We start from the raw sequence: 144,179 nt of genomic DNA on the forward strand, positions 1-144,179 counted from the left end.
AATTGGGAATTGATCAAGACCCAGCTATACCACTCTTGAGGATCTACCCAAAAGATATTGCATCCTACCACATGAGCACTTGCTCAACTACATTCGTTGTGGCTTTATTCATAATAGAACAAAACTGGAAACAACCAAGTTTTCCCTCAAACTAAGAAAGAATAAAGAAAATGTCCATTTACACAACTGAATATTACTCAGTTGTTAAATATAAAACTGACATAATGAAGTTTGTGGACAAATGAATACAGCTTGGAAAAATAATCAGGCTGAGTGATGTAACCCAGAGCCAGAAAGACAAATACAGTAGGCATTCACTTATAAGTGGATATTAGTTATAAAGTAAATGATAATCAAGCTACAATCCACAGACCCAGAGGGCTCTAGTGGGGATGCATGAATCTCCCTGAGATGAGGGAATAGAATAGATTTTTGTAGTGAACTGGGGACAGATAGGGACCAGAGAAGCAGTATCAGGTTGGTATGTGGAGGTAAGGTGGAGGATGGGGGGCTTGGAGGAAGAGTGAAGAGAGAGTCTGCTGGGATTAGAGGGCATTTGAGGGTGGTGTAGCAATTTCCTGGAATCTATCTGGATGATCCTAGTGAGGACTCCTAGTAAGGGAGGATATGGAGTCTCAAATGACCATCTCTTGTAGCCAGGCAAAGCTTCCAATGGCAGTACTGGGTTGCATTCATTTTAGTTGTTAGCTGAGGAGGTCCCATGGAGATCCCCAAACAACCCAGGTTGATGCTAGGACAGAGTGTTGCCCCTTTGCTGAGGACATCATCCACACAGCTCTTTGAATGTAGAGAGGTTGAGATGGTGACTACATGGGGGTCTTCACCACTATGTTTTAGTCTCTTTGATATGGGAATGTACTCTGCAGGCTACCAAAAGAGAAACCTGGACACCAACCCAGCCATAAAACCTTTGACCTAAGATCTGTCCTGCCTAAAAGAAGTGCTTGGGGCAATGGTGGCACAGAACTTGGGAGACTGGCCAACTGATGTCTGATTTAACTTGAAGCCAACTCCTTGAGAGGGGGCCCATGTCTGACCCAGCCTGGGTGGCCAGGAACCAAAGTCAGGAAAGCCTTGAGACCCAGAGACCTAGGGTAGAACCAAAAATAACTGCCCCCCCAAAGATATTCTGCTATACTCATAGATTGGTACCTTGTCCAGTCATCATCAGAGAAGCTTCCTCTTGCAGCAGATGGGAGCAGATGCAGAGACCCACAGCAGACATTATGCAGAGAGTCTAAACTGGGTGTCTCCACAGTGTTCTTCACCTTATAGCTCAGGGAAAACCCCTGGAAAGATAGGGAGGAAAAATTATAGGAGCCAGAAGGGATGAAGGACACCAGGAGAACACAGCCCACTGAATCAACTAAGCAGGGCTCACATGGTCTCATAGAGACTGATGTGACAAGCACTGAATCTGCAGGGGTCTGCATAAGGTTCTCTGTGTATATGTTGAGGCTGTTAGCTTGGTGTTTTTGTGGGACCTGTAACAATTGAAGCAGGTGTGTCTCCAACTTTTTGCCTGCTCCCGAGACTCTTTTCCTCCTGTTTGGTGCCCTTGTCCAGCTTTGATGTGAGGGCCGTTTCCTTGTTTCATTGTGTTTTGTTTTACCTTGCTTGGTTCTTTTGAAGGTTTGCTATTTTCTGAAGGGAGACAGATGTGGAGTGGATTGGGGGAGAGGAGGGAATGGGAGAATGGGGAAAGCTGGGGGAGTGGAGGGAGGGGAAAATGTGGTCGGAATGTATTATATGATAGAAGAATATGTTTTCAAAACAAAAAAAAAAGACAGAAAAAAAACAAAGACATCTGTTGAACAAAAATATAAAAAAAATGACAGAGGAAAATAGAAAATGTTCAATGGTTCTTTTCCCATTTATTTCTTTCTTATACTTACCATTCTCTTAATCCTGATTTTCCTTCTCATCAACTACTAGACAAAGCCTAAGATATATAGAAGCCCAAGGCCCTTCCATTTAAATCAAGACTGTATTCTTACTCTAAAATTACAGAGATGCAAGCCAGGAGCTGGAGTTACTGGAACTGTTTTCCTAATAACTGTCCTTTCTGCTTCATTAGGTGTCACATTCTTAACATTATCATTTGACACAATTCTGCTTTCTCATTTGCTCATTAGCTCCATGAAGTGAAATATTTATTATAAGATATTTTCAGATATATCAACTTTATTTCTTTCAAAAGCTTCAACATTCTATTAAAAAACATAGTAACATTCAGATTTTTTTTAGATAGAACTGAAAATATAAATTCAATTAATAAAAAATACTCATTTGAAATACCGGTTAAACCCTTTCAGCCTCATTGAGCAGCTGTTCATGTCAAAATATCTTATTAGTAAGGAATCGGAGATGTCACAGCAATGTGCCTGGGTTAGCAACTTCGCTAGAGCCAAAGTCTGTGGCGGCAAGGGGCGACATGTCCCTTTTTTCTTGGCTGTCTTCTTGGTTCTTCCTCAGCTTACATTTTGTACTCTTCTTATATCCTATTCCATAGACAGGCATTACTAAACTTGCCTTTCCCCCATGTCTTTACTTCTGTGCATCTGTATTTGATCATTAAAAGGAAAATTGTGGTGTCCAGAGAGAAATGGGAGTGAGCAAGCTTGTGTCGGACGTTTTGGAGGGGAGAGCTTCAAGAATCCAATTGTGAGCACTACGGAGTAAGAGACTGAAAGGGAGCCAAATCTCACATGAGAGAGATGTTGGACTATATTCCAGCATCAGCCCAGCTGATTTATATGAAGGAAGCAGAACTTTTTTCGCCCAAAAGTAAAGAAAAAGTAACTTTAACATTGAATGTGTTGTCCCAACAGCTTCAACAATAAAATAGTGAAAGCAACAATATTAACATTGGGCCTACATTTTCAGGGTGTTACTCATATATAAAACATAAACTTTCTATAAGTATATTTGTCACCAGTTTGAGTTTTCATTGGATTTTTACAAACAAAAACCAAAGGGCAAAACCCAGTAGTTAGAAATCTGCAAATTCCTTAGCTTTGAAACCAAGAAAACACAAATGATCATCTACTTTAGACAATTGTTTTGATTGCTGAGATAACGTTTATAAAACTTCTTTGGATTCAATAAGGGTTTGCACAGCTGTTAAATATTACTATCTGACAATATCCCATTAATAATGTCCTTAATCTTGATCTATGAATTTTGTCACTTGAATTCACATCTTCAAAGGTATGTACATGTTTTATGGAGACAGATTTTTACAGGGAAATCATTTCTTTACCCATTGCTTTCATCAAGGCTTATTAATTTCACATGCCCTCTGGATTTCCTAAACTCAAATAGTCATCTTGGTTGAATCCTGGTTCTACTGAGTCCTAGTTGTATTGTATTTAGTATCCACCCCTTCCTCTCTGAGAACCCCAACCTTAAAAAAAATAAAAATTATATTATTTCAAACATATTTGTTGTTGTTCATGGGTAAGCTGATGTACAAAGACTATAAAGAGTTAGTGTATAAGCCCCAAACTACATTCAGACCACTTCTCATTAATCTCTCCAAGAACACTAAGTGTTAGTGTCTTCCTTGGAGGTTGAAACTATTATCATCTTTAGCATCTTTGCCTCATTTTCCTTTCACACCCCTTCTAGAAAAATCACACCCCATAATAAATAGTATTGCTTAGCATCTTTCTCCTCACCCAAGTACAGTCAGATAAATACTAGTGAAGTTACATAATTCCCCAGACTGGCCTTATAAAATTTATGACCTCAACTTGAGTGGAGTTCAGTGTCTAGGACTTGCTCATCAACTTCCTCTCCTGCCATGCTCCAGCAACTGCAAATGTTTTTAGTTTTCAACACTTCTACTGCTTCACACTAGCTCTCACACCTAGTGTCTGTAAGAAAGAAGCTTTCTGATAAAAACAAACAAACAAACACACAACTTCCCTGTTCTTTCCATTCATACTGGCCTGGTAAACACACTCTACAGCATTTTTGTTTTCTTCTTGGTGTAGAGAGAATCCTTTCCTCTCTAAGCTTTACCTTTGCTTGATGACTTAGGATCCAATCTGTCCTGAATAACTGAAGTGAGATATAAGCATTTTATTTTACTTTCAACTGACATATATGCGCATACATTTAGGAGCTACCATCTGTCTTTTACAGATGCACATTATGCATGAACAGTTCAGGCAAAATTAGCGTGTCTATTACTGGACTTACTGTTTCTTTGTGATTAGGACATTATAAATCACCCTTCCAGGACTTTGAAATACACAATACCTTATTATTAAATAAATGCTAGATTTATCCTTCTTGTCTAAGTTTCTTGGTTTTGTTTGTTTGCTTTTTTTACCTTGGACCAACTCTCCCTTTCCCCTGCCCACACCTTGTAGTGATATGTTATGTACCCTAATAAACTTGCCTGGGGATCAGAAGACTTAGCCAGCCACTAGATTAGAGATAGAGGCCAGACAGTACTGGCACACACCTTTAAGCCTATCACTCAGGAAGCAGAGATCCATCTGGATCTCTGTGGGTTCAAGGCCACACTGGAAACAGAGCCAGATAGTGGTGGCACACACCTTTAATCCCAGGAAGTGATGTCTGGGCAGAAAAAGGTATATAAGGCTTCAGAAAACAGGGACTCATTCTCTTGAGGCTTTGGATTTTGTAGAGGTAAGAACGTGGTTGGCTTGTTCTGTTTCTCTGATCTTTCAGCTTTCACCCCAATATCTGGTTCCGTTTTTTTTTTAATTTAATTTAATTTTATTTTACAATACCATTCAGTTCTACATAACAGCCACAGATTCCCTTGTTCTCCCCCTTCCTGCCCCCCTCCCCTTCCCCCCAACCCACCCCCCATTCCCACCTCCTCCAGGGCAAAGCCTCCCTTGAGGACTGAGATCAACCTGGTAGACTCAGTCCAGGCAGGTCCAGTCCCCACCTCCCAGACTCAGCCAAGCGTCCAACCTTGGTTTCAACAATTCTCGCTCATATAAACCCTCCTCTTTCCCGCTCCACTCGGGGCCTAGCCATGGATGTCTGCATCCAGATTCCTCAGTCCTTGGATGGAGTTTCTGGCACAACTATTAGGGTGTTTGGCCATCCCATCACCAGAGTAGGTCAGTTCCAGCTGCCCCTGACCATTGCCAGCAGTCTATTGTGGGGGTATCTTTGTGGATTTCTGTGGGCCTCTTTAGTACTTTGTTTCTTCCTTTTCTCATGTGGTCTTCATTTACCATGGTATCCTATTCCTTGTTCTCCCTCTCTTTTCTTGATCCAGCTAGGATCTCCTGCTCTCTTTCCCTCGACCCTCTCCCTTCATTGCTCCCACTCATGTCCAGGCTGTTCATGTAGATCTCATCCATTTCTCCGTGTCTTTCTTGTGGTCCCGCTTTCCAGGTAGCCTCACTGGTGATGTGAGTAGCAGTCCAGTCATCCTTGTTCCACATCTAGCATCTTCCTATGAGTGAGTACATACCATATTTGTCTTTCTGAGTCTGGGTTACCTCACTCAGGATGATTTTTTTCTAGATGCATCCATTTGCCTGCAAACCTCATGATGTCATGGTTTTTCTCTGCTGAGTAGTATTCCATTGTGTATATGTGCCATAATTTATTTATCCATTCTTCAGTTGAAGGGCATCTAGGTTTTTTCCAGGTTTTGGCTATTACAAACAATGCTGATATGAACATAGCTGAGAAAGTGCTCTTGTGGTATGATTGAGCATTTCTTGGGTATATGCCCAAGAGTGGTATAGCTGGATCTTGGGGGAGATTGATTCCCAATTTTCTAAGAAAGCGCCATATTGATTTCCAAAGTGGTTGTACAAGCTTGCATTCCCACCAGCAGTGGAGGAGAGTTCCCCTAGTTCCACATCCTCTCCAGCATAAAGTGTCTTCAGTGTTTTTGATCTTAGCCATTCTGACAGGCGTAAGGTGGTATCTCAGATTTGTTTTGATTTGCATTTCCCTGATGATTAGGGATGTTGAGCAATTCCTTAAATGTCTTTCAGCCATTTGAGTTTCCTCTGTTGAGAATTCTCTGTTTAGTTCTCTAGCCCATTTCTTAATTGGACCATTGGCGAGTTTTTTATTAATAAGAACACTTAGCAATTCATGTTACAATACCTAGCTTTTGTGAAAGCAAAATTCTTCACTGTAGCACAAATCTTAAAAGGTCTTATTAATTAAATCAAACCTAGAGCCAGGTATTGGGGTGAACGCTGAAAGATCAGAGAAGCAGAACAAGCCACAACCACCTCACCTTGCCAATTCCTCAGCTGATCCTGTTTCCTAAGGCTGAAAGCCTCTGAGTCCTCATCTGGAATGAATCTCAGCTGAACTGCTGCTAAAATGCCTAAAAGCTTAACCAGATCTATTTCCTGGTTTTCACACCTTATATACCTTTCTGCTTTCTGCCATCACTTCCTGGGATTAAAGGCGTGTGTCACCATGCCTGGTTGTTTCCAGTGTGGCTTTAAACTCAGAGATCCAGATGGATCTCTGACTCCCAAGTAATAGGATTAAAGGTATGAGTGCCACCATTTTCTGGCCTCTATGTCTGTCTAATGGCTGTTCTGTCCTCTGAGCCTAGATAAGTTTATTAGTGTTCACAATATATTGGGGAACACAATATCACCACACTGAACTCTATTCCAATTAGTTTGACTATTTTGGATACCACATGTAAGTGAGATCATGAGCTAGTTGTCTTTCTGTGTCTACCTTATTTCATTTAGCATAACATACACTAAACTCATCCATATAAATGGCAACATTTTATGGATATTTTAAAACTGAATAGTATTATGTATTTATACATATTATATTTGTTTATACCATTAATCTATTCATGGTTATTTAATTTGCTTAAACATCCTGGTTGTCACACATAATCCTATAATGAAAATGGGAATGTTACCATTTCTTCAGCATTTTGACTTTGAATCCTTTTAAGATATTTTCAAAAGTTCATACCTGGGTCCTTTCTCCTTTCTCTCCAGGAGAGACCATTTTATTTATTCCAGATATGGGGAGCAAAGATGAACCAAAACCAGGATTCTGTCATACTCCAGCTTGATGTCATAATGCTTTTATTGGGATGACTTATAGGGACAAGAGAGATAGAATAGCATTGGTAAGGGATTACAAGGCTGTCTTCCAGCCTCCACACACACATACATACATACATGTGCACACAGATATATGGAGGCACATTTACAAACATAGATGTGCTCATATATATAGACAAACATATTCACACATGCACATACACATATATACATACAAACACAAAAGTGATTTTAAAACATAAAAAGTGGCAATAACAGAGAGCAAGTCTGTAATGCATTAGTTACCAAGCCCAAATGGCATTGACTGTTTAACATTGCTACCATGTATGCTAATAATAATAACAAAATAAAAATAAGAATTGGTTGTTATATTAGTAAGTTTTTTAAAATAACAAAGTAGACTGCTTCCTTTCCAAGTCTAGGACTTCTCAAACTCTATTTTTGCTGCATGTTTTGCAGAAAACTGCTTACAATTATATGCTTTTCATTATGTAAATATTTTAAATCATGAGCTTAGACAGAAAAGGTGAGAATTGGAAAGCACTGAGCTGTTATAATGACTGCATACATCACAGTTAATCTCATATAAAGTCCTAGATGTGTGTGGCATAGTGTTTTATGAATGCTTGGCAAAGAATTCCCATTTACTATACCAGTGGGAAGGGTAAAAACAAAGCAATTTTGCACTGTGTGGTTTCCTAGGAATAAAGTACCACATTCTTATTGTTCAGAATAAGCCAGAGACTGCTGTGGAGAGGGTAGCTAACAGAGATCTTCTCCATTGAAGGTTCTGGCCTCTGTGTTACAGAAAACTGGCTGGCTGGCTGGCTTGATGATGAATTCATCAGAGCAAATTAAACATTTATAAATATCCAGCAAAGGTCTGTGTTAATGGTTTAAGAACATTCCCATTAAGCATTGGGAACATAGTTCTTCTGTGTAGTATTTTCTAATTATATTGTCAAAACATGAGTTTTACTGGCCTCTAACTTCACAAAAGCTTTTATACCTTTTAATGTGTTTATCTCCACAGCAACCTAAGGAGCTGGGCTAGAAAGATGCTGATATATGAAATGGGATAATGTATGGGAGAATGATTTGTTAACTATAAAACCACATAAATGATACTATTAGAATTCTTATTTGATGGATAAGAAATGAGGCCAGAGATGGCATATAATCTACCTCAGGTCACAAAACACTGAGATAAGGCGAGCACAGGTCCACTGACTTTGCTCAGAATCATTCATCAGTTTTTTATTTGTTTGTTTATTTTGGACACACCACTCACTAGTTAACTAGGCATCAGCTTTATAGATGACAATGACCAAGCTACATAGTCTGAGTTTTACCCATAGTCACTAAGTAAATAACATACTTGATTTACAAAAATGAATTTTGGACTGGTCTACCTAAATAATCATTGAGTGCAAAGTGCCTCTGGCACTGTGGTTAAAATTATTCTGATGTAAATGATCAGATCAAAAAAATATGTAAATATTATGAAGTAATCCAGAGAAGATATTTCTCATTTCATTAGTAAATTCTGGCTAACCTTCCATTCATTAATCTTGTTTCAAGTAACTTTTGCATTTAAGTCCATTAATCATTTGCTCTTCCTCAGTTGTAATAGATGACTTGAATATACAGAACTAATTGGAGTGTGATTCTGTACCCCACTTTTTAAGCTCTAAGCCACCTTCTATTCCTGTGTGTTTTCTTCCCTTGACAAGCAGTTCTAATGAGAATTATGAAGAAAAGAAAGAACTATTGTTTCTAGTCTTGGATTTTTAATGTTGCTTACTTAACTTTTATTTGCCCTTCTCCCTGCTTGACATCAGCTCAGAACGCAAGATTAGGAGGGTACACCAGAGGAACATAATAAGAATGGGTGGTAATTACAAAATAGTAGCCCTGCTGTACTTAGTGTTTACCGAACACTTATTTTTCCTCACTTCACAGGCCTGGTTGAGAGCTTTATGTGCACAGCCTCACGGTGAGATGTTAAATAACTAGACCCAAGTTAGTAATGTGCTCCCTAAAGCTGGTGCCAGAACTTGAGTTCACATTTGTCAGAGCAACACTGTTAACTATTATGTTCTTTCCTCATCTGGCTGCTCTGAAAGTCAAGATGGTCAGGATGAACATGTGGATAATGTGGGATCCAGTGAGCAGTTGAGTCCAGAAAATTCTGATTTCAATAGCCAAGATTTATTTAGAAAACAAGCAAACAAACCAAAGGAGTGGTTCTTTCTACAGTGTACAAGGGAACAAGGAAAAGATGAAGGCAGACATTTTCTTACTGATGATGTTACCGTAGAGTTCTGCTGTGGTCACTGAGAGAAGTTTCAGAGGAGTCAGAAATATCACCATGTACTGATTTATTATTGGATATTTTGTTATGACACATATGTATGATTTCTGACCTTCATTTTTGTTTTGTTCTATTTTGTTTTTTTAAGGTATAAGATGGTTTTAATAACCTCACTATCATATATTTTTTTATTATAATTAAACACACATTGTTAGTCTTGTGTATCCCCCAAACTTATTGTTAATCTCTAGGTGTCAACTTCTTGTTTCTTTTTCTTGTTTCTTAATAAACCAGTAATCTGCTCTTCCAAAAGAGGCAGGAAGTATGGGAGATGAGAACAACCCTGAAAACAAGACTCAGGGAAACCCTTGACAGAGGAAGAGTTGACATTCTGATTGCAAATTGTATGTGTCAATCCAGTCTTGATTTGGAGTACATTGAGTTACCTCATTTAAGTTATCAAACCAATAGAATTAAACTTCTTCATCTACAAAGTAATCATGAAATCAGAATTTATCAATTAAGGTGGTAATGTTTTCAGGCAGCATCTAGAGTTTAAAACCCTACAAACTGACATGCCAAGGTGAGGAACGTAGGCAATCTTAGATTGTAGATTTGTAGTACCAGCTACAAGGGGATTTGAATGCCAAGGTGAAATTGCTTAGTGTCTTGAAACTTTGCATACTCATTTTGTCCAGGGGCTAGTCAGTCCTAGAGTGTATTATTGTGGAAAATTATAAAGGCCACTCCACGTAGTTAAAAGGAAGATTTATTTAGTGGATGACTTACAAATGAAGGAATAGATAGGTTGCGGGGGGTCTGGGGAAGGTGTATCGCAATCCAGCGGTGTTCTCTGGAGCTCTGCACAGTCAATCTCCACCGTCCAGGGTCCAGGCACAGAGAGCGCGCACAGAGAGAGCGCTGGCCCATCCAGCTCTCAGGTTTCCAGCGCCTCCCCTCGCCCCTCCTCGTAGGCGTGACAGTTGCCAGAGTCTCAATGGGGGTTGGAACTTCCAGATCCAAGCTGGAATGGCTACCCACTACATCTCCCCCTTTTTGTCTAAATAAGAAGGTTCTAAACTAATACAAGGCTATATACAAAGGAATGGTTATCAAATATTGTCCAGAAATAATGAGGGATAATGACCTAGATAAGATGTAACTACAACCAATGCAAACAATATCAAGCAAGAAACACATTCTAAAATCCAGAGAAGTATAGAGCATAGGTAAACGGCATGTTATAAAGATCATTCAAAGGTGTCCTATCCTAAAGAACCTGAATCTAATACTTAATATGTTCTATCTAAGATATTATATATACTAAGTTGTAACTATAACTGCTAGTCTTCAATCCCATCAAAGACCTGAGAAGGAACATAATGGTACCTGAGAAATGGAGACGGATGCAAGCAACTTTTGGGAATCTTGCAAGAGTAGACCAAGACAGCTGGCAGCCTGGACAGTCACCTAATGTTTCTCAGCATTGTTGGTGCATTCAAATTGGCTACAGGCCTAGAGTATCTGACAGACCATTTTCAGAAGCAGGATTTCTGAAAGACCATCTTACCCTGTCTTGGCAGAGTACAGTGGTCGCTTTCCTTGTGTCCCGCTTGTCCAGAAAGGACAGCATTGCATTTGTACTGTCAGCCATCAAGGCAAGGGCAGTTCTTTGCCCAGTAGGCCATTTTGTGCCAAAAAGACAAACTTCCAAATGGAAATGTCTTAGAAGCCCAACATTCTCTCGGGATCAATTGGTGCAGCCAGGAGCAATTGTGTCTCATGTCAACAGAATTCTAAGTTATTTAAATGCCATATTTTCTAGGTCTATGAAGTGTTTGAAGATTACCTGCCCATCTGACCTATGTATCTGTAAATCTGGATAACCTAACTAATGTAACTATAGAGATGACAGGCATAGGCGACTATAAATCTATAAATCTTATCTACCGAAATAACCTAAGGACTAAGGCTTCACGTAAATAAGGTAAACAGTCTATAAGCAAATGTATGGTGAAGAACGATGACTTCAAAATTGTGACAATACACAAGATATTTATAACAGAGGTAGGAATATATAGTGCGATATGCAATATGACAATAATCTTAAATATATATCAATATACCGAATATCCTAACAGAAGTAGAACATACATAAAGTATGACAGATATAAATTTACATTTGTATCAATATAGAAATGTTTCAAATAAGAGTAGAAATATATGTACATTATAACAAATATAGTTCTGTATTTGTATCAGTATACAAATTATCTTAAACAGGAGTATAAAAATAGTTTACATTTGTATCAACATATAAGAATCTATAACAGTACAAATTACAGTGCAAATTGTCTAAGGTTGCTATTTTACTAAGTTTGTTTACTAGTATATACAATGATTTACCATCATATCTTATACTTATACCTATCCGTTCCATTTCTTCTCCCCCCCCTTTTTTTTTTACAATACTGAGTTAATATTTTTTTCCACCCCAACCCTATAACCATCATCCATAACCCTGGGAATTATGAAACCTAAGGGAGAAGGGGTGTCGTTTTCTTAGAATTGCTTCCTGCCGTTTAGGGAGTGATGTTATTTCTGTTGGGTACTGTGAGAAAGCTCAGATAGTTAAAATCTCAGTTAGACTAACTGTAGGTTCTGCAGCAAGTTTTAGAGTAATGGGTAAGATTGTCTGAAATTCTGGCAAGAAGTGTAGTATGATGATGATTACCATGGCATCATTCTGGATTGGGTAGAGTTGTTGTTGTTGGGGCCCCATCTTCCTTCTGGAGACTTCTGAGATTGCTATTGGAAAAATTTATTTGTTATCAAAAATGGGAGGTTTGGATTTAAAGAGGACATAGCATGTAAGAAAGGATTCTGAGAAATCAAGAGTAAGCATGGAGAGAATTAGAATTTAGAAGACAATGGTCCCTTTTTATTGGTTTCCTTCTGTCTCACATCAGAGGGCTCTTCTGATACGGGACTGAAGAATCTCTCAAACTTTTATTTTAGCAATATGCTTGGGTTTAGAGAAGGAGTGAGCCAATGCCATCTCCAAAGCCAGCTTGGCTATAATTGAATTGGAACCACAACTTTTCTAGATTGATAGAGAGAAAGATGTTAGACAGTGAAATTTTACCATGTGTAGATTGGTACCAATAGATTCTTCCTTTCTGCTGTAAATATCTGGATATCCAAGGCCTTATGAGTTTTGGAAGATGGGTATTTCCATTATCCTGGAAAGACAAAAACAGAACCCAACCCCACCCTTTGATTGTTAAATTTTTCTTACAACTTGTAGAGATGTCACATTGGTGAATGATCTTTTACTTCTCTTCATCAAGGGGTTTTTCCTGTTCAAATTGAATTTTTATTAATTTTGTTGGTATCCATAGCTTTTCTTCTCCTGCAGAAACAAAGGCAAACCCCCTTCCCCAACGTAGAACATATCCAGGTTTCCATTCTGAGGTCAGCATATCCTTGAAATAAACTGGTTGGTTTAGCTCAGGAGTTTTGTCTGTTGTCCAGTGTCTCTCCACAGCTGTTGTTCCTTTCTCATCAGCATTGAGAAAATTCAAGGTTAATAAAGCACTATGCAGTCTATTTCTAGGAGTCATTGTTACCTGTTGCTGTTTATTTAGCATATCCTTTAAAGTTCGATTGGATCTCTCTATGACTGTTTGGCCTGTGGGATTATGTGGTATACCTGTAACATGCTTTATATTGTAATAAGCAAAGAACGGCTGACACTTACTTGTATTATGTCATTATGGTAATGCTTTTATTTAGTCACATACCTTGCATTTTTGATTCTCCTCCCTCTAGCTCCCATCCTCCATTCCCTCTTCCTGCTCACCACACTTGTTGTCCCCATCCTCACCTTAGTAGTCCCCACCGTGTGTGTGTGTGTGTGTGTGTGTGTGTGTGTGTGTGTGTGTGTGTGTGTGTTCGTGCATGCCCCAGAATTCAACACTGGATTACTTCCTCAGTCCCTCACCACTTTACATTTTGAAATAAGATCTCTCACTGAACCCAGAGCTCACTGGTTGGCTAGGCTGGGGAACTGTGTTCCAGAAATATACCTGCCAATCCCCCTAGGTTCTGGGTTACCAACATGAACCACAGCACCTAGCTTCTTCCTTTAAGTTGGGAAGTGCTGGAGCTCTGATCTTAGAGCTTTATGTTTGCACTGTACTGACAGTCATCTCCCCTGAGCTCCTTTCCCCCTTCATGTCACATATATCTATTATCCTATCCCCCTACATTAATACTCTTTTGTCACTCCTCATGGGAGAGCTTGTGACCTATATCCATACTACCTATATATCTGAAAATTAATATGTAACATTTGTACACAAGAGAAAATATGCAATATTTTTCTTCTCAGTTCAACCATTTTTTAGGCATCTGTGTTTATTGCTTTACTATTCACAAGAGTGAGGAAACGAAACCAACCTAGGTAGCTATTAACAGATCTATAGATGAAGAAAATTTGTGGTATATGCACACAGTGAACTTTTATCTGACCATTAAAGCAAGAGTGAAATCAAGACATATGCAGAAGCGAGTAGAGAGTGTCTTAAATTTTATAAACTTCATGGTTCCACACTTTGATTTTCATGTCCCAAGGAATTAGTGAATATTAAAAAATTAGTGACCAACTACTTATCTATACTACTTTATCTATAATAAAAATATGTTTAGCCTGCCAAGCTTTTAAGCATTCCTCTGTGAATGCTAAGTAAATTTCACTGTTTAATAAAAATCTCTGTAACCTGAAGTATTATTAGGGTACAGGAAGACACCATTGAAATTGAAACTTAACTTCAATAAATTCTGTACCACAAGAACACAAAATCCTCTTGATTCAAACTTGAAACCTAGAAAGAGGCAACACATGACTTAAACAATCTCTTGACAGTCACCTGTTTAAAATTCCATTTCGGTATCCATAAATGGAACAAAAGCTTCTCTAGCCCACCTAAATATTTGTTCATAAAAGGATTGAATGGAAGAAAGAATCCAAATTAATTAACATAAGAAGGTTCACAAAAATTATACATGTAAACAATGTGATATGACTGACATGTTGAATGAGATGAAGACTAACAATAGAAAAGCTGAATAAACAAAATAATTAAGCTTACTTTTAGAATACAAAAACTTATTATTTCTGAGGTTAAGGTTCAGATTTTAATTATTTATCATGTTTCTCTTTAGATGTTTAAAATTAGACTCTCTTGAAATTGCCTTTAGGCAAAAGTCCCTGAACTGAAAACAATTACGAAAATATATAAAACTTGAATCAGAAAGGTTTTTTCTGTGCTAAGAATATACAACCACTGAATGAGCAAGCTGAAGTTCCTCAAACCAATCAATCAGAAAATCATGATGTGGTAAATTATGTACTGGCTACTGTTCAGAGAACATTAGCAATCCAGTATTTAAGAGAGAAAGAAAATGTGAATCCCAGTAGACAACAGTAGAAGGCCAAGGCAGTGTCCATGACAGCCAACCTTCTATTCCAATGAGATTCTCTCAAAAGTGTGCCTGAGGACTGGAGTCGTTGGACTTGAAGACAAGCTTATAGAGATGATTATTAAGAAACAGCTTTTAAAAGATATGCTGTCTTTTCTTGCCAGGTGTGGTGGTACACATCTTTAATTACAACATTGGGAAGGCAGATGCAGACGTGTATCTCTGTGAGTCCAAGGTCAGCATGGTTTACCCAGCAGGCAGGTTCTAGGCTAGCCAGAAAGGACATAGTGTTTCTTCCAAGGAACATATGTTATTTAAGAAACAGAAAGACTGTGAACTTCTTACATTTTAATAATTTTGAACCATTGTCAGGCTAAGCAATCAAAAATAAGAAAACATCTTGAAACACCTGAGTGAGGAAGAATACCCATTCTTACATCTCAGCCTGATTCTTACATCTCAGTCCTCTCTTGGCCACCCAGAAGCCCATTTACTTTTCATGCAGTTCATTCTCCTCTTTAGCCAAAATGTTGGGGGCTTGGGTAAAAGTGGCTTCCAATGATCTTTGATCTCAAGTAGAATTTTTAGTAGAAGCTGAATACATAAAACATATATTTTAAATATTTTTTTGGAAACAAGGTGTGTGTGTGTGTGTGTGTGTGTGTGTGTGTGTGTGTGTCTGCACGCGCGCGTGTGTGCGTGCATTATCTGCAGTCCTTTCTTTCTCCACAAAGTTGCTTCTTCAGCATCATTCTATTCTTCTAGCACTTGAGGTTTCCTAGTAGAAAGCATAGAAAGGTTTCAACAGAGCTTATTAGAGGTATTTGTAATTAAAACGAGTGAAAATGACCTAAGTTATACAGTCATTTTAGAATTAAATTTAAGAATTTATTTAAACCCATATTTGGAAAGTAATATTTTGAAATTAGAAGCTTGACGAAATTCATATAAGGAGTGTAAAGTTATCTGGTTCCTTTTGGACGTTATTAGGAGAAAGAAATAAAAGTGAGAAGGTAATTTAGGGTGTCATCTGATCTATGGGTGGTCTTTAAAACCATCAGCATATCTAAAGGCTTTTGTCTCAGCAGCTAGAATACCAAGGATAAAGCATAGGACCCACTTCATTAGACAGAATAACGCAGAGAGTGTTCTAGCCTACTACCAGCAAAACTTAGGATCCTGAAACACCTGACTTAAAATACTTAAAATTCTCTCTCTCTCTCTCTCTCTCTCTCTCTCTCTCTCTCTCTCTCTCTCTCTCTCTCTCTCTCTCTCTCTTTGGTTTTTTGAAACAGGGTTTCTCTGTGTAGCTTTGTGCCTTTCCTGGAACTCACTTGGTAGCCCAGGCTGGCCTCAAACTCACAGAGATCCTCCTGCCACTGCCTCCCGTGTGCTGGGATTAAAAGTGTGCGCCACCATTGCCTGGCTAAATTTTGGATTTCTGTGAGTTCAGGGCCTGTAGAAGCAGCCTATAGTTGCTTTTGAAGCCTGGGAGTTCTATCTTCTGTTTGGATAGTGTAGAGATCTCTCTCATAAAATCCACGATTAGGAAACACTGGAAATGCCTCACTGGCATGAGAAAAGTAGACAGTCAGCTTACAGCATTGTTCTACTTGTGACTGTGTAGAAGAGCTAGAGGAGTGTAGAGAATTTGAAGAGCAGATTTGGAGGACACTAAACATCTGGGGTTGGTGGAGCATGACATTGGTTTAAAAAAAAACCCATCACTATGTGTCTAGTTTGCTTCTTGTTGGTGTAAAAAAATACCAAAGCTACTTGGGGAGGAATGCATTTATTTGCCTAAATTGTCTTAGTCATAATCATCATTGAGAGAAATCAGGGCTAGAACTCAGGCAGGAACCTGATGGCAGGAACTGAAGCAGGGACCATGCAGGAGGGTTGCTTATTGACTGGCTTCCAGACTCATGTTCAGCTGTCTTCTTTAAACACTTCAGGACTACCTGCATGGCAGTGGCAACACCCACAGTGAGCTGGACCCTTTCCCATCAGTTAGTAATCAAGAAAATGCCCCCATAGGCATGCCTACAGGCCCATCTGATGGAGTCAGTCTGTCCATTGAGCTTCTCTCTTCCTAGGTGTCTCTAGTTTGTCTTAAATTATGAACACTAACAAGCACAGTATGCAAGCACTAACTCATGATGTGCTTGTTGAACACCACCTTAGGAAATAGGAAAACCATGCCACCATTCTTACAATCTTTAAAATGTAGTGGACCCTGGTATGGTCATATTTTGTTGTACTCTAATAAAGCTTGCCTGAAGATCAGAGGACAGAGCCAGCCACAGAGTTAAACATAGAGGTCAGGCAGTGGTGGTACACACCTTTAATTCTAGCACTCTGGAGGCAGAGATCCATCTGGATCTCTGTGAGTTCAAGGCCACAATGGGCTACATGAGATTGATCTAGTCCAGGAGAGAAACAGAGCCAGGTAGTGGTGGCACACACCTTTAACCTCAGTATTTGGGAAGCACACACGCCATTAATACCAGCACTAGGAAGGTTCAGATAGGAAGTGAAATGGCTGGGTAGAGAAAGGAATATAAGGCAGGAGGAGACAGGAACTAGAGCCCTTTAGGTTGAGGACTCAGAGGCATTCAGTATGAGGATTCCTGGAGACAGGATATTCTCTTTTTGGCTAAGGAGTTGGTGAAGTAGGAAGTGACTATGGCTTATTTCTTCTGATCTTTCAGCATTTACCCCAATATCTGGCTCCAGGTTTTTATTAAAAGATCATTTAGGATTCCTGCAACACCTTGGGGCTGGAGAGATGGGTTAGAGTTGAAGAGTACTAGCTGATCTTGAAAAGTACCTGTGTTCAATTCCCAGTGCCCACACAATAGCTCACAACTACCTATAACTCCTGTTCTAGTGGATCTGATGCTCTCTTCTGACCAGGGACCAGGTACATATGTGGCAAACAGACATACATGCAGCCAAAACATCCATATAATAAAAGTAAATTAAGATATATTTTTTTTAGAAAGTAGTGTGTCCTAAAAAAGAGTCAAAGATGCTAAAACTACTGTGGCAGGCATGAGGTTAGTAGAAGTTCATCATTTGAGGCTAGACTCCAGATTGCTGTGAGGGAACCTGCAAGAAACTCCCCCTATGAAACTGGTAAGAAATGCTCTATGGCAGGCAAGAGTATTTCTGATTATGCCAATAATAGACACCCCCATACAAGTCAGCAGTGGAAGTAGGCACTTTCCAGAAGGAGATTTTCTTGCAAGAATGAGGATAAAATATTCCAGTATATAAGATGTCAGATAAAATAAGAAGTGATATAGGGATAGGGATCAAAATTAGCAGGCAGTTTTTAGGAGCAGCCTGAAAGATGCAGCCTACAGAGAACTATGAGATTTCAGAGAATGTGATATTCCTGGGAATAAAATGAATGGACAGCCACCAAGAGTATCTATCACTCAGCTTATAAGTATATAAAACAAAGGAAGGAAGATTTACTGGAAAGTCACTTCAATAAAAAAGTTAGGATGCCTCTCTTCTCCATGCACGTGTCTCTCCCACAGGCCTGCACTCTCTGTCCCTTTATTTTCTTATAAACCCTTATAAGCGGATTCTGTCATGTTTCGTGACGTTTCCTTGCAGGGTAAGAACACAACCCAGCCAGAAAACTAACATTTTGGTGCCGTGCCCGAGCGGGCGCTCCCGGGCACTTTCCGCCACCGGCAGCCCGCGAACCAGGAAATCTGCTCCGTACGCGACAGACCGCTCTCCATTCGCCTGAATCGCATCCACATTGCATCCAACACTGATCGGATTGGTGAGTTCCCCCATTTTTCGGCCAGCGTAAACGGTTTCCTGAACCTGTGGGAACGACCGTTGATTGTCCGGTGCCTCACACGTGTTCTTGAGACTGGGGGAACCCCCGACCACGGTCTTCATTGCCTACGGTCGGCCCCTATTGCTGGCTAACTGGCCGAACTTCTCCAGCTGTCTCCCACGCCTGCAGCCTGAGATATTTTTCTCACTGGGGGTCACCGTCGGGGTGTGCCCCTGTGAGCCATGTGGGGTCGACGACACGTCCATTCTTCCGACGGGAAGACAAACGCTGTCCGGATTCTCGGAGATTCCACTCCCCACCGTGGAGGGGGCCCCTGCTTCTTTGGCTGACGAGCCTAGGAGCAGCCTGTGCCTGAAATCTGCCCTTGATCCTGGGGACGCCTGAGGTCTTGGCTCCGGATTACGTTCCTTTTTATTTTTTTTTTATTTTTTATTATTTTTCTGCCTCTGCTGCAGACATGGGAAATGAGGCTTCCAACCCTGTTAGTCCTTCCTCTCCGTTGGGCTGTCTTGTTGAAGCTTTAAAACCTCTCAGTTTAATGCCTTATGTGAAGTTTTCTAAGCTAACTCGTTTATGTTAAAAAAAAAAGTGGCCAAAGTATGCTTTAAAAAAAAAAATAACAAAGGGCCGCCAAGCGGCTCCTTGGATCCCAATATTTCACGGGAGCTATCCAATCACTGTCGGCGTTCAGGCAAATGGAAAGAGTTGCTTTCTTCTCTCTCAACGCTAAACTGTCTCTTCTCGTTTCCTTCTCTCCTGCTCATATGCTCCTAGCTATACGTAAACCAGAGGATTCTCTGACTCCGGAATTTCTGACTCTAGATCTTGCTAAGGAACCAATAATTAAAATTCATAAAGCTGGGTTCTTATACGTCTAATTCTGCTCCTTTATTAAACAGTTTCAATATATAACTCAATCTTATAGTCTCACCTTTCATGACTTTCTGAGGAGCTCAGGTGGGTATGGGAGCAGGCTAAGATTCACGCAGACAAAATTCATCAAACTAACCTTTCACACCCCCCACACCCCCCAGGAGCCGAGGCAGTTCCTGACCGGGAGCCACACTGGGACTACAACACCCAGAGTGGCTGTCTAGCCAGAGATAGGTTTATTACCTGTCTCCTGACAGGCCTCCGTAAGGCTGCCCTAAAACCAGTAAATAATTCAGGATAAGGACAAATCCGTCTCTTGTTCCCCAGACCTTCCCGACTAAAACTTAAGTATCTGGAGAGCAAGGCTCCTGACCCCACAGGCAAAAGAGTCATCTGTGGCATTTAAGGTGTGCCAGGGAAAAGATAAAAGCCCGAAAACAAAATTGCCAAGTGCTGGCACTCGCTGACTTCCAAAAGCTGTTGGGTCCCTGTTTTAAGTGAGGAAAAGGCCACGGGCTACCAAATGCCCTGCCAGGCCATCAACTGTAGATGTAACCAATCGTATTATTAAAATAAGAAACACAGAGCCAAGGTAAAAGAGAAAAGCCGAGAGGTCAGAGCTCAGAGATAAAATCTTACCTCCTGCAGTGCTCCTAGCTTCCCCGAGAGAGGGAGGTACTTCCTGTGTCCCTGTTTAAATAATCTTTCTGTTCTGCCTTCTCATTGGTTGTAAACCCAACCACATGACTGCCTCATCACTGCCTGTAAGTACCGCCCTCCAGGTCTTAAAGGCATATGTCTCCAATACTGGCTGTATCCCTGAACACACAGAAATCTACCTAGCTCTTCTAACCACCACGCTCTTACTATGGCTCTAATAGCTCTGACCCCAGGGCAACTTTATTTATTAACATAAAATTAAAATAACATTTCAGTACAAATAAAATATCACCACAATCAACAGCCTTGTTAAAAGTGCCGCCTAGAAAGACAGAGTCAGCTGACTGCCCCCAGGCACCAAGATGCATGGGTACATCAAGCTAAGACCTCCAACAGACCTAGGCTTGGCTACAGACATGGCAGGGAACCCAGAACGCAGCAGGGAAGCGATCTGTTTCTTTCCTTCTGGACACCAGAGCCATTGACTCAGTCCTGGGAGTTTTGGGATGCCACCTCCTTTATTGTCGGGGTTGGGGGACAGCCTTATCTACCTCAGCAGACACCACCATTTAATTGTATTTTCAGAGGCATCCCTCTCACACATACATTCTTAGTGGTGCTAAGTTGCCCTGTACCTTTAATGGGGAGGGATCTCCTAGCTAAGGTAGGAGCGTCCATTTCTTTTCACTCCACACATTTGCCTCCTCCCAGACACGCCAGCAGCTCTCTTACTTCTTCTCCTAGCCACTAACTCTACAGACTCCAAATATGCTTTTCATATCCTCCTGTCCCACGCTGCTATTTGGAGGGAGCGTGGACTTCTCACAGCAAAAGGAGGATCCGTGTCTCAGGCCATATAATGGCCATGCAGCAGGAAAAGTTAAATATCTCCTCAGACCAGTTCTAACACCAGGTCTTTTTCCAAGCCTCCAGCTGTTCCAGATAGCCTGTTAACTCCCATTTTATGTTACCTAAGGTCTATTCTATGGAGCTAACAGACTGTTCACTAACCCAGCCGTGTGACAATCCTTGCCCATCTCCAATACACACTGGAGATCAGGTTCTTCTCTCTCCTCCAGGTCTTTCCCCTAAGTGGCAGGGACCCTTCAAAGTAATTCTTGTAACCCCTACAGCTGCTCGAGGGCTTTCCTCACTGGGTCCACCTGTCTCACCTAAAACCTTTTATCTCACCTCCATCGCAGAAAAATTTCTCTTCATATACAGTGAAACAAACAGGGCCTCTCACTCTCAAGCTCCAGAGGACATCAGGATCCCCTGCTTTGCCGCCAATTCCAGAGGAATAAGGTACCACCCCTTCCTTTTCCAACCAGGGCCACACAGAGCCGGAGGCAAAAGGACCATCAAAAATATCCAGGCGTATCTTGTTAAATGGGAGGTCCCCAGCCACAGCACAGGAGGTCCCCAGCACCAGCACGGATGGACAGCCGCAGAACCAGGAGAAGGCAGAACGTCACTCCAGGACCTCCACCATCATTCCCGGACTTCACAAGATACCCCTCACTCCCCCCAAGAGCCAACCGACGCCCACTATTCAGCTGGAAGCAGTCTTTGAGAGAAACGTCGCCCCCATACCCAGTCAACCACAATTTTTCTTTTTTTTTTTTAAAGTAAAAGAGTTGGGAATGAAGGGTTTACAACACGGTCACATTTACCAGGCGGACACTTCCGCCTAGCCATTTCCGGATCAAAAGCGTCTCTCATAGCTAGGATACCCGGTGGGCCCGGATATCTCCGCCTAGCAAGTTCCGGGCCAAGGGGTCTTGCGTGATCAGGGTCCGTGACATTGCATGGTCATGTAAGCGCGCAATGTGACCGTGTGATCTATGCACACACGTAGAGTAGTGACGTGACCTGGCCACGCCCCCAGCCGGTTTTAAAAGTCAAGCGCCATTTTCCCCACTCCTCTCTTCTCCATGCATGTGTCTCTCCCACAGGCCTGCACTCTCTGTCCCTTTATTTTCTAATAAACTCTTATAAGCGGGGAAAAAAAAGTTAGGATGCTTTAACAACTTTCAGGGTTTATTTTCAGATTCTAAGCCACTTCCTTGAAAAAGGATGGGCAATTTATGAGGAAACACTTTATAATACCATGGCAGATATCTGTAATGTTCTCCCTAAGTCAATCTATACTTTTCTATAAGTGAGGAGACTTATGTCACATGAGGACTGTTGGATGTGGAGTTAGATGGAGAATTTGATACCTTGGGATATAAGATACCCCAGACATTTTGGGAGGAGGAACACGTATGTAGATTAGACTAAAACCAAATCAGCTCTTCAAATATTAGCAAGTGGTTCTCAACCTTCCTAATGCTGCAACTCTTTAATTCAGTTCCTCATGTTGTAGTGACCCCTCAACCATAGAATGATTTTCATTGCTACTTCATAACTATAATTTTGCTGCTATTATGAAATGTAATGTAAATATCTTATATGCAGTATATCTGATATGAGAACCCAGTGGAAGAGTTGTCTTAATTCATAAAGGGATCAACCTTTCATCTAAGTCAATATCTGGTCATTATGTTACTTTTGTTAGTTCACTATACTATCATTGTAGTTTGGCCCTGGTGTTGAAGGCGTGGTCCCCAGCCCATGACACTGAGATGAGGTAATAGAAACATTAAAAGGTAGATTCTATTGCTGTGGATGATTGATTGATAAATAAAGTGCTGATTGACCAGTAGCCAGGAAGGAAGTATAGGTGAGAGGAGAGAGGAGAATTCTGGAAAGTGGAAGGCTGAGGCAGGGGGAGACACTGCTAGTCACCGCCATGAGAAACATGATGTAAGATACTGGTAAGCTATGAGCCACATGGCAAGGTATAGATTTATAAAAATGAGTTAAGATATAAGAACTAGATAACAAGAACCCTGTCATGACCAAACAGTTTATAAGTAATATAAAGTCTCTGTGTGTTTGATTGGCTGCAGGACTGGCAGATGAGAGATATTTGTCCTGACTGTGGACCAGGCAGGACCAGGAAACCTTCAGCTACACTCCATACAGGAATCTTTAAAGTTTATAAGGGCACGATTCTTTTTAGACCTTACCTTTGAGATGTAACTTTAAAGTAATCATTATTACTATCTGGACTTTGAATGAACGCAGTAGATGGAGAACTTACCTATTGCAAAGCTTCCATTTCGCTTTCCTTACTATGGTGACCATCAACTCTCAGGGTAAAGTATCAATCTATTTTCCATTACTGTAGCAAACACCTGAGATAATACACTTTTGAAGGGAGAGCTTATTTTGGCAGGGGCATCTCAATTTAAATTATTTGGCTGCGGTCCTTTCTTCCTTTTGGAATTTTTTGAGCCAGAGGTTGAATGGCATTTCTCTTCTACATGCCACATTGTGATACACTGTCTCAACATAGACCTAACAGCACTGGGGCTGACCAATCATGGGCTGGTTCTTAAAAAAACAGTAAGCCCAAATATGCCCTTTCTCTTCAAAATTGTATAATCTCAGATGTTTGATACAGTAATGGAAAATAGACTAATACTTTACCCTGAGAGCTGATGATGGTCACCATAGTAAGGAAAGAGAAATGGAAGCTTTGCAATGAGTAAGTTCTCCATCTACTGTGTTCATTCAAAGCCTGGATAGTAATAATGACTATTCTAGTCACATTTCAAAAGTAAGGTCTGAGACTAGTACCCTTAAAAACTTTGAAGATTCTAGTAGATTGATCCTTCTGCATCTTTATTTGATATACCAGCCTATTCTATGCTAAGCAGATGTAACGAACACAGGTGTAGGTGACAAATTTGGGCATGTCCAACTGCTGTGTTAGGTGTGGTATTTCTCTCTAAGCAGGTCAACGCTGCTTTAGGTACAATGGTCTGTCTGATTAGGTACGATGGTCTGATGAGATGGAGAGAGAGAAAAGGGAACCACTTGAATTCATGAGGGACAGCCATGAGTTTATTCTTTCATACTTGCTGAAGGGCTATGATAATTCTAGAGACTTTCAGGGAACAATCTGAAAGGACTCGAATCACCTACATATTTCAAACAGGTTCCATTCTATTGATCAAAATCAGTGTAGTCAGATGAGCAAGCAAGGGGAAAGGAGCTGGCTAGAGACTGGTTTTGTTGTTGTTGCTGTTTTTTTTTTTTGAGACAGGGTTTCTCTGTGTAGCTTTGGTGCCTGTCCAGGATCTCGCTCTGTAGACCAGGCTGGCTTCAAACTCACAGAGATCCACCTGGCGAGTGCTGGGATTAAAGGTATACACTGCCACCACCCAGCTAGAGACTTTTGATAGATCAAAAGTAGATGATAAACTGAGAATTTTGGTCTCCTCTTTTGTCCTGAATTCACCATCTGTTTTCTGGGATAGGTGGCATATAATAAAAACATACACTTATTCACTGGCTTTGGTGAACAGCTTGGCTATTTTGGTTATGAAAAAATAACCGTTGGAAAATAAGGGACCAGGTAGCACAGGGAAGAAATACATGCTGGTAGACTAGTCATATCTGATTTGTATTTTAAATTTTTACACACAGAGGGCTTGCTGACCTAAAAGGAACATTCTCTGTAAAAATAAGAGATAACATCTAAGAGATGGTAAAGAACTTACGTGTAAAGCAGTCGTATATAAGGTTACCGACCTAGAGTTCATGCCGGAACTACAGCTTTTATGAAGCTCTTACATTCTTCTTTCATTTGGGAGGAGTAATTCATTTTTTTCACCAACCTAGAGTGAAGAATTGGCAGTTAGTTTATACCAGGCAACTAGGAATAACCCCAGTATGAGAAAAAGCAGCAGCACCCTTCTCCAAAGCTATGTTGACCCTGCTAATCTTGGCCCACCTACCTTGTGACATGGAAATCACATTCAAAGCTTGTGCCATAGTTTCCTCCTCTCTTCCTTTCTCCTGACTGACCTCAGCACTTCCTTGTGTGGGCCTCTCTGGCATCTTACAACTCCTTCTTTTGGAAATTGAATAGAATATCTTTTCAACGGCAAATGTTTGTCCATCTCGTGGTCTCCCCATACATAAACAATAATATCTATATTTGTAATTGTGTCATAAAATTGGTGTTTCTAACACCTCACATTCATGTATTGAAATCCTGACCCTCAGTGTGACACTACTATAAAGAGAGGCCTCTGAAACTTGAGTAGGTCATAGAGGGAGAATCACCATAAATGGGATTGGCAACCTTACAAAAGAGACCCTGAAGATATAGCTCATCTCTTGCACTATGAGGTGACACATTAAGAAGATGGTGATCTGTGAATCTGGTACATGTCTTTACCAGATACCAAATCTGCTGGCGCTTGGATCTCTGGCTTTTCAGTATTCAGAGCAAAAATTAAATTTCTGTTGTTTATAAGCCATCTTGTTAAGGCATTTTGCTCTACCAGCCTGAATTTACTAAAGCAAAAGAGACTTACCAACAGGAATTTGCATAAAATAAGATTATTGTGTTACACAGGCACACGGAAATATCCACCTAAAAACAGGCACAGACAAGCAGTGACCAAGGAGACAGGATGATTCAGCTCTCAGATGATGCTCAGACAACATCATCTTTGGTAAATTTAGTCCTAGCTCAATAAGCTCATATGCACATTAATCATAATGGAGAATGGGAAACTGTACATGTGCCCAACACACCCCGCTCACCTAAAGACTGAGCTAGGTACCATACTTGGGGACATCCAGCCTTCCAGAAACAGGCCAAATGCTCAGCCCCTAGTATGAAAGTATCCTGGAGAGAAGAAATTCCATATTCTATCAGCACATATTACAGGCTTAAGCCTCATTTTCCTATCTGTGAGGACTAAGTTATGGTTATTATACAAAGAATTTTACACCATTTGAATAAAAATGTGTTCTGTAATACTACTTCAGACCAAAAATACATATCTTATTTGTATTTGAAATTTTTGCACATCATAATATCTGACCAAAAAAAGGGAAAGAGATGTGACAGTAAGTACATAGCATAAGGCTTTCCTGATTTATCTCATAAACATTTTCTAGAATCTGTCGATAATTTAGGTAGATAGATCAGCTTTTTGAAGGTACAGCTAAAGTGGGTGATTGAGGATAATACTTTGGATAGACAAGATACCATTTTCCAGGAAGCAATATACAACATGAATCAGGGCCATTATATGATGTGTGATAAAACATATGGTCCAAAAGCCAACAAGCAAGCACACTTACTTCCTTTCCAGTGATCCCATTGGAAGTTCCTCACACCTAGGAGTCCAGATGTCTTAGTTGCCATTGAGAATGCTTGCACCAAATGACAAAAGAGGAGTCAATTTAAATTTTAAAACACAGTTGCTGTCTCAGTACACCCAGATGCAGTAAGTAAGCATTTAAGAAGACAGGTCATCATTTTATCAGAAGGAGTTGTCCCTGGACATCCATAGTAGGCCTAGCACACAGATGATTCACTATTGAATTTTTTTCCCACCCCAGTGTTTTTCTGATAAATGGACAGATAAGAAGAGTAAATGAGCAGGGACCTAGATGCACTGGCAATGAGGATTTAGGTGATACCACTGATAAATCCTCCTATACTCACACGTAAGCATGGAAGAGAGGAACCCGGAATGATTAGGAAAGGAAGAAGAGGAGGCACAGCTAGCTGCACTTGAGTCCTGTTTCAGTGTTGGAGTTCTATAGCTCATTCCTGAACCTCTTCTAAATCTCTTCAGGAAAGTAAACAAGCCAGAAGTTAGGCAGTGCTATGCTAGATGAGGGGTTTGAAAATCAGGATGTGCAAGATGCATGCACATGCCAGTTAAGCACCACTGACACCATTCATGAAGCTGTGGGGAGTGGTTGCTGCTGTGCTTCTAGATGAATCTATCTGGGGGAATCTTTTTAGACCAAAGTTGCTGCCCATCACAAGGTTACACCCTCTTTCTGGCAGTGGCCCACATTTAATGATTGGTCAGAGTAAGGCACAAAGACTTTTCCATGGATCTTACCAAATTCTCAATGTAAGCAATTTTACTCACTTTTCTTTGCCTTATAGTGCTAGTAAGCTTATCTACCAATTGACTTTGGCTACTTGCCCCCTAGTCCACTCAGGCTTGTCACAGGCTTAAGAATCATCACCAACATGAGCATACACGCTCTCTGAGCACACTGCCTGATGCTGTACCCCTCTAGATTCTGAACTCATTCCTCTATACCTTGTCTTTAATTTCATTCACTTTGTTCAATTTTTTCATTCATTGAAATACCTTGTTTCCCTTAATGTTTCTCCTGATAGCATACAGATAGTATGATTGATCCTCCCTCAAATACACCTTCACCATGAAAGAACCCCAGTCCATTATTCAAATTCTTTTCAACTCATCCTGTAGCACGAATCTTAAAAGGTCTTATTAATAAAAACAAACCCAAGGCCGGTTATTGGGGTGAATGATGGAAGATCAGAAAGACAGAACAGGACACAGCTACCTCGCCTCGTCAATTCCTCAGCTGATCCTGATTCCTCAAATTAGAAGCCTCTGAGTCCTCATCCAGAATGAATCTCAGCTGAACTGTTGCTCAAAAGCCTAAAAGCTTCACCACTCTAGTTCCTGGTCCTCATGCCTTATATACCTTTCTGCCCTCCCTTCCTGGAATTAAAGGTATGAGTCACCATGCCTGGCTGTTTCCAGTGTGGCTTTGAACTCACAGAAATCCAGATGGATCTCTACCTCTGGAATGCTGGATTTAAAGGCATGTGTGCCACCATTTTCTGGCCTCTATATCTATCTAGTGGCTTTTCTGTCCTCTGACCCCAGATAAGTTCATTAGGATGCACCATATATTGGGGGACACAATATATCACCACATCATCCCATTTTTTCATAACAGTGACATTATAATTCATGATAACTTGTATCCTCAAAACTCACTTTTTATTTCTTTCATTTTTGATTTATGTGTTAGAATATTGCCACTGTAACAACCAAAGGGGGAGATATTTATTTAAATTTGTAGTTTCAGTCCATGGTCGGCTGGCTCCTTTACTTTTGACCCTATGGTGAAGCAGAACATTATGGCCAGGAGCCTTTTGTGAACACAGCAGCTCACCTTTTGGCAGCCAGGAGTCCAAGAGAGTGAGACAGTGTGTCTTGTGGGTAGGCTTCTTCCTTCCGCCTTTGTATGATCCAGGCACTCACACTACGAATCTGTGCTGTCAAATTAAGGCACCTCTTTCCTGACCAATTGCTATCCTAGGTGCTGCTTGTCTCTGGAACGGCCCTCCCAGACACACCCAGCTCTGTTTTACAAACCTCCTACATGCATCTCAACAGAACAAGTCAGTGATCAAGACTATCACACTTGACATCAACACCTCCTTCTCTACTTCACCAACTCTCCCAAGACATCATAGTTCCTAACCTTTGCTTTTGGTGCCCTGTGGGTTGTCACTGTGAGAGCACCTGGCCTCGATTTCTACAGACTTACTCTTCCATGTCCTCCTTTTACCAGCTTGTTCAAGAGTGGGGATCCTCCTTTCCTCCTCAGGAACTATGATCAACTTCTTTGTACTTGTATTCAGCATAGGGGTGTAGTAATGATTCTTATCCCCCCCCTTTTTTTTTTAATTTTACAACACCATTCAGTACCACATAATAGCCACAGATTCCCCTGCTCTCCCCCTCCCGCCCCCCTCCCCCCAGCCCACCCCCCATTCCCACCTCCTCGAGATCAAGGTCTCCCCCGAGGACCGGGATCGACCTGATAGACTCAGTCCAGGCAGGTCCAGTCCCCCCCTCCCAGACCGAGCCAAGCGTCCCTGCATAAGTCCCAGGATTCAAACAGCCAACTCATGCAACGAGCCCAGGACCCGGCACCAACGCACAGCTGCCTCCCAAACAGATCAAGCCAAATGACTGTCTCACCCATTCAGAGGGCCTGCTCCAGTTGGGGGCCCCTCAGCCTTTGGTTCATAGTTCATGTGTTTCCATTCGTTTGGCTATTTGTCCCTGTGCTTTATTCAACCTTGGTTTCAACAATTCTCGCTCATATAAACCCTCCTCTTTCTCACTAATTAGACTCCCAGTGCTCCACCAGGGGCCCAGCCGTGGATGTCTGCATCCAGATTCCTCAGTCCTTGGATGGGGTTTATGGCACAATTATCAGGGTGTTTGGCCATCCCATCCCTATTTTTTTATTTAAAAGTTTTCTTTCATTTTACATACCAACCACAGGTCCCACTCTCTCCCCTCTTTTGTCTCCCCCTTCACCTCACCCCACCCCACTCACCATCCACTCCTCAGAGAGGGCAAGGCCTCCCATGGGGAGTCAGCAAAGTCTGGGCCAAATCCACTCCACTGCATTGAGCTTGAGCAAGGCATCCCTCCATAGGGAATGGGCTCTAAAAAGCCAGTTCCTTCACTGGGGATAAATCCCGGTCCCACTGCCAGGGGCCCCACAAACACATTCAGGGGGCCTAGTTCAGTCTTATGGTTTCGACAATTCTTGCTCATATAAACCCTCCTTTCTCACTAATTAGACTCCTGGAGTTCCACCTGGGGCCTAGCCATGGATCTCTGCATCCAGATTCCTCAGTCCTTGGATGGGGTGTCTGGCATGACTATTAGGGTATTTGGCCATCCCATCACCAGAGTAGGTCAGTTCCGGCTGTCTCTCGACCATTGCCAGCAGTCTATTGTGGGGGTATCTTTGTGGATTTCTGTGGGCCTCTCTAGCACTTGTTTCTTCCTTTTCTCATGTGGTCTTCATTTACCATGGTCTCTTATTCCTTGTTCTCCCTCTCTGTTCTTGATCCAACTGGCTTTTCTCTGCTGAGTAGTATTCCATTGTGTATATGTGCCATAATTTATTTATCCATTCTTCAGTTGAAGGGCATCTAGGTTGTTTCCAGGTTTTGGCTCTTACAAACAATGCTGATATGAACATAGCTGAGAAAGTGCTCTTGTGGTATGATTGAGCATTTCTTGGGTATATGCCCAAGAGTGGTATAGCTGGATCTTGGGGGAGATTGATTCCCAATTTTCTAAGAAAGCGCCATATTGATTTCCAAAGTGGTTGTACAAGCTTGCATTCCCACCAGCAGTGGAGGAGAGTTTCCCTAGTTCCACATCCTCTCCAGCATAAGCTGTCTTCAGTATTTTTGATCTTAGCCATTCTGACAGGCGTAAGGTGGTATCTCAGATTTGTTTTGATTTGCATTTCCCTGATGATTAGGGATGTTGAGCAATTCCTTAAATGTTTTTCAGCCATTTGAGTTTCCTCTGTTGAGAATTCTCTGTTTAGTTCCCTAGCTCATTTCTTAATTGGACTGTTGGTCGTTTTGATGTCTAATTTCTTGAGTTCCTTATATATTCTGGATATCAGTCCTCTGTCAGATGTGGGGTTGGTGAAGACCTTTTCCCATTCTGTAGGCTGTCACTTTGCCTTGTTGACCGTATCCTTTGCTCTACAAAAGCTTCTCAGTTTCAAGAGGTCCCATTGATTGATTGTTTCTCTCAGTGCCTGTGCTACTGGTGTTATATTTAGGAAGTGATCTCCTATGCCAATGTATTCAAGACTATTTCCTACTTTCTCTTCTAGCAGGTTCAGAGTAGCTGGATTTATGTTGAGGTCCTTGATCCACTTGGACTTAAGTTTTGTGCACGGTGACAGATCTATTTGCAGCCTTCTACACATTGATATCCAGTTATGCCAGCACCATTTGTTGAAGATGCTTTCTTTTTTCCATTGTACACTTTTGGCTTCTTTGTCAAAAATTATATGTCCATAGGTGTGCGGGTTAATGTCAGGGTCTTCAATTCGATTCCATTGGTACACATGCCGGTTTTTATGCCAATACCAAGCTGTCTTTATTACTGTAGCTCTATAGTAGAGCTTGAAGTCAGGGATTGTGATGCCTCCAGAGGTTGTTTTCTTGTACAGGAATCTTTTGGCTATCCTGGGTTTTTTGTTTTTCCATATGAAGTTGAGTATTATTCTTTCCATGTCTGTGAAGAATTGTGTTGGTATTTTGATGGGGATTGCATTGAATCTGTAGATTGCTTTTGGTAAAATTGCCATTTTTACTATGTTGGTCCTGCCTATCCATAAGCATGGGAGATCTTTCCATTTTCTGACATCTTCTTCAATTTCTTTTTTCAGGGACTTAAAGTTCTTGTCATATAGGTCCTTCACTTGCTTGGTTAGTGTTACCCCAAGGTATTTTATGTCATTTGTGGCTATTGTAAAGGGTGATGTATCTCTGATTTCCTTCTCAATCCTATATACTTGTGAGTTTTATATGTAGGAATTATACTACGTGTGTTCTCAAGTTTGATCAACATTATGACATGCTATTAAATGTATATACCACCAATTATTTTATATTATTTCAATATATGACCTATAGATTCTAAATATTCTGTTGTTAATGATAATTAGTACTTTTATTTGGGTACTTTTGTCTGCCATCCTCTTACAAAAGTCACTGTATAAACATTCCCACAGGGACATGAGATGGAAGGAGGCGAATGGCTTGACTATATGGCATCATATAACTTAAAGTCTTCTTAGGCATTCCTGTTCCCCAATAATAGACTTCTGAAATATTAGAAAAAAATGCAAAGCTGAAAACAGCTTTAGGACTAAACATGTAACTGTTAGCCAAATTATTTAATAAAATACCTAAAGCCAATGGATTAAAAATGATTGAAGATCCAACTTTGGGTTCTCAGCATATAGAAAACAAGCTGAGGGACTGTGGGTGTAGGTATGCTGTTAGAATCCTTGCCTGGAGTGAATGAGGCTCTAGGTACAATCCCTAGAATCACATAAACTGGGTGGGGTGCTGCCTGCCTTCTGTATCTGCATTAGGGGAGGCAGAGACAAGGGATCAAAGTCATCATTGAATACATAGTGAATTTGGGATCAAAGATAGAGTCTAGAGACTACAAATAAATACCTAAACAAAATGACCATGCAGACTGTTATTTTCATAATCTTATTTTCCTTTTGTTTCAACCTTAAAAGTAAATCTCACTGATTAAGGTGACTTTTGCATTTAATCCAAGTTTTTTAACTAAATGGAAAAGTAATTTACAGGAACCTTTAAAAGAAATGTCATTCTGATAATTACGTTTTCTAAGCCCATTTTTTTATTTGATCTTTTAAATGCTGACATGGGCTGATTTTCATCAAGATTGCTTGATTATCTATTTTCCCCTCAAGTCTTTAATTAAAATCTTAGACACTGAAGTTTACATTTCTTGGTTTGATTTTCACACTTAACTTGTGATCTAATACTACCTGGTTTTCATCTCTCTTATTCTGAAGCCAAGCATATTTTCCAAATGTTTTGCTGCATTTTTGGGGGGATATATTTAGTATATGATTTCCAGAAATAGCAAAACAACAACAAAAAAGAAAAGACAAAAGGACAAGATTGGAACAAAAGTACCCAGTTAAATGTGAATACCAGATAACAAAGAATAGTTTAAAGTGTAAGCATGTCCCAATTTATTCTCTTTTTGAAATTCAAATATAGCAGAAAGCCCTTGATTTTATCTGGGAAGCTCATTTGCTGAAATATGAAGTAGACTTGAGACATTAAGTTGCAGTTTTGTGAAAGGGCAACTATACACACAAAAGAAATTGCTTTGGGGCATAAAGTTGAAGAGTCTGGGGTTACTGAGTTACATCTGACAAGGCGGAATGTGTCAAATCTGTGATGGCAATGAAATGCTCATGTTAACAACTGATCATTGTTTTTGTCTTGTTGAAATTGAAACAATGTGCATTGCAAATAGCATGAACCCAGTCTCTCTAGGTCCTATTGTAGATACTTTCTTCTTAGCCAGAAGCTACGTCTGGAAAATTTATATAATTGTAGAGGGTGGGCAAAATGAATAAAACATCCCAGGACACAAATTAGTGAAAATAAGATTGATACTCATTATGCTTGAATTCTCGGGCTTGTGGGTGTTTCTACTTCCTTGTAATCATGTTATTTTCCTTATATTTACCTTTCTTCTATTTGGCCCGTAGTTAATGCCTGAATTTCTATTACTTTGTCTTGCTTTGTTGCTCACTTTTAAGATGTCAGTTCCCCAAAGTACTTTATTTTTTTTTCAAAGACTGAGTAAACTAAGATGCTATGTTAATCCTGGGAACTCAACTTTTCCTACACATTAGAATTCCCTGGAGAGTTTTTAAAAGTATCTACTTCTAGGCTCTGTCTCTGGAGACTGAATCGGGTTTACAAAGTAGGGTCTAGTATCAGGCATTTAAAAGCATCATCAAGTGACTTTTGTGAGTGGTGACAATGGTCCATTAGTTTACTACATCAGTGGATGGAGTGTTTGTGGGCAGTAGGGTAAAAAGAAATTGTTTGGTGGTGTCAAAAGTCTGAGAAAGACCAAGTTGAGGTATACTTCAGGCAAGGACATTAACTTCTTACTTGTCTCACAGTGAGACTCCTAGAATTTTTTAAAATCTTTTTTGTAACTTGTAGCATGAATCTTAAAAGGTCTTATTAATAAGAACAAACCTGGAGCCAGGTATTGGGGTGTACACTGAAAGATCAGAGAATCAGAATCAGCCACAGCTAACCTTACCTTGTCAATTCCTCAGCTGATCTCGTTTCCTCAAACTGGAAGCCTCTGAGTCTTCATCCGGAATGAATCTCAGCTGAACTGCTAAAAGCATAAAAGTTTAACCAGGCTCTAGTTCCTGGTTTTCATGCCTTATATACCTTTCTGCTTTCTGCCATCACTTTCTGGGATTAAAGGCATGAGTCACCATGCCTGGCTGTTTCCAGTGTGGCTTTGAACTCATAGAGCTCCAGAGGGATCTCTGCCTCCCAAGTGATAGGATTAAATATGTGTGTGCCACCATTTTCTGGCCTCTATGGCTATCTAGTGGCTGTTCTGTCCTCTGACCCCAGATAAGTTTATTAGGATGCATAATGTATTGGGGGAACACAATATATCACCACAGTAATGATTATTAAAATATGTTCTTTTACTTCATGCATGAATATAATACATTCTGACCATTCATATCCCCACCCCTTCTTACCTTCTTACCCCTGTCAATGCCCACTTCATTCCTACCAGCCTCTTTCCTTTCTTTTTTTTCTTGTGTTCTGACCCACTGATTTTGACTATGGCTCTCTGAGAGACCCTGGGTTTGAAACTATCCATTGGAATTTTATGAAATTACCAATGGCATACTAGGAAAGATAATTACTGTCCTTCCCCCAGAAAACTTCCAGAGCCAATAGTTCACCAAGGAGAGGTAGGACTCTGTAAGTCTATCTGTGATCTCAGATTGACAGCTGAGAAGCTCAATCTTGTGCAGATCTAGTACATGTTGTGTGGCTCCTGTGAGATAATGATGGCTATATCTGTGTCATGCATGGAAGAGCATTTTTCAGCCTTTCTCCTACTCTTTTGGCTCTTATATTCATTCTATCTCACCTTCCCCAGTGTTTCCTGAGCTTTAGAGGAATTCTTTCTTCTTTAAAAATGTATGGTCATACCCAGTAGCCCATCACTGAGAGAGGAGCATTTATGGCCCTCTAAATGTGCTCTGAAAAACACTTTTTCTAATGAAAGAAATTAGAGCTTGCTAAGTTCTCACCAATTCACAGGGTATTTTTAAAAATAATATTCTTATTAATTCTCTGATAGGTTTGTACAATGTATTTTGTCCATATTCAGCTCCCTTCTCCAGTCTCTTCCCAGATCCACTCCCACCTCCTTGCCAGCCTACTTTGTGTTCACTATCACATTTTTTTAAACCATCAAGTCTAATTTTGTTGCCTAAATACTCTTGGGTATGAAGTTTAGTCTGGAGAGAGGTCAACTTACTGGGTGACACATCCTTAAAGAAACCTGAGTGTCCTCCTCCAAGAAGCTATCAATTGCCAGTAGCTCATCATCTAGCAGTGAGACCTCATGCCTACCTACAGTCCATCTAGGATGTTGCTGGTTTGTGCTTCTACCAATCTTATGTGTGCCCTATAACTACTGAGTTTATATATGGAACTGCCGTGTTGTGTCTGGAAGACATTACAGGCTATTGCCACTCCTCTTAGTTCGCTTCCGGAACTCGGTAAGACCCCATTTATGAAGATACCATATAATAGAGTCACAGAACATGGAGACATCAAACTTGTGCTGCTCTAGAAGCCTCATTCTTTTTTTCTTTGAAGTTGATTTCATTCATGTGTAGTTGCTATTGTTGCATTTGGAATAAATTTATTGTACAAATCTAAAACATGTAAAGGTTAACACTATATTTTCAAAAGATTAACATTGTATTTCAAAAGGTTAACACTTTAAGTTTCACATTTCTACCATTCCTTTTTTAAATAAAGGTTTTGTATGTGTATGTGATATATATGCATGTCCATATGTATGTGAGCATGTGAACATGTGTGTGTGTATGTGTATGTGTGTGTGTGTGTGCATGGGCATATACAAGTCATCTTGACATCCTAGAGTGTTTTCCTTAGTTGCACTCTAATTACTGAGGCAGGGTCTCATGATTGACTAGTTTTCCTAGGCATCTTACCCTAGTGTTCTTTTCTCTCTCTCCTTCTGAAGCACTGTGATTACAGGTGGACCATCGTGCCTGTCTGGTCTTTTGTGGGTACTGAGACACCAAACTCCAGTCCTCACATTTGGGGGGGGGGCAAGCATTTTATCCTCTGAGTCAAATATCAAGCCTCGGATTTGTTATCTTAATGTGATCCATTTTTTAAAAGTTTTTTTTAAATTCATTTTTCATACCAACCACAGACCCCCCTTTCATCCCTCCTACCACTCCCCCCATCCCTACCTTCCCTCCAACCCATCTCCCATGCCCTCCTCTAACAGGGTCAGTTTTACCACGGTGGGGCAGCTAAACCTGGTACATTCAGTTGAGGCAGGACCAAGCCCCTCCCCACTGCATCAACGGTGAGCAAGGTGTCTGACCATAGGTAATGGGATGCAGAAAGCCAGCTCATACACCAGGGATAGATCCTGATCACACTGCCAGGGGCCCCTCAAACAGACCCAGCTACACAACTGTCTCCTGTATGCAGAGGGTCTAGTTCGGTTCCATGAAGGTTCCACTGCTTCCAGTCTAAAGTTCATGAGTTCCTTTGAGCTTGGTTCAGTTGTTTCTGTACATTTCTCCATCATGATCTTGAGCTCCCTTGCTCATATAACCCCTCTTCCCTCTTTTCAACTGGACTCCTGGAGCTCAGCCTGGTGCTTGGCTGTGGATCTCTGCATCTGCTTCCATCAGTTACTGGATGAAGGCTCTATGATGACAGTTATGGTATTCATTGTACTCACTCATAAATGAATACTAGATGTAAAGCAAAAGATAATCAGACTACAACCTGTAGCTCCAGAGAAGCTAGGAAACAAGGAGGACCGAAAGAGGGATATATGGAAGGGGAAACAGAGGAGATCCCCATGAGTAAACTTGGGATGAGGGGGGCAATAGAGGAGAAGGGATGGGAATGAGAACATGAGGGAATGGGATGGTCAAGGTGGGAGAGGGACCGAGTGGAAGAGCAATAAAAGAGATATCTTGATAGAGGGACACCTTATGGGGTAAGGAAGAAACCTGGTGCTAGGGGCATTCCCAGGAATGACCCCAGATTAGACTACTAGCAATAGTGGTGAGGGTACCTGAACTGGCCTACTCTGGTATTCAGATAAGAAGCCTCATTCTTACCACCTAGTTTTCACACTGCTAGAAGTACTATGTATAGTACTGGAGGAGAAAAGTAATCACCAATATTATCAAGCTATAAACTCTACAGACTATCATAACAATTAGTCTGGCAAGAGATGGCCTTTGTCCAGTAGTGGCACAAATATTATGGAAGTAACCAAATACATTATAATTGGATTTTAGGCCTATTCTACTAGATGGAATTCGTACTTAACACAGTTATTGGAGCAAAGAACCTGTGGTTATATTGTAGTAGGAAAGAACTTACTACTTCTATTCTACTAAACGGATAAAGTACTAAACCGACTCCTAATGACTCATCACTATCTCCATAGAGTACTGCGTTTCTCAGCCTTCCCGTGTTTGTTGCAGTAAATAGCAATTAACACAGAGATCCACAATTGCTCACAAAATAAGAGAGCACTGAGTGTTCTGCCCTAAGTGGGACATGTATATTATACCTTATCTCCATGGCTCAGGGGTCAATATGGAAACGGAGAAGGAAAGATGGTAAGAGCCAGAGGTGATCAGTGACTATAAGGAAGCAGTGTTTGACAAATGATTGCTTCTTGGGTCTCTCTCCAGGGAGACTGAAGAGGAGTGTCAATGGTTTGCTTCTGTAATGATCTCCCAACAGTGTGTGTTCTAGCTCACTGAACGACTCCTTAGTGGAGAGGACAAGGATTTTGAGGAGAGACACTGACAATAATGAGTGCAAAGGTGGATTAGAACCTGTTAAAATTTTATAAATAATTTGTTATGGTGTGGGGGAATTTATATTATTAGGGTTTTTTAAATCATAAATCACACAATTTAATGATGTATTTAAAAATAGTTAATTAACTTGTTACATATCATGATGTATGAATGTATAAATTCATAATAAATATGAATAAACTAATAATAAACAAATAATTCATAACACACACATATATATATCCCACACATTAATACATTTTACTTGTAGTTTTACATATCCATTTATATTCAATAAGGATAACTGAATGATTTCTCGGGGCAAGACTGTGGTTCTTGGTGAATTTATTAGTGGTTTGGTTATCAATATTAATTACTTTCAGAAGTTGAAACATACAATTTCCCTTTGGGTATTTCAAAGAGATAAACCATTCTATCATATATATATATATATATATATATATATATATATATATATATATATATATATGAGAGAGAGAGAATTAATGTGAAACAATTTACATGAATATTCCTTATTAAAAATTTCAGAAAGGAATATATAATGTAATATGTACTACTTTACTTAATGGATTTTTCCCAGATTATAAAAGCAAAGGATGTTAATGATATAAAATGTAGAATATAATATATTATAAAGAAAACAAATTTAAAATAAAATATTTAACATCATAGTGGTAAACATACTAGATCAACTTTTCCAATCTAATCCAAACTATTTCAGTGTTATTGGGATATTACTATATAGTTTTCGATATATTATAAAACTATAATGTTATAATTTATCATTTATTGGTACTTTTTGATTTTCCATGTAGTTAAAAACTCCTTAAAACACATTGTGAAGTTAACTATTATACCCTCTAATTTTTCATTATTATAAGTAACAAGATGCTGATCACCTCTGTAGTAGTATCATCTGTTAAATAGCTTTTGAAATAAACTTAGTCATGTTTTCATCATGGAACCAGATTTGTTGTAAAAGCTAGCTTATGAAAGAGTGGTCTATAGAATAAAACATCATTGCTCCTAAACTGACTCAAATTTGAGAACCTCAGGTTCTCAACAGAACCACTACATTTTGGTAGAATGACCATATTAATACTGTGCAGAGTCAGGTTGGAAGAGTATTGTCTTAGTATGTTTCAAGGTCATTGAGATGATGCTCAGAGTATCCTGACTAGTTATTGAGAAGCCAGTCTCAAAAAGACTTCAATACCCCATTCTCACTCCCAGTGAAGTAGTACTTCCCAATTCTGTTTGGACATTAGCACTACTTGTACAGTTCCTGAGAAAAATGGATATCAAATCATACCTCAGAACTTTTAAATCAGAGCCATTAGGGGTAGTGTTATTAATGAGCTTGTCCAGTGATTCTAATGAACAGTCAAGGTTCACAAACTCAGATCAATCAAGTGAAGAGATGAAAATAGTTTAAAAATGATTGAATATGAGTTTTCTCAGCCACCTGTGCAAAGCTGAACTGTTGAGTGTCATTGGCTCCAAATTGTAGTGTTGTAGAGTAAGAGAAAGAGAAGGAATAAGGGTTCTCACACCAGTGTTTGGAGCTTGAAAGAATGATTTTAATGGCATTTACAACAGAGGGATTATACTCTGCAGGACTCAGGGATGAATGTGAAACCCAGTCACATGGCAGTGTGTGCACTTGCTTTTGAGAGACAGGCATGTAGTTTGAAGGGACTGAAACTTCATAAGTCTTTACCAGGTAAATTGGGCAGAAGTAAAGCAATGAAATGCTTTCACTTTCTGGAAGTAATTCCCACGCGGCTAATTTTATTTGCACTGATTGGCATTTCAAGGTCTTTAGTATTAATTAGATTATTTGGAAGTCAAAATACTTGTTAATAATTTCAATTTAATTACAAGTCATGAAATAAAATAACTGGATGCCTCATTGTATCTCAAGCCATTGAACTTTCAATACCAGTGCTCTCTTTTTAATGGAATTTAACCTCAGTGCTGGCAAGTCCTTCTTGCAGTTCCTGCTTGCTTTGGACTCTGTTCACAATAAGACTGGGCAAAATGTCTAAAGTGTTAAACTATTTCCAACAACCAAAATGCATTTTTGTTATAGTAAGAGTAAGAGAAACTTAAAATGTTAATCTTGATATTATTATCAATAAAATATTGTATTTTTATATAAAAATATATTTTTTTCTTATTTTAAATATTCTTATTATGATTACCCCTTCCCCTACTCCTCTCAGTTCCTCCCCATCCACCCAAATCTATACCCTTCCTTTCTTTCTTTCATTACAAAACAAGCTGGCAATTAAAAATAATATAAAATATGAACAAACTAAAATAGGACAAAACAAATAAACAGGAAAAAAGGCAAAGAAATAGCACTAGAAACAGATACAGATGAACACACACACACATTCATACACAGAGAAAAACTCATAAAAAATAAGAAACCATAACATACATAAGCAAAAATCTATAAGTAAAAGAGGAAAACATGTTCAAAGCATTGTGAGACAAACAAACAAAACCTCCAAAAATATTTTGTAAACATCTGCTAGGTCCATTTGATTTATGAAATCCATTGAATTCGAGAATTTTTCTGTTTTGATTTTGTCAAAATGATGTCTATTGGCAAGAGTGGGTAAGTGAACTCACCCACTATCACTGTGTAAGGGGCAATATGGAATTGTAGGTGTAGTAATGTTTCTTTTATGAACTTGGGTGCCTTTGTGTTTGGTACATAGATGTTAAGACTTACAATGTCCTCTTGGTAGATTTTCCTATTGATGAATATGTAGTAAATATCTTTCCTTATCTGTGTTGATTAGTTTCAGTTTGAAATCTATTTTGTCAGACATTAAAATGGCTATACCAGCTTGCTTCTTGCGTCCATATGCTTGAAATATGTTTTTTTTCCATCCTTTTCCGCTGAGGTGATGTCTATCATTGATATTAATGTTTCTTGGATGAGCAGAAGGATGGATCCTGTTTGCAAACAGTGTGTTGGCTTGATGTCTTTTCAATGAGGAATTGAAACCATTGAGGTTGAGAGTCACCAATGAGCAGTGTTTGTTGATTCCTATTAGTCGTTTGTTGCTGTGGTGTGAATTTTTCCTGTCTTTTGATGTATTTTTCTGGGATTATTTATTCTTTGTGTTTTCTTGGATGTGGTTAATCTTTTTAGGTTAAATTTTCCTTGTGCCTTCTGTGGAACTGGATTTGTAGGTAGATAGTGCTTAAATTAGTTTTTTTTTAATGTGGAATATTTTTCTTTCTTCATCAGTTATGATCAAAAGTTTCTCTGGGAATAGTAGTCTAGCCTGGCATCTGTGGTTTCTTTGAATTTGAAGAACATCTATTCAGGCCTTTCTGGCTTTTATAGTCTCCATTGAGAAGTCAGGTGTAATTCTAATAGGTCTACTATTATACGTTACTTGATATTTTTCCCTTGTAGTTTTTAATATTCTTTCTTTGTTCTGTACATTTTTGTGTTTGTTTTGTTTTTTTATTTTTACCATTATGTACCATGGGAAATTTCTTTTGTGATCTAGTCTATTTGATGTTTGGTATGCTTTTTGTACCTTGATAGATATCTCCTTTATGTTGGGGAAATTTTCTTCTACAATTTTATTGAAAATATTTTCTGTGCCTTTGACCTGGGTTTCTTCTCCTTTCTCTATTCCTGTTATCCTCAGATTTGGTCTTTTTATAATGTCCCAAATTTACCATATGTTTTATGCCTGGAACTTTTTAGGTTTGACAATTTTTTTGACTGAGGTATCTATTTCTTCTGTCTTATCTCCAGTCCTTGAGATCCTCACTTCCATCTCTCATACTCTGTTGGTAAGGCTTACCCCTGAGGTTTTGTTTGACTTTCTAAATTTTTCATGTCTAGTTTTACCTCAGTTTGGGTTTTCTTTAGCGGTTTTTTTTCTACCTTCATATCTTGAACTGTTTTCATCATTTCATTCCACTGTTTGTGTTTCACTTAGTTTAAGGGATTTATTTATATTCTCCTTAAGGCCCTTGAAAATATTCAAAATAGCCATTTGAAGTCTTTGACTTGTATTTCAGCTGTGTTGCATTTCTCAGACCTCCTGCAGTTGGATTGATGGGTTCTGTCTTGGGTGTTAATGATTGTGGCTTTACACTAGCAGCTATGGACTAAGATTGAGATGATTTTAATTCTGGGTGGTATCTGTTTTTGTCTTTATTTGGTACATGTTCCTTTCCTAGGTTTTCATTGTCTTCTCTGGATCTTAGGAAAATGGTGATTGTAGCTTGCCTGAAAGGGAATGCTTCTGAGTTCCCACTAGATGTGGCCACTGGGAGTCCTGGGTAGATATGTATCTAGGTATTGTGGACTGAAATGATGGTATGGGGATGGGCTAGAAGTGGGGCCTTGAGAGGGTCTACAGGAACGAGGAAAGCTGGGTCTGGCACAAGGTTCTGCAGGGTCCCCAGAAAGTCAAGGCAAAGAGAGAGGACAAACCCTCGCAAAGCGGTCTGCTACAGGGCTGATTATAACTATAAAATATATATTTATTCTATTTTCTTTCATTACTTGTTTTATTTTATATTAAGATCTAGTTTTATTTATTAAGCATGTGTGTGTGTGTGAGTGTGTGTGTGTGTGTGTGTGTGTGTTTGTACATGCATGTGCACCTGCAGTACACATGAAGCCCAGAAGGTGTTGAATTTTTGGCAATTGAATTACAGGCAGGTATGAACCACTCTAGAACAGCAACAAGCAATGTTAAAGATCGAGCCACCCCTCCAGCCCCACTTATTTCATTTTTAGTGTAGGTTTTAAAGATAAAAGTGTCTTGCAAAAGTGTGTACACTTGCACACACATGAAATAGACACCCATTTATCAACAATGTTATTAAATACCCTTCTCTCTCTTCTCTCTCTCTCTCTCTCTCTCTCTCTCTCTCTCTCTCTCTCTCTGGTTGGCATTTGTTTCAGGTGGGAAAATTTGTATATTCAACTTGTGACTGCTCTACTATAATTTCATAAAATTACAATATTTTCAATAACAAGTTTCATTTATACTATAAAATTGGACAAGCAGGACAAAAAAGAAAGTGACTGCTGAATTTTGCCAAGACAAGGTGCTACACTCCTTCGAAATTCCTGCTTCACAGAAAAGTCTATCAGATATTCTCAGCCTGTAGGCTGAAGATAGATGCCCCATGGTTACAGAGGAATCTTGGGTGACTGTCCAGGCAGCCAGCTGTTTCTGTCATAACTTAGTTTTGGAAGTTGTTTGCTCTGCATTTCCTGTTTACTTAGGTAATAGTATATCATTCTCAGGGCTTTATAGGAGTTGAAGACTAGATAGTTATAGTTTTCCTTATTACCAAATACAGAAAAGAAACTCACCAAACAGGTGTAACATATGTAAGGTTGAGAGACATAAAAAAGGAAATGTTGGATTGGTAATACAAGTTAGGATAGAAAGTGAGTTAGTACAAAACTTTGGACTCACTGAGATAGGATAGATAATAGAGTGCTTTCTATGAGTTTGCCAAATGCAAATGGACTGGACATTGTGAAAGTAATTCTTAACTGATAATTGTTCTTATTGTATATAGTTTTACTATGCTAGTTAAAAATCTTCCTTTTTTGTTTAGACAAACAGGGAATGTTGTGTCATATTTTGATCACATTATAACAATAAAGTTTGCTTTGAGTCAGAGCGTGGTGCTAGCCACTAGCTGACCAAAATTCACCATAGAGGTTTTAGAGGACTGGAGATAGATAGGAGACAGAAAGTAATAAGGCAGGGCTGAGAGAGGATCTCAGCCCTTTTGGATGGAGACCAGAAGAGACAGGAGTTCACTGGTGGCTGCTCCACTGCTCTCTGATCTTTCAGGTTCTTACCCTTATATTTGATCCTGATTTTTTATTGATAAATAGTAGTTAGATAATCACATTAAGACTGGCCTCAAACTCACAAATATATGCCAGACTCTGCCTCCTAAGTGTTGATATTAAAGGTGTATGCCACCACACGTGGTTCCAGTTCCTTTATTAAAGGCCCATTTCTTTACATTGCTAGCCAGTTTTGGCCATCATTTTATGGGTTATATTTAAAGGGAATCAGGAATAAATAAGAAGGAATTATTCAATTTGTTTTTGAAAGATCTTCATAAACTTCCATGACACTAGTGAGAAAGCAAGAAAGAATTAAATTTGTTTATTTGATACTGCATTCTGCTTGTTCTGGCCTGAGATTGTTTATGCTTATCTTGAAGGATGCTCTGTGTGTGTGTGTGTGTGTGTGTGTGTGTGTGTGTGTGTGTGTGTGTTGATTACAAAAGCATGGAGTAGATATTCTCTTTATTTTTTACTATATATAACTGTACAGATCCACAAATCTTAAAAGATCTCATTAAATAAAAAAAAAAACTCAGGAGCCAGATTTTGGGGTGAATGCTGAAAGATAAGAGAAACAAAATAAGCTACAGCCAACCTCACCTTGGCAACTTTTCAGCCGATCCTGTTTCCTCAAACAGGAAGACTCTGGGTCCTCATCCAAATGGATCTCAGCTGAACAACTGCTAAAAGCCTAAAAGCTTAAAGGCCTCTAGTTCCTGGTCCTCACACTTTATATATCTTTCTGTTTCCTGCCATCACTTCCTGGGATTAAAGGTGTATGTCTTCCCCAAGCAAGACATGAGATCTCAAGTGCTGGGATTAAAGGTGTGTGTCACCATGCCTGGCTGTTTCCAGTGCAGCCTTGAACTCACAAAGATCTCTGCCTCCAGAATGCTAGGATTAAAGGCATGTGCTACCCCTGCCTAACTTCTATGTTTAATATAGCAGATGCTCTGTTCTCTGACCCCCTGATAAGTTTATTGGGTTACATAATATATCAACTACATATAACATGTGAAGAAACACAATTACCAATTTTCTTAAGTCTTCTGTTGAAGTTGTTTCTGAGTTTCCAAATGCACCCATGAAGATGAAGTATCACATTCTTCAATTTTTGTTACTTAGCTTGTATTGTTTTTCATTCCATAGATTTCTCTTTTCCTGTTTGAGCTGCCATAACAGAATACCATACTGGGGGCAGGCTATAAAGAAATGAATGGGGAAGACAGAGATCACAGAATGGTCAGACTTGGTATCTTCTGTTGGATTTCTGTTTTTAATTTTTTAAATATTTACTCTTCTTTCAAACATCACACACTGACTGCAGTTTCCTCTCCTGTCACTCCTTCTATTCCCTACCCATTGGATCCACTTCTCCACTTTCCTTCAGAAAAGAAGCCGGCCTTTCAGAGTCCTTTCTGGTTGAAAAGGGCATCTTTTCACTTTAAGCTCACACTGTAGAAGGAACCAAAAACTATCTTAAGTCTTTACTGTAAGAGTGTCAATCCCACTCTTGAGGGCCCCATCCTCATAATCTAATCATCTCCCCAAAGTTGCACCCACTTTTATAATTAATTACCTTGGCTAAAAAGATTTTAATAGAACTTGCAGAGAAAACCATGTAAAAACATATTATTATTATTTTTATAGTATCCTAAGAAGAACAGGCAAATCCAAAAGATTCTCCTGCCTTGCCAGAAATGTTCTGTGCATTTGCCAGCATTTGAACTGATACCACTTTCCAGGAAAACATGCTTTCCCCAAAATCTTTGGATTAACTGATTATGAAAATGTCTTTCACCCTTACTTTTTTATAAACAACACTATGGACCTTAAAATTTTTCAAAATCATGGGAAAATGACAAATTTTTCATTGAGTGGGATGACAAAATATGATTAGATAATCCAACTGAACCAAATTTATTCAAGGCTAGTGATGTGTTCAAATAATTTGATCTTTCACCAAGAAAATGGAATTATTTTAGAAGAAGAATTTCATGGGTTTCTAAGGAAATTTGGGTTTATAACTCTTTTAGTGAAGAGTTCCATCCTTTAAAAACAAACAGCTGTACAAACTAAAAATGAAGACCTGTATGTTTCCATCTCCAAATCCTAGATTTTTTCCCTATTATTTTATTTTAATGCTAGTTTTTAATCTACCATATCCCTTGGTTTGTTAAGAAGTTATCCTCGTGAGAACAGAGGAACAAACATCAAAATGTGTTTTCCATTTTTCCCCAATTACACTTTTCATTGTTTTTCTCTGCATATTTTATTTTTATTCCCAGTCTTCCAAAAAGCAATGATACTGCCAAATGATACAAAGTTAACACCAGTCTGTTCTTCCTTATGTAAAGTCAGGTGACTTGTCATATGTCATTCATTCATTCCCAAGACAGCTTGGAACTCCATAGATCTAAAAATCTTGTGCATGTTCATAAAGTAGATCAACTATTCTTTGACCCTCTCTTTTTTCCCTCACAGTTTAGAGTTTAATTTTTTAAATTTAAATTTATTTCTTACATTTATTTTATTAACTTAAATTTTTTTATCTGACCCCCTCTTTGGTAACAGCCGCTCTGTTGTTCCTAGTCTCATCTGATATAATATGTTTTCTGGGTGTTCTCTCATGTTATATGAAAGTGTTAACTGATAATTGAAATGTTAGGATGGACTTGACTGTCCATGGAGTCTAGACTCCATGTATTTTTTCTTTTTTACTTTTTATTTAATTAAAACATAATTAAATCATTTTCCTCTCCTCCATTCAATCCCACCTATGTCATCCATACTAACCCCTTTCAAATTCATGCCCACTTTTTCTTTAGTTGTTATTATTTTGTTATACGTCGTTTATTTATGTATATAACTACATAAATGCAACCTGCTGAGTTGATTTAGTGTTACTTACACATATATGATTTCAGGAATGACCATTTGGAATTGGATTACTTTGGGTGCTCAGCTTGGGGAAGACTAATTCTCTGTCTCTCAGCCATCATTAATTTCCACTCTTCATCTATGAGTGGAACCTCATGAGTTTTCCTCCATTCACATTGACATGTCAGCCAGTGTTGTCATTATTCAGATCTTATTTAAGGGGACAGAAATTGATGTTTCATAAATGTCATAGCTAGAAGACACAATCTTAAATCAGACTTCCTGGCCTCCATTTATTACAATATTTCCACTTGCTCTTCTATGATGTTCCCTGAGCCTTAGGTGTATGGGTTATGTTATAGATTTATCAATAAGAATTGTGCACCCCACAATCAGGTGTACTCTGAACTTTGAGCTGCCACTGGGGCCATAGTGATTGATGTTTGGGCCTAGGCTGCCACCAAGTGTCATGTCTAGATTTATGGTGCTGCTGCATCTGGGGTCTGTGTGACCTCCATGGCACATGTTGCCAAAGAGGGCCATAGGAACTAAAAATGTTGAAATCTGAGGGCCATGCTGAGCCAGCACTACCTTTCCCTGGCCCTGGGGGAGTTGGCCTTGCTCCTCACTTGCCATTGTAGCAGAAGAGCTGGCCCTGCCTCTCACAGGAGTGTTGGCCCCACACTCAGAGAGATGGCCCCAGCCCTCATCACAGGTATGAGAGAGTTGACCCTAATGATATGGGCATAGAAGAGCTGGTTCCACTCTCTTGTGAGATTTTCCAGTGGCCCAGAATGATCAAATCAGCTACCACCAAGACCCACACCCAGGACTTTGAGTTGGCCCACCCCAACATCTATCCCATCTATGACCTTCTGTAGTGTGTGAAAGGACTGGTCCTGTGGAACTATAGTTACATGATCTCCATGACTCAGGGCAACAGCAGGATATCCAAGAGAAATTTAGGTGAGTGTCCAGTATTGATTGATGGTGTATCAGAAGCCAGAGACCTTGAACCAGACCAACAACTCATTGCAATGAACATTTGCAAATAAAGCTGAGTGGACAAAAGGGTATACTGTATGACACACCACAGCTCCCAATGCCATTAAATGAATAAAAAGGTGTTGGAGAGGCAAGAAGGACAGGGAAATGAAGTGGGTTTTTTTGTTTGTTTCATTTTATTTTTCTTTAATATTTTTAAATTTTCCTTTTGTGGAGAAAGGTATGATGGGGTTGAGGGGCAGATATGGAGGGATGGGGAAATGAGCAGGATTGTGGTGCAGGATGTGAAATTCCCGAAGAATCAATAAAAACATGTTAAAAAAAGATTTGTGTACCTCACAGTCAGGTGTTCCCTGAATTTTGATTAGCTGTATCTTTTGGTAATATTTCCCATCTGCTACAAAAAAAAAATTTCTTTAATGAGGAGTGAAAGCTACACTTGTCTTTGAGAATAAAAGTTAATACTTACAATAGTTATGAAACAGGCCAAATTAGGAAAATGTCATTAGTAGGTTCTCTTCTAAGATTCATGACCTTAATAACCAGGGGTAGTTGGCTAGGTTCATTATCAGGCATGATTTTCCTCCTGTTAAGTAGGTCTTTATAGCTAATTAGACAACTGTTGGTTACTGCCAAGACTTAAATGCCACTATTGCACCATTAAGGATATCTAGTTATGCTAGTTCATAGGTGTTGCTGCTAGGTAGGACTGCTGATTGCTTTCTTCCCTTGGAAGCTTACATATCACCTTAGTCTTCATTTTCATTGATTCCTGAGTGGTAGCTCAGTTTATTGTAGATTAGCTGGCCCATACTCACTCTTTTAGACTCTCAGTGTTAACTAACACAGATTTTTAGTTATGGGGCCATGAGTCACAATAAAACCATGTCTGAAGAGAAATTCTCATCACAAGGAAAGGAACTATGAACTTCAAGATTCCTATGCTTTGTGATTTTCTCCAAAGTCATTTAAAAGACTATATAAGGCCTTGATTTACTGCTAGAAAATGGAGTAGGGAAGTTTTTTTGTTTGTTTGTTTTTGTTTTTTTCGAGACAGGGTTTTTCTATGTAGCTTTGGTGCCTATCCTGGATCTTGCTCTGTAGACTAGGCTGGCCTCGAACTCACAGAGATCTGCCTGGCTCTGCCTCCCGAGTGCTGGGATTAAAGGTATGCGCCACCACTGCCCGGCAAATAGGGAAGTTTGGGTGGTGAAAACCTGATGGAATTATAGCCTAGAAAAGCCAATAATTTTAATTTGGGTAATTAATATTACATATACATGAGAGATAATGTTGCTTACTCTACTAATAATAATCAAATTTGTCCTCATTACAAGGTAAATAAATAAAATCCAAAGCATGGTAATGGCTGGGATTCTAGCTAGTATCATCATTATTAAAAAATTGAGTATTAAACTTTAATAAAATTTGATATACAACCTAATCAGGTCTGCTGTAATGTCATTAGCTTAAATGATGCTCTTATGCTATGTATATGTTTAAATACAAGCAAACAGAGGGTAAATGAGACATGGTGCAGTTCTGTGGGTGTTTTTCAGAGCTGTCCTGGCTGGATTGCTGTGAGGAAATTTTAGGCCCGGTGGCAACAGGAGGAAAAAGTAGAATCTTAGATTTCTCGCCTGGAAGACAGCCAGCAGCAGGTATGAATCAAGACAGCACACATCATCTAAACAACCAGCCATGGACAGGACTGAGTCAGAGTGCACAAAGGGCTACTCTGTAGGAGGATGGGAATGGATGTAAGTACATCCCATCTTTCATGGACCTGGAAAGGAATCTGGTTGCCCAAACCCCTAAAAGGCCTGTCAAGGCAATAACTACCATTTAACAGCAGAGTACTGCCTACAACCAGTGAGAAACATGAAAGCAGAGAGCACTGTATGTAGTGACACTGCTTTAAAAACCTTGGGAATGAGCAGCATTAGTTTCTTTTGGGCTACTGTCCAGATAACTAATAAACAGCCTAAAGAGGGAATGATGTATGTGGCTCATGGTTTCAAAGACTTCAGTCTTTCATTCCTTGACCCTTTCATGGTGGCAGGAGGCTGTGGCAGAGGAGGCAAGTGACAGAAGCAGGGACAATATGTAGCTTCAAAGTCCCACTTTGAGTGTCTTATTTCTCCCATCTCAGTCCCACAGCCTCCCAAAGTAGTTCCACACCACCTGGAGAAAGCGTTCTAAGAATAGACCTGGCAGGGACATTGCAGATACCAATCATTTTGCAGACTTTCCAGGCTGAAACCCTGACACCATACTTGGGATAGTTTTGTGATTTGGGGACAAATTACTTTGCCTATTAAAAGCTTTAATTATCCCAGCTGTGTAATGAGAGTGTTAATAGGGCTGACTTTACAAGGCTGTTTTGAGAATTACATAATTCATGAGTGAACATGTAGCTTACACGCATGTTTTAAATTCTCATCTTACAGAAAAGTTTCTGGAACCCAGAGAAACATTAATCTATTGAAAGAAGATAGATTAGAAATGTTAGGAATTATACTTCTTTTGAATCATATATACTTTCCATAACAAAGGCAAAGAGGTGATGAGCCAGGGTTAGCTTGCCAAATCAATCATCTTCAAACATCAACTTGGCTTATCTGAGTAAACGGTTTCTGAAGAGAGAGACTGTTTGCAATGCTACTATAAGGGAGGACTAACATTGGTTATTTTGTGTGACACAGAAGAAGCTTATGATTTTATGACTAATGTGAGAGAGATAAGATATAAATATGAGCATAATCGCAAGTGCCTGGGAGGAGGAAGCAGTTTTGTCTTTTCTTTTTCTTTTTCCTTTTTTTTTTTTTTTTTTTAATAAAGGAATGACTCATTTGGATCCATTTCAATTTAGGCTGAAAGTCCCTATAATTTAGATCAATCAACTTTCTGATTATCTTGAACACCTCATTTCTATATTATGGAAAGGTTGGTGAGGCCAGAGCAATGACTGAAGAAAGCAATTCTCTGGAGCCCAGATGGCTCCTATCAGTTGGCGGAGGGATCTGAGTGGCCTTTTTTATCATACTTCTTAGATTGTACTCAGAAATGAAAAAAATACCACCATGATTTTTCAATAAGATTTGCTTTTTTTTTTTTTTTTTTGGTTTTTCGAGACAGGGTTTCTCTGTGTAGCTTTGTGCCTTTCCTGGAACTCGCTTTGGAGACCAGGCTGGCCTCGAACTCACAGAGATCCACCTGCCTCTGCCTCTGCCTCCCGAGTGCTGGGATTAAAGGCGTGCGCCACCACCGCCCGGCTAAGATTTGCTTTTTTTTTTTTTTTTTTTTAAAAAAAAAGGGGATTAGTACCTACAAATGTACAAATAAAATACCATCTATGGTATCAAATACAGATTCCGCATTCTTTATGCAGAAGGGTGGGCCAGAACACTTCTGGCTATCAGATCATGTGGTTTGGGTTTTGGGTTTTTGTTGTTTGTTGTTATTGTTTCCTTTGGTTTGTTTTTTGTTCTTGATTATTTTGTTTTGTTTTTTAGCTCATCACATGATCTTGGGTGCACAATTTGCCACCGGGCATTATGTAAAACATGTTGAAAGCTTTAAATTTTGAGCTTTCTGGTTCAAACTTTATCCTTTTAAGAAATGATAAATTCTGCACTTGTTTATGTTATGCACATTTTTAGTGTTTGATTTAGGATCTCTGTCCTTATAATAATCTATCTAGAACACTAGAAAAATTATCAAGTATATCTACTTTGATTATGGGAATAAATGGAATAACAAGGACATTAAAAACAGAATTCAGGAACCACTACTTACTCAGCCTCTACTAGTCTATGCATATTTCCCAGAGGAGCCTCTAGTTTCTGAGAGTCCTTAGACATGAATAGTCACCTGCCACTACTAGCCAGAAGTCTACAATAGACTCAGTTTTTCCTTGAGAGAGGCAAACATTCATGTGGCCTCGCATCAATGGCTGTGCTCTGGCAACGGACATCCTCTTGTATTCTAAACACTCTGCACAGGTCATACAAGGTAATGATCTACTAAAAGCATCTGTCCAGGGTGTTCTGGTAGTTAAATTGGTGAGCATTTTCTTTTACAGAATGGAAAAGAGCATCTTTTAGCATGAAAGATGTGTTATGATGAATCTTGTAACTTGATAAGAAATAATTTACCTGAATATCTCTGAAAGTGTGTATATTAGTTGGATTTCAAAGATAGTGATGCTATGTCTATAGTTTCCCTGTGCCTGGTCCAATAGGCAAAGATGACCAATTATGGGATGTCTTCTGGTCAAGAGAGTGTCTGGGTGCAGGATTATATTGGCTGGGCACTGTTGCAAAGGGGATGACAAGTAATGAGAGTATAGAATTTCTGAGTACAAGAGACAAAAATAATGTAAAGAAAAGGAACAGGAGGGCATCAGGTATAATTGCAAAGACAAAGAACATACCAGGACTAACTTAGCTGGAATTACTTCTTAGGATCTCTTGACTCCTAACCTGCTCAAAAAGATGAATAGTACTTCTCCATGTCCAGTCATTTTAAATTCTCTCCTCATCCTCAAAAATGTCCCTTGGTCTCCTCTTTCAGGAAAGCTTCTTCCTTGCCACCTCTGGGACATTTCTACTCGTCCTCTCTGAAGATGAAACCTGAGTGAGCCGCACTGCTCTCTCTGAAGGGATGTTCCTACTCTGCATTGCATTGAGTCTTTTTTGAGATCCAAATAATGTTTGTCTGTGTGTGTCCTCACATGAACTGAGAGAGCTTTGGGGCTGGCTGAACTATATTCTTTTTTGTTCTACCTCCCTTCACCAACCCAGCCCCCTGGCACCCATGCTTAATGCAGTACTCCCCATGTAATTGTTGAACTTACGAGGAATTATAAACAATAGTTCATGCTGACTGAGTGCTGCCAAATTCCTTTAATTCACTTACTTAGTCTTCTTTAGTTTGTGTTGTACTAGCTGGCTTTTGCATCATCTCCTTCCTTCTTAGTATGTAGGAGGTACTTTTCTGGCTGGAGTTGAAGCTGTTTCTTCCCTTTTAAATGTCATATTCCATCTTTCTATCTTTCACTTCTTTTCTCCCTCCCTCCCTCCCCCCTCCCTCCCTCCTCCCTCCCTCCCTTCCCTCCCTCACCTTCCTCCCTTCCTTCCTTCCAACATAAAAACAGTTTCTACGTGCTAGATATACCCTAGATCTAGAAAGCAGATATAAAACTGATACAAGATACAATTTTCATATTAAAGAAGATAATATTTTGCTTAGAATTAGAAGGAAAGCATAAAACTAAGTTGAACTTGGAGACAAATCAGGTGTTCTACAGAACTGGAACAGATGCAGTGGAGTCCAAGAATGAGTTCACAGAGGGAATGATGATGGAAGCTGTTGACAAATAAAAAAAAATCCACTATAGAAAGAAAGGATAATAATGATAACATAACTGCATAGTTCTCAAAAATGGAGAGTGTAGATAAAGTATGTCTCATTTCAGGAAATGAAAAGCTTCCAGATGTGCCTGGAGTGAACAGTTTCCCATGGAAAGGACTAAAGGGGAATGTCAGGAACACATACTAAAAGATATTTTGTGCTAATAAGTCTTCCTATCATTCATTGTGAACATCTTGTGGGAATGATCACTGTCTTAAGTATCATGTTGGCTTCTGGGTATATATAAAATAGAAAGATGGCAGGGGGACTAGTTTGGATACTCTTCAATGGCCCAGCCAAGAAAATTAGGATGGTCTGAAGCAGCAAGAGCTTGCAGAAAAGGGACTGGTTAATTGCGTTATTCAAATATATCTTCAACAAGTTAGAGACAGCCAAGGGAGAATTTTTTAAATAATTAAATCTGGAAAATATAAAGGCATTCTACTAGGGAGATGGAAAATTGAAAAGAGAAGCATTCCAATAAGCATTAAAGGCATCTTGTTAAGACTGGAGTTATAAGCCGGGCGGTGGTGGCGCACGCCTTTAATCCCAGCACTCGGGAGGCAGAGGCAGGCGGATCTCTGTGAGTTCGAGGCCAGCCTGGGCTACCAAGTGAGTTCCAGGAAAGGCGCAAAGCTACACAAGAGAAACCCTGTCTCGAAAAACCAAAAAAAAAAAAAAAAAAAAAAAAAAAAAAAAAAAAAAAAAAAAAAAGGACTGGAGTTATAAAAGATCCTTTAAGATTCATTTCCACTTCTTCTAACACCTGATGATAATCATGTGCTTCCTTGAGTTTCATATATTGGAATGAGTTATTCATGCCTTTGGGGTGGGGGAAGCATTTGGAGTTTTACCCAGCTATGAACACTACAAGCCACAATAAAAGTCTTACAGACAAGAAGTACCCATTTATGCAATAGTGGTACAACTCTTTCTAGGGTTACCATTCATTCTTTTCTTGGGTCTGAGGACTGATTCAAAGGAGGATATTTATGATTGGTGCTGTAAAGTTGATTAAAAAATGCATGTTTACATAAAAATGCATGTCTGCATTGGGGGGGCTTACTATTATAATGTTACCACATTGATATGCATCCAACCAATTTCTAAATATTTATTCACATACCCATAGACAAAGGCTGCTCTGAGTCTAACTCAGAGAAGCTTCTCTTTGCAGTGAATAGCACTGAACATAGAGACTCATAGGCAACCAAAGCATTAAGAATAAAAAAATGACTAAATATTCAGCCCTAAAGACAACATTTAGATCACCCTTTCTGAAGTTCAGGGGTGATTATGGAAGAAGTGTAAGAGTATGAAGATGCAGAGAAGGGCTGTCAATGTCTTCTGGGCTGTATACAACCACTGTAATCATGAACTCATAGCGGCTGCATTTGTCTCCACTGGCTCATCTCAATGTTAGCCCATGAATAGTAATTTATGGAGGGAGGAGGGGATCATGGGTCCCTATCTCTCCTTGCTGAATTACTGGGTCTTGATAGAGTCCAGATAAAGGAGAGTCATGATCTTCAGCAGTGTGTCCACTGGTGAATTCACTTACATTCCATTGGTTAGCTCTAAACCCATAGAGACACAGTCAAGATAGTTCTGGTTTGGGCCAATAAACATAACGAAAATATGTGGACATGGGAAAGGCACTTGTAAGGAAGATAGGAGACTGCCAAGATATGTTGCATGTATTTTGTTTACTTGATATAAGCTAGAGTCTTCTGAGAAGAGAGAACCTCAACTGCTGTGGATATTGTTCTGTATAAATAAAACACTGATTGGCCAGTGGCCAGGCAGGAAGTATAGGCAGGACAAGGAGAGAGGAGAGTTCTGGGAAGTGGAAGGCTGAGGAGGAGACTCTGCCAGCTGCTGCCATGAGAAGCAGCATGTGAAGATGCTGGTAAGCCACAAGCCACGTGGCAAGGTATAGATTTATAGAAATGGGTTAATTTAAGATATAAGAACAGTTAACAAGAAGCCTACCATGGCCATACAGTTTGTAAATAATATAAATGTCTGTGTATTTATTTTATAAGTGGGCTGTCAGACTGCCAGGGCTCGGTGGCACCTGGAGAGAAAACTCCAGCTACACTCAATTGAGGAAATGCCCTCATCGGATTAGCCTGTAGGCAAACCTGTAGGGAATTTTCTTGATTGATGATTGATGAGTAAGAGCCCAGACCATTATAGGTGATGCGACCTTTGGGCAAGTGGTTCTGGGGTGTATAAGAAACTGAGCAAGCCAGGGTGATGGTGGTTAAGCTAGAAAGCAGCACTCCTTCATGTCCTCTGCTTCAGTTCCTGCCTCTCATTTCCTGCCTCACTTCCCTTCATGATGAACTATAAGCTGTAAGATGAAACAAACCCTTTGATTCCCAAGCTGCTTTTTGTCATATTTATCACAGCAATAGAAATGCAGCTAAGATGCTGTGGTTGGAATGAGATAGTACAAGGCCAGGGTGAGAGTAATCAAAATGCATTTCATACATCTATAAAATTGTCAAAGAGCAAATTAATTGATTAAAAATGAATATCAAAGTTTCAAAGATCATAGCCATTAGATACCCGAGGTTCCCTTATTCTTAGCTCACATTTTATGTCCTGTCATCCTCATAGAATACAGCCTGTGTTTCCTTCGTGTTACACTGCAGCTCCACCTGAAGGGTGTTTACTCTCTGTTCCAGCTCTCCGATTTGGCTCCCTTTGCAATTCTCCACTGTATTCTGAAGCATGAAGGATTCTTCCACAAATTACTGCTGCATTGATTTTCCCCCTTCTTCCATGAAAATCAGACTAAATTTTATTGATTAAAAACCCTTTCCTCCCTCTGTCTTACAGTTATCCTATTTCTACCTTGGTGCATCAAACGTAGTTGCAGTAGGTCAGACAAACCCAGATAAAATTGAGCATGGATTTTATTCCTAATTGCACTGAAACTAGATGACTACAGCCACTTAACTAGTTTCACATATCCTTAGTCCTGTCTATTCATTCAGTCCTACACAATGAGGATGAGTCATTCCCTGCCAGGGCTGTTTTGATCATCTCCTTCTCTGAACTCTGCAGGATGTCTGAGTTTCTGCTTACGTCAAATCAAACTGATCATGAGTCACTCTTTATCTAACTGTTCTCCACTTTCATCATAGGCTGATTGTTCTGCTTAATTCAAGCTGGCTTCGCTTATTTAGGCACACACATTCTGTGGCACTTCTGGCCATCAGCAGAGCCTTCTGCCCACCTGGCATGTTTCTGCTCCTCTGTGTTCTGCTGGTCCATTGGTTGTTTGCTGTAGGGCCCAGAACTATCCCTATCTCTCCCTCAAGAGCTCTCCAGTTTTGACCATTGCAATCATCATCCCTCAGAAAAATCTCTCCCTGCCATGTTCCTTCATTTTTACATTGCTACCATTGAGTATATTTGTTACCCCATGTATTCATGTGTTGATGCATACATTTGTTTATTTATTAAACAAATTCTTTCAGGTCTCTGCTAGGCCTAGCAAGAAACTGGAGATACAGTTATGAAATGCAAGCTATGTCCTGGCTCAAAGCAGCTTACCTTGTAGTACAGGAGATGATGCTAAAAGAGAATCAGAAGAAATAATCACAGTGATCATATTATTACCAAGTATAGTAGACAGTGAAAAGAGACTGTAACAGGATACTTGGGTTAGTTTTACTGGACTAGGAAAGCTTTCCTGAGAAAGTGGCAAAGGATCTCAATAATTTCAGTATTGGAAGAGCTAGAGAATGACTCTACCAGAGTGGCAAAGACCAGGTGAAGAGTCCCCCTGGTGGAAACAAAGTTGGAATGGTCAAATGACAGTGAAGAGCCTGGGAAACTCTGTAGGGGTGGAAAAGCTACACATTCATGTGGTCCTCTATCATTGGAGGGGGCTTTCTGAGCTTCTCAGAGGCGTTTGGGCCCCATCTGAACCTGACAATGTCAAAAGCCACCTGCTTCTTCAGAATCCAGGGGCAAGGTTTTCAGTCTTGTCTAAGGATAAGACTCATGTATAAGCACTTACTGCTACCCTAGCCTTATTATTTCTCCTTGGAACCTGGGACCACGGTTGTCCTGGGATGTATGTAGGTTAGAGAGAACTACAGCTCTTGCTCCCCCTCTCTCTCAACTCAGTGTGCATGGAGGTGGTATGCACACACACGTGTGTATGTGTGTATGCTCAGAGATGTTTGGGATTCATTGATTTATTCAATTGTTGAATATATCTGATCCACTATAAAGAACAGGAAATGAAATTTACAATTTATAACAAAATAGAATTTCCTAAGAGGCCATTTTATCTTAGTTAAAAATAAACCGTTCTGGGTGTACATCAACCTGTCTTTGGATGATGATTTCCTAAATTGTTGCTGGACCACAGAGCAGTGAATTGTATTAGAATCCCCCTGAAACTTAGCACTGCAGTGATATAGTCTGGATCTGTTTGGTTAAAGTCCCGTAGCAGATCTTGGTTCTCAACCAGTACTGTCAGCAGCTGCTCCTGGGTATGGGTAGATGCAGGCCGTGTGTTTTCTTTTCTTAATGGTGTCTGTAGTACTTGACATCAGTCCTTCAGATAAGTGTTGCCTGAGTAATTCTGTTGAACCACTGTCCCATTCTTATTCCCTGCTGTATGATTACATACTTCTGCAATACATGTCATCAATTATAGTCTCCTTTTGTCCTGTAAATAAGGATAGTCCTCCAAACCACAAATTCAGAGACTGAAAGTGACTAACAGAAGCAACACGCCTACAACCCCTAAAAACTTCTGATAAATTGACTGGAGAATCAAGTACATCTGCTTCCATGTCTCAATGATTTTGTTTTAAGGTCAGTACATACAATAAAGAATAAAACCAGCTTCAAAATAAAGATCACACCACATTGGCCAAATTTAAACAGAATATAATATATTTAAATATATTTATTGAATATATATATATATATATATATATATATATATATATATAAAATGTAGATGGAGAGTTGTGTCATCTGTCCACCCCTATCTAAGAATGATCCTCTTAATTGTAGCAGGTTAAAGGCAATAAGACCTCAAACTAGACTCAATTAACTATGAATATCCCAGGAAAAAGGCCAGATCAATAGGAAGAGTATGTATCTCAGGGCCAAGCAATGATCATGTGACCAGTAAGTGAGGATAACTGAGGTTCAACAAGCAAGCAAAGGAAAGCTATGAGAGGCTAAGGGGCTGAGGCATTCAGGGCTTCTTAGGTACAGGAGGGTAGTCAGTACCGGGAAAATCTTGAATCCCACAGAATGATCTTAACAACTGGGCTGCACATAGGGGAAAATCCAAGTTTGTGCCAACTCTATTCCAGTGGTTTGGAACACAAGTCAGGTTATAGTAAGATGGCAATCTGAAAACAGACTCTAGCCATGGAACAAGGCAGGTCCATGTTTCCATAATTGAGACCTAATACTCGGGGGTCAGGTTGTAAACTCCACATTAACATTCACATTTTGCTTATTCTAAAAATGGCCAGTGTTTATTCATTAACAGGGAATGTAACTTGATACTAGTCCTAGTGTTTTGAATTTGCCTAATTCTCTGTTGCTCATATTAAAAACTGAGATCAGAGCTTGTATTTGCTTGTTTAGTGTCTTTTGCTGTGGAAGAAGAAACCACATACAGCCAGAGTTTAGAAGAAACAATTGCAGAGGGCGAGGCTGAACCTCTGAGATTTGGCTTGCCATTTCTTCCCAGCTACAATGTGCTAATGCCCTGCAGAGGCATCCACTCTACCCTGGAGCACAGTGGTCAATACCCTGTTTATCAATACCCTGAACTCACCTCACCCTGGTTAAAGATTTTGATCAAGTGGTTTTCTATATGGAAAGTTCTATAGATCCATAAATCATAATAGTATCTCATGGAGACTCAGATGTTCACATCCTATCTTAAAATAACAACAAGAAAACAAAAACAAACCACAAAAAATAACAACAACTCTTCCTGTCAATTCCTGTAGTCTCTTTCCTTCTCTTTGTTTCTCCATTCATACACAAAACATTCTTGAAAACATGTCAGGAAATAAAAAAATACTAGAAGTCAAATAACAGGCTCACATGTCTAAGTCAGTGAGTCAGATACGTTATGTATGGTAAAAATCTAGATAACACCTCCATTTATCTGAGTTGATCTAACACCCTCCAGACATGCCAGTCTTCTTTTCAACATCCAAGTGTATGATCTATAGTTTTCATTTTGTAAGACAATTGCTTTCATTGTGATATGCTGTTAGCATTTTTTTCTGATTTCATTAGGTGAGACCAATTATTTTAAATTCGTTTTCTGTTTTTCTTGTCAATTATGATGAAGTAAGTCTAAGTGCAGTTAAATGAAAACTGAACAAATAAACATCACTACTAATAAAAGATGTGACTGTGAGTGATGGACTCTAGCATTTGTCATGTGGTTCTTGGTCTGAAAGTCTGAATTCTAGGACTGCAGGCAGAGCAGGTTGAAGAGATGATGGATACATCTGCTTTGTGTCATTCTTGAATACATGCATTATCTACTTTGCCAGGTTTTGGATTAGTACTTAACATGGTTACCTGTGGGAAGTGACCACACTTGCATTTGTAAAGAATTAAATGATTTTACAAATATACTTTTAGAAGCATGATTTCTCATAAGTTAGAAATAGTACAGAGGTCTAGACATGGACCTAGGCATGCTGGATGTGGATGAAGTCTTGGCAAAAACACATGTCTTTGAAATTGCAAACTAAGGAAAACTGAAAAAACAAGATCACTTACCCATACATATGAACTAATAAGGTGCCTAAATTCAAACTTCCAATATTTTTTGTTATAGAGGGTGTCTGTGGAAATTCATTGAAGGAGTACATGATTCTATAATCACTTCTTATGGCGTGTCCAAACTGTGGTGGTTTAACAACTCTAAAAAAGATATTTGGTCCCATTTTGGAATTTTGATACCATCTCTCCCACCCCATACTTCTCAGGATTTCAGAGTCCATTCAGAAACACAGAACTAGAGTGAAAGCTTTGTGGCCAGAGTTTTTGCATTTATGGAAGAATGAAGAGGAGGGAATTAGGACATGAGAGAGAATTAGTCTGCAGAAGACTGGTCACAGCACATGTTTATAAATTCACGATGAGAACTAAGCAAAGTTTTGAACTAGAGACAAAGAACCATATCCACATTAGTTCGTATTGAATGGTGGGAATTTAGCAGGGAACAAAATGAGCTGGGCAGGTTAGAAATCTAACACTTTTTCATGGGGGGTTGGTGGGGAACAGGCACTAAAGCTTTACTACTGTAAAAACTCTAAGATTGTAACATTGGTCATGCACAGATTTTCTGTCACTCCTGTTTCTTATCTAGAAGGAGGTTAATCTCCTGTTTGGTTTTCATAGATTTTTTTGAAAGGAGAACAATAGGATCTGAATCACTGGGAAAGTAGAAGTGATACATGGGTCCTGGAACTGTGCGCCTTTCTGTGTGTATTGACGAGAAGCCATGGGAACTGATGTCAAAATATGTAAGTCTTGATAGGGCACAAAAGCTTCTAGGGTCTCTCAAATTTCTCCCTTGTGAAAATCTGTACCTAAGTAAGAACAGATACTCTTAGATACATTTATTTCTCCCAAACATGGAGATATTTCACAACCGGTGTTTGGAGCCAATATTTTTCTCCAGAATATTTATTATAGTTTATTCCAGTAAAGTAAATATCTATCAATATTCTAATAAACCATGTGTTGATATATCTGCTTGCAGTAGTATATTCACAAAAGATAAATGCACTTATATAAGCTACAAGAATTGGTTTTGATGGTTTGGTGACATCAAATATATATGCATACACTCTGTTTTTGTTTTTGTTTTCTCTGTGAAGTCCTTTGTACTACAAACTAGTCTAGAATACTAGTCTAGGCTGGCCTTGAGCTCTTGGTAATTCTTCTGCTTCAGCTCCCTATGTGTTAGAACTAAAGATGTAAGCTACCATGCCCTTAACCAAATATTAACTTTTTAATAGTTTTGTTCTCATACTCAGAGATTTTGTCTTTAGTAAATTCTGAGTTTGAGCTACTCTTAGAAAAGATGGACTTACAAGCATTCCTAAATTAGAAATATTTTAGCATTAAATGTGAAATGCAGCAGTTAAAGTAATTAAAGAAAAATACTTCCAAGGCCCTATTTTAGGGGTCAGTACTTAAGGATACTTGCTGCTCAGCCAGAGGATCCAAGTTTGGTGCCCAGCACACCTATGAGGTAGCTTACAACCACTTGTAAATCAAGCTCCAGTGGATCCAACACCCTCTTCTGGCCTCTAAAGATATCTGCATACATACAAATAAATAAAACAAAAACAAGATCTGAATTTTGACATTTAAAGAAAAGATTTGGCTACCGAAGGTTCAGTGGGAACAGATGACCAGTGTGTCAAGGAACCAAGGAAACACCTCCCTTGGGAGGAACTGAAAGTTAGTGTTGCTAACTTATCACAATGCCTAGAGGAATTCTAGGTCTGCTTCTCTGTTGTGAGTAAGCAATGCCTCATATATCTTGTATGAAGGAAGCTCCGTTTCCAGGTATAGAGGATTTTCCCCCTTCTAGCAGTTAGTGAAAGTCTCCCTCACTTGGGACCAGTTCCTTCAAGGAACACGTGGTTTAGAGAACTACACAGGCTTTTTATATCAAATCTTTCTGCTTTCTTGTTGGAGACCAGTTGTAAATAAGATTTTTCAGTACAGCTTTTATCCTGAAAGACTAGCTCATTGTGCCATAAGAAAATCCTCCACATAAGAGCATGTTACAGTTACCATAGACACGGTCAACATCCTGCAACATCTGCTTTCCAATGTAAAGAAATTTGAAAATCAAAACCAAAACGACCTAATGAGAGCAAGCCTAGTCTTTGATGAAATATAGTAAATCACTAGCCACAGTACAGATGGGTTGGGTTATTTTTGGTTTTCAGTGCTTGTAATTTCTTGGTGAGACTCTGGTACATAAATACCTGTCCTAAAACATCTAAATATTTCTAGCTTGACCTACAATGTATTTCATTTTAAAGTGAAATAGAGCAGAGAATTGATAATTGGAAGACATCTGATCAGTAATATTGATTCAGATATATCAGAATTACAACATACTCATTGATCTCACTCATTTGAAAAGTATTTGCTCAGTGCAGCATGCATTATCCTCACAATGAATTTATGACTTCTGCTAAGAGAATGCAATTTAGCTCAAAATAAATCAGCAGTGTTGTCTCTGCCCCTGACAGCAACAATAAGTAACAAAGTACCATAATCCGGGCATTGTTTTTAACATGAATTTCTGGGTTTTGTATCACCATAGATTTTAAAATCTAAATTTTTGCTCTATCCTGTTCAATAATGGCAAGTGTGGCCTTGTGCTGCTTTTGGCCCAGCAATCTGTGATTGATTTTGTAAAGACCCTCTCTCCTCTTCTTGGTATGTGGCTTGCCAGATCCATATTAAAACCACATTTGCCTGCTCCTTCACATGCTTTGCTACTCCAATACTCAAAAGTTTACCAGGGGAATTAGGCAGATTACTTGACAAAAATGAATAAGTGGTGTTGGGCAGGATGTACAGGCTCTAAGTGGGGAGAGGTAGCTGGGTGGGGAGAGGTAGCTGGGTGGGGATTTGGTTGCAATTTGGTTCTCAGTCTTCAAGTTTATCTCTTACTGTGATAGACTATTAGAGCTGGGTGTGTTGTGTGTCTACTGCATTATCTTGAAACAAAGTCAACATAGTATTAGCTTTTGTGCTGACATTCAAATATTCTAAAATTTTCAGAAATTCCCAGGGATTGTAGCAGATGACTTTGCTAGGATCTCCTTTCAGTATTGGCTCATCCTACTGACAGGAAGACTTCCTAATTCAACTAACTTGAAAAGTATATCTCAATACTGACAAACAAAAGGAAAGAGATGTTTTTCTCATGTTTGGCCAAATCCCCTACAATTTACACACTCACTTCTTACATGGGTCTTGATAAAGTGAAAGATTCATCCATTAATAGTTTCCTCAAAATATCTCTTCCTATGCCAAGCTGTGACTATCTAGAGATTCACCGGATTTCTTTTCTTCAGAGAATTATACATTTTAAAAATGTCATCTATGTACAGGTTGAGCATCCATAATCTAAAATCCCCAAATCCCAATGATCCAAAAATCTGAAACTTTCTAAGTGAAATATCTAGACTCAAAATCCAAACACTAAAGATATTATATAAAATTACTCCAGCATACCTAAAGTTTGTGTTTAGATTAGATCCCATTCCCAAGATATTACATTATGTATATTCAAACAGTTCAAAAATCATAAATAAATGTGAAATGTGAATACACTTCTAATTCCAATTATTTTGGATGAGATAATCAATCTGTACCTACAGTACATATATTCCTTTAATAAATTTATTATATTATTTTTTCCATACTGTTTCAATCACTGTCTAAATTGTTAAATGATGACAACAAAATTAAGCATACATATAATCAAGTTTAATGTTAATTAGCTTCTATTGCTTATGATATAATGAATGAGCCTCAATTTTCCTAACCTTAAAATATTCATGTAAGAATAAAATTACTTTTAATCATTTTGTTTTAAAACTTTGGCAACTTGTTCTTCCTACCAGTGATAGGAAGTTGAAATTGTTTACCTTTTTTGTCTCATTTAAATTTATTAATTATTTTGTCTTGAGACAATTTATTTATCTACAAAAATAAACTTTGAAGAAAAATCTTGTGTTTCTTGGAACCAAACATACAAATACAGAAATGTAAAGCAAAGGATCAATTCAGTGTAATAATGGATTGATATTGAAAATGGATATAATTATTTAGTCAGCAAATACATAATTCATGTTCATTATCAGATAGAAATTGCTTCCAGATAATTATAAAAATTAAATTGGAACTGATGTGTGATCTGTATACCTATTCCATTACTACCTTTTTCATTAGGTATACATACAAGAGAAGTGTAATTCACATATCAAAAAAAAAAACAAAACAAAAAAACCCACCTGTCCTTCCATGTTATTCCTGCAGCACTCTTTATAATAGCAGAGATACATCTATCAAGGTGTCGACGGAAGATGTATCCATGAAGAATATATATGACATTAAAACAGGGAATAGTGTTCAGCCCCCCAAAAGGATGAGATTCTGTCATTTCTGACAACATGAGTGGAACCAGAAAATCTTATGTTAGATGAAATAAGCAAGGCATAGAATTACAAATAGCAGGTTCTTACTCCAGTGGAAGCTGAAAAAGTTAATTTTATGTATCTAGAGGCTATAAACCTAGAATACCAGTCCCTAGAGGTCAATAAGGGTAGAAGAAAGGGAGATGGAGGGATGTTCACAATCACATACTAAAAATAAATTTCCATGTTGTACAACACAAGAGAGTCACTATAGTGCATTATATTCTGCTATATATTTTATAAATAAATAGAAATAAAGATTTTGAATATCCCTAATCAAAAGAGAATGATTAATGAGATATATATAGTGATTGCTTGTTTTGGTCACCACACATTGTATATATGTATGGACTTACCACACTGTACCCTGTACCCTATACCTGTGCATAATTATCCATCAATTAAAATAAAAATATTTCATCTTCCCAGGACCCATTCTAAAGAAAACTTTTACCAACATGAAGAATGTGGAAAAATACTTCTCATGAGCTCTCACCTTAGAAGACATCAGAAAAATTATAAGAATCTTAAAAAAATTCTCGAATAATTATTAAATTTATTTCAGTATCATTATATTTATACAATAAAATTTCCATCAAAAATGTGTGGAATATACAAAATCTTTGAACAATATTCACTCCTGATTCAATATCACAAACATCACTTTAGGAAGCCCTACTCTTGATGTGAATTTGGAAGTGTTAATTCAGGAGTAGACCTTATAATTACTAAATGCTTATTGAAAAATTTGCTATGGATATTGTTTTGTTTAACTATCAACTCATTAATTTCAAAAAGTTCTTGTTTGAAAATTCTAAAGTAACAGCAATGTGAAACAAGAATTTTTGCTAATAGATGATTTTTGACTACAATAGAAATTCCAAATGGCTACTTAATATTTTTTGCAATTTGTTGATGATATTGTCTTTTGTGTGATATTATTACATTCTATATATTCTATATCGCTATTATACTACCAGTATTTTAGCTTTTGTAGAGTGTATATTAATGATTGTTTTTAAATTCATATTGATTCCCTGTTTTTACAAGTACAAATAAATGTAGTATAATTTTTGTTTATTTTTATTTACCTTGAAAAAAAAAAGAATTATTGTCAAAACACTATGATTTATTTAAGTTCAGCTTTCCTTTGGGGAAAAGAATTCAACTTTAGGGAATTTTTTTGATAGACATACTGTTTGTAGTAATTTTGAGGTAAAATGGGAATTTTCCCCTTGTACATATAGAGTTATGATCAACTTAGAAATAAGCATCTCTTCTCTCAACTTGAATTCATTTAATACATTCAAAAACGTCTCTTCTGACTATTTTGAGATGTAAACATTATTACTCTTACTTATATTCATTCAAAAATCCAACCCCTTTTTTACCCTCTAACTATGAGATAGTAGCTATTGCCCATCCCTCCCCTTATCATCTCCTGACCCCTGTCCACAGTCTCTGGTAACTATTATTCTAATCTCTAGTTATGTGGCATCAATAGTTTTAGATTTCACATATGAATGAGTCCGTGTGGTACTGTCTTTCTATGCCTGAACCTTTATACACATGTAATTTACACCTGTGGTCAAAAATGATGATATTTTATTTCCCTTATATCTGAATAACATTAAACTATCTAAATAAACCACATGTTGTATAGTGATTTGTCTGTTGTTGATTCCATTTCATGACCTTTATGTACTGCAAGAGATGAGAATGCTAATTTTTTCCACATGTTTATTTTCTTTGGAAATGCACCAAAGGGTGGGATTCCTTGAACATAGGATAATTCTACTTCCAGGATTTGAGGTAATTTCATAGTGTTTTTTATAATGGCAGTGCTAATTTTCATTCCAAGCAATAGTGAATAAGATATTGTCTTCTCTGGAAAGATTTACAGCTTACCTGCCCTGGGGTTTTCCCTTTAAATTCTAATAAAACTGTCCTCTTTGAATAAATATTGGCTGTGCTTGACTTAGCAAAACACACACATTTCATTTTTCACCACAACCTCACTAGCATTTGTTATGTTTTGTTTATTAAAATTGCAGTAGGGTACTGTATTGGCTAATCTTGATTATCAAATTGATGGTATTTAGAATAACTATGAGAACAAACTTCTGGGTATATTTATGGCAAGTTTTCTAGACTAGGTTAATAGAGTGGGAAGGGCGAGCCTAAAGGTAGGTAAGGCTGCTCGCTGACCTGGGAATCTGGAGTGAATAAAAAGGAGAAAGTGATCTAAGCTTCAGTGTTATTTTTCTCTGCTTCCTAAATGAAGCTGCAAGCGATGGGCTGCCACACACTTTTCATCATGCCTCCCCTGCCATGGTGAACTATAGTCTCAAACCTTAATCAAAATGAACCCTTCCCTATTTAAGTTGCTTTCCTTAAGTCATAACCTTTCACCCCTTATGCATTCAGCCCAAGTTCAAAAATTACCATAATTTTTAAGTTACAAAATTGTTCAAAATGCCGTCTCTTAATGATGAGACCTTATATGATTAAAACACAAGTTACATAGTTCCAACCAATGGCACAGAGTAACACTTCCATAAAGGGAGGAATTTGGCATTCCCAGGAAAGATCAGACAAAGGAAAACAAAAGACCAGCAGGACAGACACCGAAGCATACTAAATCTGGCATCTGAGACTTGTGATAGAACCATCTGGGTTTCAAAGGGATGATGCCACACATTCAGTTTTGTTAGCTGCAGCATTACATAGCCTTTTCCTTGGTCTGGCTCAACTCTTTTCCTGGAGGCTTCTTTATCAGACAGTCCATAGTTCTTGTATATCCAACATCCTGGAGCCTCTGCTCAGTTTCACTTTCAGAGATTTATGTGGTAGTCTCTCAGGACATTCTTTTATTTTTTTTTTTTAAATTTTACACCCCAGCCTCAGTTTCCTCTCCTTCTCCTCCCAACCCTTCCCCCAAATCCACACTCCATTCCAGCCCCCCAATCCACTCCTCCATTTCTGTTCAGGAAAGGGAAGAGCTCCCATGGATATCAACAACACATGGCATATCAAGTTGCAGTAAGACTAAACACCTCCCCATGTATTAAGGGTGAGCAAGCTGACCCAGTATGAGGAGTAGGGTCTCAAAAGCCAGTAAAAGTTTCAGACAGCCTCTGCTCCCAGTAGGAGTCCCATAAAATGACCAAGCTACACAACTGCAACATATATGCACAGTGCCTAGGTCAGTCCCATGCAGGCTCCCTGGCTGTAGGTTCAGTCTCTATGAGTCCCTGTGAGCCCAGGTTAGTTGATTCTGTGGGTTTTCTTGTGGTGTCCTTGACCTATCTTGCTCCTATAATTCTTTTTTTTTTTTTTTTTTTTTTTTTTTTTTTTTTTTTTTTTTTTTTTTTTTTTTTTTTTTTTTTTGTTGAACAAAGCGTTTTATTGGGCTAATTTACGGAGCGTGGGTGGGGGATTACTGCATGGGAAGACTGCTCCTATAATTCTTTCTTCCTCCATTCTGCAGGATTCTCTGAGCTCTGCCTAATGTTTGGCACTGGGTCTCTGTATCTATTTCCATAAGTTGTAGGATGAAGCCTCTCTAATGACAGTTGGGCTAGGCACCCATCTATTGGAATAGCAGAGTATTGTTAGGCATCATTACATTGGCTTTTTTTTTTCTCTAGTTATGTTTGGTTCTATCCTAGGTCTCTGGGTCATCTGGCTTGTGAGTCTTAGTGCTCCAGGCAGTGTCAGGGGTGGGCTTACTCTCCTGGCATGGGTATTAGGCTAGAACAGTCATTTGTTGGCTACTCCCTCAATCTCTAGGTCACTTTTACCCCAGTATATCCCATAGGTAGGACAGACTGTAGGTTGAAGGTTAAGTGGCTGGGTTGGTGTTCCAAACCCTCTATTGGAAGTCTTGCCTAGTCACAGGAGATAGACAGTTAAGGCTACCTGTTTGCTATTGTTAGGATTCTTAGCAGGGATCACATTTGTAGATTTCTTGGGAATTCCCTTGTGCCAGATTTCTACATGACTACAAAATGCCCTCCTTTCCATATTTCCTTTTAGTAATGTCCCCTACTTCTCCCCCAACCTGCCCTCAGTCCACTTACAAAATCTCTTCTACTTCCCCTTTGCAGGGAGATCCAGATGCATGGCCCCTGAACCTCTGTGTTACTTACTCTCTCTGGGTCTGTAGATTGTAACTTAGTTATTCTTCATTTTACAGCTAATATCCATTTATGAGTGAGTACATACCTTGTTTTTCTGAGACTGGGTTACCTTTTTCAGATTGATTTTGTCTAGTTCTGTGTATTTGCCTGCAAATGTTATGATGTCATTACTTTTAACAGCTGAGTAATATTCCATTGTTTAAATGTATCACATTTTCTTCATTCATTCTTCAGTGGAGGGATATCTAGGTTGTTTCCAGGTTCTGGCTATTACAAATAAAGCTAACATGAACATAAGTGAGCAAGTCTTCCTTGTGGTATGGTTGAGCATCCTTTGGGTCTATGCCCAAGAGTGGTACATCTTACCAAAAGTAATCTACAGATTCAATACAATACCCATTAAAATCCCAAAACAATTCTTTATAGGCCTTGAAAGAACAATACTCAACTTCATATGGAAAAACAAAAAAAAAAACTCAGGATAGCTAAAACCATCCTGCATAATAAATGAACTTCAGGAAGTAACGCTGTCTCTGATTTCAAGAGATATAGTAATAAAAACTGCATGGTATTGCCCTACAAATAGTCAAGTGGACCAACAGAGTAGAGTTGAGGATCCAGATCTAAATCCACACATCTATGGACACCTGATTTTCAACAAAGAAGCCAAAATTATACAAAAAAGGAAAACATTTTCAATAAATAGTGCTGGCAAAACTGGATGTCTACATGTAGAAGAATGCAAATAGATTCATATCTATCACCCTGCACAAAACTCAAGTTCAAGTGGATCAAAGACCTCAATATAAATCCAGATACACTGAACATGATAGAAAAGAAAGGTAAAAGTAGCCTTAATGTTGGCACAGGAGACAACTTTCTGAACAGGTCATTAATAGCACATACATTAAGATCATCAATTAATAAATGGGACCCCCTGAAACTGAAAAGCTTCTGTAAGGTAAAGGACACCATCAATAGGACAAAACTGCAGCTTATGAAATGGGAAAAGACCTTCACCAACCCAACATCTGACACAGGGCTGATTTCCAAAATATATAAAGAACTCAAGAAACTAGACAACAACAACAACAACAAAAATAATCCAATTTAAAAATGGGGTACAGATCTAAACAAAGAACTCTCAACAGAAGAATCCCAAATGGCCTAGAGACACTTAAAGAAATGTTTAACACCCTTAGCCATCAGGAAATGCAAATCAAAACGACTCTGGGATTCCATCTTACACCTGTTAGAATGGCTAACATCAAAAAACAAGTGACAGCTCACGCTGGTGAGGATGTGGAGCAAATGGACCACTCCTCCACTGCTGTTGAGAGTGCAAGTTTGTAAGCCATTTTGGAAATCAATATGGTGGTTTCTCAGAAAACTGGGAATCAACCTACCACAAGATCTACCTATGCCACTCTCGGGGCATTCTTGCAGGGACTTGAAACACATTGCTTGGACCCAGTAGTTTCCCATAATTGTGGTGTAAGACTTTATCACCCTCTCAATCCTGCATCTTTCATGCCTGTGGAACTAGTACCATAAGGTTGCTGCTAGGCTCTGGGTGGAACTCTTCCCTTGAACCAAAGTTGCATCAGCTTCAGCATGCCGACCCATGGAGAAACAGTTCCCTTAGAAGATGTTTCCAGGCACAGGGAACCCTTTCAGTATCATTCTCAGCTCAGGTTGTCTCCTTTGAAACAAATTTGTGTTTATCACATTGTATCCTTTATTGGGTAGGGTTGCTAAAACCATGGGAAAGCTATAAGCACCAAATAAAGCAAGCAGAAGAAAGAGGATACATGTGCTCCAGATAGCAGAGCACAGGACTTCCCAAGCTTTTGGGGGGCCAGGTGATTCTATCATGATCTCAAGAGGCCAGGCATGAAGGTGTAGAACTTCATGTTTTATCTTGCTGTTTTTTGTTTTTGTTTTTGTTTTTGTTTTTTATCTTTCCCTGACATGATCTTCACTTGCTATATGCCCCACCTCTCTCTCTTGGAATTAGAATGTTGATTCTGTAGTGTCGAAGTGTGTACTTTATATTTTTGATTGCTCACAGCTGAGAGATTGTCTGAGTCTCAGAAGAGATTTTGCACTTACACTTTTGAACAGTACCAGAAACTAATAAGTATGTTGGGAACTTTTGAGTTGGGTGGAATAATATGTTTTCCACTGGACATGACCATGAGACTATGCTGACAAGAAGTTGAAATTATGGCTTGAAACTTATGTGATTGGGTATCAGATTGACAAGGGGTAGGCTTTTGATGGTTACTCTTGATTGTCAACTTGATGAGTTTTAAAATCACCATGAAAACCAGACTGTGAGTATGTCTGTAAGGAATTTTTTAGACTGGGTTAATTGAAGTTTGCTGACAACCCTAAGTACGGGTGGCACCATTCCATGGGCTGGGGTTTGAGACTGAGCACAAAAAATAAAGGGATTTGAGCACCATTTCATTCTCTCTGCTTCGTGAATGTGGCTGAAATGAGAGCAGCTGTCTCACACTTTTGCTGCCATGCTCTCCCAATCATGATGGACTGCACCCTCCACTGTGAGCCAAAAGAAACCATTCCTTCTTTAAGTGACATCTGTCAGGTATGTTCTCACGGCAACAAAACGTGTGACGATACAGGTGGTGGCTCAGATTTTGATTTGTATTTCTCTGATTAGTAATACTGAATATTTTTGTCATATAAGCAGATATATCTCAAAAGTATATATCCAAACTGCCAACAAATACAAGGTTTATTTGTTTTTCTAATTAATTTCTAAACTTAAATTTTATTGCTGCAATAAATACACATTTTTATAAAATCTACAAAATATAAAAAATTAATTGGAATGAAGTTTAGTGAAAACTCTAAAACAGTGATGTATATTGATGTTTTTATTTATTTTTAGGGAAAAAATGCATTCATTATTTACTTTATCAAGTGTATTTATATACATATTATGACCCACATACTACCATCTATGGAACCAAAGTGTCTTGTCCTTCAATTGAATTTGAAAACTATATGGAAGCACAGATGTTTTTCCAAAAACAGTCAGGATATCAGGAAACAGAGCTTAGAGTGAGAAGCAAGGTGGGCATAGCATTTAAAGGCACCATTCTGGTGACCTGTTTCTACCAATCAAGCTCCACTTCCTAAAGACTCTACTGCTCTCAACAGAACACTCAGCCTATGAGCTTATGGGATAGACATTCCTTCAACCCATAACATTTTGTGTTTTGGGATGGTGCTACAGGTGAGGTGAGAAGACATGAGCACGAGAGGATGAGAAGGCAACGTCCATGAGAGGAGTAGGAAAACATGTTCTACAGGATGCAAAAGTCCTGAAACTTAATTACACAAGGAAATGTGAACTGCACCTTTGATTCTGTTTCACACCACAACAGCTCTTTGTTTGCTATCCCTCATCTGCTGAACATGTTCCTCCTCATCTTGCCAGCTGGTGGGTAGATCCCAATAGTGTTGATGGTGTTGTGTAACATGAATCTTAAAAGGTCTTACTAATAAAAACAAAAAAACCCAGAGCCAGATATTGGGATGAAAGCTGAAAGATCAGAGAAACAGAACAAGGCAGCCACATTCTTCTTACCTCTGAGAAATCCTCAGCTTCAAGAGACTGACTTCCTGTTTACTCCTGCCTTATATACCTTTCTGTGACCTGCCATTTCCTTCCTTCTTAGTGCTGGGATTAAAAGCTTGTGCCACCGTGCCTGGCTCTGTTCCCAGTGTGGTCTTGAACTCACAGAGACCTGGATGTATCTCTGCCTCCTGAATGATAGGATTAAAGGTGTGTGCTACCACTGCCTGAACTCTATGTTTAATATAGTGGCTAGCTTTGTCCTCTGATCCCCAGGCAAACTTTATTGGGGTACACAATATATCACCACAGTGTTGGGTCACCTGATCAGTTTCTATTCATCCGTGAGAAATATTTCTGTTACTACCAAGAGGAATATCTAGAGAATGTTGCTGAAGTTGCATGGGGTCAAGTCACAAAATATAACCATATAAAAGTGCTCTTGGGTCACCAGGTTTGTTTTGCAGTGGCTTGCTCCGACTACTGGCAAGATAAATGTTATGTTTTTTTCAATAAATTAAAATTAATGTGTAGAGTTAACTGATTGCAAGGAAAAATGACGATAGCCTTATTCTTAAGTTTGTGGAGGAGAAAATGTATAACCAAGGAAAAGGGGCTTTCTCAATGAGCAGAATCATACTTTGGGGAAAATACATTGAAGTAGAGTAGCCCAGCTTTTTACATCGCCTGTACATCTAGGGACATGGCGGACCAACCAGTAGTTACCAGAATTCTATGTCTCCTTTTAAAATTAGCTCAGAAAAGAGCAAACACCTCATATTTCATCCCAGGGAAAGACAAGTAATTCCCTTCATTTCAGAAGAAACTGAATTTTATAAAAAATGTGAGGTCTGAATTCTTAAGGCTCTAGGAAATCTTCTGAAGTGACATGACAATTCATCCGATTGAAAACGAGAATTGCCGTTCCTTCACAGGAAAACCCTGTTGTAGACACAGACCCTGAATGCTTGGCCTCTAGCTTACAAGGCGGTTTATTCCACATAAAAACTGTCTGTGGGTCAAGGCAATTGCTGCTTTAGTGCTTCAAATCAAACAAACTCTGAGGCTTAGAGAGGAAAAAATAAATATTTGCAAATCGTGGTTGAAATGGGGAGACTGTTCACTCTGGTTTTCTTTGAGGATTTTTCACATCTACTTTATTACTATTTCTGAATATAGCCTAAAAACAGCCACCTTTGTCACCAAGAGGAGACTTTAGGAGAAGCTGTTATCCAGTTTTATGAATGTTGAGAGGAATTAAAAAACTTAAGTGGGTCTTTCTAAGGGTCTATATAATAATATGTACAGCCTGTCTGCAATTAGCTGTAGGACACTAGAAAGACATCCTGTTAGCATGCAGAGAAGTCATACTATGTAAAAGAAAAGTTACTTGAAGTTCTTATAAAATTCATATGTGATTTTTATTTCAAAGGATGTATTACCCAGGATTTGGAGAACATTTGAGTCTATGTAAATTAGTTATGTGATGTTTTAATTCTTCTGCCGATGAACTTTTATTTGATTCTCAATGTCCCCATTTATTATTCTTATTTTAATTTTTAAAAATTGTTAGGTTAATATATTCCTTTATAACAGATGAAACCAGTACACAGCTTTTTCATTTATTTACACTATTTAACTATGAGTGGAAAACTATGTATATATGTATGTATATATACATATACATACATGCATACATACATAAATATCTTTCTGTGTGTGTGTATACATACCTTCCCATTCATGTTTATTATAGGTAGACTAGTTTGTGCTATTTTTCTTGTTTTGTCTCTTACTGCTGTTCTAAAGTTCTATTAAAAGATAAGAATACACATAAAGGAGGGATGGGAAACATGAAATTATATGAAACTGAAACTTTCACCTCACAGTCAGTGTAGAGAAAGGGAATAGGAATCTGAATGCATTAGTCAATTTAGCACATAGTGCTGGGGAGCTAGATGTTATGATACTCATAATAGGACAAATCCTACAAAGTCCTAGTATTTTTGTCATAGAAACCACAAGAGGTAAAGCCTCAGATATAAATTTCAATGACCAGTATAGAAAGCAATATATAATATATTTCAAATTATGATATTATAGCTAGAGCTTGGATCTCAAATGTTTACCAAATGCCATGAACTAGATAAAGGACTGGCTGCCATCCTATATCGTATTTCTTGGAGATTATGGAAACTTTAGGAAGCAAGACCTAGTAGAAAGTGATTAAGATAGTGGGGATACCATGAATGGATGTTGAGATCCAGGCTAGTGCCCCTTCTTTCTGCTTTTTCATTAGGCTTATTTATTTATTTATTTATTTAGGTCTAATATTTACTCCCTACCATGATGTTCTGCCTTGCCACAGGCCCAAAAACAGGGCCAAGGAATCGTGGACTGAACCTTCTGGAGCCATACATTTAAACAAATCTTTACCCCTTTAGAGCTGAACATCTTCCTTGCCTGGGCAGCACAACAGAGCAGAGGTGTGGGTGAGTTATGAGCATAGGAGAGCTGTCCTGATTACTCATCTGTCATGTGGCAGCATGGATATGGAGAGATGCCCTCCCCAACCTCCACCCCTGCCCATCAATGCTTGAAGCAGGTGGGAGAGCTGACCCTGGAGCCATAAGAGTAGGAGAGCTATTCCTGCTTGTCATTAGCTGCAGCACCCAGAAGAATGGCCCCAACACTATGCTAGGGCCAGTAGAGCTGGACCTGAAGGTGTAGGTGTGGGAAAACTGATCCTGAGAATGTGAAGGCAGGAGAATTGGCCCCACTCATTGCTCATCACTGCAAGGGGTGAACTAATCAGGGCAATGCAGGAGTGCTCATCTTGGTGGTGAGGACAAGGGAGAGCTGGTGGGCTGACCAACCCTGCAACTACCCTGGCCCAGAACCAGGTTCATGAGTTGGCCCACCCCAACATCCACCCCATGTGTGATCTGCTGGAGCATGTGAAGGGACCAGTTCTGTAGACCTAATGCTTCAGGATCTCCAAGACACAGGGTAACAACAGGATAACCAAGAGGAGCTCCAGTGAGGGCCCAGCATCGATAGTGTAGCAGAAACCAGAGACCTCAAACCAGACCGATGGATCTTTGTAATGAACACTTACAAGTAAGATACATGGGGAAAAAAGGTTTACTTCATGACTCACTGTGTCACACTACAGCTTCCATGATGAGATAGATTTTTTTCTCTTAAATTTTATTTTATTTTGTTTTTGGGGGGGGGGCGGGGAGGCGTTGCAAGGACAGAGGGCAGATACAAAGGGAAAGGGAAAAGAATGGGATGGAGATGCATGATGTGAAAAACAAAGAATAAATAAAAATGAAGTTTTGAAAAAGCTGAATATCTTAGATACTGTGTTACAGCAACAGAAAGGTAACTAATATGTATGACTTACTCTCCAGAAACAGAGTGAACTCAATGCATAAATAGTAACTTCAGAGCAGTTCTTTCATTAAGTTTTAGGAATTCAAGTTATTTTGTGTTCATATTATTTAAGGTATAAAAATAGGCATATGAAAGCTCTCTTTCTCACACCCACTCTCACTCTGTGTGTGTAGACATTCATAATAAGTAATGATTTAACCGCCCAATGAGACTGAGTATCAAAGAAATTACATCTCCAAGCAGATGATCTAGAAGGACTAATAGTATAAGCTGTAGTTCTAGCCATTAGTCCAAGGAAGGAGAAGACCAGTGTCTCAGCTCAAGGATATTCAAGCATAGAGTATATTCTACTCTACTCAAATTTGTTTTTCTTTCTAGGTCTTTAATGGATAGGATAGCATGAGGCCTGTTCACATTGCTTAGGTAATTGCTATACTCAATCCATAGTCAAATGTAAATTTCATCCTGTATCACTCTCTTATAGTCATCAGAAAGTTTTTAATCTAATATTTGTACAACTTATAGTCAAGTGAAACTGATACATGAAATCACCATATACCATGATTTTCAAGACTTACAAATAGTCCAAACAGCCCCATTTCATTCTATCATCTATCTATCTATCTATCTATCTATCTATCTATCTATCTATCTATCTATCTATCTATCTATCTATCTATCATCCACCCATATATCCACCAACCTACCTGTCTACATACCTCTCTTTTTTCTTTCTTCTTTCCTTCCTTCATTATCTTCTTTCTTTTGTTTTTCCTTTTTTCTATCAAGCTGTTGAAACTAGCCAGAGAAAAGGAGTTAAGATCTTAGACAAAAATCAGAATTTCTATACTTAGCCCAAAGTCTAAATCTTCCATGTCAGGGGACAAACAAACAATACAAACAATAAAAAAACCAAAATGTGTTTCACTAGTGATCTGCAAGGTGGTCACAGTGACAAACTTCTTGAAATATTTCTATCTAACCAGTCATTGTCATTTCTTCTCTTATGGTGTCTCTTCTCTGTCTAAAACAAAAATTCATAGAACCATGACTTAGATATCAAGCTGAATCTGTTTCCATTATACGTAGTGGGTTCAATGAGTTTTGAGGATAGAAACCACGTTACTACTACAAAAATCAAATTACAGATTTTCTTCATCATGAAACTCTCTTGTGAATCTTAAGGGACAATCTCTTCTTCACTCAGCCTTACTATGCATTGCCAATTTGTCAGCTTGACCACTGAGTCTCAGCTTTCAATGGCCTACTTTGTTCTTTATATGCTATTGTGCATTCTCTGGTTCTTCACACAAATAAAATCACAGAAGTATTTTTATGTCTGATTCTTTTGTACAGTATAATTTTGAATTCCATTTTTGATACTTTCATGTTTTTGTTTATTGATGAAGAGTATCCAATCTTGAGGCTCTTTTCAAAAATTTATGAATGAACACATTTTTCCTTATCTCAGAATGTTGGGAAGAAACTAGCTATAACATTCTATTATATATTTGTAAAAACATATGTGCTCCTCTTAGTTAAATCTGTAGAATTAGATTTGTTAGGTAAGATGGCATATTTGTAGTCTCAATATATTGATACATGATAGTGTTTGTCTCTGTTATGTTTTGTTTGCTTTGGTAATTAGATACCTTTACCAATGGCAAATTAAGAAAGAGTTTATTTTACCTATGTTTCACAGAGCTAAATGTCTGGGAAAGCACAGAGGTAGGAATAGGAAGCAAAGGGACAACTCATCACACACAGGAATCAAAGGGAGAGTGGGGTAAAGTATATATAAACTTTCACAGCCTGTCCAACATTATGTACATCCTTCAGCAAGACTCTACATCCTAAAAGTTCCATAACCTCCCCAAGCTGGGCCAAGATTTCAAATGTATGAGCATATGGAGGACATTTCTCATTCAAACCACCACGGCACTTAACATTTAGTACTTCAAATGTTTATTATTTTTCTGATCTAGTGGTTATCTAGTATTGTTTAATCACCTTGCACTTTAATATGCAACCCCCTGTTGAATGATAATGTGCAGCTTTCCATTACTGATGAACCCTAGTCCTGTGGAATATTTCTTCTATACACTGTGAAAATGTGTTGCTCTGATTGTGAATAAAAAGCTGATTGGCTGACAACTAGGCAGGATTTCTGGGATAGAGAGGATGTTAGGAAGAAGAATAGTAGAGTCTCAGAAGTCTCAAGTCAAGAAGTCTCATATCAGGCACAGAAGAAGCAACATGGGAAGTTCATAGATGAAGGAAACTAGCCTTGGGCAGCACATGCATTAACAGAAATGGGTTAATTTGAAGTTGTAAGAGTTGGCCATAGACAAGCCTAAGCTATTGGCTAAGCATTTATAATTATTAATAATGAGTGGTTATTTGGAAGTAGCTGTCAGTACACAGAAAAGTCTACCTACACCCTAGCTTATTAAATATTTCTTTAGAATTATGACTTTTTCTTTGATCTGTAAAGTCTTTACTTGAACTGTGTCACCTGTCACTTTAAGCTATCATGCAAATTTTCAAAGGAGAGCATCACTAAAACAAAAATCCCCACAGATACTGTCTGCTGCAATAGTATTTTAGTCCTTTTTTTCCTGCTTTGTCTACCTCAGGGTACACTCTATTGCCTTTAAATAGTTTATTTTAATTTTTTGTGGCTTTGTAAATGTTTATTGAGATTATAATGTGGAACTATGAGTCAACTGGTACAAAGATAAATAAGCTAGAACTTCACCTCAAGGAACTCCTTGACTTGGGGAGGATTTGTGAATAGTATTTTATATTTAGAAGAATTAAGAAACATTTTTATGGTGAATAGTAATTAGTTCAGCTGTTGTGGTAATAAAACAGAATACTTTCTTTCTTTAGTAAATAACTTGTTTATTGGGTCAATACACAAAGGAAAGTAATTGGTTGATTGCTTAGCTTGTAACTGTAGCATAGGGAGGTATTTCTGTTTCTCTCTTCACTATAACGACCACCTCTCCAACCAAAGCACATACATATCAAATCTTTCCTGGAATAAATAATATCACAATCACAGTTTTAGAAGGTATACAGTGATTCATATCTCTAAAGAGATATACATAAAGTACATATGGATCTGTGCAATAGTAAAATGTATTTGTTTGGTTTATTTAGTGACTAGTAAGTAGTATTTTCCCTTAGTGACAAAAATTTTAAAACAGAAAGGTGAAGAGGGAAAGAGCTATTATCTCACAATGTGGGCTCCGTCCAAAGCACTCATAACATTGACTATCTCTCTACTCTTTTAAACATAACTTATGGAGAGATGAGAAAAAAATAAGTATAGTAGAATCCTAGGCAGTGATAACCAAGCAAGTGAAAGACAACCAAAGTCTATCCCAGGGAACCTAATAGTCTAGGCCCAAAGTAACAGTTGGATTTCAATGCTAACATTCTGATTTCTTGACCACATCAACTTCTTCTTTATTGCTTCCTTTGTACAAACACCATCTCTTCCCACTGAATAGTATTTTATGTTTAGGTACTATGAACCCTTTTCAGTCACTCTGAGGTTAAAGGGAGAATCTCTGCATCTATGTGTTGTTGGATTATAATTAAGTACTTTTAGGACCTTGGATAATAATCCTTTATGTATGAATAATATAATATAAATAATATAAATTTATAATAATATATAGTAGAATAATATAAAGTAGTATTTTATGATGGTTTGAATGAGAATGGCCTCCATAGGCTTAGATGTTTGAATACTTGGTCCCTAATTATTGGAAATGTTTAGGAAGGATTTGGAGATGTAGTCTTCTTATAGGAGGTATGTCATAGGGGACAGATTTGTGGTTTCAAAAGCTTAAGCATTCTGAGTTAACTCTCTCTGCCTTGTGGTCAAGTCTCAATATGTGAGATCTCAGATATTGCCCCACCGCCATGCCTGCTTACCTACTGCCATGGTTCCCATCATGATGTTCATGGACTCTAACCCTTTGAAACACACAAGCTTGAAGTAAACTCTTTCTTCTATAGGTTGACCTGGCCATGGTGTCTTATCACAGCAATAGAAAAGTAACTTAGGAATTTTAAAACAATACTCTAGTTATGGCAACTTTTTATTAGTATTTTTTAAATACATTTTAGTCACATCACATGTTTAGATACATTATTAGGTCTCAGTCAGAAATATATCTGCATGCTTATCTTTACAAACATATTTTGTTATAAGCAATAGATTTTAGTTTGGGCAAATTCTCACCAAATTCTTAGAACAAATTCACAAGTCTTCATTTGAACATCTTCACTGACTTTAAGCATTCTTGAGCCAGTTTTATATAAAAAATGTGTCTCATTGTAACTCATTTGCAACATTTTATCATAATGTTTATTTATTGGTAACTTTTAGTTTTCTACTTTAACACCAACATATCCCTGTTCTTAGCCACTTTTATTGCACTATTATCTTGTTTTTTTGTTCCAAAAACTGCTTTATAACAAACCAATGAACAGGATCTTCAATATTTACTTCAATTATTTTGTTAACCATGTTACTTGTTTTCATACTTACTTTATTCTGCTTTAAGATACACAGATCTTTGGGATTTTATGTGATTTATTTATTATTTTATCCTATGTTTTTACTTTTATTGATTCTTTGTGCATTTCACACCATGCATTCCAATCCCACTCATCTCCCTATCCCCTCACATCCAGTCTCTGCCCTTGCAACCCCCGTCCAAAACAAAACCAAATTTAAAGGAAAAACCAAAAATAAAACTAAGAACCAAAACAAAACAAAAAACAAAAAAGAAGAATCCTGTCATGAAAGCTATAGTATGGCCCAGTGAGTCATTCTGTTTGTCCTTTAGTCCACATTTCTATACTTATAAGTGTTCCCCATGAGTCTTTGGTCTGGTTCCAGGCCTCTGGTTTCGGTTACATCCACAATGGACTCTCAATGGGGCTCCTCTTGGATGTCTTGTTGTTGTTCTGTGCTTTGGAGATCCTGCTGTTTTGGATTTGTAGGTTCATCCCATTTGCTCTAACAGTTCATAGATTTGGTGGATGCTGTGAAATGCCAACTCTTCTTCCTTTTCCTACTAAAAATTATGTAGGATCTCAGAAGGTTATTTTGTTTTATTAAAGTATAATTCCATCTCTTATCCCTTCCCTTGCCTCAACCCCTCCCAGGTGTGTCTCTCACTCCCTCTCAAACTCATGGCATCTTTATTATTATTATTTTTTTATACACACACAAAAGAAAAATATATGCAACCAGCTGAGCTTGTTTAGTATGGCTTGAGCATGTGTGATTTCAGGGTGGACCATGTTGTGCTATATAATCAATTAAGGATCTCATCACTTGGAGAGGCTAATTATCCCTCTCTCAGCAGTAATTAGTTGCCTGTAATTCTATGTTTAGGAGTGGAATTTCGGTGAGATTTCCTCCTTTCATGTTAGCCGACAAACTGGTGCTGTGCTTGTTCAGATCTTGCTTAGGCAGCCATATTTTTGTATCTTCTCCATCATTTACAGGAGATACAATTTCACAGTAGACTTCCTGGTCCTCTGACACTTACAGTCTTTCCACTTCCTCTCTGAAAACTTTCCTGAGCCTTGGGTGCAGGTAGTGTGTTGTAAATGTATCTATCCATTAGGGGTGGGATCCCCATGACCTATTGATCCCTGCATTATAACCTGTTGTGGCTTTCTGTGGTCTGTTTGGGCTAAAGGGAGGCTTCTTTGATGAAGGGTGAATGCTACATTTGCCTGTGGAATTTAAGAGTCTGATGATCCAGAAGGATACTGTGAAATGTAAACTTATGGACTTAACATAGCTATCCCACTCATGAACTCACCAGCTGCAATTAGCTGCACAAGATTAATCCGGAGATAATTTTGTCATAAATAGGGGAGGAGCTTTTTACGCCTCTACTACCACTGAGGAATTATTGCCAGTTGATAGCTGCCAATAACTTACAGGAGAATAATTTTATTTATTTTTTAATTCAAAGCCACAGGTAGATTTCCCATGCTCCTGTGGAAGTTTCCATACCAACACACTTATGAACATCACTAATTGGACTTAGCGGATTATTTTTTAAAAAGAGAAAAAGAAATAAAACAAATACATGAAGTTGAAAGGGAGGAAACAAGTGGGTCAATATGAATCATGGTTCAATGCATGCATGGAATGCACAAGAATAAAGAGATTTTTTTTTTTTAAAAAAAATAACTCATTGTTTCTCTGATTGTTTTACAACTATAATCCCTTAGGACCCAATTTTACCTTCTAGAGTTAGGTAGAAATTTGACTTTATTTTTAGTAGCTTCCATTTAAAAGAGATTAAAACATCTGACATCCTCCTAAGAGAAACTTCCCATTCTTTTGGGAAGAGTGAGGTTAGCTAACCACTTCTACATGACACCAAAGAGTTAACCTCAGCTTCCAGACTGGGCCACAATCTTCTTGGAATAAGCAGCTGAGTCTCAAGGTCATTTTCTCACTCCCTAGAAGGCTCTTTTGTTGTAGAATATTATTGTAGGGTGTGTTACTTTTGTTTATGTTGCATTTGTTTAACTCTGTGAAGTTGTGTTATTGTGCCTGTCTAAAAGACCCGATGGTCTAATAAAGAACTGAACAGCCAATAGGAAGACACAAGAAAGAATAGATGGGTATGGTAGGCAGAGAGGATAAATAGAAGGAGAAATCTGGGGGAAAAGAAGTATCAGAGAGGAGGAGGACATCAGGGGCCAGCCACCCAGCAAGCCATGGAGTAAGATATAATGAAAGATATACAGAAATAGAGAAAGATAAAAGCCCAAAGGCAAAAGGTAGAAGGGATAATTTAAAGTTAAAGAAATCTGGCTAGAAATAAGCCAAGATAAAGCCAAGCACTCATAATTAAGAATAAGCCTATGTGTGTGATTTATTTGGGAGCTGGGTAGTGGGCCCCCAAAAGAAAAAAAAACACCAACGATATCTTGGTGCCCAACTTGGGGCTCAAATTTTCATAGGGCCTGATTAAGCTTGAGAATAAAAACTGAAAAATAAAGGAGGATACAGCTTCTCTAAGAGGTTTTGCCTGGTGAGCCCTTGAGCAGGTAGTACATTAAATAGGAACAATAAACTACATAAAAATAAACTACTTGGAAAGAAAAATACTCAACTTTATATGGAAAAACAAAAGACCCAGGATAGCTAAAAGAATCCTATACGATAAAGCAACCCTTGGAGGCATCACCATTCCTGACCTCAAACTCTACTATAGAGCTATAGTAATAAAAACAGCTTGGTACTGGTATAAAAACTGACATACGGACCAATGGAATCGAATTGAAGACCCTGACATTAATCCATGCACATATGAACACCTGCTTTTTGACAAAGGAGCCAAAACTATACAATGGAAAAAAGAAAGTATCTTCAACAAATGGTGCTGGCATAACTGGATGTCAATATGTAAAAGATTACAAATAGAGCCATATCTGTCACCATGCACAAAACTCAAGTCCAAGTGGATCAAAGACCTAAACATAAATCCAGTTACACTAAACTTAATAGAAAAGAAAATAGGAAGCACTCTTGAATGCATTGGCACCAGAGACCATTTCCTAAATAAAACACCAACAGCACAGACCCTGAGCACAACAATTAATAAATGGGACCTCTCGAAACTGAGAAGCTTTTGCAGGGCAAAAGACACAGTCAATAAGATAAAAAGACAGCCAACAGAATGGGAAAAGATCTTCACCAACCTCACATCTGACAGAGGATTCATCTCCACAATATATAAAGAACTCAAGAAACTAGACATCAAAGTACTGAACAGTCCAATTAAAAAATGGGCTAAAGAGCTAAACAGAGAATTCACAAAACAAGAACTACAAATGGCTGAAAGACATTTAAAGAAATGCTCAACATCCTTAATCATCAGAGAAATGCAAATCAAAACGACTCTGAGATACCACCTTACACCTGTTAGAATGGCTACGATCAAAAACACCAATGACAACCAATGTTGGAGAGGATGTGGAGCAAAGGGAACACTCCTCCACTGTTGGTGGGAATGTAAACTTGTACAACCACTGTGGAAATCAGTATGGCAGTTTCTCAGAAAATTAGGAATCCAACTACCTCAAGACCCAGCCATCCCACTCTTGGGCATCTACCCAAGGAATGCTGATTTATACCATAAAGATACATGCTCAGCTATATTCATAGCAGCACTATTTGTAATAGCCAGAACCTGGAAACAACCTAGATGCCCATCAACGGAAGAATGGATGAAAAAAATGTGGTACATATACACAATGGAGTACTACTCAGCAGAGAAAAACAATGAAAGCATGAAATTTGCAGGCAAATGGATGGAACTAGAAAAAATCATCCTGAGTCAGGTAACCCAAACCCAGAAAGACAGTTATGGTATGTACTCACCCATAGATGGATTCTAGATATAAAATAAAGAACAATCAGACCACAACCCATAGAACCATAGAGGATATATATATATATATATATATATATATATATATATATATATATATATATATATCATGGAGGTCCCTAGGACGACTGTGGCTTATAATAAATTTCAATTTTTTTTTACTCAATTATTGAAAAAAATAGCCAAATGAATGGAAACACATGAACTATGAACCAAAGGCTGAGGGGCCCCCAGCTGGATCAGGCCCTCTGAATAGGTGAGACAGTTGATTGGCTTGATCAGTTTGGGAGGCAACTAGGCAGTGGGACCAAGTCCTGTGCTCATTGCGTGAGTTGGCTGTTTGAAACCTGGAGCTTATGCAGGGACACTTGGCTCAGTCTGGGAAGAAGGGACTGGACCTCCCTGGACTGAGTCTACCAGGTTGATCGCAGTCCTCGGGGGAGGACTTGTCCTGGAGGAGGTGGGAAGCAGTTAAGAGAAAACTATGCCCATGTTCCCAAGAGTTGAGGGGTATGAGCGTTTTTGGTTATTTGGTGGGTTATAGATATTTATTATCATTTAGGGGAATGTAGTATATTGATACAAATTTAAAGTTATTTTTGTTGCACTGTATATATATTTCTATTCTTGTTTAAAGGACTTTTGTATATTTACAAAAATTTAAGGTTATTTTTGTTACAACATATTGTATATATGTTTCTATTCTTATTTAAGGTATTGTACCTATGCAGTTTATTTAAAAACAAAAGGTACAATTCTAGTTTTTGAAAGTTGTTACTATAAATTATATAGGATTATCAAGAAACACAGGTTAGTAGCTAGTCATTTCTAAAAATCAAATTTGTAATTATGTTATATATGCTTTCAGGATCATATAGATATGTATTTTGGATAGATAGTTTTCAAATACTTCAAAGACCTATAGAATATGACATTTAAAATGTTTTGTTAACTTAAGGTTTTTTTTTTTTTTTTATGACAATGAGACACATCTGCTCCTGGAAGCACCAATTTACTTCAGAGATGATGGACACCAAAAAAAAAAAATCCTTATGGGTTTTGCTTTCATTGTGGCAAGATTAACCACTGGGCAAAGAAACTGCTCTTGCCTTTGACAGCTGACAACATGCTGTGCAGATTGGACATGCAGGACATCCAGGAAAAAAGACTGTTGAACTTAGTTAAACAAGGCAGGAGAGCCCTTCAAAATTCCTGCCTCACAAAAGAGTCTGTCAAATATTCTGCAGGATACAGAGAATAGCAACAGTTGTACTGTGGGATGTCTTTTTGTGTGCTGTGAATATGTGTTGCTCTGATTGGTTTGTAAATAAAGCTGCCTTGTTCTATTGCAGGGCAAGATGGAGCCAGGCAGGAAAATCAAGAGAGATAGTGAGAGAAGAAAGGGGAGTGGAAGGAGATGCTAAACTACCATCCAAGTAGCAACATACAATGGGATGCAGTTAAAGCCATGGAACGCATGGTGATACATAGATTAATAATTATGGATTGAGTTAAATTGTAAGAGCTAGCTAGTAGGAAGCCTGAGCCAGTAGGCTATAGAATTTGCAATTAATATTAAGCCCCAGAGTGATTATTTTATAAGTGGCTGCAGGACCGTGGGGTCAGGTAGAACTGGAGAAACTTCCAGCTACACTGTTGAACTTAGATAATACAAGTCAGGACAGTCCTTCAAATTTCCTCCTTCACTGAGAAGTCTAGCTGATACTCTAGGCCTGTAGGCTGAAGATGAGTGCCCCAATATTGCAAATGAACTTGGGATCTGTTCAGGCAGTCAGATGTCTCTGTCATTTCTAGAGTTTTTAGAAGTTGCTTGTAATGCATGTTTTGTTTACTTAAATAATATTATATCCTTCTGGGACCTTTGATGGAATTGAAGACTAGATAGTTATAGTTACAGTTTTTCTTAGTTATGATAAAGAGTAATTTAGGTGTAAAATTTTAAATTCACTAAGATAGAATAGCTAATGGAGTATTTTCTTTCAATTTGCCAGACACAAATGAACTGGAATTCATTACATTGTGACTGTAATATTTACTTCATAATTGTTGTTATTGTATACCATCTTATTATGTTAAAGTTAAAACCTTTAGTTTTTTTTTATTTAGACAAAAAGGGGGAAATGTTGTAGAGTATTATTTTAAGGTGTGTTACTTTTGTTTATGTTGTATTTGTTTAACTATGTGAAGCTGTGTTACTTTGCCTATCTAAAACATGTGATGGTCTAATAAAGAACTTAACAGCCAATAGCAAAGCACAAGAAAGGATAGGCAGGGCAGGGAGGCAGAGAGAATTAATAGAAGGAAAAATCTGGGAGGAAGAAAAGAAGTAGCCAGAGAAGGAGGAGGACTCCAGGGGCCAGATACCCAGCTACATAGCCAGCCATGGAGTAAGAATGAAAGTAATATCACAGAAATAAGCAAAGGAAAAAGCCCAGAGGCAAAAGGTAGAAGGGATAATTAGTTAAGAAAAGCTGACTAGCAACAAGCCAAGCTAAGACTGAGCTTTGTTTGTTTGTTTTTTAATTTTTTTTCAAGACAGGGTTTCTCTGTGTACCTTTGGGCCTTTCCTGGAACTCACTCTGTAGCCCAGATTGGCCTCGAACTCAGAGATCCGCCTGCCTCTGCCTCCCGAGTGCTGGGATTAAATGCATGCACCACCACCACCTGGCAAGGCTGAGCATTTTATCATTAAGTAAAAGCCTCCATGTGTGATTTATTTGGGAACTGGGTGATGGGTCCCCCAAAAGAACAAGAATAACTAACAACACCCCTCCAATGAGATCTAGGTTACACCATGGCTCTTTGCACTTGCAAAGACTTTGTTCTGGTTTGCTCCCCCTTGTGGCCTCTTCTCCTGTCCAACCCTGCAGCCCACCTTTTCTTTCTAGTATTGTCGTTAATGTTTCCTTCTCAGAGGATACTACCAGCACTCTGATTTGCCAACTGTTTCCACATCGCTAATTAACAACAATTTATTACAAGTTTTATATAATTAGTACTCTTTCTGGGTTTTATGTTTTATGGCAACAATCTGTAAGTATACTACTGTGCCAGTAACTAATCAATGAGCTAACACAACACAAATTGAATACATGTTATCAAAAAAAGGTTTAAGGCAAGAACTATTTCAAATTCCACGTTTTTTTTTCAGAATTTGGAATATTGGGAAATTCATAACAAGAAATTTAGGAGAAAAATACCTAACCTATACATAAAATTTATTATACAGATTATAGGTAAATTTATACAATTAAAAATTTGTGCAAGAAACAGATTTTAATAGCTTGAATTTTCTCCCTTTGATACCACATTGTTGCTCACAGTTTTAGATTTTAGAATAATGTGGTTTTTGAACTTTTGAAATAGAGTTATTTTATCTGTATAGGTATATTTATGTATTTTATACATAGATACACCCATACATTTATGTAGATGTGTACTTGTACATGTGTATATAAAATGTATGTCTATATATTCACTTTAGAGAGAAAGAGATTGAGCAAAAGTGTGGTCTTAGGAAAATTCTCTTTTAATATTTTCTCTTGTTCCCCATTTTCTTTCAAATAATTTTAAATTCAAGCATTTTCAAAATTATTTTGAGTTTGTTTTCTCTATTGAGGAAAAACATAGGTCATGCATTTCTTCACTGGCTGATGCAAGTTTTCTGTTTATTCTTGTTAGAGTAAATTGATCATTGCACATTCGTTTTCTAAATATCCATTTGTGGTGATATATTGGGTACCCTAATAAAATTTGCCTGAAGATCAGAGAGCAGAACAAGCCACTAAATTAAACATAGATGCCAGGCGTTGGTAGCACACCCCTTTAATCTTAGCAGATCTGTCTGGATCTCTGTATGTTCAAGGCCACCCTGGACTACATGAGATTGACTCAGTCTAGGAGAGAAACAGAGCCAGGAAGTAGTGGCACACACCTTTAATCCCAGCACTTGAGATCTCATGCCTTTGCTTGGAAAGCACACGAGCCTTTAATCCCAGGAAGTCATGGCTGGGCTGAGAACGGTGTATAAGGTGTGAGGAGACAGGAACTAAAAGCTTTTCAGGCTGAGGAGTCCTAGAGTTAAGGGGTGGCTTGTTCCTTTGTCTCTCTGATCTTTCAGCATTCACAGCAATATCTGTCCCCAGGGTTTTTATTAAAAGACCATCTAGAATCTGTGCTATGTCCATTAGCAAAGTTTTATCCCTAAGTCCTTTGCATTGTTTATAGATATATAACCTTATGATTGGTATATTTCAATGATAGATAATGAATTTTGATTAACTAGTTGTTGCTGAACTTTCTAAAGAATTAGAAGATTTTTTAAAAAATATTTTCTCAGCCGGGCGGTGGTGGCGCACGCCTTTAATCCCAGCACTTGGGAGGCAGAGCCAGGCGGATCTCTGTGAGTTCGAGGCCAGCCTGGTCTACCAAGTGAGTTCCAGGAAAGGCGCAAAGCTACACAGAGAAACCCTGTCTCGAAAAACCAAAAAAAAAAAAAAAAAAAAAAAATATTTTCTCAGGCTTTCTGTGGGGTGAAAGTGTGCAATATTTTAAGATGTTACATGCTGAAGGAAATCAGTGAGTAAAGGCACCAACCTTTTACCATGTGCTGGGAGGAGGTCTGCAACCAGCAATAACGGGCCATGCAGTGCCCAAGCAGAAGTGTCAGGACAGCTATGTTTAGGAGAGGCAGAGTCTGCTCAGGGGAGTCGGGTCAGAGACACAGCCCAGTGACTCTAAGGAAGAAAGCAGCAGCAGATGACCTCAGACCGAGTTCAGGAGATTCACATGAGAGGGACATTTCTAGAGTAGAAAGAAAGCAGGAGCATTGAAACTGTGCTATTTTCTCATTTACAAATAAATGTCTTTAGAGAACTGAACAAACCAAAGGTGTATGAGCAAGCCAAAGAAGCTGCCACCTGGCATCTGGAACCAATAATCTAGCAAGTCCTGACTGTGGTCTACATGACCACAGAGGGTTACAAGCTTCTCAAACTCTCCTCACTAAAACTGCCCCCTATCCCATTACTGGCTCCCCAAAAGACCCAAGGTTGTCCTTTGATACATGCTTGGGTGCCCCATAGTCACACAGAACACACTCTTCTTAACTAGTGCTACCTCTACACACAAGGCCCTCACCAATTCATCTGAAACAGAACTTCCATGGCTCCCTACCCCTCATTCTGTTTTACTGATTTTTAAAACCACAAAAATAAAAGTTACATTCTTCTCTATTCCTTAGCCACCTTGATCACTACGGTGAAAGTTCGATAAAGTAAGTGTGATTTCTTCACTTTGAAATCTCTACTACCCCACCACAGGGTTCAAGATGGTATTATAATCAATTGTATTTGTTCAACAAACAAAGTACAGACAATTACCCTCCACAAGAGGACAGCCAGGTTGTTCTACAATTCCAGGAGGTCATTTGCTTAATAAGAGGCCCATGTATTGTCTGGGGATTAGCTCAGTTGGTGGAGCCTACCCAACAAGAAGCCCTGACTTCAGTCTCCAGCACTATGTCAATCAAGCATGGTGGTGCAGACCTGCAATCCTAGCTTAGAGAAGTTGAAGCTGCATGTTATTTTCTCTGGACAAGGCTAGCCTGAGTTATGAATCCATGTCTCAAACAACAACTAAAAGATGTCTATTCAATTTTATTCAATGTCCAGCACTTGAGAAAGGGACTGGTGGATCTCGAGTTCTAGGCCAGCCTGTGTTATACAAAGAGACTCTGTCTCAACAGCAAGAAAACAGAACAATATTACAATATTATTAAATGAGATTTGGTCCATGTGCACAGAGTGTGCTGGGTTTCCTTTTGAGTTTTTATATGGTAAATTGTTTGAATATATCCTCATATAGTAAGTCAATAATTCATATTGAGAAAAAACAATATATAGTCACACTATATTAACTTTAAAATTTCTATTTTGAGTGTAATTTACCAGAACTTTATTTTACTTAAAATTTCTCATTTGTATTCATGAACCTATTGATTTGTAATTTAAATATTATCCTGTCTTTATTAAACCAGGATTATTTTAGCTACAAAATATATTGCTAAGCCTCCTATCTTGTTTAATGCTTTTTAAAAAGGGTTTTAAAATTGCATTTTTATCAAAGTCATGTAAAAGCACAGGCACAAATTTAAATTATAAGAAAGGACTTTAAAAACATCCAGCCATCTCATTATCCAGTCCTCATTCTACTTTGGTCCCCAGAGCTATATTCTTTTATCCTATTTTGCTTTAAAGTTTTTGTGAGTTTTACACATACTTATACTAACTGCATTTATTGATTTATTCACTTGTCATATACTGTATCATGTTTATGACCATCTATTTCCAAGCATCCTCTTCTCCTGGTGTACTTAAGTACTTGTTTATTTCTAGAGCACATATACATTTTAAAACTACCTCTGTTTCTTATTCTATTGGCTAGGAACAGCATCTCCAGGCTCTACTCTTACACAAAGGATGTTAAAATGTTTATAGGTGTTAGGACAAGAAAAATACAAAGGACATTCATACACCCTTTAGCTAGGTTTATCTATGGTTGTCAGCACTTTGAGGCTTTATTTCTTATTAGGGGATTCATCTATTTTTATACATGTACCATTCATTCTCCTGCTATGTTAATATAGTATTAATTAACACCCCTCTGTTACTCTTACCCTCATCTTCTCTACTCCCTATTTCCCCCTTTACCATTCATATCTCTTGTAGACCATTTCTGACTTTCATGTTTTCCTAGATTCTACATATCAGAGAAAATAGGTGACTCTTGTTTTTGTGGATCTAGATTATTTAACTTAAGACAATCCTCTCTGCTCACAATGACCACATATTGGAATCCACCTAATGCCCATCAGAAGATAAATGGAAAGAAAAGAAATACAGAATATATGCATAGTGAAGCTTTGTTCAGCCACAAGCAAGGATGCAGTTATGCAGAGAACAGAAATGTGGACTGGCTTGGCTATTTATTCATTCTCTGTGAACCAGCATGCATTGTCCTCTTCCTATTCTCCCTCCATGCCAATATCCATCTATCATTAACTTTATTTGTGTTGTTAATACAAAAACCATAGAGCTCATCTTAAAAGAGATAGTTTATTCTGGAGCCATTTTGAGTGACCGTGGACTGAAACATAGATATAAATTACATTTTCCAACATGGAAGCAATTTCATGAAATTTTTATAGTTTTACAGAACAAACGAAGTCATAAATCAAGACAAGTTTTGAATACATTGGTGGGCACATAAGAGAGGTGGCTATAGCAAGATGTGGGAAGCTTTCCTATAGGCACAAAAAGCTATCTGATGACATTGTTAAGTTTATGATTGGTGGAAGCTAGTGATCAATTAAGAATAGTTTTCAATTAAAAAAAAAATCTATGAGTCACTGTCCTAGTTAGGGTTATCACCACTGTGATAAAACACCAAGACCAAAAGGCAAGTTGAGGCAGAAAGGGTTTATTCAGGATAGACTTCCATATCATAGTTCATCATCAAAAGCAGTCAGGACAGGAATTCAAGCAGGGCAGGAACCCGGAGGCAGTGAGCTGATGCAGAGGTCATGGAAGAGTGTTGCTTACTGGCTTGCTGCTCATGGCCTGCTCAGCCTGCTTTCTTATAGAATCCAGGACCACCAGCCCAGGTACAGCACCACTCACAACAGGCTTGGCCCTCACCATCAGTCACTAGGAAAATTCTCTAAAGATGGATCTTATGGAGGCATTTTCTCAGTTAAGGTTCCCTCCTTTCAGATGACTCTAGCTTGTGGCAAATTGATATAAAACTAGCTAGGACAGTTAAATTATGTTAGTTAAGACACAGGAAACCAAGGAGTATCTGTTCTGGAGGGTTAGAACTAGCCTAAGATAAGGTAATTAGCTACTGGATTTGCAACATTCCAATATGTGCACAGTATTACAGTTCTAAATCAGTCAATCAGCCTCTACAGACAAAGCTTCTTTCCAGGAATTCTTGCTCACAATGTCTCTGTGCTAGTTATACGTGTAGAATTTTAGATTGTAAGAGCCAGAGGTCATGATACAGTGAAATGGTGTTTCCTAGATACAGTGGGACAGCTGTATATGTGAACTCAGGCTTCACATGTGACAGCATGTGAAGACCTGTGCAAAATCAAGCCAGATGAAATCACACTGTGGGGTGAAGTTGTTTAAAGTCCCACTCCTAACTAAGGAACTATTGAAAATTCATAGCTACTGAGAGAGGGAGACTTAGTTTTCTTTAGGTATGTAGCCTCTGCTGGGTTGACCAAGCTCTAGTGGAAGTCTACACATCCAAGATTATATGGGCAGCACCTACTTCTCTTGATGGATTTTTAAAAAAAAGCCAGGCAGTGGTGGTACCCGCCTTTAATCTCAGCATTGGAGTAGGGGCAAAGGCAGGCCAATCTCTCAGTTTGAGGCCAACCTGATCTACAGAGTGTTTTTCTAGGACAAGCAGGGCTACACAGAGAAACTTTGTCTTGAATATATATATACAATACATTGATTGTATACAATATATATTCAATACATATGAATACATACACACATATATAATATATATTATATATAATGTAGTTAGGGATTATATTGGTCTTGTAGTGGTAGATTAAACTAAGAGGAGTGGAAAGATTATAAGACTCAGAGGACCAAGAAGTCATCTGTGAAACTGTCCCTAGAAATGGCTGCTTAAACAGGACCTGAAGAATGACAATATCAGTAGATATGCTAAGGTAGAAGGAGGAAAATGTCACAGGGTCCTACCCCTAATCAAAGAATTACAAACATCTAATGATGCTGAGAGAAGGAGAATTAACCTCCTTCAGGAATGATCCCCTAATCAATATAAAATTATTCAACATGAAGTGGTCAGTCCAGAAACCATATACATATAAGCAAGAAAATGCACTCAGGAGGCTATATCTATATATTAGTACATCTCTCCATATGTCACAATAATAATCAAAGACAAAGAATGAGTCAATTCAAAAGGGGAAACATGCAATGGGTTGGAGGGAGAAAGGGATAATTATGCTTTAATTACAATGTATCAATAAATATGAAACAAAATGTGAGGATACAGACTGGGGAGAGTGGAAGAAAGGGATAGGTCTACAAGCGGGAGTGGGGATGAATATAATAAAAATTGACAACAAAGTGTATAAAATTCTTAAAGAATCACAATGAGAAAAAAATAATCTGTTAGCTTATGTGAACCTGCATTTTATAGCTGCTTCTGTCTTCATTTTGACTTTGAAGTGAATGTTTTTTGAGTAGTATGACTGAATCTTTCATTTTTTTAAGGCCCAATCTATATATGGCATATTTGCCTTGTTGCTTCATGATTATTTTTATTTTAATCTTCCACAGACAACTAGGAGCATTGAGATCTTTTCCATGTCTCTGCTTTTTACATAATGTTTTCCTTACCTGTACTGTGATATGATATTATCAATTACTCATTTTGCTATATAAACATTATTTCTATAGAACCCTGTAGAAAGCTAATATTGCCTATCTTTCTTTCTTTCTTTTTTTTCGAGACAGGGTACCTATATTTCTTAAAACACTTATTTATCAGTGGTTATTAGTCATGCAATGTCTACTTACTTTTCTATATAGTCAGTACTTAAAAACCCCATTACCCATGCTGTTTCAATTACCACTCACAGAATTCAAAGCGATGAAGCTTTCTATGAACTCCAACTTATAATGGAGAGCCTGTTCTGAGGCTACTGTCTTGTCCAGTCTGTATTCTTCTTTCTCTACATCTGAGCATTCCCCCCCCCTCTAATATGATGAGTCTCCACACTCCTGCACCTTATGCCTTGATTCCTGCCTACTTTCTTGATCTAGGGATTACCTATGCTAATATCTCTCTGAGAATTTACATCAGAAGTAGAATATATTTTTTTAAAGTTTAACTTTTTATTTGTGCCAAAATCCCTCCCAAATTAGAAGAGGTATAAGAACAAGAAAAGGCTAAAAGATATTTGTATATCCTCTCTATATAGTTACTTTTAGTTTTGACTATTTAAGCATATCAATTATATAATTAATATATTTATATATAATTATATATGTGTGCCTGTGTGTATACTATATAATATATGCCTGTGTATTTGATACATGTATGTATTTATATTATTTATATTTGAGCAAAGTTACAAACATCCTAGCTTTTTACCTCTAAAATCTTCTAGTATGATCCTTTCCCATGTGTGCTAAAAATGAGAAATCCTTTTATACAACAATAGAATATAATATAGCTAACAATTTTGGTAAATTTATTTGTGATACACAATTTTTGTTGACGCTTCTATTCATATTCCAGTTCTCTCAATCAACAGTACTTTTCCCATGCATCATAGGGATTCTGAGATAATTTGTTTTTTTTTTTTTCAGAATGGCTTCTTGTCATTTTCTCTCACCCTTCCCAAACTATTGCTCTTCCTTTTTTTTTTTTATCATTTTTTTAGTTAGTACCTCAATTTTTTCCTTCTAGTTGCTCACTTGCCTCAAACACCTACTAGCTACAGATTATCTATTTGGGCTTTAAGAATAAAGTAAGAGGCAGGAGGCTTCCTGGAAGCCAGTGCACTGGGTGGGTTGTCAATGATAGTAACTGCTTCGTGTAGATAGATAAGGTTTGCCCCATTAAGCTGGATTGTCTCAGGGTGCTAGGACAAGGGGCATCAGTACCTTCCTATCTGCCCTATTTCCTCCAGGCAACCCTCATGTCCACACCAAACCCTAATCTGTACACACACACACACACACACACACACACACACACACACACACGCACACACACACACACACACACACACACACACGGTGAAGGGGTTCTTCCAGAAACTTCAGTTTTAACTTAATTTCTGACTCTTCTGTATCTAGAAGTGATGGAACAGGTGTGTGGAGAAATTTGCCTGCCTTTTGGATTTTACTGAGTCATACTCTAAATAGTTCCATCTTTTTGCCTGGAACCTCTAACACCCTTGCTAGTCATGAGGTTCTACTCACTGAGTTTCTTTGAACAGATGTTCCTCTTCTGCCATCTCCTCCAGTCAGTTTACTAAACTCCCTCATTGATCTACCCACAGTGTAGCTCTTTATTCTACAAGTAGATTCTATAAAAATGGTTCCATTTAGCTTTTACCTTCCCATTTTCTGATATTTGCTTTAGGTATGTCATTGCCTTATTCATTTTTTACCATTTAATTTAGTGTCTGGATCAAGAATAACATCCTTAATGCTAGTTAGACCTGTATTATTATTTTGAAGATTTCATTGATAGCATTTGCAGTTCCATTTTACTTATATTTTGTACTTTACTGAAATACATTTTATTTATTCTTTGAAAAATTTCTATGTGTGTACAATGTATTTGATCATGCCAACCCATCCTTGACTCCTCCAAGATCACTGCTGTGGAATAATCCTTTTGTATAATGTAAAGATTTGTCGCTTGAATTAGTTTAATAAAAAGGTAACAGGCTAGTAGCCAGCCAGGAAGTATAAGTGGGACAACAAAACTAAGGATGTTGCGATTAAGAAGGACAGAGTCAGAGGAGATGCCAGCAGACACAGAGGAAGCAAGGCATGTACAAAATGAGGTAATAAGTCATGAGCCATGTGGCAGAAGGTAGATAAGAAATATGGGTTAATATGGTAATAAGCCTGAGCTATTGGCCAAGCATCTACAATTAATATTAAGTTTCTGCGTCAGTTATTTGGGAGTGCTTCCAGGACAGGAAAACTCTACCTATAAATGGCACCCAAACATTTGGTAACTACATCCACATAAAACCTGAGAAGGCTTGGAAAAGTGTTCTAGACACACAAAAATGGAGCCAAGAGCAGCTTCTTTGTCTCGTGTCTCTCATGCTGGCCACAGTACTGGGATGCATCTCCTGGCCACTGCCCATGGGCTTGAGTTGCCAGTGCACCATGAGATAAGCCACGTGGTGGATTGGCAGGTTCCCATAGTCTCTCATGCTGACCATGAGCTAAGCCAAGTGGCAGGTTCTTGCAGTCTCTTAGGCTGGCCACAGTACAGTAAAAGCATCTCCTGTAACTGCCTGCAGAGGGCGTCAGCCATGTGCTAAGCTGAGCAATGCCAGTAGCTGATATAACAGTTTAAGATTCACCTAGTATGATAAAACAAAACAAAACAGCAACAACAAAAAAACAGGTACTCAGTAAAACAGATACAGATAGGGAAAAACAAACAAACAAACAAAACCCTATAAACAGGTTACAGTGTATTTAAAAATATTCACAGGCTTGGGAGAGAAAAAACAGAAGGTATGCAGTGATAAAATATATATTGCTGTGGGATGTTCTGTATGTTAAATGTGTTGCTCTGGTTAATAAATAAAACACTGATTGGCCAGTAGCCAGGAAGGAAGTATAGACAGGACAAGGAGCAAGGAGAATGCTAGGAAGTGGAAGGCTGAGGCAGAGAGACGCTGCCAGCTGCTGCCATGAGAAGATGTTGAGATACCAGTAAGCCATGAGCCATGTTGCCATGTGGCAACATAGAGATTAATAGAAATGGGTTAATTTAAGATGTAAGAACAGTTAGCAAGAAGCTTGCCATGGCCATGCAGTTTATAAACAATATAAGTCTCTGTGTGTTTACTTGGTTGGCGGGTGAGAGAGATTTGTCCTGATTGTGGGCTAGGCAGGAAAACTCCAGGTGCATATATAGTTTTAAAGTTAAAATAAAGACCTTAAAATGGGAGAAAGTAACTTAAAAAAATAATAAGTCATGTAAAGATGGAAAATACACAAAGAATCTGGATACTGTATGCTATTATATGTCTTTGAATTTTTTGGCTGCTAGGACACACTGGATTGATGGGCTGCTAGATTAAACCAACTTATATATTTTAAAAAATCTCTTGACTTCAAAATTTAAGTCAAAAGGTGTGTTGCTTTGGAGGAGAGGTTATGCTTTTATTTCCACGGGAAATGAGAAGCCATGTATTCATTCCAGTTTAAAGAAATCAGGTTTGATTGAGTAAGACCCTCTGAAATCCTGAATATAGAAATATAAAAAAATACCTAAAAGAACTACAAGATATGTGATGTAAATTTTACCTATTCAAACACATAACAAAAAAAATCATCTTTGGCTGACTTGTGTACAATACACAGTCTATACTTATATTAACAAAAATATGTAGGTTACCTTTAAAAGTTTATATATTTTCAAGGGGACCAGACACAAATGAAAACAAATGGCCCAGGTAATCTAGCATCCAGAACAGATTCAAGGCTGCTCACTGAGATGGTCCAGCCTCACAAACTATCCCAGCCAAGACCTAACAATTATTCTGATTTTTATCAAGGTCCCCCCAAAGATAACAGCACCCACAAACAATTGGAAGTAGTCTAGAGAATGATGCTCACATTCCCAAAACAATAGGTTATGGATGTTCATTATCATGTAAAGCAGTTTGTTTACCAGTTCTTATTAGTAATGGTCCAGAAAAAAGCTAAACAAAGGAAGTTAGATTCAAGCATCTCTTTGTGAAAAGAAAAAAGGGGGATATAGAAATGATAAGATAAAAGGGTAGATTACTGAATCTACTTTTAAACTAAACAACAACAACTACTAGTCTTAAATATTTTACGTTGGTATGGATTTTGATGTATTGATTCAAATTTAAGTTAATTTTGTTACACTGTATGTACATTTTTATTCTTGTTTAGGGTGTTGTGTTTATTTAGCTCATTTAAAACGTAATGTATAATTAAGAAATACAGATTAATTTAGTCATCTATAATAGTCAAACTTCTAGTCATGCTAGGTATGTTTTCAAGGTCATAAACAGATATATTTAGAGACATAAATGGTCTTCAAACACTTCAAAGACCTACAGAATATGGCATTTAACATGTTTAATAACCTAAGGCTTTTCATGACAGTGAGACTTGTCTGCTCCTTGCAGCACCAATCTACTTCAGAGAAGATAATGGGCATTGAAGAAACTCCATGGGGAGTTTGATTTCTTTATGGCAAGGCTAGCCATTTGGGAAAGATACTGCCCTTGCCTCAATTACTGACAGTTACTTTCTAAACTGGACTAGCAGGACACAAAGAAAAGTGACTACCAAACTTTGCCAAGACTGGATAAGACACTCCTTTAAAATTTCCTGCTTCTGAAAAAAAATCTGAAGGCCAAAGATAGATGTACCAACCTTTTCAGAGGAACTTTGGGTGACTGTCCAGGCAGTCAGATGTCCCTGTCCTTAGGTAACATTTCACCCTTCTGGGGTCTTGGACAGGATTGAAGACTAGATAGTCATAGCTAAAGTTTTCGTTAGTAATGATAAAAGGTAAATTAGGTATAAAACTTTAGACTTACAAAGATAAGATAAATAATTGAGTATTTTCCCTAATTTGCCAAATACAAATGGACTGGATATTGTGACTGTAATTCTTACATGATAATTATCTTTTTGTATATAATTTTACTATGTTAAAATTAAAACCTTCCATTTTTAATTAGACAAAAGGAAGAAAATCTGTGGAATAATTCTTGTGTACACTGTAAATATTTGTCACTTCAATTGGTTTAATAAAAAACTGACAGGCCAGTAGCTAGGCAGGAAGTATAGATAGGACAACAAAACTAAGAATGCTGGGATAGAGAAAGACAGTTTCAGAGGAGACACCAGCAGATGCAGAGGAAGCAGAGAGTGTAGAAAATGAGGTAACAAGCTGTGAGCCAGGTGGTAGAGGGTAGATAAGAAATATGTATTAATATGGTAACAAGACTGAGCTATCAGCCAAGCATTTACAATTAATGTTAAGTTTCTGTGTTGGTTATTTGGGAATACTGTCAGGACAGGACAACTCCACCTACAGACTGCACCACAACAACAAACCATATTTCAACTTCACATTCTCTCTTTTCTTTTCAATCCACTAAGTCTAATGTTGCTCCAATGGACCTGGTTGTGGGGCCATACTCTCGAATATGGCCAACATACCATTGTGAATGCCCTCAAGATTCTCCTCTTGACTCAGAATCCTCCAACTGCCAATAGCTCCTCAGATACAGATAGAGCCTTAGGTACCTCCATTCATCCATGATGGAAGTTTGACTGGCTTGATCCTGTATGCATCTTGTGAACCTACACCCAGGTGCTATAAATTCATGAGTATAATAGCCACATCATGTCCAGAAGACAGCATTTCATACCACTTCTTTCTACTTTTGTTTCTTACATACTTTCTGTCCCCTCTTCCATGACATTACTTGATGTGGGAGGAGGGGTATTGATATAGATGTCCCACTTAAAACTGAGCACTCAAAGGTCACTTATGCACATCCCTTTATAAGCCTCTGATTTAAATGCTGTCACTGAAGAAAAATGAAGCTTCTCTAATCAAGTATGAAAGCACCATGCATCTATGAATGCAAACATAAATATTTATAAGGTTCTTTGAAAATATGTCAATTTATCATAAAAATTACATTCCACAGTAGGCTCTAGAACTTCCTTGTGCAATGAGCTTTTGATGATATTTACAATTTCAAACATGGATTCCTTAATGCAGAGAATGACTCAATTCAATCGGAAAGTAGTTGGTTATCCAATAAGAGTCATGCCACTATTATACCAGGGACACATATTTTCTGGTAAATCATTGTTATAGGAACACTAGATAATACCACTGATGTCATTTCTCTCCCAGTGACCTCCATTAAATCTCTCAGAATTATGAAAGCTGGAAAGCAGGAGGAAGTTTCCCATTCAGCTCAGGGATTTTTCCCTATGTCCTACAACCAATATTCATGACATCTTTAGCAATAGGTCTAGCTATGGTGGAAAATCAAGAGCAATAGCAATAATCCCTGCTCTTTTGGTGTCTTTGTGGCCTCTCTGACCAATAACTTGTAGTGAGGCATCCCATGCCTGACACTGAAATATTCATATAATTGACACGTTTTCTTGGGAATGGTATTATCCACCCATGAAAGTTATCTCTATTTAAACTATTTTTTGACACTGTATTTTAAAATTAGCCTACAAAACTAGTGGGTTTCCATAATGCATTTTCATATATCTTTATAGTATATAAAGATATATAACTATCTATATAGTTTTGGTTATCCCTGTCCCCTCCTTTTCCCCCTCCCATTTTCTAAATTTCTGATTTAACCTTTTAAGCCTATTGCCTCCCTGTGTTCTTTCATATCACATGTGTTCCACTATCCTATCCAATTACTTATTTTAAAAATAATAGGTTTCTATATGGGTTTTTCATATACCCTTCATTTTGGCTTATCCTCCCCTCCCCTCTCATTTGCTTCCACTCCATCTGAGCTCTTTATTTAAACCTTCAATCTTTGCAGTAGTCCTCATCTTTACTATCATTTTACATATATTCTATCATACACCTTCATTAATGCTATTCCCAAAGACCCATTTCTAGTTTCCTGACTTCACATGTACTCCAAGTTAAATGCAGAAAAAAAAAATTCCAAACTAGGATTCGCATGAGAAAGAAAATGTAGCATTTATCTTTATAGGCCTATGAGACTTCAGCCAGTATAATTATTTTCAGTTCCATCCATTTACATATGATATATTAATTTCATTACTTTATTTTTGTTCACAGCTGAGTAACATTTTATTGTATTCATGTATCACATTTTCCCTATCCATTCATGAATTGATGGACATCTTTGTTGATTATATGTCCTAGCAGTTGTGAGTTGAGCCAAAATGAACATGGATGTATGTAGCTGAAAGTTTTCCTGTGTCCTAGCTGGTCAGCACTAGGGACAAATCTTTCCCATTCACATCCCCCAAGTAAGCACACAGAGGCTTATATTAATTATAACTGCTTGGCCATTAGCTCAGGCTTATTACCAACTAGCTCTTACACTTAAATTAACCCACAGTTCTTATCTACATTTAGCCATGTGGTTTTGTACCTTTTCTCAGTTCTGCCTTGTCATCTTGCTTCCTCTGTGTCTGGCTGGCAACTCCTGACTCAGCCCTTCCTGTTCCCAAGATTCTCCTTGTTTGTCTGCTTACCCACCTATACTTCCTGTCTGGCTACCAGCAAATGAGTATTTTATTTATCAGCCAATCAGAGCAACACATATTCACAGCATACAGAAGGACATCCCACAGCAGATGTACAAGTATTTCTGTAGGATGTAAAGTCCATTGGGTATATACTCAGGAGTGTGAAAGATGCATTATACAGTAGTTCTATTTCTAGCTTTTTTGAAAACATGCAAACTGATTTCCAAAGTGGCTGTACTAGTTTGCACTCCCATCAAGAGGGTATAATGGTTCCCCTTCATTTAAGTTCACATAAACATTTGTTGTCATGTGTATTCTTGATGACAGTCATTCTGACTAGGGTCAGATGGATGGAATCTTAATGTAGTTTTACTCTGCATTTCCTCATGGCTATGGATATTAAATACCTTTGAAAATATTCCCTATCAACTGTACAACTTCTTTTGAGAATTTTCCATTTGGTTAAGATTGTTTTCCTTTTCTTTTCTTTACCATTTTTTGAGTCGAATTTGGGTGACATACACTGTATTGCAAAGTTAGACAATTTCTTTGGTACTTCAATATTAAGAGAGCTAAATGTAGTTTAAAGAAAATTTAAATATATAAAATTTTATGAATCCCCTTGTACTTGTGAATATAGCATCATTTTCATCCATTAACTAGTATACATAATTTCCTTTATGTTTTTGTTTTTATAATAAATAGGCATTGTTTTGTGAATTATTGATTCCACTTTCCCATAGGGAAAAAACATACCCAAGTCTGCACATTTGTGAAATAGTGTTATTAAAGTATCTACTGCTTTGAGAAGTAGGGAGGATTAAATTAATTTGTATAGTTAAAGAAATTAGCAGACATCTGGGTGGTGGAGGCACATGCCTTTAATCCCCGTATTCAAGAGGCAGAAGAAGCAGGGGCAGGAGGATCTCTGAGTTCGAGGCCAGCCTGTTCTAAAAGGTGAGTTCCAGGACAGTCAGGGGTACACTGAAAATACCTGTCTTGATAAAAAAAAAAAAAGAGAGAAAGAATTTAGGAGAGTAAGAACTCAAACATGAGAATAAACATCTATTTTATTCACTTGTCTGCCTTGGGTTTGTTTTCTTATTCTAGTCCTCCTTTGGATATTTAGTTAACTTATTTTTATTCCTTCCTGTTGAACCATTAAAGTAACAAAAATGACTACTTCTTTGCAAAGTATAAATTTGGCCACCTGTCAACATTTTTAAGAGTAAAATTTTTCATTATTGTTATTTTCTAAATATCCTTTGATTATATGTTTTAGTTACTTCTGTTTTAGGAAACAGTTTCACTCATCCAAGAAAAAAAAAAAGTCTTTTAACTAAACCAGCACGGTGCAGGCAGGCTTGCCTTTGGGCACAGCCGGGCTAGTTTGGATCTTCCTTACTCAGATCAGTCCTATGGCTGTGGTAGGGGTTTCCCTTCCCTCTGGCGCTCTCTAACCCCCACTTCTTAAAAGAAGGAAACATAACTGAGGGTTTCTAGCCTCTCTGCTGATGTTTTATAATGCAGTGTATGATTGCCTTGAGAAAATGACATTTTTAAACCATTCTCTCCAATGTCTCCTTTCTTACTCGTAGTTCTACTTAATTTTGCACCTGCAGGGTGTGGATGCGCTCGCTCTTCCATAGTTTTCAGTGCCATCAGAGGTTGGCTTTTGGGTTTTTTCTTTCTTAAAAAATATGACTAGTGTTATTATTTCACCATTTCGACTGTGTTTGTAACTATAACCAAAGGGAATTGGATATTCATGCTTATCTTCCCATGTTTTTAAAGATTCTGTAAAGAGACTTAAAACCTTGTATACATCTTCAAACTTGGCTGAATTTGCCTACATGTTAGTGTCATTTGCTCTCATATAATCCTTTATGGAATCATGAAATATTTTGGGTGAACTCCCCGAAAATGAAAAAGTAACTTAACATTAAGTGTTTTAGCTCTTAGTCACATTGCTTTAAAAATGGATTTTCATGTATTAATATTGTATATGTTATTATATAAATGCTCATCAGTTACTTAAGGCCATGCTTTGGGATGTTTTGAAAACTTGCTTCCAATAACTGTGTTTCTAGAACTGTGCAAATTCTATATATTTAAATTGTGTTTACACTGCATAGACTCAACAGTTAGACTAGAAAAATCTACCTTTCCTTGTAAGATTTCTATCCATGATGTCCATTGTACAGCAGCTATACCCTGGTACCCTGAGTTTAATGTTTGTAATAACCATTTGCATGGGAAAGCTAGGCAACTATCTAGTAATCAAACCCTTGCAACTGGCTTATAGCCCAAAGAAAACCTTTTGCATAACCTGCTTTAAAAATAAAACAATTAATTCAAGCTCTTGTGCTTAACTACCAGGAAACTAGAGCTCAGAAGCTTTATTCCATTTTATGAAAAAAGGGGGGAAAAACTTGCTAGGTTTCATTACAGAATTCCTAGTTTTCTCTTTGCATTTTTTCTTAATATGACCCCAGAAACAAGCAGTGCACTGGGGGCACTGTGTGGGTTTATTGTTCTGTCTGTCACTGTTTTCTCTCATCATCTTGCCTTAAAAAAAAAGAGAGAGAGAGAGCATGTACGTGTGGGGGACATTTCATATCAGCCACACTGTTCAATTCAAAACCAACAAGGCCTGAATCCCTGAACATTACTGAGTGATACATGAGAACAACAACTTAAGATATTTAAAACACCAAGATGTTTACATAAAATGTGCACTCCTTTGTCCTTTTCAAGAGCCCCTTTCTATACTGTGTAATTTTGCATCCGTATTTTCCAAACTCCTCTGCACAAGTCTAAGGCTGTGAATCTGTAGATCTCAAATATGAACAGCACAGGAAAGGAAGAGGGCGAGGGAAATGGAGCTAGCTCACTCAGGTAGGCACTTCAAGTGGCAGCAACTTCAAAGAGACCTTGGTAGCTGGTTTTAAAAGCCGGGGCAATGACTTACTTTGTTTTCGTACCCAACAAAAGTAGTCTTAAAATCTATCTTAAAAAACAAAACAAAAAACCACCACCAACAACAATTTAAAAAAAAAAAAAACCCTTCTGAGCATTTAAATCTTGGGAGGAATGTGTGATAGAGTATCTCACAAAAGGTAGAATGAGCAGGCAGTTAAATGTTCAAGGTTTAAATTTCACCTTTATAAGAGCTGAGAGTGTTAACATTGAAGTTTAACCTTTACAGGATTCTGCTACAAGCAGCTGACAGATAATCTGGAAACATTTCTTTCTTATTATAGAACTTAACCCAGAGCTAGCAGGGAGAAACAGATACTTAATTTACCCTTTAAGCAACTCTTTAAATATCAAGTGTTCCAATCAAGTTTCAGCAAACACTGGATAGCTATTCACATCCTCTTCCAGGGCCGGGGCTACCACTGTTGTCTCTCCTGGGTAAAGGATAATACCAGAGGCCTTGGATGCTAGAAACAGAATGGAAAGTGGATGAGAACACCTGGAAGAATGGTTTTGGGTCAGCCTTGCCTTTTGCTGCCCTCTGTTTTATAGCCATTGCTACCCTTCTCCTCATTTTCTTGTGTTCAGTTGTTTTTGGAAAGGTTCCTCCCCAAGGGCTTTGGGACTGTGCCTCACTGTGAAGGGTATGGAGGGGAGGCTGAAAGATCACCTTTTCACCTTTACCATCGCTGTCCAGGTAGGGCTTTAACATTGCTTTACCATGAGTGTCACTGGTAGAAATCTTAGGCTTACACAGAAAGGTAGATTTTTCTAGTACAGTTGTTAAGTCTTGGGCACCTGGAAGGACTAGTGTCTTTGCTGACAGGATTCTCAGAGACATCATAGCCCTAAACAGGCCCAGCTCGTTTTGAATTCAAGCTGACCTTAAATGTTACCATCAACTTCTTTTTATTTTCTGTGTGCCTTCTAACCTCATGCTTCGCGCAACTAGAACACAACAGAACATTTTTAGACAAAGAAGAAAACTACCTGGTTCTGAGCTTTGTAAAGAAAATGAGCTTTTTCACTGGATGTGTCCGTAGTCTAGTCAACGAATTAATGAATGCCATCAGTGGGAGAGACAGCAGGTAGGCCTGCATTAGTGGTGGCTGATTGGGTGTCTAGTCCCAAATAAAACATCCAAATACAGGAGGGAAGACAGATCACTAAAGGGACTAAAGCCTGAGCAGGCTGCCTTTTGCTCCTTATAAATTTAAAATTATAAATTCTTTAAGACCTTATAAAATGTTGAAGTAGCCTGTAGAAAGTTTATATGTTTGGCTCAGGTTTTTTGTGTCACTCACTAACTGGGAGGGGGGAAAAAATCACTTCATTGCAAGAACCCTTGCCAGTTTAAAGTGCTCTTTTCTTAAAATTGAAGAAAGGTTTTGATTGGGTTATTTCACTTTTGTTCTATTTTTCTAGTTATTGTTACCATTGAAACATGGAATATATACGACATGACATTTCCTTATGTTTTCATAATGCCAACGGGGTACAACTTTGCAATCTCCATTTCATTCTCCCCAACTTTTCTGTGACTGTCGCCTCAAGAGCTAGTTGGAATGGAGCTATTTGCAGTCTCTAAGGATTTTTCTTTCTCTGATTTAAAATCCACTTACCTAGTTTTGAAGTAACTCGACAAAATATGTTTCTTCTATTCTTTCTTTGAAGTTCTCGAAAGCTGGAAGTCTCCAAAAGGTAATTTTAGAAACAGTAGATAACACCCCTGTCTGGCCATGCATGTGCTATAAAAGGATAAATGAGTCATGCAAATACATTCCATTAGTGACCTTGTTAGAAATTCCATTTGACCACATTCACGAGAAAAAGCCCTAATTTTAAAATGCCTTAAAATGGCCGCTGCCCTCAAAAATGCACCCGGAAGTCACACAGATGCGCGGGATCTGATGCTTACTGGTTTATTTGGTTCAAGTGAAGGCTTTCCATGTCGGATTTTCAAAGCGCATCAAGTGCAATAGCAAAAACAGGCCTTTACTCAGCCGCCAAAAACCCTTTCCAGCAACACTGATTTTCTCAGCAGTCACTCTCCAGCTTCAGGCTGCTGAGCTTGACTATTAAATTGACACACAGCGTCGTTTTCAGACGCGGGGTCCAGTCCATTCTTTCTTGCTAGCATTCCCAGTGGCCCATCACTCCATTCCAACAGATGTGTTATGGGCTGTTAAATCTGATAGTCATACCTGTCGGAGTGCAGATGTAAATCTGTTGTGTCAGCTAGTGTCGAAAACCTAGGCCTTAGCCTGTTTCAGAAACCTGCTGATTTAAAATTTAACAGATAACGATTAGCTGACAATGCTATAAACGAAGAGTCGATGCCTAATTTAGTCTCCCTTTCAAAAACGGTATGAATTTTGAGAAAACTTGTATTTTCGTGACTTATAAAACTTTTTATTAATATGTTAAAAATTTTTTATCAGTAGATTCGGATTATAAAAATTTCTTTTCTCAACTGAAAACAAACAAACAAAAACCTACCATGGGGGTTTCTGACCATTGCAAAGAGGCATGCATGGCCTCCATCTGGAGCAATTCTAGACGTATTATAATGGCTCTTGCAAAACAGAAGCTGGATAGAACAGCTGGTCCCAGGCCACATGTGTCCGGACTATGTCACTCAGCCCCGCAGGTTGTATGCTCCATTTGATGGCTTCCACCTGCTCTCCTATTTATGGTTCCTTAGCAGCATCTAAAATCTGTAGGACTGAGAAGGGCAAGTGGCATGTCACCTTTATGTTTCACCTCCACGCTCCCCTCCCTACACACCGGGTCCATTGCTAGTCATGCCTGGAGGGGAGCAGCACTAGGCAACCAGCCACACTTTGGATTTCATGTTGTTCCAATCAAACCAGCCAGTTATAGAGTGTGGCTTCTGTGGAATGTTGGCATTTGGGTAGAAGTCGTTTCTTGGTCATTAATGAAGGAAGTTTTTGAATTTGTCACCTAGACCCCTGATGTGGGGAGCTAGCTTTTTATTTCACCCTGTTCTAATGTGATCATTGCTTGTGTTGTAGCAACTCACAGAAGTACAAGTAGGGGCCAGAAGCAGACAGCAGGGAAGGGTGGGAAGAGTATTTCTTAATCTCAGGAGCTAAGAGGCTGGACACTCTGATTCTTCTCATACTCTTACAAAGATTAGGAATTAAGCTCTGATTGCCACTAGCCATAATGAAACTGCCAAGGTTTCCTATGACAGTTTCCCTTTTAAAAAGCAAATAGATATATTAAAGAAAAATTCTCTTTAGCATGGACGTTTCCTACAGATACTAATGTCTGTGTTCAAATGAAATGCAATCATACATCTAATCACAAGTTTCTTACCCCCCACAATAGAAATAAGCATTCTAGTGAAAGTATTCCCATAAGGGAAGAAATATCTTAAAAATCATTAAAACTGAAAGAAAAAATAGGTAAATATGTAAAGCCCTAGCACTGAGAGGCAATAGCTGAGAATCTATAATTCATGGTAGCTGGGCTCCAAGGTTGAGACAGCTAGTAGACTTCATTCCTCTGTCTCCTCTTAGACATGAGCTATGTAGAAGGCATACTTGTTTTTCTCTGTAAAGCATGGGTCTTGCAATGGAAGTGAGTATAAGTTCAGTGCCTTCAACAAATTGCTATTTCTGTAAATCAGAGCTTGAATCTTTCTAATAAAATAATATTATAAAGTGGTTGTGGTTTCATTTATTTCTTAGCAAATTGTTTTGGGAAAACCTCTTTTTCTCTAATTATAACAATTAATGGCTGTCAGAGCAGAGAGGGGGCTTTCATGGTGATCTTGGAGAACCACTGAGGGTAACTACTATTTTTAGAATCTTGTACCAGATACTGCTCTGTGTTTACATGCAGCTCCCTGCACAATTATTATAGCAACCTAGTAAAGTGGGTGTTACTATTTTCTTCCTGTTTGATTTATTGACAGAATGAGTGTATTAGTTAGGGTTTCTACTGCTGTGAAGAGACACACTCATAAAGGGCTGGCTTACAGTTCAGAGGTTGAGTCCATTGTCATCACACAGGAAACATGGCGGTACACGGGCAGACATGGTGCTGGAGAGGTAGCTGAGAGTTCTACTTCAGGATCAGCAGACAGCAGGAAGAGGGAATGAGTCACTAGGGAATATAATAACCATTGAAATCATTCCCTTAGAAAAAAATGTGTAGTTGGGAGAAAACATTGTTTATTAAAGAAATACCACATGTGGCACTGAAACTTCCTATTATTTATCTTTCTCACTGGAAATAAAGCCTAACTTAAATGTATATTCTATTATCTCACTCTTTCAGTTATTCAGACTTCCAACAATGTATCCCCTCCCCCATACTTTTTGAAGCAGTGGTAGCAGTAATCCTTTTTCTTAAATAAGCTGTCTGGAAATGAACAAGTACTCTTTATGAGCAGTGTTTGGGGAAAAGAACAAAGGGAAGATGCATTTTGCACTCTCTAATAGTTTTAATGAAAAAGCAGATGTCCCATATGTCTAGATCTGGTTGGAAAGTATGAATTTGAAATGGATTTTGTCCCATTGATGAAAGAAGGGGCAGTGTAAAATTTACAAGGAAAAATGTGTTTTGGCCTTGGAGACTAATGGGAAGAATATCTTGCATACCCAAACCATTAAAAAGTGAACTGTGCAAAGGAAGGGACAATGTGGACATCTGTTTGAACCTTGTAAGCTCAGCAACTTGAACATGGAATTCTTGTTAAATATTAATTGTGAAATTCAAACAGTTATAGCACACCTTACCCCTGTCTTTATTTACTACTACAGCAAGGTCACCTTCAACAGGATATTTCTGGATGATGGCTGCCTGAGGGGACCTTCTAATACCTGTGTTTGAATCTTGTCAAAAAGCTATTTAGGAGTGACATATACCTTTCATACAGTTCCCCAAAACATTAGGTTACAAGTACAGAATATTTAAGATTGTGGTTTTAGCACAGTAGGCACTAAAACTGTCCAAGATCAAGAATTTCTCTTCTACTGAATGTTGTCATAGTCTATTACTTAGAACCATGTATCATTTAGGCATAAATAAGCAAGCATCTCTCCATACGAAACTGGGAAAATTTAGCATTTTATCTCAGAATAATGTTGTATTTATAGGAAAATTTCAAAGACAGCACAGAGTCCCCATAAGTCCTTCAGCAAACTTCCCTGGTGTTAACATTTAATGCAATCATATTAGATTTCTCAAAACTTAAAATTTAGCATTATTGTGATACTTTTGACTAAACCACAACATTCTTAGAGCCATTTTTTTTTCTTTTCACTAAATCCTTCCATTTTAGGATTTAATCCTTCTGTAGATGTAACAGTCTTATTAAATAAGAAACAGAGCCAAATGAAGAGTTAAAAGCCCAAGAGGTCAGAGCAGTAGCTAAGAGCTGAGACTTAAACCCTTTCTTACCCCTTGCTGCAGCTGCTGTCCTTCCCCTCCGAAAGAGACCTACTTCCTGTGTATTTGTCTTTTTATTGACTTTCTGTTCTGCCTTCTCATTGGTTGTAAACCCAACCACATGACCTCCTCATCACTGCCTGTCTACACAGACCTCCATATTTTCTATGGTTGGTATTGAGATTAAAGGCATGTGTCTCCATGCTGGTAGTGTCCTTGAACACACAGAGACCTGCCTGTCATGTGATCAGGATTAAGGGCATGTGCTACCACTGTCAGACTTCAGCTATGACTTGCTATTAGCTCTGACCCCCAGGTAACTTTATTTATTAACATACAAATAAAATCACATTTCAACACAAATAAAATATCACCATACTCTTCTCAGGGTAGGAAACTATATTTAGTCTTCACAACTGTTTGGATTCCTAGAATTTGTGATGATTTCTTTGTCTTTCAATTTCTTTTATAATAGTGGCAGTTTTGATCAACAGTGGGGGATATTTTACAGAATTTCTCATGATTTATTTGTCTTCTTTACCTCATTATTATACTTGATTTATTTTTATGGAGGAGTAGAGGAAAGAGAAAATATTCCTTTCTTAGTTCTTTGTTTCAGAGGTCCATGGCAAAAGGACTTGTAACTTTAACTTTGATCTCCTGGGTTTCTTCATTATAAATCTACACTATTCCACTCTGGATGTTTAGAAGTCAGTTCATCCCACATCTTAGTCATAGAAAATATACAGGATAAGGAATCTTGATTTTGCCTATGTACATATTATAAATTTGGGCAAGTTACTTAAAAATTTCTACTCTATTTTATATTTATAAAATAAACATCATAGTAATCATGTCATTATTTCTTTTTGGCTTATCTTATATGGTATGCTATAAAAATGTATAACTATAACTGACTGTATATAACATGACATATAAGTGGGTAAAATATGATTGTGTATATGGTATGTGAATATAAATACTTAAGAGACTACTCCTCAAGTTTAAGATAAAAGAACAGCAATCAGGTTCAATTTCTGGTCTTCTTAAATTAATTCTGAGTGATGTAAGTCAATAGAAATGAGCTATGAGGTTGTAATGACATAGTTCTCTTGCATTTATTTATTTATTTATTTATTTATTTATTTGTCTATTTAGTGAGTGTGTGTGCGTGTGTGTGTGTATGCACTCACACTATGGCATGCTTGTAAAGGTCAGAAGATAGCTTACTAGAGTTGGTTCTCTCCTTCCACCGTGTGGGTTCTGTAATTGAACTCAAATCATCAAGCATGACAGTGAGCGCCTTTAGTGGATGAACCATCTCATTGGCTGTGTTGTGACATGTTTTGTTGAGGTACGTCATATACTCTTGCTCACTTTTAATTAGTTAATTAAAAATGTAATAATTTATTTTGTATTGTATTAGTCAGTTTGCCTATCTTCAAATCCACAGAGAAAGGAATTTATCTAAAATATCTGACAAAATTTTAAAAAGATGAATAGCAACAAATACATTATGTTCCCAGTTATTTAATATTATCCCTTAGGTTTCCTGGAAACATGCAATGGAATGGAATGGCATGTACTTGGAATTTGAATCTAGTACTGAGAAGATGTGGGACCCAGCCTGGAACTGCTCATCAGAATTGAATTTGTCTGGTTGAGGTCACCAAATGTGTCCAATATATCAAGTATTACTGTAACCTCAGATGACAACTTAAAGCCACAGAAAATGTTGCATTTGTGAAAATGAGGATAGAAGAAAAAAGATTGATATCAACTTGCCAGATTTCTCACTCTACAAAATCATACTATGAGAACAAATGATGTGGATGATTGAGGATGATATGAGTCATATTATTCAAACAAATGCACTATGGCAGAGCCTCCGATAAAGTAAGAAAGTCTGCACCAAATGGCATAAGTTAGAGGGGGAGTAAATGGAAAATAAATGGAAAAGAAGGTGAGAGAGAAAGAAAGTGCTATCTTCCATGAGCCAGGCCTTGGATTTCATCCTTTATGAAGTGTCAAGTCAATAATTACCTATGCCCAACATAGACATGTGGCTATATCAATTCCCATTTGATAGATGAGGAAAAGAGACTGAAGTTGAATATGGAAATACATTACCCTTAAGTTGTGAAATGTGCCCTTATCATCAGCATCAAGAAATCTGCACCCAAACCCTGCCAAGTGTTTTTTGTTTTTGTTTGTTTGTTTGTTTTCTTCATCACTGTTCTTGTTTCATGTTGTTTTTTTTGTTGTTGTTGTTAAAATCAAAGATAAGCTGTGTAGTTTGATGAGTGTCTAAAATTTCAGCAAATGGAAGGTATAGGCAAGAGGAAAGGGAGTCTGGGGTGTGCACAGCAAGACCCTGTCTTAAAAGTAAACACGTCAAACCCAAATTGATCTTTGCCCAAGTAATCTTTGGTTTGTATTCTACCAGGAACTTTCAAGTATAACTACAGGTTCATGATTGTCATAACAAATGACATTATTAGATTATCTAACCATGGAAAACTCTATACAAAACAACTCTTCCAGTTCCTTAGTGAATTCATCTTACACACACACACACACACACACACACACACACACACACACACACACACACAGAGAGAGAGAGAGAGAGAGAGAGAGAGAGAGAGAGAGAGAGAGAGAGAGAGAGTCTTGAGACTATAATGCTCATATTGAAGCCATATATAGAGTCAATGAGGACTAATAGACCATAGGCCACATGCATTACAGTTTCTTCAGAAGGATCAATTTTTCAAGCAGTTATGGTACATTTGCCAAATAAGATGTTATTTCCTCATTGTAGATATACATAGAACTAGATTTATATGAAAATACACTGTTATGCACAATAAAATACTATACATATTTTCGGTAGGGAAAATAGTATCTATTCATTTTTAAATCATTAACAGATTCCTTTGAAATTAATAATTTCTGGAAGAATAATAAAAGATTGAGACTAAAGTCTTCTCTGAGGGATATTTTGAAAAGTTAAAAAAGCAGCATCAGTGATTTCATGGCTTATCTTTATGGAGTGTCCCTGGGATTATGTAGAAACATATATTAACCTGGCAGACACAAGAATCCATAAATCAGCTCCTCAACTAACAGCCCAATAAATAGACTTCTTCACTGGAAAGAAAAATTAACTGTGAAAGATGATGGCTGAATTACTACTAAGTTCTCTAAGGTAATAGGACACATTTCCTAGGAAATTGCAACTTCTTAACCTGCAGGGAAAGCAGTAGATTTATTTTGAGTCCTTGGGGAATGTTTTATATGCTTCTTTATACCATATCTGCACATCAAATGACTCTATACCCAACAGAGCTAAACACGTTAAAAAAAAAACCCAGAAAACGTGATTTTCTCTCATTTGATTGTGAAGAAAATAAGTCTATCTCAAAAAGTCAGAAAATGAGACTATATTTAGAGTTTGTCTTTTTCTTTGATAAAGTATTTCTGTGGTTTTGAACTTCTTTTAATAGGGTGTAAACTAATATCATTGAAGAAGGGAAACTAGTATAATCTATTGTTTTCTACTTCACTGATAAAAGTAATGGACTTGGGCTTTCCTCCAGTTAGTTGTTGCTACTGATCATTATGGAGACAAAGTTCACACTGAACACTTGCTTCTTCTCCTAAGAGAGTGCAGCACAGACTGAAGCCTGGCATGCGTGGAGTGATTATTTATGAAGTCTCTGTGTCTGGAAGAAGCTATGCGCATCGAGTTTTCTGATGGTTCAACTTGGTTCTGTGGACATGAATATGGAAGAATTTCTGGACAAGCCATGGTGGTTGTTGTTGTTTTAGATGAGCTTAATTCCTTGTAACTATTGTAAAGCGGCCTGCTTGTAATTTCCCTTTCTTTCCTGCCTATGTAGCTGTCTCATTGGAAAAGAGCAACATTCCAAGAGATTCCAGTATCATTCTTCTGTCCAGAGTCCCAAATGGTTAATTACTCCCATGATTTATTGATCTGCCTGGCTCCATTTAGATACCAATTAAAAATCTCTGTTTCATTCACGCTTTGGGAGACACTTCTTTCTTCTGGCAGTTACCAAGTTGACCATATTCCTCTTAGAATTTGGTAAACAATATCATTGTTAGCTGTGTTTAGTTGTCACTTGGAACTCCAACTACATCACACCCCATGAGTTCTCCTACTCCCTAGCCTGTTAAAGAGGATTTAATTAGGTTGATGAGCAACCTATGCCTGCAAGCCCCTCTTTTGCAGACAACGAAGTGATTATACATAAGTAAAGCAGAAGCTCTAATAGCCATAGTGCACAGTGAAGAGGAGAGACTATACCTTGGCAGAATTCCAAGGATCTTCTGGTCCAGTATTCTCATTTTGACTTAAGCCTATCTCTAATGGCTCTTGGTTGAATTCTTGTCTACAATGTGCCCAAGTACCCACAGTTCTGTCAGTGAGTTGTCTATTTTGAGTATTTTTGTGAATGACCAGTCTTTTAGACTCCAACTGAATGTCAGATCTTCTTTGTTCCTCAAGCTTGAGCAAATGTCCTGGCACCAGTTAGCAGACTAGGATACAGACTTGGAGCTTCTTGCATTTCTTCCTATGATTCTGGAATTAACTACCTTTCACCAGCTCTCATCATCGTTACTCTCTCAACTTGGACTCTGCCTGTCTTTGTTCTGCTTGTCCCAAAGCTTACTCTGGGGTTGATTTTGCTTGGTTCAAATGTGCAAAATTGGTCAGATTTTTTGATTTCCCCTAAATGCCATAATACTCAGGAACTGTCTCATGTCTTTCTGCCACAAATAAAACTCAACTACAAGGCAGTGGATATTCTGATACTGTGAGGTTTCCGTCTGTCCTTTACAGGAAACTCACATAGGATGAAGCTCACTGCTGTCACGTGCCTTAAGCCTGTACAAAGTCAGCATCTAAGACAAGGCACAAACACACACACACACACACACACACACACACACACACACACACACACACACACATATATATATATATGAAATGGGGAAGATCAGGTCTAAATTTTGTCTACTGACTTGAGGGCTGTTTTATTGCATTATTTTGTGAGTTAGGCCTTATTTAGTTTTCAGCATCTTTATTTTAAGAGACCTTTGCAATGGTTTAGAATTTACTTGTTTTCCACCATCTTTACCTGTTTGCATTTACTTCATTATTGTTCTTCAAATAATAACTTCTTTATATCCATCCTTGCCTGGTTGTTTATGCTGTTGTCCAGAGAGGTTCTCCAATTTGTCATCACAGTTTAAATCTTATTTTCAGTGCTGTCTCCTTGGACCCCAACTTCCCTTCCACCAGTACACAAATTCTTGGTTCAAAATAATTCATTGCTTTTCCAACCTTCATCTTGCAAAATTAGATTTAGAGTAAGCACTTCATTTATGTAAGTAAACTAAACAGATTGTAAATCATGTTCATCAATCCAGATAGATGGAGTTGGGTAATACATTTTTTTATTCATTTTTATGTTATTGGAAACAATCTCTGTTTTGAGCAGCCAAATGATGGTTTTAGGAAATTCCAGCAAGCTGGTACTATTCACAGCCTGGAAATTCCTAGCAAACCTAATATCATCAAGAGATGTAACTATGAACAAAAAATTGCACAGTACTCTTTTCAAGACTTTGTAATATGTTTCCTAAATTGATATCATTTTGCAAAACTAAAAATTTATAACACACCAAAAGGGGTTAGAAATATGAATTATGAGCTTGTGGAATCCTAAGGAATCCACAAACAAAAAAAGAAGACTCAGGACCCTATTTAAGGCAGTAGAAAAAATTTTAACTACCATTTCCCCATATTTCAGGCAAAATGCCTTGTTGCAAAACTATATAATAATGATGTTTAAAGTTTACTCAGAGAGCAACAAACATCTATGAACAGCTGTCTAATTCCAAATAGCTACTATGAACTATGATGGCATGGAATTGATTTCTTATTAGAAATAAATATTTGCCTGAGGTCGTTTTTTTTTTTTAAATTATACAAACCATCATCCCAAACTGAATCAGCCATCCTGTTTCTCTCCCTTTCCATTTCCATGATCACACTCATTGCATACAAATTATAGACATATTTGTTTGCATTTATGCTGTTTTTTCTGTCTTCAACATAAGAATGTAGATTTTATGCTTCATAAGTCCAGAAATCATGGTTTCTTGTACACCAATATATGGTTTATAACAATAGCTCCTGCCCTGATGGGAGTTGTGTGTGTGTGTGTGTGTGTGTGTGTGTGTGTATCTTCTAAATATATTAACTATATATGCTTAACAATTTTCCAGTTATGATAGACTAAATAAAATTGTATACACTTTTTCTCAGATGTTATTGAAAACACTGAAGGCTAAACTGAAATATTTTGATCTATAAAATATATATACAATATATTTGGTTGTGAGCTTAGCCTTTAGCGGCTGAGCCATCTCTCCAGCACATGAGTGGGGGTAATGAAGGGCGAGGGTCGAGGGAAAGAGAGCTTGAGGGAGCAGGAGATCCCAGCTGGATCAAGAACAGAGAGGTAGAACGAGGAATAGGAGACGATGGCAAATGAAGACCACATGAGAATAGGAAGAAGCAAAGTGCTAGAGAGGCCCACAGAAATCCACAAAGATACCCCACAATAGACTGCTGGCAATGGTCGAGAGACAGCCGGAACTGACCTACTCTGGTGATGGGATGGCCAAACACCCTAATTGTCATGCTAGAAACCCCATCCAACAACTGAGGGATCTGGATGCAGAGATCCATGGCTAGGCCCCAGGTGGAGCTCTGGGAGTCTAATTAGCGAGAGAGAGGAGGGTTTATATGAGCGAGAATTGTTGAAACCAAGGTTGGATAAAGCATAGGGACCAGTAGCCAAACGAATGAAAACACATGAACTATGAATCAAAGGCTGAGGGGCCCCCAACTGGATCAGGCCCTCTGAATGGGTAAGACAGTTGATTGGCTTGATCTGTTTGGGAGGCATTCAGGCAGTGGGACTGGGTCCTGTGCTCATTGCATGAGTTGGCTGTTTGAAACCTGGGGCTTATGCAAGGACATATGGCTGGGCCTGGGAGGAGGGGACTGGACCTGCCTGGACTGAGTCTACCAGGTTGATCTCAGTCCGCAGGGGAGGCTTTGCCCTGGAGGAGGTGGTAATGGGGTGTGGGCTAGGGGGAAGGGGAGAGGGGCAGGAGGGGGGAGAACAAGGGAATCTGTGGCTGATATGTAGAACTGAATTGTATTGTAAAATAAAATAATATATATATATATATATATATTGAAAATAAACAGAAATTATTTGGAACAAAGCACCTTGATCTAATTTTTAGTAAGTGGATTCTAAAGTATGATTATTTGCTATTAATATATTGCTATGTTAAATTAAACTAATAAATCGAAGTTATGGGAGGCAATGGTCCTTGGGAGGGAAGTTTTATACTTATTGACAGAATCATCCTTAATTTTGTGAACTGGCCAATTGAAAGCAAACAAGATAAAATTTTGTCACAAATGCATTTGGTTACATATTTACATGTGCTTTGACTATTAAAAAGTAATAGTATAGAATGGGAGTGGGTTGGCTGCATACCACCAAAAGTGAGGTATGGGGTGAACACAGAGGCTTTTAAAGTTTCTAGTTACTCTAACTTTATGTGAATCTCATGTTGGATAAAGAGCTATTATAATCATAGCTTGTACTATAAAAATATATTCAGGAAACACCATACAATAAAATTACCTTCTAGCTATGCCAATGATGTTCTGTTCAGTTCAAGTCTTGCATGCTAAGAAAGACACAGATGAGCACACCCTTTTTAGAGACTAACTCAGCAAGGACCCAGGACAAGACTAAGAAAACAGGATAGGGATTCTGATGAACTTTTGGATGCAGCATAAACACTCTGCTCATTACATTCAGGGTTTACCTCATGGTCTCTAAACCATCCTTGACAGTAGGGCATCAGAGAACTGATCCACAAAAACCATGAAACCCAGACAGTTGGCTGAAAATTTTTAGTTAACTGAAAATTGGGATTCATTTTCTGAAAAAAATAAACTATTGACTTGAAAGTTCTTTTAATATAATGTGCTTCATGAACCTTGAAATCTTCAAAGAGAGCACAGAGGTCAGAGCAGTTTTCCCAGGAAACTCTTTCAACTGTAATGCCTAAAATTGCATAAATAGCTAACGTAATGAATCTATTAAGCCACAATTGTCTTCTGTTAACATTATGAACTTCTTCCCATAACTTCAGCTCAAATCACCCTATTATTTTAGTAATTTTCCTACTCACTAGGACATTTGAGTTTATCTATCTTTCTATGGGGTTTACTGAAAATGTGTACATTATTTTTTTTTTTATTCTTTTATTATTATTATTATTATTATTATTATTATTATTTTACAACACCATTCAGTTCAACATAATAGCCACAGAATCCCCTGTTCTCCCCCTCTCGCCCACCCCTCCCCCCAGCCCACCCCCCATTCCCACCTCCTCCAGATCAAGGTCTCCCCCGAGGACCGGGGTTGACCTGGTAGACTCAGTCCAGGCAGGTCCATTCCCCCCTCCCAGACCGAGCCAAGTGTCCCTACATAAGTCCCAGGATTCAAACAGCCAACTCATGCAACGAGCCCAGGACCTGGCACCAATGCACAGCTGCCTCCCAAACAGATCGAGCCAACTGACTGTCTCACCCGTTCAGGTGGGCTGATCCAGTTGGGGGCCCCTCAGCCTTTGGTTCATAGATCCTGTGCTTCCATTCATTTGGTTATTTGTCCCGGTGCTTTATCCAACCTTGGCTTCAACAATTCTCGCTCATATAAATCCTCTTCTTACTCACTAATTAGACTCCCAGTGCTCCACCAGGGGCCCAGCCGTGGATGTCTGCCTTCAGATTCCTCAGTCCTTGGATGGGGTTTATGGCACCACTATTTGGGTGTCTGGCCATCCCATCACCAGAGTAGGTCAGTTCCTGCCGTCTCGCGACCATTGCCAGCAGTCTTTTGAGGGGGTATCTTTGTGGATCTCTGTGGGCCTCCCTAGCTCTCTGCTTCCTCCCCTTCTCACCTTCTCATGTGGTCTTCATTTACCATGGTCTCCTATTCCTTGTTCTCCCTCTCTTTTCTTGATCCAGCTAGGATCTCCCACTCTTTCCCTCGACTGTCGCCCTTCATTGTTCCCACTCATGACCAGGCTATTCATGTAGATCTTGTCCATTTCTCCGTGTCTTTTTTTGGGGTCCCGTTTTCCAGGTAGCCTCACTGGTGATGTGAGTAGCAGTCTAGTCATCCTTGTTCCACATCTAGCATCTTCCTATGAGTGAGTACATACCATATTTGTCTTTCTGAGTCTGGGTTACCTCACTCAGGATGATTTTTTCTAGATCCATCCATTTGCCTGCAAACCGTGTGATGTCGTTGTTTTTCTCTGCTGAGTAGTATTCCATTGTGTATATGTGCCACAATTTATTTATCCATTCTTCAGTTGAAGGGCATCTAGGTTGTTTCCAGGTTTTGGCTATTACAAACAATGCTGATATGAACATAGCTGAGCAAGTGCTCTTGTGGTATGATTGAGCATTCCTTGGGTATATGCCCAGGAGTGGTATAGCTGGATCTTGGGGGAGATTGATTCCCAATTTTCTAAGAAAGCGCCATATTGATTTCCAAAGTGGTTGTACAAGCTTGCATTCCCACCAGCAGTGGAGGAGAGTTCCCCTAGTTCCACATCCTCTCCAGCATAAAGTGTCTTCAGTGTTTTTGATCTTAGCCACTCTGACAGGCGTAAGGTGGTATCTCAGAGTTGTCTTGATTTGCATTTCCCTGATGATTAGGGAAGTTGAGCAATTCCTTAAATGTCTTTCAGCCATTTGGGATTCCTCTGTTGAGAATTCTCTGTTTAGTTCTAAAGCCCATTTCTCAATTGGACTGTTGGTCCTTTTGATGTCTAATTTCTTGAGTTCCTTATATATTCTGGATATCAGTCCTCTGTCAGATGTGGGGTTGGTGAAGATCTTTTCCCATTCTGTAGGCTGTCGCTTTGCCTTGTTGACCGTATCCTTTGCTCTACAAAAGCTTCTCAGTTTCAAGAGGTCCCATTGATTGATTGTTTGTCTCAGTGCCTGTGCTACTGGTGTTATATTTAGGAAGTGATCTCCTATGCCAAGGCGTTCAAGACTATTTCCTACTTTTTCTTCTAGCAGGTTCAGAGTAGCTGGATTTATGTTGAGGTCTTTGATCCACTTGGACTTAAGTTTTGTGCACGGTGACAGATATGGATCTATTTGCAGCCTTCTACACGCTGATATCCAGTTATGCCAGCACCATTTGTTGAAGATGCTTTCTTTTTTCCATTGTACACTTTTGGCTTCTTTGTCAAAAATTATATGTCCATAGGTGTGTGGGTTAATGTCAGGGTCTTCAATTCGATTCCATTGGTCCACATGTCGGTTTTTATGCCAATACCAGGCTGTTTTTATTACTGTAGCTCTATAGTAGAGCTTGAAGTCGGGGATTGTGATGCCTCCAGAAGTTGTTTTATTGTACAGGTTTCTTTTAGCTATCCTGGGTTTTTTGTTTTTCCATATGAAGTTGAGTATTGTTCTTTCCAGATCTGTGAAGAATTGTGTTGGTATTTTGATGGGGATTGCATTGAATCTGTAAATTGCTTTTGGTAAGATTGCCATTTTTACTATGTTAACCCTGCCTATCCATGAGCATGGAAGATCTTTCCATTTTCTGAGATCTTCTTCAATTTCTTTTTTCAGGGACTTAAAGTTCTTGTCATATAGGTCCTTCACTTGCTTGGTTAGTGTTACCCCAAGGTATTTTATGTCATTTTTGGCTATTGTAAAGGGTGATGTATCTCTAATTGCCTTCTCAGCTTCTTTGTCCATTGTATATAGGAGGGCTACTGATTTTTTTGAGTTGATTTTGTATCCTGCTATGTTGCTGAAGGTGTTTATAAGCTTTATCAATTCCTGGGTGGAATCTTTGGGGTCACTCAAGTATACTATCATGTCGTCTGCAAATAGGGAAAGCTTGACTTCTTCCTTTCCAATTTGAATCCCCTTAATCTCCTTATGTTGTCTTATTGCTCTGGCTAGAACTTCAAGTACTATATTGAATAAGTATGGGGAGAGTGGACAGCCTTGTCTCGTTCCTGATTTTAGTGGAATTGCTTTGAGTTTCTCTCCATTTAATTTGATGTTGGCTGTTGGTTTGCTATATATTGCCTTTATTATGTTTAGGTATGTTCCCTGTATTCCTGATCGCTCCAAGACTTTTATCATGAAGGGGTGTTGGATTTTGTCAAATGCCTTTTCTGCATCTAGTGAGATGATCATGTGGTTTTTTTCTTTGAGTTTGTTTATATGGTGTATTACATTAATGGACTTTCGTATGTTGAACCACCCTTGCATCCCTGGGATGAAGCCTACTTGATCATGGTGGATAATTGTTCTGATGTGTTCTTGGAGTCTGTTTGCCAGTATTTTATTGAGTATTTTTGCATCAATGTTCATGAGGGAGATCGGTCTGTAGTTCTCTTTCTTTGTTGCATCCTTGTTTGGTTTAGGAATCAGGGTAATTGTAGCCTCATAGAAGGAGTTTGGTAATGTTCCTTCTGTTTCTATTATGTGGAACAATTTAGAGAGTATTGGTATTAACTCTTCTTTGAAGATCTGGTAGAATTCTGCGCTGAAACCATCTGGTCCTGGGCTTTTTTTGGTTGGGAGACCTTTAATGACTGTTTCTATTTCCTTAGGGGTTATTGGACTATTTAAATAGTTTATCTGGTCTTGATTAAACTTAGGTATGTGGTATCTATCCAGAAAAATGTCCATTTCTTTTAGGTTTTCCAGTTTTGTGGAGTAGAGGTTTTTGAAATATGACCTTATAATTCTCTGGATTTCCTCAATGTCTGTTGTTATGTCCCCCTTTTCATTTCTGATTTTGTTGATTTGGATTCTCTCTCTCTGTCTTTTGGTTAGTTTGGATAAGGGCTTGTCTATCTTGTTGATTTTCTCAAAGAACCAACTCTTTGTTTCATTAATTTTTTGTATTATTCTCTTAGTTTCTAATTTATTAATTTCACCTCTCACTTTGATAATTTCCTGGCGTCTATTCTTCCTGGGAGACTTTGCTTCTTCTTGTTCTAGAGCTTTCAGATGTGCTGTTAATTCACTAGTGTGCGATTTCTCCAACTTCTTTATGTGGGCATTTAGTGCTATGAATTTCCCTCTTAGCACTGCTTTCATAGTGTCCCATAAGTTTGGGTATGTGGTGTCTTCATTTTCATTGATCTCTAGGAAGTCTTTAATTTCTTTCTTTATTTCTTCCTTAACCCATTGGTGATTCAGTTGAGCATTATTCAGTTTCCATGAGGTTGTAGGTTTTCTGTAGTTTTTGTTGTTGTTGAAATCTAGCTTTAAACCATGGTGATCTGATAGAACACAGGAGGTTATTCTGATTGTTTTGTATCTGTTGAGATTTGCTTTGTGGCCAAGTATGTGGTCGATTTTAGAGAAAGTTCCATGGGGTGCTGAGAAGAAAGTATATTCTTTCTTGTTAGGATGGAATGTTCTGTAGATATCTATTAGGTCCAATTGGGTCATGACATCGGTTAAGTCCTTTATTTCTCTGTTAAGTTTCGATTTGGGAGATCTGTCCAGTGGTGAAAGTGGGGTGTTGAGATCTCCCACTATTAATGTGTGGGGTTTTATATGTGGTTTAAGCTTTAGTAATGTTTCTTTTACATATGTGGGTGCCCTTATGTTTGGGGCATATATGTTCAGAATTGAAACTTCATCTTGGTCGATCTTTCCTGTGACGAGGATGTAATGTCCTTCTTGATCTCTTTTGATTGATTTTAGTTTGAAGTCTATTTTGTTGGATATCAGGATGGCTACCCCTGCTTGTTTCTTAAGACCATTTGATTGAAAAGTCTTTTCCCAGCCTTTTATTCTTAGGTAGTGTCTATCTTTGAATTTGAGATGTGTTTCTTGTATGCAGCAGAAGGATGGGTCCTGCTTTCGTATCCATTCTGTAAGTCTATGTCTTTTTATAGGTGAATTAAGTCCGTTGATATTAAGGGATATTAATGACCAGTGATTCTTCATCTCTGTTATTTTTGGTGGTAGTGTGTGTGTACTTCTCTTCTTTGGGGTCTACTGTTGTGGCTTTATCTATTGCCTGTGTTTTCAAGTGTGTATCTGACTTCCCTCGGTTGGAATTTTCCTTCTAGTGCTTTCTGTAGGGCTGGGTTTGTGGATAGGTATTGTTTAAATCTGGCTTTGTCTTCGAATGTCTTGTTCCTTCCGTCTATGATGATTGAAAGTTTTGCTGGGTATATTAGTCTGGGCTGACATCCATGGTCTCTTAGTGTCTGCATTACATCTGTCCAGGTCCTTCTGGCTTTCAAAGTCTCCATTGAGAAATCGGGTGTTATTCTGATGGGTTTACCTTTATAGGTCACTTGGCCTTTTTCCTTGGCTGCTCTTAATATTCTTTCTTTATTCTGTACATTTAGTTGTTTAATTATTATGTGTCGAGGGGACTTTTTTTGGGGGTCTAGTCTGTTTGGTGTTCTATAGGCTTCTTGTATCTTCATAGGCATTTCCTTCTTTAAGTTGGGAAAGTTTTCTTCTATAATTTTGTTGAATATATTTTCTGTGCCTTTGAGTTGGTATTCTTCACCTTCTTCTATCCCTATAATTCGTAAGTTTGGTCTTTTTATGGTGTCCCAGATTTCTTGGACATTTTGGTTCATGACTTTGTTGGCTTTAGTGTTTCCTTCGACTGATGGAACTATTTCTTCTACTGTATCTTCAATGCCAGAAATCCTCTCTTCCATCTCTTGCATTCTGTTGGTTATACTTGCATCCGAAGTTCCTGATCTTTTACTCAGGTTTTCTATTTCCAGCATTCCCTCTGTTTGTGTCTTTTTCATTTTTTCAATTTCCCTTTTCAGATCTTGGACTGTTTCCTTTGTTTGTTTCATTGCTTTTTCATGATTTTCTTTCAGTGCTTTATTGTTTTCTTCCAGGATTTTAATGTTTTCTTCCAGGACTTTATTGTTTTCTTGGAGGGCTTTATTGTTTTCTTCTAATTTGTTTGCCCTTTCCTCTAGTTGTTTACAGCGTTCTTCCAATTTTCTTGTCTTTTCCTCTACACAAGCCTCTACCTTCTTCATGAAGTTACTCATAAGGCTACTTTCTTCTGCTTCTTCCATTTTTTGGTGTTCAGGTCTAGATGTTGGAGGCGAGCTAGGTTCTGGTGATGCTGTATTGCTCTTCATTTTGCTGTATGTACTTCTGCTTTGACGTCTGCCCATCTCCTTGTGATTCCTTCTTGGTCTTATCAGTGGACTTGTTTCACAAAGATCTGACAGACTCAGGAAGACTCTCTCTCTTGTCCAAAAGGGAGTTCTCTTGTCCAACTCTTTGGTCCAGAAGGGAAGTCAGGGGCAAGCTCTGGTCCAGAATGGCAGTCGGGGACAGGCTGGGAGCTGGGGGCCGGTCTCTAAGTCTCAGGAAGTGGGTGGGGTCTTGGGCAGATGGGCGTGGGGGCAGGGCGCGGAGACTGCAGGGGCTGCCGGGGGCTTGGAAATGGGGATCCCTCCCGGTGGGGCTAGAAGGGGAGCTGCCCGGTGGCCAGACCCTGGTGCCAAGTTGGGCAGGCCTCTCAGGAGTGGCTGGTGGCCAGGGATGGGGTCCTGGCTGGACCCAGGCACTCACCTCTGGTCCAGAAGGGAAGTCGTCAGGGGCAGGCTGGGAGCTGGGGGCCTGAAAATGTGTACATTATTAATACACTTGGATGAATCTATGATTCAAACAATAAGAGAATCATTACTTTAAAAAATGAGGTCACATATTGACCTGAAAAATGTTGTCAACACCCCTCATTTATAAGTATACCCAGACCTTTATCATTTTACCTCACTTTAGAGAAGCCACAAATGTTGGGATCTGGTCATTTGAACAAGAACAATAGACTAAATTCTTGGTGATTAGGCAGTTGTCAAACCACTCAGTCAGTGCCTGTGGGGTGGATATTAGGGATCATGTCTTACTACGTAGTCAAGGCTCCCACTCAACAACCTCTGGTTGCAGAGCTAAGTTGAAGCATACCTAGTCAACTAGCAAGTAGATGATGCCAGCCAGGTTAGGGGACATGACTGCTGTTAGAAACACTTGTTGATTAGACTTCGGGAAGCCAGAAAGTGTGATATTTGTTGGTGCTTTTGTGACATTCATTAGTTTCCTAAGTAGGCATTAGAGAGGACACAGAGTAAAGATCGTCTGTTCACACCATTCAATGTTGCTTGAAGTATACTTTATAGGTGAATCACCTGAAGACAGCTGTCTATTAAAAGTTACTGATTTATCAACACCACCTCCAATATTTTTATATTGCAGACTCTACCTTACAGTAATCACTGTAGCTGAAACTCCACCTCACAAGTTCATAGGCGACTGCAACTACTGATTTAAGCATAAGTGAGAATCTTTGTATTTCCTTGCTGTCTTGGAGCTTAGAACACATTACTAGTGGAAAGGTCTATAGCAATGAAGGACTATGTTTCTGGCAGTACGAAAGGCGAGTTTTAAGCATTTGAAATACTTCATATTTGTAGTATAGATAAAATTTTAGTATAGATAAAAACTTATTAGATGATGAAAAACAGGGAGAGTAGAATAATATTGAGTTTCAGTGCTCGTGCTTAAAAGAATTTAGTAGTCGGAAAGTTTCTGAGTCTGCTTAGGTGATAGGTGTCAAGCATCCATGTAATAATTCATACCATGATAAGATATACAATTTGCTTAAGGGAGAACATTTATAAGCTAAAATGGCAGGCTATTACTCTTGTCATTGCACTGCCAACCTTAGAAGAAGAAGAGGAACATTTCTATTCAGAGCACACACTGCTCCAAAACTGAACAGTGAGCTTAGGAAGCAGACGGTATAAGAAAGAAAACCATCAGCGAATACTCAGTGAAGCTTTTGGTACTGTTTGCCTCTGTCGACTATAATAGCTGTCAGTTCACTTCCTCTCAACTTTTGCTGGAATTTTACTAGTGTGAAATTGAACAATGCAAGTTTACACGAGACGTTTGCCTCTTTTTCCAGTCACATGTGAAGGAGAATGTCAGTGGCAAAATCACAGTCAACGATCATAATATTCTTCAAGCTATTGTTTTCTTGTCTGAGAAGAAGTGAATGTAAAAACTTCAGTGGGTTTCATGTCACTTAAAGAGAGTCTTAGTACCAAGAAACAGAACACATAGCATAGAAGCTTGGTGATCATTGGGTTTACTTTGTTTACATTGTCAAGGAGAGGTAAGCATTTGAGATGTGTGAGTGCAGCTCCATGTTCATAGGAATGGAGCAAAGCCTTAGACTGCCCCCTGCAAATCAACAAAAATCATCACATTGTAAAGGTATTTTGATACCACTTAACATGTACCATTTTAAAATAAAGTGCTTGTAGAATACCACAGAATGAATGTGTGCAACCTAATGAACAATTTCTAAAGTGAATGTTCAGCACAGTGAGCATTTTAACATTACTTCACTTCTTCATTTCTCTCATTTATTGCACCGGAATCCTTGTTCCTATACTCTCTGTAGATTCTCCACAGGGTATTCACAGTTCTGTACATATGCTGATGGGCATGGTTACAGGAGGGGCTTTTACTCCTTGCTGGAGACTGAAGTACTTCCAATGATATGGTCTTAGGGAGCGGTGGTCATGGTACACATCTAAATCCTAACATTACACAGCGAATCAGGTTATTCTCTGACTCCAACTTTTTTCTTCTTATTTCCTCATTAATAGTCTTTCTTTTGAAGAGCATAAATGCATTTTTAAAGATTTTCTGACAACTCCTCGTAATGCTTCTTGTATTGAACATAAATTTTTAACTTATTCTGAATGCAAATTTAAAACTTGTAGCAATTTTGAAATAATAAATATATATTAACATCATTGCCAGAGACTTGATTTGTTTTAAAAGAGGCAAATATAAGAACACTGTTATGGGATATAGCTCAGTGGCACAATGCTTGACTAATATGAGAAAAATTGTGAATTTGAGCTCAAGTGCTGAACAAAGAAAATAACACTGAGACCATCTAAATAATTTTAATATGATTTAGCTTCTCTGACATTTCTAGAAGACAATATGACATCAAACATCCTCTTCCTCCAGTTTTTTTTTTAATTTTTCTACCCCTTCTTTAAAGATCCCAGAGTCTTAGGTGCATGAGTTCTGTTGGGATGTATCAGCTGGAACTGGGTACTATATAATCTCTTAGTCTCTGGATTTTGATTGGCTGTGGTTTTCTATAATTGTCTCCATCTGTTGCAAAGGGATGCTTCTTGGATGAGTGGTGAGAACTGTAGTTATCTGTGGGCATAAGGATTTATGTTTAGGATGTAGTTAGAAATTATGCTTACTTAGTAAAGTGGCGATTGTAGGTTCTCCTTCACACTCTGATTTCACTAGCCCATCATTACTAGCTAACTTTCCAGTAGCAGGCATGACTTCCCTCTTGTTGATAAAGCCTTAAGAGACCAATTAGAGAGCTGTTGCTTACCATCAAGGAATGCATGCCATGCCACCATTGCACTCTTAGAGTTGTCATATCATGATGGTCGTAGCTATAGTTCACGGGCATCATAGCCAGGTAGGACTATTTGTTGCTTTGCTCCCATGGAAGCCTGCAGGGAGTACTCTGCTACTATGAAAGTTAGCCATCATGGAGGAAGCTTTTGGGTCAGATCCATCTCAGGTCACTTTGGTCCTGTGCTGAAGGGCATGGTGTCTTCAGCAGTAGGGACTTGCTTTCCACTTCTGGGAGGAAACCGAGGGCAACAGCAATAGACTCCCATGTTTTGGTAGTCTCTTACCAAAGATGACTCAAAGGGCCACTTCTTATGCCTCCTGTAGAGGTTTGTGTTAGATGATCTCAGGGATCTTGAGGAGCATTGTCATCCCAAATGGGACAATCTCATTTAAACTAAGCCTGTGTATGTATACACAGACTTACTTGTATTATATATAATTTTAGGTAGATAAAAATAATGAATCCTCATTAATTTCTCAGGTATTATTCTTATTATTTTACCATTTCCCCTCCTTTGAATCTATCTCCATCGTCTCTCCTTAATTGGAGCTCTTCACTCCATGCTTTTTTTTTAGTCTCCCCCTTCAAATCACTTGTACTGTTCTTCCTTTCTTTATTGTTCCTCCATCCTCACGATTTCCTTTTATTTTCCTGGTTTCTGCAGTTACTCCAGGTAACATATCCACAATTACACCAAGTAGTCGTCCCCGCATATACATACAGATATCATCATTATACACATTATACAGACTGAATGGGTTATAGCTATGCATTTATGAATACATATGTGTGCAACAATAATTAAAGAAAAAAGGTCATGAATCTGAGAAAGCAAGGGAGTGTATGGGAGGAGGTTGAGGGAGAAAAGGGAAGGAGGAAATTATTTGATTATATTATGTCAAAATTTATATTTTTACAGAGGAAATAGTGTTTGAATTGTATTTTGAAAACATTCACAAAAGACGTAGTTAGACTCAGACATTTTATAAGGATGCTCAATGCTATGAGGTGAATATGCAACAAACATAACACACACACACACACACACACACACACACACACACACACACACACAAATCAAGTTGAGGCAGGACCAACATCCTCCCCCTGCATCAAGGCTGGACAAGGCACCCTATTCTCCAACATGGGGAATAGGTTCCCAAAAGCCAGCTCAAGCATGAAGAACCTTGATGACATCCCAGTATTCAGTAGAATTCTGTCAGAAACTCACTTTTCTTTTTCTCCACATAAGAAAATGAAAAAGGATGGCATATCAAGTTGAGGTAGAACTAAGCTCCTCCCTTTTTGTGTTAAGACTGAGCAAGGCAACTCAGTATGAGGAACAGGCTTGTTGACACCCATGGATGGCCTGCCCCTTTCTGAATAGAAATACAGGAGGAGTGGATTGTGGGGGTGAGGGAAGGTGGTAGAGTGAATGGGAGGAGAGGAAGGAGGGGAAACTGTGGTCCTGATGTAAAATAACTGAATAAATTTAATTAAAAAAGAAAGAAAATTAAAAAAGAAAAACAAAACAAACAAAGCAAAACTAAGATCCCAGCTACAGAGAAGAAATTAGGTTTGTTACTTGATTGTCATTATTATATTCTTCTAGCCTAGCACTGTTGTTATTGATATTATCATTGCTAAATTACTATTATGGTAAGATTGAAAAAAACCCACAAATAACATCATCATAAAATGAAATTATGATGATGTTAAATTATGATATTCTAACTTGGCATTAGAAAGAACTTTGGAGATAAATAGCTAACACCATCATCTCCCACGCTAGTGAGAAGTGAATGAACTACCCAAGCTTTCAATATCAGAAATCCAAGATTTCTGACTCTGTACAATGCTTTTCTTCTTCATCTTACTGCTTTCCCATTCATTAAGGGATGGATTTCTTGAGAAACAGGTTTAAAAAAAATGAGAGATCTTATTACCTAACTCATCATTCTTATGTTTCAATAGCATTTAAGTCATTCCATCAACAAACATTGTCTTCTCTGAATCTGCTAAAGCAATGAGGAAAAGCAATAATTCGGTCCTTTTCCCTCAAACTCCTACCACTTTATAATCAAATGGGAAGGAAAACTGTGGGTTCTGTCTTCTGGATGTGACATGGCTATCACAGTCCCAGATTCAAAGCAACTGTGGTTACCTACAAGAGACCCACACAAGATCAAGCTATGTAAAATACCGGCATGGATGAGGCAGATGATCACTGGGCCACACTCCGTAATTAGCAGCAAATGGCAGTGAATATTTGCTGGGGGAGATGGAACCTATCTTTATTTAGGATGTGACCACCAGTGAGTTTACCTCCATCCAGAGAACAGTCCCACACTCATGCACACATGGCATAACTAAGGGGACTTATTTGGTTATCCAAAAACCAGACATGATATTGGGAGGTTGGGCTTTGGGATATGTGTGCAGACTTGAAGGGAAGGATGAAGCTAGGTTAAGCCATATTTTTATTTTTATTGTACACATGTAGGAATTTCTTAAAAATAGACAACAAATATTTTAAAAGGCTACAATTATTTCAAGCTATAGTTTCCAAATTATATCTACACTGTAACTTTTTAGGACAATTTACTTGGCACCTGTTACTTACAGCATAATCTATTATTTAAAATGTCAGATGAATAAATTATTCCTTCAGAGTTGCAGATGATCCAAGTCTATATCCATTTATGTTTTAGAGTCTTACACTTCAGCATATTAATACTCTAAAGGCAATAGAGGGAGAGAAGTATGATATATGTAGAGTACTTTACTTTGTGCTTAAAGACAGCCTTGTGACTCATCCAAGACTTGTGCTTTCTGTAAATTGACTCTGAAACCACCATAGTTCCCTCTTAAAAAGCTCTCAGAACTCCTGAATTAGCAGGCAAGGTGGAAATATGATGCCTTCTCTGGGCTTGACTACCAAAAGGAAAATTCATAAAGTAAAAATAACATTGCAAATTGGCTGCTTGAATAAATGTAAGAGATGCATACTTAACTTTGTAATTAGAATACTTTCTGTCATTTGGGGTATTTGAAATGTTGGATAATTTATGTTCATTTTCTTCCCATTAATGATATTTTCAATTGGGAATGCATATGGTTATAACTTTTATTTAGAACTGTAGGAACCAATGCTTTATCCTCTGGCTTTCTATGTATTTGGATTATGGCTTTGGTGTATTATTTTTTGTCTGCTTTGGAAATTTTATGCCTATAGCATATCTATCTATCTATCTATAGATATAAATATAGATATAGATATAGTAGATACATAATTTTCTAGAATGGTATGTAAAGTATAATAGATTAAATCTACTGACGAACTGTAATATTTGGGAGAAGCTTAACACATTAAAAGAATATATGAAATATAATAAATGTGCCAAAATTTATGCTACAGTTATTCAAATGTTTGTAAGTGCCATATTGACTGGTGGCTATTGGATAAAGTCTGATTAGCCCTGGGACTCTGTGATATATTTCTACTAGAGTATGCAAAGACATGACCAAGAAAAGTGGTTTTATTCTTCCACCTGGAGGACCGCAGTCTCTATAGGTCATCACTGCAATGCATGGGAGAAATAATTCTCAGGGTTCCCATGAGTTCTCACTATTGAGCTTTCCAAAGAAATAAATCATGAACCTGACTGAACACAATGTCCTAGGAAAAGTTTCTAGTCTCAAGAAGAAGTAAAATGGCTTCCATTTTCTTAATGTCTTTTCCTGTCAGCAGTGTAAAACTGTATACCCTATGGAAAAATAATGAAATCTTGAAATTGTATCCAGGAAAATAAAGTTATGTGTGTGTGTGTGTGTGTGTGTGTGTGTGTGTGTGTGTGTGTGTGTGTGTGTGTCAGGAAGAGAAGTGGAGAGAAATGGTCTTTTTAACCTCCCTTTTCTAGTTTCATTCTTTGGGATGAATTATTACTTAAAACTGGTATATAAGTTACTCTGAGTCCAAATTTTGTCATGGAAATTTATCCTCTAGACCATATGTAATGATTCTTTATTAGATGTGCAATTCAGCTAAGCTTTTCTGGATTGTTATTTGTTTATATAGAATGGGATTATTTATTTCTATTTGGAGAAAATAAAATGTTTAAAAGTATTTGTATTACATTTTATGGTAAAAAATACGTTTAAAACTAGTAACTGCAATTATATAATGGGTTTTGTGATCACTTTATTAAAATTGTGAATTTATGGAGTCTTTACATTCAGTATTCTGAGAATTAAAATGTAGTAAGAAATTGTATCATTGATATAAACATTTTTGAGAAGATAAGAATAAATAAAATACTTGTTTTTTCTGTAAATGTTAAAAAAAGTTGGAGTTAGTCGGTCTTGCTTTTACATTTTCCTATAAAATAATTTTTATGCAAAAGACAGCATCAGCAGGTTAATTTAATATCTTTACTTGTTTCAAAATGTGGGCAAAAAAGTAGAAGAGTGAATTAAACAGACAAAAAACGAGGACATAAAGTTGTGTGAGTAGGGAAAGGGGTGGAGGATTTGGAGAAGGGGATGAACATTATCCAAATATATTGAATGAAATTCTCAAAGAAAAATGAGGGAGAGAGGGAGGGAGGGAGGGAGGGAGGGAGGGAGAGAGAGAGGGAGAGAGAGAGAGAGGGAGAGAGAGAGAGGGAGAGACAGAGAGAGAGAGAGAGAGAGAGAGAGAGAGAGAGAGAGAGAGAGAGAGAGAGAGAGAGAGAGAGAGAGATCAAAGATCAAAGTCCAACATTGCTGGTTTTATTTGAACTTCATATGATACAGTCTTTGCAATGAGCTTTTAGCTCTCAACCATGGTGCTTCTGGGGGCTTCTGTTGTTCACCTGGCCACTTGGAGGACAGCAGAGTATATAGAAGTCTATCACTAAACATTTTGAGTCTGATCAAAGGGCAGTCTCATAGAGAAAAGTCAGATATTTTCACCCCTTTGTATCATAGCTTGGAAGCAGGGACTGTGGTTTCTTGATGACACACTTCTGTAGCATTCCAAATTTGTTTGCACATGCTCAGTGGCTAGATTCCCAACCACAGCTTTCTAATCCTAGAATACCAAGAGCAAGTCTTTCTCTGTTCTCTAAAATGATAATGCTAAAAGCATTATTTTTCTGAATTTCTATAATATGTATTTCATTGTTTTGAGAATTTCATACATTGAGTATTGTATTTATACCATTTCCATCTTTTCCTATCCTCCCTCTAGCTCCTTCTGTGACCTCTACTCCCTTTTGACCTCATGACCTCTTCTTTAACTAGATTGTTACATTGTGTGTATGTGTATGCATGTAAATACAACCTTCTTAGTCCATTTATAGTTGCTTCTATATACATATATACAAGTTTTTAAAGAAGATAAATACATGTGTTTAATGATGACTATTTGGGATTGGATAATCTATCAAGGGGTTATTCAACATCATCAATAGAAAAAACTGATTCTCTCTCACAGCAGCCATTTATTGTCCATAGTTCTTCATCTAGAAGTGGGACCTTGTGACATTTTCTCCCATCCACATTAATGTGTCGACTGATATTGTCATTCATTGCTCAGTTCGTGTTTAGTGACCAAATGTTGAGATTTTATGGGTGAACAGCTTCTTTTAACATAAAGAAGACACTATCTCATGGTCTCATAGCTCTTAGAATCTTTCTGCCCCCTCTTTAACATTGTTCCCTGAGCAGCAGGTGTATTGGTTGTGTTGTAGACATATCAGTTAGGACTAGGCAATTGCTCTCCACATTTTGACCAGATATACATTTCTGTGATGGTCTTCATTGGTGGAAAAGAAGATTTTTAATGAGGGGTGAGAGCTACTCTTATCTTTGGATATAAGGATGTGTATTTAGAATGCAGTTGAGAATTTTACTGGTTTAGGAATGTGACTTCATTAGGCTTTCCTCTGGCAACAATGTTCTCATCAGCTATGGGCAGTTGGCTTTATTTACAATACCAGGCATCATTTCCCTCCTATTGATTTGGACTTAAGTCCAATTAGGTAGCTGTGAGTTACCCATGAGGTTTAAGGCACTATTCCCTTTCAGTATATCTTGCTTATATATTAGTAATTAGTTAGTAATTGTGGTTCATAGGCTTTACATAGGTTTTCTTTTTTTATTTCTTTTTAAAAATTTCTTTAATTTCTTTGTTGACAGCCTCAGATTCTATGAGAGCTTAGAAAATTCCCATGTGTTAAATAAAACCTACCTTTGCTTTATTTGTTTATTTTCTGTGAAGGTCTATGCTTGCTTAGGAATATTAACTATAAAATATTAATCTCTGGTCCCAATGAGATGGAGGAAATGTCACATGTCAAATCTCAATGAACTACACTCCAAAGGTAGAACTTTAACGTTTGCTCATGATGTCCTTGTCATAGAGACCTAGTGTTTATTAATACTCATTAATCTGAATGACACCTCATCAGCATCTTCATTGACAATAATCATCATGTCAGCTGGTATCCTGTTATACAGAGTTGATCTAGCCATCTTGTTAGCATATGGTTCTGTCATCCAGACCACTATTAATCCTTTCACTGGAGAAAAAGCAGTGCTTTTGTTCAGGTTGAACACCAAAAGCACGGCTTGGAAGCTAGTGGCAATCTTGATCTGGCTATTAGAATTATAGAATACATGCTTCGTCAGTCACCTGTCTCTCAAGTCTTCATTTTCTTGTGTTTAAGATAGAGTTAATGCAGTGGTACAATAAATTGTGGTGCAGTATGTCATATCATATCATAGTCGAGTATTTCTCAAACATTGATGTGAATAATAACCTGGTAGATTCTGGAGGTTTTTTAAAAATAGTTTTTCTTTGTGTGTGTGTGTGTGTGTGTGTGTGTGTGTGTGTGTGTGTGTGTGTGTGTGTGTTGTATTTAGGTGACTACAGAAACCAGAAGAGGAACAGGAATTATAGGTGGTTGTGAGTTGCCCAACATGGCTACTAGGAATCTAACTCCCATTCTTTAGAAAAGCAGTCAGTACTCTAGTCCATTTCTCCAGCCCTAGAGTTTGGTATTTTTGAGCTGGGGAAGTCTGCATTTTTTTAAAGACTCAAGTTGATTGTAAGAGTGCTGGTTTTAGATCAGTTTTTGAGTGACAAAGTTATAAGTGAGAGACTATAACTATCAAGACGACACTGGCCTGCTTGTGTAAAAGGAGAACTCTGTTCTGCAATGTGCAGTCCCTTCTCCAAGAGGTCATCTTTTATCTACACTAAATCTACAGCCCAACAGTACTTGTAAGAAGTGTATAAGTAGCAACAATTCAGAAAAGCAGCCAGTGACTTGTATCACAATCTGATTAAAATGACAAGATTAATAACTGAAGGTTTCGACTTTATACCTATCAGACAAAGTCAAATATACATCCCTCATTAAGCACACAGGGTACTCTAAGTATAGCTTGTCCACTACCAGCTTCTCTAGGCCAAAGCCTCTCCATCAATGCACACTTGAGCCTTTTCCGTTTTTTCATTATCAAATATCTTTCTCCTCTATGTGCATCTGAAACTCTGGCAGACCCTCTGGCTACTGTAAGCTCTGGATAAATGGCACTTCTTGATTCTCATTTGGCTGTTCTGCATTGCCCTGTAAATGGCATCTGTTTTCATAAGTAAGCATTTGTGGCCATAGGACACCAGGGAAGAAGAGAGCCGAAACTTCCTCATCTTGCAGGCCTTACCATCTGTCTGCTCTGCTGGCATGGCTAGTTTCAGGGTCTTACTGAAATCCACATTCCACTGCCTCCTCTCCAGAACAATTTTTTTTTTTCTGAACGGAAAGGAACCAGCCTAATTTTACTTTTTGCTTTCTTTCCCCTCCATCTTGTATCTTCATTTAAATGACAAAGAAATCTAGACAATTACCAGTTAACTGCTTTGCCTGCTCTCTAAGAGCTGTGATAATAGCTTCTTCCACCGAAGGCAAAGCCAGGGCGTTTATCATTAGTTAACTGTCACTGTTGCTTCATCAGTAACTGTCCCACATGGTAAATGTCAGATTTGTCTTTCGGCTCCCAGGCAAAGAGGGAAGATCCGAGATCCAAATGATATTCCAGTGATAGCTATCTCTGAGTACAAAATGACTTTCCCCTCAAATCTTTAGTGACATGGGGAATTAGTCCCCATTTTCTCTTATTTCTATCACCTTGGGGAAGGTGCTTGGAGAAATGGCGGGGCTGAGGCAGGCTTGGGCTATTTCCATCTTTCCTAGACTCATTGTGCCTCACCACAAGCCAAGCTCACACCCCTCTTCCTACTAGTGACTTAACATATAACATGAGCACCCCAAAAGTGTTCGGAAAGAAGGAATATGCCACCTTCTATTCCAAAGGGGATGAGAGAGGGAAAGGTGACTCAAACTTCTGTCTGAGCCCAAGTATACATGCTACTACCCATACTGACATTTAAAATTGTACTCTGTGCAGCAAGCAGAAACACACACACACACACACACACACACACACACACACACACACACACACACACGGAATAATGAAAAATAAATACAATTGGAAAAGTGTGATGAGCTTCCTGGAATGTATGAAGGTGATCGAAATGAGGACTCCAAGTAATGGGGATACAGAGTCCCAACAAGCCATCTCTTGTCACCAGACAAGACTTCCAGTGGCAGGACTGGTTTCCATTTGATTGAGTTGTTGTCCAACAGAGTCCCATGAAAACCCCCCAACAACCCAAGCTGTTGCTAAGACAAAGGGTTATTCTCTGTAAACTCTCATCAGGGCCCCATTGTTGAGGGTAATACCCATACAACCCCCTGTGTTCTATCTAGTCTCTTTTGTATAGGAGGGTACTCTGCAATCTACCAAAAGAGAAACGTGGACACACCCCCAGCCATAAGACCTTTGACCTATGATCTGTTCTGCCTACAAGCTATGCTAGGGTAATGGTGGTACAGAACTTGTGGGAAAAGCCAACCAATGTCTAATTTGACTTAAGGCCCACTCACAAAGAAGTAACCCATATGCAACACTGCTCAGGTAACCAAGAACCAAAGACTGGATATCCCAGAGACCTAGGGTAAAACCAAAAGTACTGGTCTGAAAAATAAAAAGAAATATCAGTAAATGACTCCTAACGATAGTCTGCTATACTCATAGATCAGTACCCAGTCCAGTCCTCATCAGAGAGGTTTCATCCAGCACCAGATGGGAACAAATATAGAGTCTCATGACTAGACATTATGCAGACAGAGAGAGTCTAAATGGGAGGTCTCCATCAAATCCTTCCCCTATGGCATCAGGGAATCTTGTGGAAGAGGTGGCAGAGAGATTGTAAAAGCTAGAGGGGATGGAGGACACCAGGAGAACAAGGTCCCCTTAATCAACAAAGCAAGGAACATATGAGTTCATAGAGTTTAAAGCAGCAAGCACAGGGGCTGCATGGGTCTGAACCAGGTCCTCTGTATGTGTGTTATAGCTATTAGCTTATTATTTTTATGGGAATTTTTACTGTAGCACAAATTCTAATTGGTCTTAATCATAAAAACCCAGAGCCAGATATTGAGGTAAATGCTGAAAGATCAGAAATTGAGCCAGCCACTAGAAAGACTTCTTACCTCTCCTGAATCCTCAGCCTGAAAAGGTCAAACTCCTGTCTCCACCCCACCTTATCACTTCCTCTCTCCATCCAGCCATATCACTTTCTGTTTGCTCCTCCCAAGTGCTGGGATTAAAGGTGTGTGCCACTACTGCCTGGTCTCTAGTGGCTAGCACCACACTCTGATCTTCAAGTAAGATTTATTTGTTAAAGCACAAACAAAATATCACCACATCTGACTGTGAGAAGGACTGTGTCTCTGACTCTTGTGTCTCCTCTGAGGGCTCTTTTCCTCCTGCTGGGTTGTTGTGTCCAATTTCAATATGATAGTTTTTACTTTATCTTACTATGTTTTATCTTGTCACGCTTGGTTGTTATTTCTTAGAAGCATATTCTTTTCAATGAGAGACAGAAAGGGAGTGGATCCAGGGCAGAGTGGAGGTAGGGAGGAAATGGAAGGAGTAGAGGGAGGAGAAACTATAATCAGTATATATTGTGTGTGAAATGAATTTATTTTCGCCGGGCGGTGGTGGCGCACGCCTTTAATCCCAGCACTCGGGAGGCAGAGCCAGGCGGATCTCTGTGAGTTCGAGGCCAGCCTGGGCTACCAAGTGAGTTCCAGGAAAGGCGCAAAGCTACACAGAGAAACCCTGTCTCGAAAAACCAAAAAAAAAAAAAAAAAGAAAAAAGAATAAAGAATTTATTTTCAATAAAAGACAAAAATGATAAGAGGGCAACATGTTTTATATGAGCGAGAATTGTTGAAGCCAAGGTTGGATAAAGCACTGGGACAAATAACCAAATGAACGGAAGCACAGGATCTATGAACCAAAGGCTGAGGGGCCCCCAACTGGATCAGGCCCCCTGAACGGGTGAGACAGTCATTTGGCTTGATCTGTTTGGGAGGCAGCTGTGCATTGGTGCCAGGTCCTGGGCTCATTGCATGAGTTGGCTGTTTGAATCCTGGGACTTATGCAGGGACACTTGGCTCGGTCTGGGAGGGGGGAATGGACCTGCCTGGACTGAGTCTACCAGGTCAACCCCAGTCCTCGGAGGAGACCTTGATCTGGAGGAGGTGGGAATGGGGGGTGGGCTGGGGGGAGGGGTGGGCGAGAGGGGGAGAACAGGGGAATCTGTGGCTATTATGTTGAACTGAATGGTGTTATAAAATAATAATAATCAGCCGGGCGGTGGTGGCGCACGCCTTTAATCCCAGCACTCGGGAGGCAGAGCCAGGCGGATCTCTGTGAGTTCGAGGCCAGCCTGGGCTACCAAGTGAGCTCCAGGAAAGGCGCAAAGCTACACAGAGAAACCCTGTCTCGAAAAACCAAAAAAAAAAAAAATAATAATAATAATAATAATAATAATAATAATAATCAAAAACTTTTGTTTTTGTCAATAATTTTGCCCATAATTTTTCATTATATGAACTCAGTCTTGATAACAACTTTTTACATGCTTTTATCTCTTGTAAAATTTGAAATAGAGTCTCATTGTGTAGCTCTAGCCTTCCTGTTATGCACTATGTAGACCTGGCTGGCCTGAAACTCATGGTGACCCTTCTGTCTGTTTCTAAAGCACTTTGGTTACAGGTGTGAGCCACCATACCCAGCTTATACTTTATTTTTTTACCTAGTTATAAATTTTGATAGCTCAATGTGTTTGTCTCATGAATGTATTACAAATCCCCTTGATTTCCTATGTGGTGTTAAATAAAATACCTAATGGACTGAGATTTTCCTAATGAGTATCTCATTTTCTTGCCCATACCAGGCAACCAAAAGACTTTTATTTGAAACCAAGCTTCACAAGAGTACAGAACTGCCCAAAGTACAATTGAGTTGGCTTGCCTGTAAGCAGATTCTGATGCACACTCTGTGCAGTAACCCCCTTGAGCCTGTACTTCTGAAAGTCCCTCTGATTCTGGTGCCGAAAAAGTTTGGTTTAAGGGTAACAATGACACCATTGCCAACTGGCATGGTTACAATGCTTGAGGACACAGCCCATGTAAAGCAGAGAAAATCAGTTCAGCATCACTGATTGGACCCCTACTCTGTGCCAAGCACATTCAATACAAAACTGAACACCACAGGATTCTTGTATTCTTGTCCCTAATTGGCTCAGAGACTAAAGGAAGAAAGAAGTGAAGAAGGAGGGGGAGGAGCAGGAAGAGGAAGAGTGATGAGAAGAAGGGCAGAATAAAACACGAAAAGTGACAGCAATTGAAGAAACGGCAGGGGCAGAGGCGAAGACTCTTTGGCAATCAGTCACAATGGTGAGAGCACATGACAAAAGAATGTTGCTTTGCCTCATTGCTATAGTACGCTTTCCGGTAAAAACAAGACTATGCAATAATTCAGTGTGGACTAAACTGGGACTATGCACATCTTACTGATGGGCGTTGTTGTAGTTCACGTAGCACAACACAAAGCACATGTACCATTGAAGGAAAATTAGAGAGAGGCATGGTGTTCCTGCACTGGCATTCTCCGTTCTCAGCATGTTGGTGTACGCAAAGCAAATTTTAAGACCTAGCCTGGATTAATATACATGGTTGGGTCAAAGATAATTCTGCCCATAATTAAATATGTCATGTTAGGATAAAGAATTCCCTGTTTTTCTAAGCCTCTCTTTTCTTGTCTGTAATACAGTCAATAGTATTATAAGTATGGGGGATTTTCAGGATTAGGAAAATAAATGTGCTATCTTAAATGTTATATTAGTGGATTCTAAAGTGTAATAATGGAGTGTTCCTGAGGCTCTTTGTGGTTACCAGCATTAGCAAACAGAGAAAACAGAGACATCATTTAGTTTAACATGCAGTGTTTCTTTCTAAACACAGTAAGGACAAGAGACTATATAAGAATTATACTTAAGAATTAAGTATCCTCAAATAATTTTCTCCCTCAAACAAGGAATTCCTAAGCAGACATGTAATTATTTCAGCCACAATTATATTTGCATTATTTAGTGAGACATTGACCTCAAAGCAATAAATCAGTGTGGAAATGGAAAGAAAAATACACTTTAAATTCTATGAATTTATAATATAAAATCATATAGAATTCATGATCCTTTTTCTAATTTTCACCAGGCATACATTTCAAAATGCATGAATGTTATCAATTATTTTAAGGAGACATAAGAAATAAATATCTTTCTCTAGTTAGCTCTAACTGTATGGAACTGTTCAGTAGAAAATATCTTGTGCCATAAATTTGAATATATTTTATTTTAATATGGTAGTCACAGAAAATTATTCATTTTATGTGTATTATTTAATCATAATGATTATTAAATTGGTTAACTAGAACTACATTTTAGTTAAAGAAAGAACAGAGACATAAACGTTCTTCCATTCATTTTACAAGGTATGTAAGCTACATCAGTAGAACTGTGACAAAGTATATTATAGCATATTTGAGGAGCCCATGTCGCTGTCTGCTAAGTTCACTACCTTCCTCGATGTCAGTCTCCATCTCATTTCTAGTTATATTCAAATTGCAAATTTTCTAACTTGAGCGTGCTGGCTGAATGTTTATCAAAATTAAATAAATGTATATTTCAAATTGCACCAGTGGACACTACCAACCCAGTAAGGATTATACCAGGGAACAGTAAATTCAGCACCATTTTTGTCTCTCTGAATTGACAGTTTTAGTTCTGGGCCTTAGCTTGTTGTGTACACAGAATTTAGCATTGACAGGTGGGTTAGGAGTGAATCAGTGAAATGTCATAGAAGTGCAAGATTCTGAAGTGTTGAAATGTTGCAAATTGACAAGTTAGGCTGGCCTAATTTCGTTATAATTAGTGCTGTGTATCCAAATTGAGAAAATATTAAATATCTACTGTATGCCATATACTATGCTCCTAAAACATTCCCTGGTCTTATGAGACATTTAAATCTAGGATTTCTCTCTATACTTTCACATGTTCAAGTCTATCAGATCCTTTCTCAAGTCCATTATTTAACCCAATCTTTCTCCTTTTCCTTTCCTTCTTACATTAATGAATGCACTAGCCTAAGCCTGGAGACTGAAGACAGAAATCAACACATCATTGAACTATGTCTTTGAAATTCCTTTTTCTCTCTTCCTGTAAAATAATTCATCACCAAAAGCAATTGAATTGGGCTCCGACTTACATTGTGAATTCATCCCTTACTTTGCATTCATATTCACTGGTCTAACACAACCCTATGATTCTGCTGTAGACTGTTTGAACAGTATTCTAGCCAGTCTTCCTTCAGTAGAAATTATTTATCAAATATAAAAGATAAATTTTTATCAGAGATTTGAAATTATCAAAGACATCCCCCAGGAGCTTTCCAAAAGGCCAGCCTGAGAATTTCAAGGCTGTACTTAATGTTTTCCCTTAGACACACTCAGAGGTTAGAGCCATTCAAATGTTATAAAATCCTTGTTAATGACATTTTCTTTCCTCTCTCCCTTTCTCTGTATGCCCTTGTGTTCACTGTATCTTTCAGGGGCCACCCATCCTCTTGGAAGTTTGTTATGCAGCAATTTTTTTCCTGAATGGGAATATTCCACATTAAGAGGCTCCTTAAGATCCAGGAAGTAGCCAGGAGGTAGTGGTGCACAGGCCTTTAATCCCAGCACTTAGGAGGCAGAGACAGGCAGATCTCTGTGAGTTCCAGGCCAGCCTGGCCTATAGAGCAAATTCTAGGACAGGCTCCAGAGCTACATAGAGAAACCCTGTCTCAAACAAAACAACAACAACAAAAAAGAAAAAGAAAAAAGATCCAGGAAGTAAACAAAACTTACAAGCCTTAGAAAGGAAACAACCGCAAGTCTCAGGAAATCCTTTACAATGTTCACAAGGCTCTGCCTCTAAGTAAAATAACAAATAAGGAGGCCTGGGAGGAGGAGTCTTTCTGGCTGGTCAGGCTCCCTGCAAGCTGTTCAAGAGGACTCGGTATCTGTAGCTTTTCATTCTTTTGTGTTTCTGTCAGTAACATCTTAACACACTCCTGTAAGTAATCCCAGGACACTCAGTGATTTACCAAGATGGACTTTTCCGTCACTGACTCCCTAGCTGGAGTGGTTAGATGTGTTCTTTTTTTTTTTTTCTCCCCTCAAACAGTCACATGTAAGGTTCCCAGGTCTTTCATTCTTTTCCGACCTTGTTTCCCTTTCATGACTTAAGAAATAAAAACACTCTGGCTTCTAAAAATCCAGTTCAAAGACGACTCCCTCAAAGATGCCATTCTTGATACTCCTATTGAAGTTATAGCTTTCATCTTCTTCTCCTTAACTGATTTTTGTATACACCATATTTGCTTTTATTATATTGCAAATCATTTATATTCTCTGCTAGACTGAGACCAAGGCAAGAATTGGTGTTTGACTCTAATTTTTCATCATTCTAGTTTTTCTCCCTTATTTCTTAGATTCCTAAAAACATTTGTGATTACCTCATTGCTTATGTGAAGTGAAAACTACTGGGCATAGTGACTGTGCATGCATGCATGCTGTGTCTACGAAGACCACAGCCCTCTTGAGTACACCATCGTAGATATGCTTCTATTTTGTTTTCCTTTTTGAAATACGTTTTATGTTTCCTTTTCAGATAATCTGTTCATACTTCTCATTTGAATATGGCATGGCACACATGCTTCTTTGAACCCACACAAGAACTCTGATGAAGGCACATATGCCTTTCTAATTCCAGAATATTCTTTGGGAGGGCATGTAGCACTTTATCACAGTGTGACAGAAGTACTGATCTGCTCCTGCCCTATCTTCCTCTAGTACATTGACCAGAGTGATTAATTTAAAAGGAAAGGCAGGTCTTGTCTGTTCTCTACTTAAAATCCTTCTCTGGCTCCCCAACCAGTGTAAGTAGAGACAAGGCCCATGTCACATGACCTCAAGCACTTTTCTGACCTTGCCTCACAAAGCTTTCATTGTCCCTTTGTTCCAGCTCTACTGGCTTGCTAAAACTAGTTAGAGCAAGAAACAGATCATGTGACGGTAAGAGAGCCATAATAATAGTGTGTACTGAACGCCATTTAAATGAAGGAAGAGAAATAACTTGTGAGTAGAATGGAAGTTTTAAGAACTTTTAAATTTTAAAGCAGATCCATGTTGCTCAAAATCTTGAATGGCCTTATAATAATAATAATAATAATAATAATAATAATAATAATAATAAAAACCCGGAGCCAGATATTGGGGTAAATGGTAAAAGATCAGAGAGACAAAGGAACAAGCCACAGCTACTTCTCACCTTACCAACTCCACGAATCTTCTGACTGAGTGTCTCTGAGTCCTCAGCCAAAAGGGGGCCAGCTTTAGTTCCTGTCTCCTCACAGCATATATATCTTTCTCTGCCCATCCATATCACTTCCTTCCTAGTGCTGTGATTAATGACATGTGCTTCCCAAATACTGGTAACAAAGACATGAGATCTCAAGTACTGGGATTAAAGGTGTGTGCTACCACTGCCTGACTGCTTCTCTCCTAGACTGAATCAATCTCATGTAGTGGCTTTGAACTCACAGAGATCCAGATGGATCTCTGGTTCCCAAGTGCTAGAATTAAAGGTGTGTGCCACCACTGCCTGGCATCTATGTTTAATCTAGTGGCTTGTTCTGTTCTCTGATCTTCAGGCATATTTTGTTAGGGTACACAACATATCATCACAGATCCAGAAACTAAAGTTGCTTTATAAGTTCCAGGTAGGAAGAGATGAAAATCATAGACCTGAAGGAATATGGCTAACCAGAGTTCTGCTAAGTTCTTCAAGTTCAGACAATATCCAACATCACATGAGCTCTGTCAGTTCCTGGAGCCCACTTCACTGGGTAGCCTCATCTTTCTGCTCCAGCCTCACTGACTAGCACCCTGCTCTTTATTGGAGGCCCAGGAAATACCCAACCTTGGACATTTGAACTAGTGTTTTTCCTACTGGGTACCCTCTTCTCTAAATTACCACATGACAGGTCCCTTCTTCCCAATTATGCTTTCACTTAAACGTGATGTTCTCACTGAGCCCTTTCCTGTTCTGTGTTAATCCTATACCCAGTTCTTTTCCAGCCCATATTTTCTATCTTCCATCATATCTTTCAGTGTATTTTTCACACTCATTTTTTATATTTCCTACTTTTGCATTTATTTTGTTGTCGTTGTTTATAAGTTACTCATATGGAGACAGTGTGTATGCCTCAGTTCCATGGTTCTCCCTATGAGTGATTTCTGGCACATAATCATGAAATCCTCAGTAGTTTTTAATGAAGACATGAATGCATGTTCCTACTCTCAGATATAATGTAGACATCAACAAAAACAGGTGATTAATTTACTGAAATTCTGCCATCTACATATAATTATCTGACAAGTTGTTTCAACAAAAATGGAAAAATAGCCAGCTATTGTCACTGAGTACTAATTGAAAAGGTTTTCATTTATTCAAAGAGTGTTGGAGGACAATAATCAACTGGTTTGGGTAGTTCTGTTCTAGTTTACTGTTTAACAATCTCATTTTTGTATACTGTTAAAGATAATGCTGCTTTTCTGACATGTGTCAAGGTAACACAATGGGGACCTTTATAAGAATCTTAAAGCCTGATATAGAACCAAAACTTCTGAGTTACTTGTTATGCAACTTGATGGCTGATAGTTTTAAGAATCTCAGAAAATGAACATAATGGAACATGAGGCAAGGGCCTCATCAATTCAGGTACAATTGTATAGTGTGCTATAGTCAATTCCTGTTGGGTACTTACATTATCAC

This window comes from Peromyscus maniculatus, chromosome 7 (assembly GCF_049852395.1).
Source record: "Peromyscus maniculatus bairdii isolate BWxNUB_F1_BW_parent chromosome 7, HU_Pman_BW_mat_3.1, whole genome shotgun sequence".
NCBI classification, from domain to species: Eukaryota; Metazoa; Chordata; class Mammalia; order Rodentia; family Cricetidae; genus Peromyscus; species Peromyscus maniculatus.